Source organism: Rhinoraja longicauda, chromosome 7, assembly GCF_053455715.1.
Source record: "Rhinoraja longicauda isolate Sanriku21f chromosome 7, sRhiLon1.1, whole genome shotgun sequence".
NCBI lineage: Eukaryota > Metazoa > Chordata > Chondrichthyes > Rajiformes > Arhynchobatidae > Rhinoraja > Rhinoraja longicauda.
Window position 1 is genome coordinate 18,343,837 of NC_135959.1, and position 137,214 is coordinate 18,481,050.

General features: G+C 42.7%; 3 protein-coding genes across 5 annotated transcripts; 2 read left to right on the forward strand and 1 right to left on the reverse strand.

The window, feature by feature from the left end:
- Positions 1-4,463: 4,463 nt before the first annotated feature.
- On the reverse strand, positions 4,464-37,643 carry atp6v1ab (ATPase H+ transporting V1 subunit Ab). Its single transcript, XM_078402202.1, has 15 exons — positions 37,419-37,643; positions 27,626-27,717; positions 27,065-27,193; positions 25,524-25,738; positions 25,139-25,276; positions 24,596-24,747; positions 23,337-23,499; positions 22,617-22,725; positions 20,363-20,485; positions 19,619-19,733; positions 15,293-15,356; positions 14,266-14,469; positions 13,092-13,186; positions 9,159-9,330; positions 4,464-7,531 (listed from the first exon to the last, which is right to left on the reverse strand). Exons 2-15 carry the CDS (start codon positions 27,705-27,707, stop codon positions 7,439-7,441), a joined length of 1,854 nt encoding a protein of 617 aa, XP_078258328.1. The 5' UTR covers positions 27,708-27,717; positions 37,419-37,643; the 3' UTR covers positions 4,464-7,438.
- Positions 37,644-39,011: 1,368 nt separating this feature from the next.
- naa50 (N-alpha-acetyltransferase 50, NatE catalytic subunit) lies at positions 39,012-69,623 on the forward strand. Of its 2 annotated transcripts, none has more exons than XM_078403013.1 (5): positions 39,012-39,179; positions 57,080-57,213; positions 64,458-64,577; positions 65,668-65,734; positions 69,003-69,623. In XM_078403013.1, the coding sequence occupies exons 1-5, from the start codon at positions 39,172-39,174 to the stop codon at positions 69,172-69,174; spliced, it is 501 nt and encodes a 166-aa protein (XP_078259139.1). In that variant the 5' UTR covers positions 39,012-39,171; the 3' UTR covers positions 69,175-69,623. The 2 variants fall into 2 exon arrangements, with proteins under 2 accessions (XP_078259139.1, XP_078259138.1); XM_078403012.1 differs by having other exon boundaries at positions 39,014-39,179; positions 57,077-57,213.
- Positions 69,624-79,906: 10,283 nt separating this feature from the next.
- On the forward strand, positions 79,907-129,216 carry usf3 (upstream transcription factor family member 3). Of its 2 annotated transcripts, XM_078402203.1 has the most exons (6): positions 79,907-80,382; positions 99,877-99,946; positions 105,163-105,191; positions 115,939-116,021; positions 117,192-117,288; positions 117,621-129,216. In XM_078402203.1, exons 2-6 carry the CDS (start codon positions 99,900-99,902, stop codon positions 123,635-123,637), a joined length of 6,273 nt encoding a protein of 2,090 aa, XP_078258329.1. In that variant the 5' UTR covers positions 79,907-80,382; positions 99,877-99,899; the 3' UTR covers positions 123,638-129,216. The 2 variants fall into 2 exon arrangements, with proteins under 2 accessions (XP_078258329.1, XP_078258330.1); XM_078402204.1 differs by lacking the exons at positions 99,877-99,946; positions 105,163-105,191.
- The last annotated feature ends 7,998 nt before the right edge of the window (positions 129,217-137,214 follow it).

Below are 137,214 nucleotides of genomic sequence, written 5' to 3' on the forward strand. Positions count from 1 at the left end.
TCTTTGCCCCTCCATTTTGTGGCACTCCCTCAGAACTACCTATCCTCCATTGAGGTGCTCACTCAGTACTGCCCCTCCCAGTGTGGCATTCCCTTAGTACTGCCCCTCCCACAGTGTGGCATTCCCTCAGTACCACCCCTCCCAGTGTGGCATTCCCTCAGTACCACCCCTCCCAGTGTGGCATTCCCTCAGTACTGCCCTTCCCAGAGTGTGCCACTCCCTCAGTACTGCCCTTCCCAGAGTGTGCCACTCCCTCAGTACTGCCCTTCCCAGAGTGTGCCACTCCCTCAGTACTGCCCCTCCCAAAGTGTGGCACTCCCTCAGTACTGCCCCTCCCATAGTGGTGGCACTCCCTCAGTACTGCCCCTCCCACAGTGTGGCATTCCCTTAGTACTGCCCCTCCCACAGTGTGGCACTCCCTCAGTACTGCCCCTCCCACAGTGTGGCACTCCCTCAGTACTGCCCCTCCCACAGTGTGGCACTCCCTCAGTACTGCCCCTCCCACAGTGTGGCACTCCCTCAGTACTGCCCCTCCCACAGTGTGGCACTCCCTCAGTACTGCCCTTCCCAGAGTGTGGCACTCCCTCAGTACTGCACGCTGACAGTTGAATTAGCTGAATACATTCTGTCCTTTCACCCATCGGTCACCCATCTACTTTGTCTGTGCTTTAGGTGCGACCATTCAATATAACTATGACTCCTATCCATTACGCTTGCATATTCCTGAGATGATCCTAAAGTTGTTCAGGTAGTCAGTCAGGAGCTGCAGCTGGATCCATCGTAGTAGTCCTCAAGGTTAGAGGATGTCTCCCTGACGTCCCACATCCTGCAGGAGGAGCAAACATATACCTTAACTGTCATTTTCACCACTGGAGGAACTTGTAAAAAGATAAGACCTCACCTTATTTCACATTCCTGGCCAAAGCTCGGCACTGTTCCTCAACACAACCCCTCCCCCTAAGCCACGCCACTGTCCCCTCCCTTCTTCTTCGTTGTTATGCCTCTCAATGAACCAATCAAATGGCTCTTTTTTAAAAAGGTTCCATCACTACTCTACCTCTGAGCTGGAAACGAACTAGTTCGATATCGGTTAACATTCAGTGATGTAAAGATCTTAGAAAGAGCAGAGAATATTTTCCAGTGTCAATGGAGAAGCCCCACAATTTCATGTTGTTTATGAGCAGTCTGTGTAGATGATTTGTGTTTGCTTGCACATATTTGTAGTCCAGCTGTTGCTATCTTATCTATCCATTCATGTGAGCTCTTTTTGTGTTATTTTTTAATTGAAAGCATGGAAACATCGAGCCCATGCCGATTATCAATCACCCATTCACATTATTCGATGTTATCCCAGTTTCGCATCCACTCCCTAAACACTAGGGGCTATTTACAGAAGCCAATGAATCTGCTTTGCAGCTATGCCACTGTGCTGCCGTTATCCGAATGCAAAAGCTGTGCTAGTAATTTCATGGCTAAAATCAATAACACGGTTCATGTCCACCCTGCCTGTTTCTCCTTAGGATGAAAACATATTGGTTTCATCAATTTTGAGAAACATTTAGTCATGTATAAATTATCCATCATAACAGAAAGGTAGAAATTTATACAGAAATAATTTGTTGTTGCTCCTATATTTAAACACAGAGGCTTATTGCTTGGCTGAATCAAAGAAAGCTGCAATAATAAAATTAGTCTTACAGAACAGAAATAGGCCCTTCAGCACCTATCCTTCACATCCTTGCTGGCCTTTTTACTTATCTACACTAGTCCCATTTACCTGCATTGCGTCCATCGACTTCTATGTGTTGGATGTATTTATTTCACAAAATGCTGGAGTAACTCAGCAGGTCAGGCAGCATCTCAGGAGAGAAGGAATTGGTGACATTTCGGGTCGAGACCCTTCTTCAGACGTTAAGTGTGTTGGACATTCAAGTTCTTGTCTAGGAAAATAACTGCAGATGCTGGTTCAAACTGAAGGTAGACACAAAATGCTGGAGTAACTCAGCGGGTCAGGCAGCACCTCAGGTGAGAAGAAATAGGTGACGTTTCAGGTCGAGACCCTTAGAAACATATATAGAAACATAGAAAATAGTTGCAGGAGGAGGCCCTTCGGCCCTGCGAGCTAACACCACCATTCATCGTGATCATGGCTGATCGTCCACAATCAATAACCCGTGCCTGCCTTCTCCCCATATCCCTTGATTCCACTAGCCTCTAGAGCTCTATCTAACTCTCTCTTAAATTCATCCAGTGATTTGGCCTCCACTGCCCTCTGTGGCAGATGATTCCACAAATTCACAACTCTCTGGGTGAAAATGTTCCTTCTCACCTCAGTTTTAAATGGCCTCCCCTTTATTCTAAGACTGTGGCCCCTGGTTCTGGACTCGCCCAACATTGGGAACATTTTTCCTGCATCTAGCTTGTCCAGTCCTTTTAGAATTTTATATGTTTCTATAAGATCCCCTCTCACCCTTCTCAGTCTGAAGGGTCTCGACCCGAAACGTCACCTATTCCTTCTCTCCTGAGATGCTGCCTGACCCGCTGAGTTATTCCAGCATTTTGCGTCCAAGTTCTTGTCTAGATGCTTGTCGAATGTTCTGAGAACACTCATACCCTCAGGCAGCACATTCCATCCACTCTTGGTGTGAAAGACTTTCCCTTCAGATTGAGTCCTCTTGTTTATGATAGCCTCACCATGATCTGCCTTATCTATCCGAGTCAATTTTGGATACCTTTATCAGGTTACCCTTCAGCCTCCTTGCCTCTAGGGAAAACAAACCCCAGTAAGCGGTGATGGGGCCTTGACAGTGGTGAAGCCTCGTGGGTCGTCCTATGGTCGACGAGAGTGTGGAGGACCACCTTGAGGGGGGAGGGGAAGAACAATGGAGGACCCGGTGTGGGGGGACTGCCGTGAGGGAGAACAATGGGGGGGGAAAGAACAATGAGGACCTGGCGTGGGGGAACTGCTGTGGGGGAGGAAATCACTGGGGGGGCCGAAATCGCTGGGGGTTGGGGCCTGACGTGCTTTGTAACTTTGTCAGCGCCGTAGGTGGCCACTATTTGTAAACATTGTGTATGCAAGCAAAGAATTTCACTGTGCCTAGTCACATGTGACAATAAAGTATTCCTATTCCTCCCTATGGTCAGCTAATGTGACTCATTGATGATGGTATTAGACAGGTGCTGAAACCAAAAAGGTTATGGCATTTAACCACATCACAAAAGTCAGCCAGGCCTGATCATTTTACAACCTTGTATTGTTCAACAATTTCTCATTGCTGGCTTTCACTGCTTAAGCAGGAATATTCATATTGAAAGTAGATAATTTAAAAAAAAAAAATCTCAGGTATTTATACCTGCCCCTGGAAATAAAATGGAATGGATTAATTTTGTAGATGATCCAGGTAAACCAATGCCTTATTGGAACTTGCCATCCAGGTCTCCCATTAAGCTTTTGTTGGTCTTCAATGCAAATGCATTTCTCTTTTCTTTAGCCTGAGAAACTCCACGATAGCCCAGAGATGACGATAGTTCTGATCCACTGTTGTTTAAGATGATGGCTTTCCCTTCCGTCATCATAAATCTTCAGTCATGGTTAGCTGCCAGAGGAAGCTGTAAAGGCAGGTATAATGGTGATAGCTACATGGATAGAAAAGATTTAGAGGGATGTGTGCTAAGCACAGGCCTATATGACCAGCTCCTATATGGTCGGCACAGTCGATCTGGGGCGAAGGACCCATGTTTTCAGGCTGTAACACTTGATGACTATGAAGGACATTCATGATTCAAAAAGGTGGATGTTTTCCAAACCCCCTTGAATTTGCTTTGCAAGGCAGTTACATCCTATTAAAATTGTGCACTTGTGGCGCAAGGATCAAAACACCTGTGGCCTTTTGATACAGCCCTTGGCTGCATAGCTCAATTTTTCCACACCCAGTGGTAGCAAGTCAGTGCTATAAACAAGCCCTACTTACCTAATTTCAGTTTAGTTTAGAGATACTTTGCGGAAACAGGCCTTTCGGCCCACTGAGCCCGTACCGACCAGCGACACCCATACACTAGCAATATCTTATATACTAGGGACAATTTACAAATTTTACCAAAGCTAACTGACCTACACCTTTTGAATGTGAGAGGAAACCGAACATCTGGGGAAAACCCACTTACAACCCACAGGGAGAACATACAAACTCTGTGCAGACAGCAGCTGTAGTCAGGATCAAACCTGGGTCTCTGGCCCTGTGAGGCAGCAACTCTATAGCTGTGCCACCCTATGTAACATGGAATGTAACATACCAGGAAATTGCTACAATATCAGGCACCGCGCCAACAAATGAAACCCCACTTCTGCACTAATTCCTTGGATCTTTGCTTCCAATTGAATTCTTGTTACTAGCATAAAACCCCATCTTAATATGGTAAATAAAGGCCCAGGACAATTAAAAACAAATCATTACTAATCATTAAACACCATTACAATTTTATTTGTTGAAATTTTATACAATTTTGAACAATGACTAAATTAAAAAAACTTAACCACCCTGTGCACACAAAAAATAATTTCCTGAACAGTGAACTGGAAAAAATACAACTTCAATTATTGCCTTACATTAATCACAATGTACAACTTAATCACTACTTTAAATTCCAAATATAATCTTAAATCTGTTGCAGCAAGACGATTAATTACACCCACATATTGTTATTTGCTGCAATGGGTTTGACATGAAGTCGATAGGAGGGAATGGCTGAAGTGCAGTAACTGCCTGTTTTAGTACAGCGGGAATCAGAATTATATACATTTTTCACTTACAAACATTGTATATGAACCACCTTTTCTGTACCATATCTTAAGGATGTTCTTTATTTGCTGCAGATATTCAATGACCACACTCGCTTTTCCATTTCAGCCAAAACATCAAATATTCTAGGCCGTGATCAGACTGTTTTCCACTGCCTGGATTCCCTTTCAGGATTTTTAGAACAAAAACTTTAAGTAATCTTCACAGAAACTAATGCATGAACAGCCTTTCAATTTTTTTTGGGGGGAAAAAAAAATCATGAAAGCACCTGGGGCCAAATCCAAACTTATTTACAAATGGACTTTACTTCCATAGCTTACTCTAGAGAAAAAAAAGTGGACATTTAAGTTTAAACAGCAAGCAATTATATAGGACTGAAAATGATCTTGCCAGATTCTTCCCCAACCAAGTAAAAAAAATAATGTAGACTACATTCTTAACTTTTTATAATGGTAAGTATTGCACATTTTAAAAAGTTTCAAAGTTGGTTCCAAGGAGATTTGTTTCATCGACTTTGAATAATACAAATTGGTTGGCAAAACTGGACTGAAAGCAATTACATTAACATTTATTAAGTTGCATTATCTGGATAATTTTATTGAACTGACATAACTTTTAATTCATTGCAATGCTCTGTATTCATAGAACACCAAATAATTGCATATTAATTATTCCAATCTAATGCTAACCTTGTTTTGCATTGGGACTTCAAATATTCAACTATTGCTTTAACATGCACTGAAACTATTTAGTTCACTCGCATTAACTAGTGATGATATTTTTCACTTGAAATTCTGCTCAGTTTTTTCCCTCGTGTCCAGGAGGAAGGCTCTACCCGACTCTCGCCTACTCTCCATTGTTCTCTATATCTTCACAATCAGAAATATCTCATACTATCACTCACAGCAAGATCCTTCCACCAGACACATAAGCAATGAGGTGATCTGATCATTTGTGACATTGTATCAGTTATCTCCAAAATAATATATTCTAGAACGAGAGATCATGTAACAATACCAACAGACTAGAAACCAACATTCAGTTCAAACTGTTAAAAGATGCTTGTCCTAAAATATTGTTTGTCACAGAGCAGTCAGTCACAACTCATAAACCAAATTTAACTTGTGCAAATAGAAAGTGGTGTCCATTGGGAAAAAAATCTAGGTAAAGGGCATGCTCTTACGAAATGCCACTGAGAAAGATTCCGATGTTGGTCAAAAACTACAACTTAAGTGGAGTTAATCAAAAACATGTAGAAACACCAATACTAACAGAGTGTGAACTGGTTATTTTAACAGGTACATTGTGCCATGTATGAAAGACTTATTCCATAATTCCTCAAAATCACCTTTCTGATTTGAAAATTTAGACTCACCCTTGTTTCATCATATTCCTACTTACACGGACAATTTTCTCCAATTCTGTTTCATGCTCACATCTTTGACTATTACATGACTATTTTTCAAATAGTGATAGATTTGGGAGTTGAAAATGTAATTAGATATTTATTGCCCCAATTCCACAGCTCAACTTGGTGTTCTTCACAGATGACTTTCTAAAACCTTCTCGGCCAAATAATTTGCCTTAGAATCGACCACAATTGAATGAAAACAAGACAATTCCAAATTTGTTGACACTTTTTAAAAACTCTAAAGCTTGATCTGCTGCATTAACTACTTCATAAGGTTACAGACACATTCCTATTGAAAAACCTCCAAGTTAGCTTATTGTGAAAAAAGTCTACATTTCACATGGAATTAGATTTAGAAACCTCACGTACTGTAAATCAAGCTAGAGCCAAGGCAAAATGCTAAATCCAGTGCTTTGTATAAAGTTGCATCAAAAGTAGAGAAGGATGCAAAACTTGCATTACCAGGGACCAAAACTACAGGTGTTTTATTTAATTTGCAAACAAGATGTCTCTGCTTCTGCATTTAGGGTTTCCAGTAGACTTGCTTAAAACCAAATCACTTCCTTTGCTGAATAATGAAAAATCTAAAAAAAAAATATTACCATGTGACTCCTTAACACCAAATGATTGATGCTGGAAATGAAGCTGGTAGATCTGTTTGCTATCACTCAATTTCCTCTTCCCCATAGCTTCATTCGGGCAAAATGTCGCACAGAACCTTGCTCACAACTTGAAGTACTTCATTCCAAAACAGCTAATTCTGAATGTTTTGATTTGAGCCAATGATACTTCAAGGTAAGATTAAAGTTTTATGATTGCAACAGTGCAGATAACTATTCAGAACATATACAAAAGCCTAATCTACATGGACACCTTGGCTCACATATCCAGTGGCTTAAAAAAAATAAGATGAGGAGGACAAATTACATTTGCAGTGGTTTAAAAGTGAACTTGACTTGTGATTTACAGAAAATCAAAAGCACACAATACCAGTTATGGCAGATACAGAATACTGATACTTGTTTTCATTACAGGTAAGCAGACCCCACACTTGTACAAACACATTCAGAATAAACGATATCTATCAAAGACTGTCTGAACGGTGAATTAATAACCAGACATTCAACACAACAAAATAAACACCAAAGGAATGGAAGAAAACAAAAAAAACATAAATACTGGGAAATACAGGTTTTGTTTCAAGTATTTTCAGGAACAACCCATTTTAATCTTCTAGACTACGGAATGCAGTTTGCATGTCTTCATAAAGTTGTATGTAGTCTGCCTTAATTTTTTGCTCCCCATCTTTCACTGGGTCCTGAAAGAAAAGAATATTCATATCAATATATAATTTTGATAATGAAAGATTCCACTACATTGTAAGCAGCAACTCACAAGTAAAATCGTGCTGTTGTTACACATGCTACTATTTTGTTAACTTAAGGGCTCCATTGTGAATATGTCCCAAGCTGAATTTTGTTTCTTCAAAACTGGATGCAGTGACATGGTAATTAGGTGACTGATCTGGAGAAATAAGCATGAACTATTGATGCAAAGGAGAGTATGACTCAAGATAAACATAGTGGGAAAAGCTAACTTGGATTAAAAAGTCATCAACGCCAAACAAAACAAAACTACTAGTTATTATAAAAACCCACTGTTTCAACAATGTCCTTCAATGTTAGAATAGAGTAACAACAGTCCCATATTGTACAGAAATTCCAATAGGAAAGCTGCCTGCCCCATTGATGCACAATGCCATTTTCCCACATAACCAGAGGCCAAGGGTAAGGCCACGAGTCTTTAGCACAGTCAACTCCTTAGAGCATTGTGAAAACGAGAGCCAGAAACTCTAAGAAATTTACTCTCTTTCACTACCAGACTCATTCCCACAACCCTGTTGACTACCTGGTTCCCAGATCTCAAAGCATGTTGGATACTGGGACTGACTTGTCAGATCTTTCACTTGCACTAACAATAATACCAAACAACTCTTTAAAAGAACTGTTAAGGTCATAATGGGCCGCAAGTTGCCGATGACTCTTACTGATTTCGACAGATACACCACAGAAAGCATACTATCAGGTTACATTGCAGCCTGGTTTTGGAACATTTCGGCCCAAGACTGTCAGAAATTTCAGAGTTGTAGATGTAGCGCAGTACATTACACAAACCAGACTTCCCACCATTAACTCCATCTACACTTCACATGACCTTGGAAAAGCAGCCAACATAATCAAAGACTTGTCCCACCCTGATCATCCTTTCTTCAGCTGCTTCCATTAGGTAGAAGATACAGTAGCTTGAAAGCATGAACCACCAGACTTGGAAACATCTTCTCCCCCTCTGTCATAAGGCTTCTGAACGGTCTTTCTATGCTAGGGTATTGTCCCGATTCACTTCTTCCCCATTGCAGACATTGGAGTTTATCTATGGAACTGGTGTGCTGCAATGTTGAGAACTGCATTCTTGCATGCTGTACCTTCCCCTTTGGTCTTACCTATTGTGCTCGAGTTTGACTTGTTTGTATTTATGTTTGGTATTATCTAATCAGATAGCATGCAAAATAAAGCTTTTCAATGTACTTTGTATATGTGACAATAAAAAACATAAACCTAAAATTTCTTTGAATGACTGTCCCTGCCCTGATGAGACAGACACACAAACTTGTGCGATTCCTGGACAATAATGGCGTGAAGCATAGTAATTTTTGAGAGTAGCCTAGGAGACAATGAGCCCATCTTCTTGGTTCTTGGGAATTTGATATGTTTACCCTCTGAGATTTTAAGTGTGAACAAGGGGATTTGGAAAAAAACATTTTGTTTTGGAAGCACGTAGAGTTTTACCATTTAGATTTAATGGTCAGATGTCAGGAATGGGTGATTGGCAGATCTTATACATGCAAACGGGATGATTGGTGGAAATTATTCATTTGAATTGATTACCTTGAATTTCATGGAGCTCAGCCTGTAGAGAATCTCTCCCATGTGCTCACGAATAATCGCCCACGTGATCTTGTTATCACTTAGTGCAGTCGATTCCACTGCATGACGAGCCATATCATAGAAGCCAATCATATTTGACAGCATACCAACAGTTTTATAGAAAGGACAAAAGCTGGAGGAGGTTGAAGAAAGAAAACACAAAGATAAAATCATGCATCCTCATCAGCTGCAACCCAGCTTTATATCATAATAATAATAATATTCATTTATTGTCATTGCAACGAGTACAACGAAATTAAAAAATAGCCAATCCTGACGGTGCGTAAAAACATATATGCAATAAATGCAAAAACAAATAAATACAATTATATTAAGTACAAAAGTTTTAAGTGTTGCCTAGTGCAGAAGGTAGTGTTCAGTTCTCGTATGGCCCTGGGGTAAAAACTGTTCTTAAGTCTGTTTGTTCGGGATTTGATCGACCTGAAACGTCGACCAGAGGGCAGATGAACAAACAGACGGTGGCCGGGGTGGGATGGATCTTTTATTATTTTGCCTGCTCTACTGAGGCAGCGTAGGCTGAACAGGTGCTCCAGGGAGGGCAGTGAGCAGCCGATGATCTTCTGGGCCGTCGTGATGACCCTCTGAAGGGCCTTCCTGTCCTTTTCTGAGCAGCTGGCATACCATGTGGTTATACAGTATGCCAGCACACTCTCGATGGAGCAGCGATAGAAGGACATCATGAGCTTCTCCTGCAGGTTGGTCTTCCTGAGGATCCTCAGGAAGTGGAGTCTCTGCTGTGCCTTCTTCACTGTGGTGATGGTGTTGGTAGACCAGGTAAGATCCTCTGCGATGTGCGTACCCAGGAACCTGAAAGCGGGTACCCTTTCCACACAGACCCCATTGATGTAGAGTGGGTCGTGTGATGTAGAGTGATGTAGAGCTAACTTGCACATATTAAACTTATTCCAAGAGTGTCAAAAGTGTTTAATTGTCATATGCATAAAACACTGAAACCAGAACAATTAAATCCTTACTTGCTGTAGCATCACAGGCACATTAAACACAACAACACAATCAATAAATATACAAATTATTAATCTAGGTAAGTTAGTCCATAGCAGTGCAAGTCAAAATACATAATGCAACCACAGTATTACAAAGATAGCCACAAAAAGCTGGAGTAACTTAACGGGTCAGGCAGCATCTGTGGAGAAAAGGAATAGGTGACGTTTCAGGTCGAGACCCTTCTTCAGACTGAGTCAAGGAAAGGGAAACAAGTTATTTGTAGATTGGTGCTGCGGTAAGGTTGTACAGGGTGGTTCAAGAGTCTGATGATTGATGGAAGAAGCCATTCTTGAACTTGGCGATATTGGTTCTCAGGCTCCTGTACCTTCCAACTGATGGAGGCAGCAGGATAAGAGGTAGACAGGGTGACGTGGGTCTTTGATGATATCAACAGCCTTTTTGAGGCAGTGCTTCCTGTAGATCACTCCAAAAGTGGTGAGATCACTATCTATGCTGGACCAGGTGACGTTCACCACTTTCTGCAGTCTCTTCTTGAGGATTCAAATTACTGTACCTGTACTATGATGCGACCAGTCAGTATAATCTTCACCATATATCGGCAGAAGTTCGATAGAATATTTAGCAACATGCTGAATATCCTAGAACCTTTGAGGAAGTTGAGGGTTTGATGAGCTTTCTTTGTAGTTGCATCAATGTGCTGGGCACAAAACAAATCAGAAATGTGTAACGCTTCGAAACTGGAACTATTGACTCGCTGTTGATGGAAGACAGGTGTATGGTCCCTTGGCTTTGCCTTCCTGAAGTCAACAATCATCATCTTGGCCTTGTTTGCGTTGAGAGCAAGATTGTTTTGGCAACATGCAACCAAATACAACTTCAAACATGATTTTTAAAATAAATCCATGTCTTTTCAATCCTATTATTTTCTAATTAATTCATTACTATTTCCTTATTAATAATTCATATTCTCAACTGGTAATATCAGGCTAACTGTTCTGAGGAAGTTCCTAAATAGTGGAGAAACATTTATCAGTAAAGAAATCAAGCTCGAACAAAACTACAAATACCGCTCTGCAGAGTAAGAACCTTTTCTGGACCAAGAACAATCTTCTCCCAGCCATTCTCATTTCATATTATAGAAGTAGCAGAAAATAAAACACTTCTCCAAGATTATGGCTTCAGCTATCATCCACAATTATCTACGCCCTTTTACCTCAGATTCGTTTGTTTCCCCACCTATCTCAACCTGCAAATACGTGATTAACCTTTCCTCACAGAAAAAACATCTCCCCTTCCTTCGAAACACTCACTTCCCCCAAAACCACCCTCAACCACATTTTATTTGGGAGAAATTCCCCATATGCATCTCTTTAATTTCAAGCAACTTGAATGGTCATATGCAATAGTGAAAATTATAATAAATCATTGCACCATTAAGAATTTTTACTTATTTTTTCTCTCCGAAACCAGACAGGATGATTAACTATAATTTCTAGAAAATTATTCTCTCAAAGGTAATAAGGAGAAAGAATGCTCCACGCCAAGAATTGCTGTAGGCTACAGCAGCATTCAGAAACATAATCACTACTGACACCAGGTGGCTCCAGCAATGGCTGTCTCGCCAACAGTCCGTCTATGCCTTCCTTCTTTTGTTGTTTGTTTGCATGTTAAATGTATGTTTTTAGTGTTCTTTAGCTTGTTTTATGTGGGGGTGGGGGTGGGGTGGGGGGGGGATGTTGGGGGGAAACTTTTTCTAGTCTCTTACCTCGACAGAGATGCGATTTTTTTCCATATCGACCTAACATCGAGGAATTGGCAGCCTTTGCTGGAGACCGACTTCGAGCTCCACCGCAGGAGCCTGTGGACTTAACATCACGGAATTCGCAATCCCTGTTGGAGGTCAACTTTGGGGCTCTAACCGTGGGTGCCAGCGGACTTTAACATCGCGGAGCTCGCGGTCTCTGGTTTGAGACCGACTTCGGGAACTCCCAAGCCGCAGGCGCTTCGACCGCCCCGACCGCGGGAGAATAAAAGAAGAAGTTTGGACTTTATCGCCTTCCATCACAGAGGAACGTGGGGAAACTGCTGTGGTGGACGTTTATGTTAACTTTAATGGGGTTGCATCTCTTGTTGCTTTTTTTTAGTATGGCTGTATGGTAATTCGAATTTCACTGTACCTTAATTGGTACATGTGACAATAAACTGACCTTGAAACCTTGACCTTGAGCTTAGTTACCAAACTGTAAAAGCAAGCACTGTACTTGCACAGTCTTTCCTTTAACTTGGTAGTGGTACTTATGGCAATTCCAGGCATTACTAACCTTCAGTCCTCTCCGGCAAATACATCTTGTCTATCTCTAGACAACTGCCTTTAACAATGAATAACTAGTGATCTGACCGTCCACATACATCATTGCAAGGATAACTTTAAAAACATTCATTCAAAATGATAGGAGAGACTAGGGAGGAAAACTATACATTTCTGATTGTATATTAAAATATCGAGCAATTTCCTTCATTGGAACTGAAAGAAAATCTGGAATACTGCAATGGAAAACTAATCTATTATTACTATCACCTCAAACATACAATGGAAAACAAATGTGCTGCAACTGATTTCTAAAAATAGTCAATTAAAAACAAATTAAAAACAGAAAATACTGAAAACACTCAGCTTCCAGGAGAGAAGAGAAAAAATTTCAGTTCTCAAGACAGATAAATTAATAGTCAATTGAAATGTTAACTTGACTTCATTCTTCAAACATCCCTGTTTACTGAAGTTTGATTAAAAAAAAAAGATTTAACATTTTTGTATCAGATGATAAACATTAGAAATTCACAATTCAAAATGGGCTCAAGGGACTATATAATATATTTATTGAGGTTCAGAAAGCACAAGAAATTTACCGGTCATAGGAAGTGTATCCATTCTGTTGCAAAAAATCATCCTTTACCAACTTTGCCACCTCCAATGTTATTTTGTCCGACTCTGCCAGAGATGCCTGCACAAGAATTTAGACATTTGAAATGAGCAACTGAACCTCAAAAATATCTGGCATTATCCTTTAACATCAGTAGCTAAAAGATTTGAATTTCATTCATACCATATCCTGGAAAGTGAAACTTTGAAGGACCAAAGTAAAAATCATATTGTCAGTTTACAAATGATAGTCCAGTCACCTAAAAATCGACAAATGGAAATTGCCCAAAATATAAAGCTAACTTCCACGCTGTAAAAGTATGACATTTATCGTCTTTCAGAATCAAAACCTTCTTTCCTAAAGTGAAATATAAAGCAATGAAGCAATCTCTTAGCACAACCATTTCAGCCACTTCAAAAGAGATGATAGCGCAGTCGAGACAATTCACATTTAGATCATCTTGAGATCATTTTCTTTATGACTTTAACATCAAAATAAATTCAAACTTTACTAAAATTCCCAACTGACCTTCGGGCTAAAATTATTGAATACAATCACCATTCCAACCTATTTCCATGTGGATTGCTCAGATCTCAAAGTGGAAGCACATCACTGTAGAATAGGAATGTGGTAATAATAGGCGACTTTATAATTTTAGAGGCAAGCAGCAAGAATGAGAACTACAGAGAGTATATTGCCTGCACCCAGTGCAAGGTCAAGTAAAATTCCATCATGGCTGGGGAGAGACTTGTAAAGGGGGAAAATCCAGTTGTTGTAGTCCATATTTAAATAAAAGACACAAGTAGGAACAGAGCTGTTTAAGGTTTCAATTCAATTGCATTTGGAGTATTGTGTGGATGCATTTCAGAGACTGAAAAGCATACAAAGGAGAAAGGAACAAGGTTGTGCTGATTTGTGGAGGGAAGATGGGGAATGAAACAAACATGAGTTGATTGGGCCAAACAATAATACTGAACGAAACTTCCCATTTCCGTGCTCTTTATCCTACACACAATCCTCTGTCGTGCTAGTACTTTTGGTACCTAGGTTTTGTCAGATGCAACAGGTTCAGCTGTCAGGGGAAAGCTGGGTTGTGTACTCTGATGCTTCCCAATTCCACGATGAGGCATGTAAAAATGACTTTTGTGAAACTGACTTACTTTTCCGACCAGCTGAACAATTTCTGCGAGATCCTCTTCTTCCTGCAGGATCTCTTTAACTTTGGTCCTAAGTGGCACAAATTCCGTGAAGTGCTTTTCATAGTACTCATCCAGTGCACGGGTGTATTTGCTGTAGCTAATCAGCCAATTAACTGAAGGAAAATGTTTGCGCTGTGCCAACTTCTTATCCAAGCCCCAAAATACCTGAAAGGCGGCAAATGAGAGAAAACAAATTTTCATGGTGTCAGTGTCATGGAGGCAAGACCTGGTGACAACACAAGTTACATCTCAAAGATCCTCAAAATTATAATAACATGTGTAAGTAGCAGGAGAAAGAAAAAACAAAGGGCCAAAAAATCAAGAGCACAAGCTAAGGACTAGGAAGTCCAATTGCTGTAGTCCATGATTCAGGGAGTTCAAAACCTCTTCTACTACTATATTTCTTCTTGTTTAGGTAGGTTTCAGAAACATCATATTTTTTCCCAGGACAGGACAGGCACACAGAGTGCTAATGCTCCGATAACATATCTAAACAATAATCACCCCAATGAAGCATTGGACTGCAAGAGTTAAAATGCCCTATCTTTTTATGTTACAGATAAACCACTGTATATATTGGGACTCAATTAATTACCATGTGAACTTCAATATTTCAATGTTTGTTTCAATAGATAAAAACAGACCCATTAAATTCCATTTCAGAGTGACAGAGGTCGATACAACTCCGGTCACATCACATCATTGAAAGAGCGTGTGTGTGGCCCGGACTTTGAACTGATGGCTGTGGGTCTCCGCTTATGCTGTGTGCCCTGGGGATTCTCACACGCCGTTGTGGTGACTGTTCATGTTTATGTTTAATTTTTATGTGGCTATGTATCTTGTTGCTTTTTTGTATGACTATTGGCAAATCAAATTCTTTGCAATTTTTACATATTGGACTAATAAATTAATTACAATTACAATTTTATTGACTGGTACTTATGGAGGTGGTATGACAAGGGGAGAATTTTTATATTAGCTTTGTTACCTGCACAATGCCAAGAGTAGCTGATGTCACAGGATCCGAAAAATCCCCACCAGGGGGTGAGACACTGTGAAACAAAACAATGGGTTAACAAGATGCTGAACAAAACAATGTTAGCAGTCACCTTATCTAGGTGGTTTTCCAGGTTGACAAAATTCTAGTTTTTCAACCAATTCTAGAATTCAACCAATTCTAGGTTGACAAAATTATTTGCAATAAAAGATGAAAAGTAAAGAATGTGAATATCAGAGAGGGGTCATAGACACAAAAGTCGAAAATGAGACAAACACGAACATTTGATTATTACATTTTCTGAAAAAATGTAAACATATAACATAACAACTACAGCATGGAAACAGGCCTGTCCGGCCCTACCAGTCCACGCCGACCATTCTCCCTGACCTAGTCTCATCTACCTGCACTCAGACCATAACCCTCCAATCCCCTCCTATCCATATACCTATCCAATTTACTCTTAAATAATAAAATCGAGCCAGCCTCCACCACTTCCACCGGATGCCCATTCCATACAGCCACAACTCTCTGAGTAAAGAAGTTCCCCCTCATGTTACCCCTAAACCTTTGTCCCTCAATTCTGAAGCTATGTCCCCTTGTTGGAATCTTCCCCACTCTCAAAGGGAAAAGCCTACCCACGTCAACTCTGTCCGTCCCTCTCAAAATTTAAAAAACCTCTATCAAGTCCCCCCTCAACCTTCTACGCTCCAAAGAATAAAGACCCAACCTGTTCAACCTCTCTCTGTAGCCTAAGTGCTGAAACCCAGGCAACATTCTAGTAAATCTCCTCTGTACCCTCTCCATTTTGTCGACATCCTTCCTATAATTTGGCGACCAGAACTGCACACCATACTCCAGATTCGGCCTCACCAATGCCCTGTACAATTTCAACATTGCATCCCAACTTCTATACTCGATGCTCTGATTTATAAAGGCAAGCATACCAAACGCCTTCTTCACCACCCTATCCACATGAGATTCCACCTTCAGGGAACAATGCACAGTTATTCCCAGATCCCTCTGTTCCACTGCATTCCTCAATTCCCTACCATTTACCCTGTACGTCCTATTTTGATTTGTCCTACCAAAATGCAGCACCTCACACTTATCAGCATTAAACTCCATCTGCCATCTTTCAGCCCACCCTTCCAAAAGGCCCAAGTCTCTCTGTAGACTTTGAAAATCTACCTCACTATCAACTACTCCACCTATCTTAGTATCATCTGCATATTTACTAATCCAATTTGCCACACCATCATCCAGATCATTAATGTAAATGACAAACAACAGTGGACTCAACACAGATCCTTGGGGCACTCCACTAGACACTGGCCTCCAACCTGACATACAATTGTCAACCGTTACCCTCTGGTATCTCCCATTCAGCCATTGTTGAATCCATCTTGCAACCTCACTATTAATACCCAACGATTTAACCTTCTTAATCAACCTTCCATGTGGAACCTTGTCAAATGCCTTACTGAAGTCCATATAGACAACATCCACAGCCTTGCCCTTATCAATTTCCCTGGTAACCTCTTCAAAAAATTCAAGAAGATTAGTCAAACATGACCTTCCAGGCACAAATCCATGTTGACTGTTTCTAATCAGGCCTTGATTATCCAAATAATTATATATATTGTGCCTAAGTATCTTTTCCATTAATTTTCCCACCACAGACGTCAAACTAATAGGTCTATAATTGCTAGGTTTACTTTTAGAACCTTTTTTAAACAAAGGCACAACATGCGCAATGCGCCAATCTTCCAGCACCATCCCTGTTTCTAATGACGTTTGAAATATTTCCGTCATAGCCCCTGCTATTTCTGCACTAATTTCCCTCAATGTCCTAGGGAATATCCTATCAGGACCTGGAGACTTATCCACTTTTATATTCTTCAAAAGTGTCCGTACCTCCTCTTCTTTAATCCTCCTAATTTCCATCACTACTCTACTTGTTTCGCTTACCTCACATAATTCAATATCCTTCTCCTCGGTAAATACCGAAGAAAAGAAATTGTTTAATATCTCCCCCATTTCTTCCGGCTCAGCACATAGCTGTCCACTCTGACTCTCTAATGGACCAATTTTATCCCTCACTATCCTTTTGCTATTGACATATCTGTAGAACCCCTTGGGGTTTACTTTTACATTACTTGCCAAAGCAGCCTCATATCTTTTTTTCGCTTTTCTAATTTCCTTTTTAAGATTCCTTTTACATTCTTTATATTCCTCAAGAACCTCATTTACTCCCTGCCGCTTATATTTATTGTATATCTCCCTCTTTTTCCGAACCAAGTGTCCAATTTCCCTGGAAAACCACGGCTCTTTCAAATTATTATTCTTTCCTTTCCACCGAACAGGGACATAAAGACGCTGTACTCTCAAAATTTCACCTTTAAATATCCTCCATTTCTCTATTATATCCTTTTCATAAAACAACAATTTCCATTTCACTCCTTTTAAATCCTTTCTCATCTCCTCAAAATTAGCCTTTCTCCAATCCAAAATCTCAACCCTTGGTCCAGATTTGACCTTCTCCATAATGATATTGAAACTAATGGCATTATGATCACTAGACCCAAAGTGCTCCTCAACACATACCTCCGTCACCTGACCCATCTCATTTCCTAACAGGAGGTCCAACACTGCCCCTTCTCTGGTAGGCACCTCTACGTATTGCTGCAAAAAACTATCCTGCACACATTTTACAAACTCCAAACCATCCAGCCCTTTAACAGAATGTGATTCCCAGTCTATATACGGAAAATTGAAATCACCCACAATCACCACTCTGTGCTTACTACTAATATCTGCTATCTCCTTACATATTTGCTCTTCCAATTCTCGTTCCCTATTTGGCGGTCTATAATACACCCCTATAAGTGTTGCTAAAACTTTCTCATTTCTGAGTTCCACCCAAACAGCCTCCTTAATCGAGCCTTCTAGTCTGTCCTGCCAAAGCACTGCTGTGATATCCTCCCTGACAAGCAATGCAACACCCCCACCTCTTGCCCCTCCGATTCTATCACATCTGAAACAATGAAATCCTGGAATATTTAATTGCCAATCGCAACCCTCCTGCAACCATGTTTCACTGATCGCCACAACATCATACTTCCAGATGTCAATCCAGGCTCTAAGCTCATCCACCTTTCTTACAATGCTCCTAGCATTAAAATATACACATTTAAGGGACCCATCATTTCTTATTCTCAGTTTATTTCTTTTCCCTTCTTTCTCTCCTACATATTGGGTCTGAGTGTTTCCCTTTTCTGCCTCCTGCCTCACACACTGCCTATTAGCTATCTGTTTGAGTCCCTCCCCCCAACCGTACTAGTTTAAAGTCTCCGCAGTTATTTTAGCAAATCTCCCCGCCAGGATATTGGTTCCCCTCGGGTTCAGATGCAACCCGTCCTTTTTGTACAGGTCATACTTCCCCCAGAAGAGGTCCCAATGATCCAGAAACTTGAAACCCTGCTCCCTGCACCAGTTCCTCAGCCACGTATTTATCCTCCACCTCACTCCATTCCTATTCTCACTATCGCGTGGCACAGGCAGTAAGCCTGAGATTATTACTTTGGAAGTCCTTTTTTTTTAACTCTCTTCCTAGCCCCCTGAATTCTCCTTTCAGGACCTCTTCCCTTATCCTACCTATATTGTTGGTACCTATATGTACCACGACCTCTGGCTCCTCTCCCTCCCCTTTCAGGATATCCTGGACACGCTCAGACACATCCCGGACACCGGCACCAGGGAGGCAAACCACCATCCGGGTCTCCCGACTGCGTCCACAAGAAATTTAAGAAGAGATTAGTGTTATCTATTAGCATTTGGATATTCTCAGTTTGAGATATTAGCATTTGTTTTGGAGAGTACGTTAGAAGAAAATAAATATTATTTTATAGTCAGCTATCTTTTAGCATAATTCTCTCCATGACATGTACTAATAGAGTGGTAAATATCTTAAGGAAGATTGGAAAAGTGCCCCTTTCCAACACCCTTCATTTAATTCCGATAGTTTGAAGAATCCATAGAGAACAGATGACTGGCATAAAATCTATTAATTGCTAATATGATAAGCTTGTAGCTTTATGAAATTTAAAAAGTGAAGTCTCCTACACATTATATGCATTGAAAAAGGGCCAATTTCACTTAATGAATAGTATTAGTATTGGTACAAATTATACTTCAACAGCGGTCAGAAAGAATTGTACCTCTCATTTTTAATCAATCTCAAAAGCAAACTAAACAACTTCCCTTCCGACAAAGACACATGGAATACATGCTTGTGCTTTCTGAGGAAATACTTACGCTCCGACAATGCTGACACTACCCTCTCTCTCAGGATTTCCCAGGCACTTGACTCGGCCTGCACGCTCGTAAAATGAAGCTAAACGGGCACCCAGGTAAGCAGGATAACCACTGTCTAGGAAGACAGAAAAAGTTAGATTCAACCATTTTCCCAGCAATGAGCATCATTAAGCATCAGTGTAATAGTGTGCTGCAAGTACAGATCAAAGGTAATTGGGTCCAAATGCTCGTTATGGAAATATAAATATGTGACCTTCAACCTTTAACCTACCGGGGGAAAGATACTGTCATTTCACTAAACAGCTCAAACCTTGCTTTCAGGAGTGTGCCATTACTTCCCAATATCTAAAAGTAGGTGCAACAATCACAATAGTTTATGTTTTCATGAGCTTCTCAACTGCAAAAAAAAAATTATGTTCAATGATTGCGAGTATAGCTGTTCCAAAGATTTAAAACCAAGCCTCTATTCAAATCGTTAAGCCGCCTTTTGCGAAAGATTAGAGTAATTATTCAAATTGGAAGTACATTTCATTGTTATTTAGATGATTCCCATTCTCCAGCCAGTTGACATAGAATAACACAAGTCAAGCAATGTAAATAGACACTCCACATCACTCACAGGAGTGAAAGCTACTACTGATCCCAGTCATGGCTTGATTTTGCTACCAACATTGGAACTGATTTGAAATTACATGGTGATACTTTGACTTTAATTGTTAACAGTCCAGTACTTAGAAAACTTACCAGCGGGCATCTCTGCCAGCCGACCGGAGATTTCTCGCAAGGCCTCAGCCCATCGGGAGGTGGAGTCTGCCATCATGCTGACGTGGTAACCCATGTCCCGGAAATATTCAGAAAGTGTAATGCCTTTTCACAATATAGTGACAAACAAAAGGAAAGAATTAGAATTAAAATCGTTTAATTTTAATAGTTAAAGTGTGGCATTTTCTGCAACTAGCACAAACGTCCTTCATTAATTGAAGGTAAATGGGTTGAACAAGTTGAACACTTCATTGGGAGTCATGTAAAAGGATGGTAAGGGATGAGATTTACCGGGTCAAAATGGAGGCATTAAAGTATATGCAGGAGAATAAGTATGTGCTTGGGTAGCTTACAACCCGATGGTATGAACATTGAATGATCTAGTTTTATCCAGAATATTGAATTATCTATGAGTAATGCCACCCCCACCCTGGTGCACATATATTTCTCCCACTATTTCCTATCTTCCCAGTCACCCTGCTCCTTCGAGGATAAGGAGGTGCAGAACTGTAAGAGATACTTTTATTGTGAGTAGAGGGAAATAAGAACCAAGTCATGCACAGATGGTCCAAAAATGGACAATAGCATTGAAAATTGTTTTATTAATGTTTAGATGCTGCAAAGAGGTCACATAGGATGAGGAGTTGCAGTCCAAGAATGCCTTAAAAGTGGTTGTTTATGACTTAGACAATTTGGAGAGATGGGAGTCCAAATCTAAGATTCACAGAGCTTGGGAAGGAACTGTATGCCCCATGTGGGAGACAATAAGTTGGAGATAGCAAAAACAGTGATAGAAGAATTCAGTGGGTTATTCAGCATCCATAGACGGACGGAGTAGGAGGGAAGAAAACTGGACAAGAGGCGAGAGTGTGGCAAAGCGATGTGTGGATGCAGGCTAGGTGGGGAGACGCTGATTGGCAGATGGGTAGAGTAAGTGACAAAGGTTAGAGGTTTAAAGGAGACAAAAAGATGTCAGACAATGAAAAGAGAGGAGGAAAATGTAAAACCCATAGGAGGGATATGGGTGGAAAGAGCCAGAGGGAAGGGGAAACAAATGGGAAATATGGAACTTGGGAATGGGAGATGAGTGTACGAAGAAGTAGAAAGGAGCAGGGTGACTGGGTAGATGGGAAATGGTGGGAGAAATGTGTGCTCACTTGAGTGGGGTGGCATTACTTGAAACTAGATCATTCAATATTCATGCCATTAGGTCGTCAGCTACCCAAGCAGAACATGAGGTGCTGTTGCTCCAGTTGGCATGTGACCTCGCTCAGCCAACGGAGGCAGCCAGAGACAAAAAGGTCGGTCCAGGAATGGGAAGTAGAATTAAAATGGTTAGCAAGCGGGAGCTCCAGCAGGGCTTGGAGGATAAAGGCAAGTTTACAGAACGGTCACAGTCTATGCTTGGTCATGCTGATGCAAAGGAGGCCACATCATAAGCACTGTGTGATGACCAAGAATGGAAATGGTGCACGTAAACTTTTATCTCACCTGGAAGGGCTGCTGGGATCCTTTGATGGAAGTGAGAGAGGCTGTGCAAGGACAGGTATTACACCCCTTGCAGTTGTGGAGGAAAGTGCTTGGGAAGGGGGCAGATTGTGTGAGAAGGGATGAGCCAATGAGTTGTGGAGAGTGGTCTCCATGGAAAGCGGACTAAATAGTGATTGAATCATGTTGAAGGTTACTGAAATGTCAGAGAATGATGTGTTGGATGCAAAGGCTGGTGGGGTGAAAACTAAGCGCAAGTGGAAGGGGGAGCGAGAGTAGATTAGCAGGTCACAGACAAATGTAAGGTGGGAAAACCAAGTTTTGTAAAGGAGGAGGACATCTTGGATGTCCTGCAATAGAAAGCCTCATCTTGACAGTGGATGCGAGAGACAAAGAGATTAAGAGTAAGGGATGTCTATAGCATTGAGAAAGGAGTAAAAAGTTGTTTTTTAAAACGATATGGTGATTATAGTTTAAGACATTTGCAATACAAGTCATTTAGGTACTCAGGAGTTTACTTTATAACGCTTGTCTTCAGAAACAAACCAAGATTAAACATTATATTGTACAATAGGGAAGGGAAAGTGTGGTCCTGGGGAGCTATTGAATGACAGGCAAGCATGGATTATCTTTGGGGAATTTCAATAAACCACCATGATATATATTCATTGTGATTCTCCAATAGCAAGGCAATAGAACCAATTCAGAATCCTACTCAGCAAATTTATTAACAAATAAGGTATTATACCAGTATAGATGGAAGCTTCTCTAGCAGCAACAGGCATGTTGGAGGTATTAGCCACCAAAGATGTTCGCTTCATGATGCTTTCTATTTTTCCATCAACTTCCATCGTCAGCTAGAAAAGGCAAGAGCAAGGAGGCTCATTAACACTAATCCAAAAGAATAATTTAAGAGAGATCAGTCAGCCCAAATGCTCTCTTTATGCAGCCTTTTGGCAAGACCAATAACCTGAATTGTTCATAGGTTAAACAGTGGAACTAAAATCTATACCCTTGTGTTACACTAAATAAAACAGGAAGAATGCAACAAGGAGAACTAGATTCTTAACGACAATACAGACCAAGACCAAGCATTCAGCAATCATATGCCTCAATTTTAATTGGGAAAATACAAATGCTGAAAGATCAAAGGTCTACTGAGATAACCTTTATAGCAGGTGAAGGATTTACCTATTACTTTGCACCTCTAGTCCTGCCAATGGGAAGAGGCCTTTCTTGAAGAGTTTTTCTACTTTCATGAAAGTAGATTTAATTTTACTTTCTGGGTAAATTATTTTTGTGATTAGTCTCTCAGGAGATGAAAGCTACTTTTCATTTAGTCCTTGCTTTTGCTGAAGTTGTTGAGTTTGTCAAATTCTCAAAATATTTTGCAATGTTAAAGGGTAGCATATATTGCGTTTGCTACCAGTTTTGAAATACTTCAGCTTGAAGGGAACATTATACCAACCTCCGGGAAATCTCTCAGTACTTCAGACATCTCATTGCCACGCTCCCCACATCCAACGTAGATGATAACATCACTGTTAGAGTACTTTGATAGAGACTGAGAAATCACCGTTTTTCCACAACCAAAGGCACCGGGAATGGCTGTTGTTCCACCTTGCACACATCTTAAACATAACAGGACAAACAATGGTAAGTTAATCAATTTTTGAACCAACTTTCCAATCAATCCAAGTAAAAAGTAGAAGTAGACATGCTATTTCATTCAGATACACTAAACATTAAAATGGCTGTAATATCATGCACAAAACCTCTATGAATAACCCTCGGCCAAGAGTTTAAAGTCCGCACTTTAACTCTTTTCAAGAGTCAAGAACATTGGTGAGAGTGGCTGAGCCACAATGCATGGTGGAGGCAATCAACGGTATGCAATAAAACCAAAAAAAAAAGATGAGGGAGAACATCTGTAACCATGTTCTAACATGAGATGTGTATGTATGTATGTGTATGTATGTGTATGTATGCATGAAAATGTGTATTTATTTCACAAAATGCTGGAGTAACTCAGCAGGTCAGGCAGCATCTCAGGAGAGAAGGAATGGGTGATGTTTCAGGTCAAGACCCTTCTTCAGACTCATGTCAGGTGGGCGGGACAAAGGAAGGATATAGGTGGAGACAGGAAGATAGAGGGAGAACTGGGAAGGGGAGGGGAAGAGAGGGACTATCTAAAGTTGGAGAAGTCAATGTTCATACCGCTGGGCTGCAAGTGTATCAGTGTGCGTGTGTGTATGCGTGTGCGTGCATGCATGCGTATGCGTGTGCATGCGTATATGTATATATAAAGATTTTAAAATTCATAGTCCGTTCATTGCGCCCCCCTGTGGAACTGCAGAAATTAGAAACAAGGAATTGAGATGCTGGTTTACAAAAAGACAAAGTGTTTGAGTAACTCACTGGGTCAGACATCTCTGGAGAACATAAAATATTCAAGTAGAAAATCTGAAGAAGGGCCTGAGCTAGAATGGCACCTTTCCATGGTTCTCCATAGATGCTGCCTGACCTATTGAGTTACTCCAACAGTGTATTTTTTTTGCTGCAGAAGTTATCTTGGTATCACTAATACAAGACCCAACATTGTGCCTGCATCAACAAAGACATCGTTAGCTGTTACACCAGTTGTTAGACTTGTGTAAGCCAAAGGATTTTGGCCAAGTGGGATCAGGATTTATAATATTTTAAATATCTGACTGAAGACAAACTCACGGGAATAGTGCGTCCAGCACTCGCTGTCCTGTTAGCAGAGGGTGACTGGCTGGAAGCTTATCAGTGACTGGCCTCACCTGACGGACAGGCCAGACCTGGACCATAGTAAACTTCTCCTTAATTCCTTCAAATTCAAGTTCCAGAACTACATCCTACCAAAGGGGAAGAGAAAAATGCAATTAAGAATTGACCACTGTCACCTTCAAAAATGACAACTTTTTGTGTATACCCACATTCTCCTTGAGCCCACTACTAGAAGTTATACATTCAAACTCCCAGCCCCCAATTATCCACAATCCTCCATTTAAGGTTTCTACTTCAACTCCTGCAAAGAATGCTCTTTTTAGACAATTTTCATTTTATTCCTTTGCTTATCTTTTCAGCATAATCTTAAAAAACTGCTTCACTTTGTCAAAAAGGAGAAGTGCATAGGGGCAAAATAAAGTGAGATGTCTAAAGTCTTTGGTTTTATAAAACTATTTCTAACCAATAAATTCAAGCGTATTTTTAATTCTGGTTTATGGAACAATGTTAAATACTTACAGAAACATCATAGTGCCCTGCTGGGGCAACATATGTCACAGTTCCTCTATTTTTTGGCGGAAGCATGATTTTGTGCTTAATAAGAGAATTTTCATACACACAGCCATATATATCTCCACCAGTGATGTGACTACCAACCTAAAAAAAAAATTAATGTGTTACAGCTCTAATGATATCACACATTTCTTGTTATATTCATCTATAAAATCCAATCTCATTATTACGTGCTGTTAATTCAGAATGACACAAGTACAACTACTCAAACTAATGACACTTAAATCAAAAGGATTCAATTCAGGAGAATGCATAGCAGGTACAAAGGAACACATAAGTGGCAGAAAGAAGTAGCACATTTTTTTATAAACTTTTTACTTAAAGCTCTTACCCGCATATTCTTGGAAGGTGTAAATTCCCACTTTATGTCTTTACTCAGAGCATTCACGTTGACACCGCGGGGGATGTAAATACTCTGTGATAGATCATTGATGTCCTTTAGAGGTCGCTGGATTCCATCAAAGATGGCTCCCATGATGCCAGGTCCCAGCTCCACGGATAGGGGTTTCCCTGTTCGCAACACAGGATCTCCGACAGATACACCAGCTAATGATGGTGGCTCAGGACAATGTGGCTTAGAACCCTGCCAGTAATGAATTAAGCTTAACCAAGATACCGGGCACCTTCAATTGCTTTGAACATGCTACGCAAGAAACCCTAGCCCACCAGCATTTTTAACTCTGTTATGCAGCTATTTGACTAAATTGTTTGTTTGCCTGACACCAGATTCCTGGAACACTATCAGAGCTCAGTCATGGGAAGAGATTATTAGGTAGACAAAGAAAATGATTCAAGGATGTTCTCAATGCCTCTTTCAAACATATCAATGCAACATATCCGTCAACTCCTGGGAATCCCTGGCCCACAACTGCTCAAAATAACAGAGCAGCATTCTGCTTGTTACTGAATCTCCAACCAAATATCCACCTGCTTGTTACATCAGACATATTCTGCCCCTTCTGTGAAAGAATCTGCAATTCCTGCATTAGCCTCATTAGCTCAAAATCCACTAAACCAGAATAAAAGTCACCCTTAATCCTGAGGGTCTGATAAAGGGGACAGGTCATACTTTCATCTTCAAGTGGAAAGCTTCCAAGTTTGGCCCCACTCCAGGAGACACATAGAAAAATCAAGACCAACACTCCCACTGCTGCATTCCCAGGGAGGCATTGGCTGCTGGATGAGATAATAAACCAAGGCCAATCTCTTGGGTGGATGTAAAAGACCCCATAAAAGTATTTCAAAATAGCAAGGGTGTACTTGCTGGTACTCTGAACCATTAATCATTCCTCAATCCACATGACTAAATCACATTGCAATTTGTAGGGACCTGTTGTGGATAAATCACTTGGATTTTTAACTAATTCAAAAGTACTTCATCTAACATAGAAAATAGGTGCAGGAGGAAGCCATTCGGCCCTTTGAGCCAGCACTGCCATTCATTGTGATCATGGTTGATCGTCCCCAATCAATAACCCGTGCCTGCCTTCTCCCCATATCCCTTGATTCCACTAGCCTCTAGAGCTCTATCTAACTCTCTCTTAAATCCATCCAGTGATTTGGCCTCCACTCCCCTCTGTGGCAGAGAATTCCACAAATTCACAATTCTCTGGGTGAAAAAGTTTTTTCTCACCTCAGTTTTAAATGGCCTCTGTTGTCAAGTGCTTGAAATAAACCAGAGAATGCAAATCTATTCTACGTTCAAGCTACACAAGTATTTGATTAAGTTACCATATGTGGAATTAAATCACAAAATATAAGAGTATCCATCAACAGGTAGATATTTCTTATTGGCCCTAATTTTTTCTGCCTGTCCCAAAGTGTGCCTGTGAGCAGAGTATTCAAATTTATATGGTTAATCAATAAGGATACAAGTTTCTTCATAAACCTGGATTGTGGCCATATCTCCCTCCAAGCGAATAATCTCACCAACCAACTCAGAGTGACCTACACGGACCAGCTCGTACATTGCTGCTCCAGCCATATCTGAGGCAATGACAACTGGAAAAAAAGTGAAACAAGTAAAAACATAGCCTCATATAGAAGAGAAAAAAATAATTGAACTCAATAGTCAAGGGTTCTAGATACCACAAAGTGACACGGAACAGGCTCAATCTTGTCATATTTTAAATTGATTTTCAAAGGTTTAAAATCGTCCATATTTTAAGTTTAAAATTCTCAGAAGCCAATCCTCGCTCTTGAAATTAAGAGTATGATAAAGAATGCAATAATAGAAGCATTATAGAAAGATGCTTGCTTGTTGAATCTAGTAAATAAAGTTATTGTGAACACTTCTTTCTACTCTCAAAGCTGTATCATTTATTAAAGGGTGAGTATATGTTTTGAGCAGACAAAAAGCCTGCTTCTGTTAGAAAAGGTTTGCATAACGTACAACAGTCATGTAAGCACATTCCAAATGAACATAATACTCACCGGGCCCAGAGACACCATGAACGTATCCGACCATTGTCTCGTGGTCAGCATCTTCAATTTTGGGAAGTTTGCTGAAATCCATCTTGATCGATCTGAAAATATTTTGTTATGATCAGCATACAAATAGTGAAACCAGTGCCAACTAAAAGGCAAGTGAATGAAAATATGGGCCCCGTACAGAGATAGGATAATTTATATGGGAAATGGCAGAGGAATTAAATACTGTGCATTTGTCACAGAAGACAATAAACAAATCTTCCCAGAAATACGAAATTGCTAGTGCAAATGAGGAAGTGGGAGAAATTTGCACAAGAAAAGTATAGAGAAGTTAATGACCCAGAAACATGCTGAAACCCAAGGTATTGATGATCAGAGTTTTGAAGTTGGTGGCTATGGAGGAAGTGCATAAAATAATGATCAGTTTTGAAAACTACAGATTCTGGAATGGTTCCTGTACATTGGAGGTCAATAAATATAACCACAATTATTAAGAAAGGAGGGAGAGTGGAAACATGGAACTACTGCAGAGCAAGTCTGCCTGATGTCAGTAAGATGCAAAATGCTGTAAACTATAATAACATACGAGATGTCACGGTACCAAGAAAATATTTGAGCAAAGACAACATGTTTGATTAATCTATTAGTTATTTGACAATGCATCTCATTGAGAAGCAAGAGAACAGGTGGATATGGTCCATTTTAATTTTCAGAAGGTTTGAAAAGGTCCCACAGCTTCGTTTAGGACACGTGGAATTGTTATTTACGAGTGTGGTTTAATAGTTGACAGATACAAAACAAAATAGAAATGAATGGGCCCATATCAGGTTGTGACCAATGGAAGACTGCGGCGATCAATGGTTCAGTCAGTCCACGTCTTGGCCGGGGGAACAATGCATCATATTTCCAAGTTTGGTGATGACTTGAAACTAGAGAAATTAATATGAATGAATGAATGATACTTTATTGTCACATGTGACAAGTCACAGTGGTATTCTTTGTTTTGCATACTCAAGGTGTGCAAAGAGTCACCACACAATGGGTGCCAAAGTTACAAATTATTCCATTTTACCCAAACCATTTTTAGCACGGAGTCAAGACAACAACCTTTCCTCCAACATCAGTAAAACAAAGGAGCTGGTCATAAGGGAATAGGGTAGACTATGCTCCCCAGTCTACGTCAATGGTGCTGAAGTGGAGATGGTCGAGAGATTCAAGTTAGTAAGCGTAAATATCTTTATCAATTTGACCTGATGCAACCACATCAATGACAAGGGTTTCAGGTTGAGACCCTTCTTCAGACAGAGTCTGGGAAGGGGGAGATACAGAGATAAGGAGGTGTGAGAATGAGACATCAAAGGGGGTAGAGATCAATGAAAATGTAGAATAGATCATTGTCAGCTAGGAGAAGGCAATAACAGAGCAAACAGAGATAAATGTAATCGGGGACAGTCAGACTGGTCGGAAAACTAGGAAGGGGCAGGGATGGAGAGAGAGGGAAACCAAGGGTTACTTGAAATTAGAGAAATCAACTGGCGCTGGGGTGTAAGTTGCCTAAGCGAAATACGAGGTGCTGTTCCTCCAATATGCATTGGGCCTCACTCAGACAATGGAGGAGGCCCAGGACAGAAAGATCAGTGTGGGAAAAAGAGGCGGAGTTAAATTCTGACCATCTCCAATGACTCTTACCAGTTTCTACAGAGTCACCATAAAAACATCCTATCGCAATGCAACACAGCTTGGTATGGCACCTGTTCTGCCCAAGATCACATGAAACGGCAGAGAGTTCTGGACACAGCCCCGATCATCATACCATCCAGCCACCCCTTCAACTCCATCTACACATCAATGCCCCTCGGAAAAGTAGCCAAAATAATCAAGGACGACTCACACACCCTTCATTGACACTTACAAAATAGTGAAAAGCCTGGATACAACAGATGTGGAAATGATGTTTCCACTAGGAGAGACTAGGCTCAGAGGCCTAGCCTCAGGATAAAAGGACATACCTTTAGAAAGGAGATGGAGGGAATTTCTTTAGTCAGAGGATGGCGAATCTGTGGAATTCATTGCCACAGAAGGCTGTGGAAGCCAAGTCATGGATATTTTTAAGGCGGAGATGGACAGATTCTTGATTAGTATGGGTGTCAGGGGCTATGGGGAGAAGGTAGGACAACGGGGTTGAAAGGGAAAGATAGATCGGCCATGATTGAATGGCAGAGTAGACTTGATGGGCCGAATAGCCTAATTCTGCTCCTATACCATGGATATTTTTTATGAACACCCCAGTCCTGCTCTCTTCTCCCCTCTCCAGTCACGCAGAAGATACAAACGCTTGAAAGCATGTACCACCAGATTCAAGAATAGCTTTTATGATTCTGTCTCACTGCAGCCCGAACATTTTTTTAAACTACTTTCTCTGTAGCTGCAACACTATATTCCGAATATGTTGTTTAAATTCCATGAGCTTCGCAAGTGCCTTAACAACTACAGTGCACTCTAGTATATATTTTGTTTTCTGCAGCCAGAGGGATGCTTAATTGAAAACAAAATCAAAATTCTGCTTTAATTTCAAAAGATTTTGGGATTACCTTAGACTGTCCAGTTAGAAGTGAAATTGAGGAATTAGATCCCACAACACTGGACAAGCTCAAAGTTTACAGATATTTTCAAATTAGTTACACAATTTTTTTTCACTTCTGCAATCTAAGCTAATGGGGTGAGCACTTTCTCAATTGTTTGTGCAATTTTGGGATGGTTTCTGGGAGAGAAAAACCATGACTAAAACAAGAAGAGAGTTGCAGCCATTTGCTGACACTAGTGCCAACGAAATGAGTGAACTGGAGCAGTTTGCGGGTGAGAACATAAGACAAAAAAAAGTGGGAGTTGCAAAATGCAGAGGAGGCGACAAAGCCAGCAGGATTACCTCCTTGCCCAGAACAATTTATGTGCACACTCCAACATTCGAACAGGGCTGACAACTTATCACCATAGAACCATGCTGACAAGGTTTGTCAAAGAGTCTTCAATTTCTTCCTGATCACAATTTTGCTATTTTAAACATTTGATAAAAAGGACTGCAGAAGGTAACTAAAAAGGCAATATGGGGAGGAAATATGAAGTACAAAGGTAAGCTAGCCAAGAATATAAATGAGGATAGTAAATGCTTCTTTACGTATGTGAAAAGGAAAAGATTAGTTAAGACAAATGTGGGTCCCTTGAAGACAGAAACAGGTGAATTTATTATGTGGAACAAGGAAATGGCAGACAAGTTGAACAGGTACTTTGGTTCTGTCTTCACTCAGGAAGACACAATCTCCCAGGTGTACTAAGGGTCAGAGGATCTAGGGTGACGGAGGAACTGAAGGAAATTCACATTAGTCAGGAAATGGTGTTGGGTAGACTGATGGGACTGAAGGCTGATAAATCCCCAGGGTACTCAAGGAGGTGGCTCTAGAAATTGTAGACGCAGTGGTGATCATTTTCCAATGTTCTATAGATTCTGGATCAGATTGGAGGGTAGCTAATGTTACTCCACCTTTAAAGGAAGGAGGGAGAGAAAACAGGGAATTATAGACCAGTTAGCCTGACATCGGTGGTGGAGAAGATGCTGGAGTCAATTATTAAAGATGTAATAGCGGCACATTTGGATAGCAGTAACAGCATCGTTCCGAGTCAGCATGGATTTACGAAAGGGAAATCATGCTTGACTAATCTTCTGGAAATTTTTGAGGATGTAACTAGGAAAATGGACAAGTGAGAGCCAGTGGATGTAGTGTATCTGGACTTTCAGAAAGCCTTTGATAAGGTCCCACACAGATTAGTGGACAAAACTCAGGCACATGGTATTGGGGGTTGGGTATTAACATGGATAGAAAATTGGTTGGCGGACAGGAAACAGAGTAGAAATTAACAGGTCCCTTTCAGAATGGCAGGTAATGACTAGTGGGGTACCACAAGGCTCGATGCTGGGATCACAGTTATTTACAATATATATTAATGATTTAGATGAAGGAATTAAAAGTAACATTAGCAAATTTGCAGATGACACAAAGTTGGGTGGAAGCGTGAACTGTGAAGAGGTACTATGAGGATGCAGGGTGACTTGGATAGGTTGGGTGAGTGGGCAGATGCAGTATAATGTTAATAAATGTGAGGTTATCCACTTTGGTGGCAAGAACAAGGCGGCATATTATTATCTGAATGGTATCAGATTAGGAAAAGGGGAAGTGCAACGAGACCTGGGTGTCCTTGTACATCTGTCACAGAAAGTAAGCATGTAGGTACAGCAGGCAATGAAGAAAACTAATGGCAAGTTGGCCTTCATAACAAGAGGATTTGAGTAGAGGAGCAAACAGGTCCTTCTGCGGTTGTACAGGGCCCTGGTGAGACTGCACTTCGAGTATTGTGTGCAGTTTTTATCTCCTAATTTGAATGATTTTCATTCAATTCATTTTGAATGACAATAAAGGTAATTCAGATTCAGATGATCACAATGAATGGTGGTGCTGGCTCGAGGGGCCAAATGGCCTCCTTCTGCACCTATTTTCTATGTTTCTATGCCCATCATACTGCAGATGCAGCAGGATAGTTTTGCCCAAGTCTCAATTTTCCCGAAGCCATGAACAGCAAGGAAATGTTTAATCAATAAGAATTTTGTGTGAAAAGAGTTATATTGGGAAGGAGAAATAAAGTATATTGAGAAGGAGGAAAAGAAGAAAAAATAGATTATTTTGCCAACATGTCTGTACATTTTAACTATCCTTTTATGAAAACACATTGTTTCACTGTCATGCTTCAGCACTTTGGAAATGATTATAAATCACCCCTGCATATCTCATCCCTGCATAAAATCACCATAAATGTTGCTAAAAGTTTACGATCCATATTTTTAAAGAGCTACTTGCCTGCTGAATGCAGGTTAAAGATAGTGAAATATTAATCTTCATTTCTCAAATTTAAGCTAACTGAAAGGTAACATCTAAATAGCATAGTTAACCTGCCTGTTATATAAAAAAGTCCAGTGGAAAGTCCATTTCTAAGCTGACAAAGTTACTTAATAACAAAGTTCGTTAAGCATGTTGTGTTGAATATTTATACACACAATCATACATGTTTAAGATTTTCAATGTCGCTTTAATGGCAAGATGGAGTTATACGCAAAACCCTTTTGTTTATACATGAGTGGGACCACAATACTACTTAAGATATTCTAATTCAGTGCAGTGTGAATAACTTCTTTTATCATTAAATAGACACAGAAGCAAGTCTAATTTAATAAAAATCTTGAAAGGACCAACTTTGAAATGGCCCATACACAGAGCTACAGCAGATGCTGTAAGCAAGTCACTGATGCAGTAAATTGATTTTTTTTCCTTGCAGCCTGTACAAGGTTAGTGACATTCTGCTTGCGGGGAAAGTCTTACTCAAGATTTGCCACACCAAATTTACCTAGCTTAATGGCAAAAAAGCCAAAGAAACAATTATACAGCTCCCCCAATATAAAATGGCCACTCATTCATATTGCAAAAATAATCAAGAATGAATTGGTTGCATTATTAAACAGTAAAATAACGATTTAAGGGGCAAAAAATATGACAGTGAGTAATTTTGTAATTGGACAGAACGCCAAGTAATATGGTTCAAAAGTGGGCAGAGCAAGGGAACTAGTCCAATTGCTGGAAAACAAAACTGTAGATTCTGATATGAAACTGCCACCATGTTTGAAAACGGCACATAGCCTTGCAGATGATGCAAAGTGCTCATTTGCACTTTGCAAAACATCCCATACAAGTATTCTTTTCATTGTGATCATTGGTTATTATGAGTAAATTGATTGAAACTTGTTACTCAGGTTAAAAAACAATGTAGAACTGTGGAAAACCTGCATCTTTAGCCAGGACCTGACAGTTATTTCCTGGCTGTGATCACTGTTGGACTCTACATGGCATCTAATGAAGAAACAGATGGTTGCTCAGCACTTATCCTTAGATCCTTGCCTGGCTATACATGGTGCAGGATCTGCATGGACATTCTTTTGAATGACAAATATATGGCTATGAAGAAGAATAATGTTGAACAATCTGAGATGGCTTTAATGCTATTAATTTTAATTTTTAATTTTTTTAAATAATGTTTTTCAAAATGTTAGATTTTTCTGTGAATGTGGAACATTGAAAATGTTGACAGTCTGGACAGATACTAAAGCCAAGGACTGTGGCTTGTTTTCTTCCAAGGGTTACCAGCAGGGTTTGTGGCAGGGCTTATTGTGACCCTACAATATCATTTGAGCACTTTGCTGAAGGCCCAGGTAGCTGCTGGTTTGTTTTAAGAAAAATAAATCTGTATTATTGAATTTGAATCTGGTAGGTTTGAGACCAAATGGTGCGCGAGTGACAAGGGGGAAAGTGAGGCCCATTTTCTGCAAAGTATGACAAATCAAAAGGTGAAAAGCTACCCCCTTACACATGTTTTGCCTAATGTGTATGAATCATGCTTGGATGAGTTTCATAATTGTGTTTTAAGACAGTAGGTTTAGTATTTATTTGTTTCAGTTAGTATACATTAATTTGGACCTATGAATTTGGGTGTGCTCTGATGGAATAGGTGTCGATAGATATATTTTTGTCACTGAGTAAATGAACTGCATTTTTAAAAAAAATCTCATCTGAACAGAAAGTTAAAATATCAAGACAAAGCTAGGGAAATATATTCTGGAATGTTCTCGCTTCTATCAAGGGTGCATTCTGAGATATGTTAGACATGCACGAAGACACTGGATTATGACATAAAACATTAAGCTTTCTTTGGTTTTGTGCCCCCAAAACATTAGACAATTAACAATGCAGCACTAACTATCTTACCTTCCTTTAAGAATAATCACATGCAAGATATTCCGGAGGACCTGCAAGTTGTTGGTTATCTAGTCACTAGATGTTAATAAAGAATGTTTTATAGGGAAAACCACCAATTTACTTCCCAGCCACACACTTTCTGAGGCAGGAATGGGTGTTTTAAAAAAATTTATATACACAAATGCTCTGGCTAGATACTTCCGAGAATATAAAGACAGGCTGTGTGGCTGTTAGGCCAGACCATGTTGTGTGTAGGACATTAATGAATCGATTGAATTTGTACAACAACGAGAGATCACTAAATATTTTTTCTAATTCCTAGCCAACATGTAAATTGAATTCAAATTTGCAACTTGCCATGACTGGATTTGTACTCGCAACACCTTAAATGCTACTCATGTCTCAGTCTCGTAACCTAGATTCATTAAAGCATTTGAGTGAGAAGGTAGGGAAAGAAAGTGAGAAAAAGCAAATTAAATGCCCAACAAAACTTAAAATTTCACCTGTACGCAGAACACACTGCTTATTGAAAATATACACATCATAGCCTGAAGCCAGGATAATTCATCACATGAACTTATGACAGCAAAATCACAATGCCATCTGGCTGCAGTCTGGCACTAAACAGACCAAAATACTTTAGCTCATAACACCATTGTAACACTTCACAAGCATGTTGTAGTTGACCAGCAAAAAATACAATTGCAATTGCTAATGATTCAAACATCTGCATTAGATTCATGACTTATTGCACAAAAAGATATTTCCTTATGTTGTAAGGAAATAATTGCAGATGCTGGTACAAATTGAAGGTATTTATTCACAAAATGCTGGAGTAACTCAGCAGGTCAGGCAGCATCATAAATTTCCTTATGTTGCCTCATTTCTGTCAATCACCTTATATCTATATCTTATGCTTACTATCCAATCTACAATTGTAAGTAGCGCTTTATTCAATCTCACAAGTTTTAATTAAATCTCCTCAAAGACCACCCCAACTTCTCTTTCGCCATTGTGTGAAGACGTGGGGGAATTGGGCAAAGTCCTAAGATTATAATTCTGTAGATTTCAAAGCAATGTACTATTTTTACAATATTACAGCCAATGCAGAATTTACATCTCCCACTGTGTGGTAAAACAGCAAGCTGGAAGCTAATATTTTTTCAGGTCAATTTGGAACTTTGACCTTGATTCTTGTTTCACTTACATGTCAAGTCTCAGATTCACTTAACAGCCCAGTGTAGAATTCGTAAATGTTAGTTTTCCTTAAAATGCTGACAGAATTAGAAATTGACTGAACATTCCCCCTCGGCTTCTTTCTTGAATCAAAGAACCACCAGTCATTCTCCACCATACCCTCCTTTATCTGGGTGAATTTTGTTATCCATACAATGGAACACAAGAGCAACACAAGAAAATAAGTGCAGGAGACAACCAAAAAGTCCCTCATGTCTGCCCCATGATATAATATGGTCATGGCTAACCACTCAAATCTTATCTCTTTATCTGTGGCAATTTCTCATGACCCTCAATTCACTGATTGTTCACAGAATTACCTCTTTAAATGCTTCTATATGGCAAAGAATTCAAAAGGAATACTTAAGCATTTAAGTTTTGGATGACAGTCTGCATTCCTTGCAATTATATTGCCTTGTTGGAGATCCTCCCATTAGTGGAAACATCTCGATGTCTACCATGTCATTCCCCGTTATTGAAACTTAAGATCCTGAGATCACCCCTCATTCTTCTAAACTCCAAGCAACAGCGTTTTTAAGACATTCGTGATAAGGCAACCTTCTCAATCCAGGAGTCAGCCCAGCAAATCTCTTCTAATGGTTTTCCTAACTAGGAAATTGTTTCTTAAAGAGGACCAGAACGCCACACATTCCTCCAGGTTTCAGCTACACTAAAATCCAATGCCTTAGCAAGAATTGTTTACTTGAACAATCTTTGACTGTAATTCCTTAACTTTTCCATCTCAGAATGGATTAATATCCATAATTAGCCCAGAGACTCTTAGATACATTAACAATACTTCTTCTCACATTTCCTGCTCTGAAACAAAGTTCAAAATGAAAAGTTAGCAATAGTTCATTATTCCTACCTGTTAAGTGTTATATTCAGCATACAATAGTTGGCCAGTGTATTAAGAACATCTACAAGAGTTATGAAACTACCGTTTCATTTCCTTAAAATGGTACAAAGCACAGCTTGACTCTACTTCTCAGCCCACATCCCTGGGTGATTGATGGATTGCTCAATGATGCAGCACGCCTTTTGCCACTTAATCTGACACTACACATACAACAGTCAGTCTGAAGAAGGGTCTCGACCCGAAACGTCACCCATTCCTTCTCTCCCGAGATGCTGCCTGACCTGCTGAGTTACTCCAGCATTTTGTGAATAAATCGATTTGTATCAGCATCTGCAGTTATTTTCTTATACATACAACAACTGGCCGGTTGGGAAGGTGGTTTAAAAAAAGTACAGGGAGATTGTAGAAGTGGTCAAATTGGGAAAATAGCTCTGTTTCAATGTTTGAGGTAAAGCAGAAAGTAATGAGGCCATTGGGATGAGATTGTAGTCCAGCCTCTCGGAGGAAAATTGTCATCTCCCACCTTCACTGAACCCCTCACCCTGCTGTTTTCCTCTACTCTTGCTCATCAGACCCGCTTATTACATAAAATGTTGATTAGGAAAAAAACTGCAGATGCTAGTTTAAATCGAAGGTAGACACAAAATGCTGGAGTTCAGCGGGTCAGGCAGCATCTCGGGAGAGAAAGAATGGGTGACGTCTGGACAAATGTTGGAGTAACTCAGCGGGAGTTACTTCAGTCTGAAGGGTCCCGACCCGAAACGTCACCCATTCCTTCTCTCCAGAGACGCTGCCTGTCCCGCTGAGTTTCTCCACCATTTAGTGCGTGACTCCGGCCGCGCTTTACCTGCTGCCTCCGTCTCGAGCTCCTGCAGTCGGTTGACAGTCAGCTGACCACCCGCTACGCACGCGCACTCCGCCAAACCGCAAGGGGCGGGACCACACAAAACGCACAAAATACTCGCAGCTAATTTATATACTTAAAAAATTCTTGGCGGAGATTAAGATCTGAAAGTAGAAGCGATCGATAAAAAATTTAAAAACTCGTTTTCTCTAAGAGAAAAAACGCTTAACGAACGGATGACGTCAGCCGACTTTTCTTATATTCCGAATACTGTCCATTACAAAGATAAATTACTATTCAGATTTTGATATTTGTCGAGATGCACCGTTTGGAGTGGCTGATCGTATTTATTTTCCCTTAAGTTAAATTGTCTGAAACGACCCCTGTCACGTGATGGACGGTTACCTCCCACAAACCTTTTTATATTCTATTTAGTGAAACCACACAACATAAACCAACATCTGCAGTTCTTTCCTGCACATAAACACATCAACGTTTGTTGAGAGTGACTGAAGCTTCTCTTTTATGTGAAGATTAGAAAATTATAAAGCAGGAGAGTGTTAAAAGATCGGGGAGACTGTCGCTCATTTCTCTCTGTTAAATGGTATGCGCATTGGAGCGAGTTTAAAGGACATTTGAAAGGAAATAAACTTAAATGATTAAAGTGGCGGCAGTTCATTGCGAATCGTTATTTCTGAGAGATTTGCTGCGTTCGGCTGGCTCGGTCTGACTGGGCTCGATCCAGGGTCATTTTGATTAAAAGCAAAGTACTGCAGATCATGGAAATTTGAAATCAAACACGAAACGTTGGAACCATTCGCAAAATAGAACGTGGTCACATAAACTGTTAATATTTCAGCATGCGACTTGGGTTCCGATTTGTTTAGCTTAGATTCGGATCCCGTTCTCGGGTCCCGTTCGCCCTGGCTCGGGAAGACTCGGGTCATGTTCGCCCGGGCTCGGGAAGACTCAGGTCACGTTCGCCCGGGCTCGGGACGTCTCGAGTCCGGTCCTCCCGGGATCGGGAAAATTCGAGTCCCGTCCGCCCTGGCTCGGGAAGACTCGGGTCCCGTTCGCCCAGACGCGGGACGTCTCGGGTCCGGTCGGCCCGGGATCGGGAAGACTCTGGTCGTGTTCGCCCGTGCTCAGGAAGACTCGGGTCCCGTTCGCCCAGACGCGGAACGTCTCGGGTCCGGTCGGCCCGGGATCGGGAAGACTCGGGCCATGTTCGCCCGGGCTCGGGAAGACTCGGGTCCCGTTCGCCCAGGCTCGGGACGTCTCGGGTCCGGTCAGCGCGGGATCGGGAAGACTCGGGTCATGTTCGCCCGGGCTCGGGAAGACTCGGGTCCCGTTCGCCCGGGCTAGGGACGTCTCGGGTCCGGTCCGCCTGGGAACGAGAAGACTCGAGCCCCGTCCGCCCGGGCTCGGGAAGATTCGGGTCCCGATCGCCCAGACCCGGGACGTCTCGGGTCCCGTTCATCCGCACTCGGAAAGGCTCGGGTCCCGTCCGCCCGAACTCGGGGAGACTCGGGTTTCGTTCGCCCGGACTCGGGAAGACTCGGTCGTGTTCGGTGAGGTGCGAGTGGAGTGTTGGCCCGGAGGTGGGGTTAGAGGTCGGAGGTGAGAGTGGGTGGCGCGGCGCGGCGCGGAGCGGAGGGAGCGCGGCGAGTGGCATGTGTTAGAGAGGAGTTGGGCGATTACCTTCATCCCCTACTCGCTCAGTTAACGGGTGAAGACGGACAAGCGCCCGCGCACCATGAAGGGGTGAGTGGGCGAGCGGGCCAGGCCTGTCGGGCTTTTCGTTGGTGGCGGGAGTTGCGCGCTGAGTTTTTAGTCAAGTTGTTGGAGTTGAGGCCTCGGGCTGCTGTCGTTTCTGACTGCGGCTCCCGGCCTCTTTCTGCGGTGGCTCGGGGCGCTGCCTTCACACACAGCTTTCCATATCTATCCACGGGCAGCAACATTGCCGCCTCAGAAAAATCTTCCTTTCGGATAGTTTTTTTTATGGCCCCCGAAGGTCTCTTATTAATTGGCCAAATCTGCCGAGTTTGGGCCAATTTTTTGTTGTTTGTACCGATACACGATGACACACTTCAAGTTTATTGTAATGTTTCTGTTATTTTGTGTATTTAAATTGGAATATAATTTTTATGTTGTGCAATGGCTATCCATCTATTTCTGCCAATTGAACGACCCAGGAACAAATTCACTAGCTTGTGGGGGTTTAATATTTTAAAGTCTCTCGTGTGAAGCCTTGGCCTAATTGTGTATCGTTTTATTACTTTAGATTCAAAAAAATGTTATGTCAGTCAATAATAAATTGTGATGAATGAAGAAGTTTGCACACAAGCTGTAAACAAACATTCTTTAAATGTGAAATCTGGCATTTATTGTTGCCTCATCAACTTGCAAAAATGTCCTCAAAAGTACATACCTGATCTTTTTTTCTTAAATTGAAATCAATTTATATTTCTACTTTTTGAGTTGCAATGGTTATGTAAAAGAAAAAAAATAGTTTGAGAAGCTTATTGGCTTAAAAGGGAAGTCTGAGGCTGTGCAACAGGCAGTGTAAATGGATTTTATTTTTCTCATGCTCTGGGATTAGTTAAAGTTATGTTGTGTATTGGTAATTTATGTTTAAATTGAATGAATGTAACATTTAATGTTCCATGTGTCTTATTCAACTAATTGCACTGACAACAATCTGCCACTTGTGGCTCATTGGGAGGAGTCCTGTTGTCTCTGAGTCAGGATGTTGTGGGTTAAAGTCTCACTCCAAAGACTTAAAGTACAAAATTTTAGACCAACATTTCCAGGGCTGTAGAGAATACTCTTGTGAAGGAAGCACCATCTTTTGGTGTGGATGTTAAATAGAAGCCCTGTCTTCTCTCCTTGTTGATCCTGTGTTGCTGTTATAAACGAATAGGGGAATTGTTTCTTGTGTTGAGCAGTATTTATTGCCTGACCAACATTGCAAAAATTTTCATCTGGTCTTTAAGGTCTTGTGGTTTGTGATAACTTGCTGTGTGCAAACTAACAGCTGATTTTTCCTCCAACAGTAACTACTGTAAAGTGGAAGGGATGACCAGAGGTTACAAAAAGTGGTATAATGGAGCCACTACTTCATCCCTCTCTCCGGCAGCTGCCTGAAACTGAACCAGAGCACTGGCAGCTTTATGTCTTTTTGAACATGACGAATTTTGAACTATATATCCATTCCATCAATAAAACCTCCTCTGTAATATTGCCCATCTTTGGCCTTGTGTCAGATCTGCTGTTGACACCTTCCTCATGCCTTTTTAGACACTTGTGATATTCCTGTTGGGTTGGGCTGGGGCCCCTCACTTTCTTACTTCAAACATGAAGTAATACAATTCAACTGCCCATCTTCTAATTTACATCATCATCTCAGGAAAGTCAGCTGCGATTTTTACAGAGTACTCACCCCACTGTGAATATAGTGGAGTGTTAATTTTTTTCCGGTTGAGTAATGTGTGTGTTCGGATAGGAATTATTTTAATGTTGGCTATTTGAACAAGCACTGACAACATCCATCATCCATAAAACAGTTCAATGTGAAGTGATGTTTTCAAGTGAAGTGGTGGCATGGGCAAAACTTTGCCGAGTGTACTGCTTAAAAAAATGTAATCCATAATAATTTTGGATAAATCGTAAGCAATGCCCAGCATTGGTGTTTTATATTTTCACACAAATGAGAACCAAATAAATCCAGAGTACAGTTTTCTTAAAGGTACATCCTCTTTCAAGTCCCTCGTTGAGATTGGCCTTTCCTATCTTTGTAATCTATAGTTCACCAAGAATCCTGCATTATTCCTATTCTAGAATCCATAATTTCCTTTGCCCCATCTGTTTTGATCATGTATTCCATTGCTAAGGAACTAACCACAGGAATTCATTCCCAGGACCTTCTTGCCTCTAGTTCTTTGAGATATGGGAGTCTCTTTGAAACCGATTTAACGAATCAAACCCCTCTAATGTCCCTTCTGGGCCAGCATTAGTTTTATTAGATTATGCCTCTTTTCTCATGATGTTTTCCTGTGTTCAGATAAATGTATGTAATTTGCTTGTTGAGAAACTTGGAATTCTATGCCATTTTACTGTGTCAGTGATCAATTACGTTGGAAGACACAATGTGTGGAGATTTTCCCTATTTTCAAAAATCCTATATGAATTTATTTTTCTAAAACAAACACACTTGGTATTGAACTTAGTTATTGGACGTGCCAAGGGAATGGGTGTTACACATAGCAGCCTGTTATATGGAAAACTTGAAGGGATTTCAGAAAAGTACTTGAATTAGAAAGGGTGTGGCATATGGCGACTGCAATTTAATAGTACATCTGAGATGATTGATCAAGGTGTGAACCTATTTAAGAGATAGGAAAGGGCTGAGCATAAGAAGTGTGTAGGAAGGAACTGCAGTTGCAATTTAATAGTATATCTGAGATGATTGATCAAGGTGTGACCCTATTTAGGAGATGGGAAAGGAGTGAACATAAGAAGTGTGTAGGAAGGAACTGCAGATGCTGGTTTATACCGAAGATAGTCACAAAAAGCTGGAGTAACTCAACGGATCAGGCAGCATCACTTCAAGGGTCTCGACCCGAAACGTCACCTATTCCTTTTCTCCAGAGATGCTACCTCACCCGCTGAGTTACGCCAGCTTTTTGTGTCTACAATACAATACATTTTTATTGTCATTGTACAGGGGTACAACGAGATTGGGAATGCGCCTCCCATACGATGCAATAAATTAATTAGCTAGTCAGTATTAATTTAAACAACCCAATGAAACAAATTAGAAAAGTTTAAAAACAGAATAAAGTGCAAGTAGATCTGTGCCGGTTCACTGTGCGATGTGACCATCCGGCTCAGCAGGACCGGTTCATAGCAGCTATGGCCCTGGGGATGAAGGTGTTCCTGAGTCTGGAGGTGCGGGCGTAGAAGGCCTTGTATCGTCTGCCCGATGGTAGAAGAGTCTTTGTGGATGCTGGTGGCTTTTCTCAGGCATCGTGTGTTGTCTAAGGCTGGTAGCTGTGTTCCGATGGTCCTCTGAGCTCTATGGACTACCCGCTGAAGAGCTTTCCTCTCTGCCTCCGTGCAGCTGAGGTACCACACAGGGATGCCATGTGTTAGGGTGCTCTCTATGGTGCAGCGGTAGAAGGTCGTCAGCAGCTGTTGGGGTAGACCAGACTTTTTCAGTGTTCTTTGGTAGAACAGTCGGTGCTGTGCCTTCTTGACCAGTGCAGCAGTGTTATTGGACCATGTTAGGTCCTCCTAAATGTGGGTGCCCAGAAACTTGAAGCTGGACACTCTCTCCACACTGTCCCCGTTGATAAAGATCGGGGCGTATTCTCCGTTGTGTGACCTATGGAAGTTGATGATCAGCTCCTTGGTCTTGGTGGTATTTAGGGACAGGTTGTAATCAGAGCACCAGTCTGCCAGGTTCTGCACCTCCGCTCTGTATTTTGTTTCATCACCGTTGGTGATCAGCCCGATCACCATTGTGTTGTTTGCAAACTTGACAATGGTGTTGGTGTCGAATGCAGGAACACAGTTGTGTGTGAATAGGGAGTAGAGCATGGGGCTCAGAACACAGCCCTGTGGTGTGCCGGTACTCAGGGTGATGGTGGAGGACAGGTGCAGGCCCATTCTCACTGCCTGCCGTCGCTCCAGCAGGAAGTCCAGGATCCAGTCGCATAACGACGAGCTGAGGCCTAGCTGGTGGAGTTTGGTGTTGAGCTTGGTGGGGATGACCGTGTTGAAGGCAGAGCTATAGTCGATGAATAGCATCATCACGTACGTGCCCTGTCTCTCCAGGTGAGTCAGGACAGTGTGAAGAGCCAGAGAGATGGCGTCCTCTGTGGATCTGTTTGCCCTGTATGCAAATTGATGTGGGTCCAGTGAGGCAGGGATGCTGGATTTGATGTGTGAGAGGACCAGCCTTTCAAAGCACTTCATGACTATAGGAGTTAGGGCAACCGGACGGTAGTCGTTCAGGTTGGTGATCTTTGCTTTTTTCCGCACCGGCACTATGGCAGCCGACTTCAGGCACTTGGGGACCATAGCCAGAGATAATGACAGGTTAAAGATCCTAGTGAATACCTCAGCCAACTGTTCAGCACAGTCCCTAAGTACCCTTCCTTGAACTCCATCCGGGCCTGCAGCCTTGCGTGAGTTGACCCTTTGCAGAGCGCGTTGTATTTCCTGTGTGCTCAGTTGCAAGACCAGCCCCTCCGCCTCGGCAGGGGTTCTTCCCCTCAAGGTGATGTTGCCAGTTTCGAAGCGGGCAAAGAAGGTGTTTAGCTCGTTGGTTAGTGTGATATCGCTGTGGGGGCAGGCAGGTCTGCTCTTGTAGCCAGTGATGTCCCTGACACCCTGCCACATGCTTCTGGTGTCCGTGGTATTGAAGTAGTCTTCCACCCGTTGCCTGTGGTTGTCTTTGGCCCTTTTTATACCTTTGTTCAGGTTTGACCTGGCAATACTGTATGGTATCTTCTGAGTATAAGAAGCCGTTTTACTTATCACCACTTTTTGTAATGATTAATAGTCTAAGTCAGAATGGGAGAACTGGGAGTGATGTGGGTGGTCCATAGATTGGATGGGATCTGTTACTTAAAGGTGTGAAAACTTGTGCTTGACTTGTCCACTGAAGAAATATGTGTGAAGTGGGACAGCTAGACTTCTTCACACAACAGGCACTATTTAGGAACTAGAAATAGTGCTGTTAGGTAATAGCACATTGATATGGGAAACTGCAGAATGTAAAAACAATGTTAAAGACTTCAGATGTAGGAAACATGAGCTACTGAAAGATCAGCCTGTTGTACAAATGGGCAGTCCTAAGAAAATCATGTTGGGTCATTTGAGAATTTACTCAAGAGGAGCTAGGCAGAAAAAAAGATGAATGGAATGTGAAAATGACACAACGTGAAGTACTAGAAATGAATGGTGTTTATATATTTGAAGGGAAGCTGGGTAACACAGGAATTAAAGGAAAGCTTCTCTAACCATTCGTTATCTCTATAATCACCTTTGCCTAATTACATACTTTAATAAAATTTTCCATGTCAGGGTTGGCATGCAACTAGAACTGATGGTATACATTTACCCTTTTACTTGATGAAGGCTGTGCATTTGAGTGGTGCTGCTGATTAAGCCTTGGTGTACTGCAGATGCGCATTTCATGGAGGGTGCAAACTGCAGTGTTAGAGATGAAAGGGAAGCCTAACAACTTGATAATTTACCTAGGATTTATTGATCATTCGTACACTCGTTTAGAAGGACTTAGATTCCATAACATAAACTTGTTTGTCAAAGAGATTTCCCAACTCCCAGCTTTTGCAAGAAGTGTTCCCTGACTACATTGCTGAAAGGCCTGAGTTTTTTAAAAGTGATTCAATATATTGAATCCAAGACTCCACAACTGTGCCCCTCTGTTCGTTTTTAGTTTTAGAGATACAGCATGGAAACGGGTCCTTCGGCCTGCCGATTCCGTGCCGACCAGCGATCCCCTTACACTAGTTCTATCCTGCACACCAGGGACGATTTACTGAAGCCAATTTACCTACAAACTGACACATCTTTGGAATTTGGGAGGAAACTGGAGCACCTGGAGGAAACCCACGCGGTCACAGGCAGAACATACAAACTCTGTACAGACTGCACATGTAGTCAGGATCAAATTAGGGTCTTTGGCAGCAGTGCCACAGTGCCGCCACTGTTCTATCTTAAATTTTAGCTGAGTCGTCCCTTGGTGTCATAAATTGTGAATACCACAGTGGATTTTGCAATGGAGCCATACAGCTCAGGAGCAGCCCTTTTGGCCCGCCATGCCCATGCCATCTTCCATGTGCCCAGGCACATTAAAATTTCCTTTCCCAAAACGTGCTTTCTAGCCTTGTGTATGTGTATTGGCAATTCAAATGCTTGGCTAGATCTTTAAATGTGATAAACCACCCTCTGGTTGAAAAGGTTCTTCCCCAAGATTCCTTCTAAATCTCTTGGTCTTTACTGTAAGTGTATGCCCCCAAAATACTGCTGTTAAGGGGTAAGTTTCATACAATCTACACTTCCCATGCTTCTCATTATTTTATACATCTCTATCTGTTTCAAGGCAAACAAATCTAGCTCATCCAATCTCCCCTCAACACTTCATTCCAGGCAATATCCTGGTGAATCCCTTCTCCAATGTAATCCCGTCCTTCCTGTGGTATGGATGTGAACTTTACACAATACTCCACCTGTAGGCAAACCCGGTTTTAGAAACTTTTGCCGTAATCTCTCTGCTCTCGTATTCTGTGCCCCAATTAATGAAAACAAGTATTCTATACACCACGTTTATCTACCAGTGCTGCTATCTTCAGGGATCTTTGGATTTGTACAATGAGGTCCCTCCGGTTCTCAATACTCCCTTGGGCTCTACCATTCTTACTGTGTCCTACCATTATTAGTTGTTCCAAAGAGACATCTCTCATTTGTCTCATGGAATCTCTCATTTAATCTGTCATTGCTCTGCCCATTTTACCAACTGATCAGTTACTTTCTACAGCCTTTGTCTATCCTCATCAACATTACTGATGTTTGTGTCATTTGCAAATTTACTAATCATACAATCTGCACCCATATCAAAACTCTTAATGCAGATAACAAATGGCAAATGTCCCAGCAATAATTCCCGTGGTACAAAATTGGTTATAGGCCTTACAAACACAAGTCAGCCCTCCACCATCACCCTGCTTACGATAACCAAGCCGTTTTTGGATCCAACTTTCCGTGGATTCCATGGGCTCTGAATCTTTGGGACTGGTCTCTCCTCATACCTAGTCAAATGGCATATTGAATTCTATATGGACTACATCAACCATACTGTTCTAATCAGTACATTTTGTTACTTCTGGAAAAGTCAATCAAATTGATCTGACATGATCCATGCATAACGGAGCCATGCTATCTAATCTAAGACCACGATTAATCCCAAACTTTACAAGTGGCTTCCTACTAATCAATCAAATTTCCCTACCTTTGATGTTAGACATTCCGATCTGTGATTAATTGGCTATTAAAAAATTGTTCTATCTACATTGCCAATTTTTGTTGTTGAAAATTTGAGCACATGGCTTTCCATCTCAACATTTAAATCTTTAATTCTTGAGGTCATGGCATATTTATGTGTGATCCCTTGAGTTTGAGTTTAGTTTGTCACGTGTACCGAGGTACAGTGAAAAGCTTTTGTTGCATGCTAACCAGTCAACAGAAAGACAATACATGATCACAATCGAGCCGTTCACAGGTGTGCGTTTTCACACTTCTATACTTTTGCCCGATGGGAGGGGGGAGAAGAGGGATTGGCCAGGGTGTGACCCGTCCTTGATTATTCTGCTGGCCTTGCCGAGGCCGCGTTCGGTATAAATGGAGTCAGTGGAAGGGAGGTTGGTTTGTGTGACGATCTGGGCTGCATCCACAATTCTCTGCAATTTCTTGCGGTCTTGATAAAATGCTTTCTATGGTGCATCTGTCGAAGTTGGTGATAGTTGTTGGAGACATGCCAAATTTCCAAAGCCTTCTTAGGAAGTAGAGTCGTTGGTGTGCTTTTTTGGCCATTGGTTTAATATGGGTGGTCCAGCAGAAATTGGTTATGATATTTACTCCTAGGAATTTGAAGCTTTCAACCATCTCTACTTTGGTTCCATCAATGCAAACGAATGTATGTGTACCATTTTGCTTCCTGAAGTTGATCACTATCTACTTTGTCTTGCTGATATTAAGAGAAAGGCTGTTGTCTCAACACCAGATCACAAGGTTCCCCATCTCCTTCCTGTACTCTGTCTCCTTATTATTTGATATCCATCCCACAATGGTGGTCCATGAGTTTGGTGATGAGCTTGGATGGTATAATGGTGTTAAAGGCATAGCTGTAGTCTGGCATAGGTGTCTCTCTTATGCAGGTGTTTCAGGGATGAGTGTAGGGCCAGGGAGATGGCATTGTCTGTAGACCTGTTGTGGTAGTATGCAAACTGCAGTGGGCCAAGGATTGACACAAAATGCTGGAGTAACACTGCATATCTGGCGAGAAGGAATGGGTGACGTTTCAGGTCGAGACCCTTCTTCAGACCTTCAAGGATTGTTGGGTTACACTGTAGCAATTTGAACACTTGTCTATTATTTCTGACTGCTATTTAGTGGTGGACATAATGCTGGAGTAACTCGGTGGGACATTTAATCATTGCACATCAGTAATTTGCCTTCATTTATATTAGCTTTAACTTGAAATGTTAGAACAAAATTCATTGTATGCCTCTCATAGTCCATATTAAATAACATCAGTACACAGTTCTCATGTCCATCACTTAAGTCAGCATGTCAAAATTATTGTTTATTGAGCATGTCTTAACTATTACAGGTCAAGCAGAGGTAATTGAGAATTATTTCATCTGCTCTTGTACCACATCTTGTGATGGCCAAGTTTGGAGAGTGTTAGAGCCTGAGTGATGAGAGTGGCGGCCAATCAAGGGGGGGTGAGGATAGCTCTCCTGCTGCGGGCCACCGGGGCCTGGGTGAGTGGCTCCCTCTCCATTTTCCTCTTCCCCCCTCGCCTGCCACTGGCCCCGAGGGAGTTTTAAGGGGGGGATTGAGGGGCGATGGAGTTGGTGAGGTGGGGGGAAAGAGAGGAACCGCGGGGCGGGAATGGCAATCAGGAGAGGTTTGGACACAATGCGCAGTTGGGAGCTCGGAAAGGGGAGGGTGACGGGAGTGGCGGCCAATCAGTGGCGGGGTGAGGAGCCATGCTGCCCGCCGTGTGGTGCAGTCCACGCTCCCGCCCGTCCCCAGCGGGCAACGTGGCATGCACACACACACGCACATACACACACACACATACACACCCCTCCAGGATAAAAATAATAATGATATAATATAACAATAATAATAATAAAAATATAATTATGCAAGAATCTAAAATGTTATATTGTATATCTATTAATATATATTAATCTCTTGCAGGGGAGGGGGATGTGGGGGGGGTCTGACTGATGCCCAGGTTGAGGGGGGATCGAGGAGGGGGGGAGTGGGGAGTGGGGAGGGTAGAGTGCTAGAACAATGCAGGAGAGCTTTGGACACAACGGGTCCACCCAGTTCAAGATGATACTAAAACTAGCCTTTTAAAAACAAATTAAAAAGAAAAACGAGGTGATTTTTAGTATTGCACATTTTTTTACAGTAGTATTTGGAGGTCGCCGTTTGAATTGTAGAATACCCTCAGTATTCTGTAGCTGATGCCCTTTGATTATTCGCAAATGGTAATATGTTAATTGAATTGGTTAGATACCTCAGATGGAACGTAGAGGAATTCTTGACAACCTTGTGGCCACTTTACTGAAACAGTTTTTAAGTTCTTGAATAAAATTCATCAGGCATGTTCAGCATCCAGCGCAACTTAATTTGGAACATGAATGGTTTATCTATGTCTCTTAATTCATTCTGAAATTTGTTAATATTGTAGTTTTGATGCTAACGTTCTGTTGAATTTGTTTTAAAATCTTTAATTCTGTCCCTACTGCTGCAACAGGCAAATTAACTACGGTTTGCAGTTTATATTATCCCGTGGAGGCTACAAATGCCACACCAGTTTATTACTATAAATGGGCTGATTAACCCATTAAGTCACATTTACATTTATAAAATAAAGACTGAATGGCCTTGTTCTATACCAAAGTTCCTAATCATAGGACCATTACGACTATAGAGCAAAACTATAAACAATTTAGTTTTGTAAATGACTACCTTTTAATCTAGAAGTAGTTTGATGCATCAATATGGAAAGCAGGATAATTATAATTTGTTCAAAAACTTTCCTTAATGGAATATTACCAGGTTTTCTGCTACAAGTTGTATATGTGCATTCTATTTAATGTAAACTCACTAGATTATGCAATAGCCATTTTTAAGATTCCTGTATTTAAAATGACAACTTTCGCATTTTTAATTGCTGTTGTGCATATGGTATTTAAATGATTAATATCTCCTCAGTCTTCCATTGTAGATTATAAAAATCACAAGGAGGGCTTTAATGGCAGGCTTTAAGAATTTATATTTGTGCAACACCTAATCTTCTAAATTACAAGCAATGAATTTTAATGTGAACCTTTATTTTAGAAGATTTAATTCTGGAACTGTTGAATACATTTTAGACACAGTGGCACAGAAGTAGAGCTCTTGTCTCACAGCACCAGAGATCCGGGTTCGACCCTGACTATGAGTACTATCTATATGGAGTTTGTATGTTCTCCCTGTGGGTTTTCTCCGGGTGTCCTGGTTTCCTCCCACATTCCATTGGTGTGCGGATTTGTAAGTTAATTGGCTTCATTATATTGTCCCTAATGTGTAGGATAGAACCAGTGCATGGGTGATTGCTGGTCATCATTGACTGGCCGAAGAGCCTATTTCCACGCTGTATCTCTAAAAAACATATTCATGACATTTAAATAAATTTGGCCTGAATTTTGCCCATTTTTCTATTGTCGGGACCATTAGTAGTGACATTTAAATGAGCTATTAATGGTACTGATAGTGGAAAAATTGGACAAAAATTGTTCAATTATAAAATTGCAGCAAGTTAAATATTCTCTCCATCTTGAGTAAAGAGATTTCATTAGATTCATTAGTGTTTGTGATATTTGTATCTTTTTGTTTCACTCTTCAAGTGAAGATATCTATTTGGCTACCAAGTTGAACCTCTTTACAGTCGTAACTATCTGTTTACCCCTTTGCCTGTTTTTAGTGTGGCGATCCAAACCTGTTCAACTTTTTTTGACAGTTATGACCTTTCTTGTATCGTCACCTTAAAGGATGACGTTTTCTTCTCTGTGCATACTGTACTGTGTTCAATCTTTTGTTAAAGGTTGTACTGCATGCAGAGCATAGAACAGTACAGCACAGGAACAGACACAGAACAGAATATTGGGACTAATTTAATTGTTGTGATATTGCACCCGTACCTTTCATGCAATGGCGGTTTTCTGTATTTACACTGCCCAATTATCTCTTGCCCATTGGAGCCTAATTGATAGTGATTTTATGTAACTCTTGAAGGTTATGGTCTCAAGTCGTGAGGTGTAGAGTTTGCATCGTGCTGCAAGGTGAGACGAAGACCAGATGTTTTGTTGTTGATGCTAATAGACAAATATAGGTGCAAGATGTTGAAAAAGTGCCCTAGGATCTTTTATGTTCACTTGAGCGAGTAGTCTTGGTCTTGGTCTTTATTTAATGTCTCATCAGCGATGCAGTGCCTCTGCAGATGCAACATTTTCTTAGTGCTGCACTGGAAGGAATACCTGCCTAATTATGTGCTTACATCTCCAGAATGGCACGTAACACTAACTTCAGACAACACTAACAGACAAGAGTGGTGTCCACTAGGCCATGACTGACATGTTGGTTGGATGACCATTGTGTTTATAATTCCATTAATTTTATTTCCCTTGATTTTCCCTGCATTTGGAAAGAAAACATTTTTTAAATCAGTCATTGGTCACCATTTAAGCGGTTGGTCACCAGTTCAATCTGCACTGAGAGTGACGATTTAGCCACCTTTGCCACAAAAAATCTAATTATCGAACATGTTGGAATCTTGAGCAAACCACAGTTGGAATAACTCAGTGGATCAGGCTGCATTCGTGAAGAGAAGCCACCATGGATGCCGCCTGACCTGAGTTACTCCAGTACTTTGCAAGAAAAAACCCTTCTGTCCCCTGCTCTGAATTGTGGGAAACTTAATTGCTGAACATGTAATTCGTCCCTCGGGCTTTCATCGTGTTAGTTGTCAGTGTGCTGTTGTACATGCAGATTAAAATATTGAGGACTAAACTGTAAGCAGTTACTTTGAAGTCCTTAAATACTTTGAAATGCTTTATATTTCATTGCTCTAATTTTGAAAGCAAGGGAAGGAAACCTATTCCCGTCAGCAGCACATATTGAAATCCCATATCATGATTCTATTTTAACACCAACACCTGTCTATCCAAATGTAGTCCTTTACGTTGTCATTGCAAGCATAGCTAATCATGTAATATAAAAAGACTAATAGTAATTTTATTAGCAAATAGCCTAGGCAGTCTCAACGGCCTGTAGTTTCCATCTGTTGGAAATATGAATTATCTCCAGCAAAGACCAGTAAAGATGAAAAGAGTTCAGAAATGAGAATACAGATTTTGTGGACAAACTGGAAAACAGGGTGAAAACTATTTTCCCAGGTGTATTCAAAATAAATGTAAATAAGATTTTATTGGCAAATGACTATCAATATAGTCTACATGTTGAATGTCTCCCTGTATGAATAACCTGTCATCTGACATGAATCTGGTACTCTGGTGTGTTATCGAGGTTCTGCGAAAGTGATTTTGGACCATGGTGGCAGTTTGATCATTTGAATTTATTAAATAAATTCAAAGAAATGTGAAGTTACTCTTGGTAAAATTGATCAGAAAACTTTGAAACCCTAACTATAACCCGAGTCTTCAATCTTTATGACTAGTTCCTAGTAATGTTAACTCTTAATTGTCCTTTGAGGTGGACTTGTCAAGAATTAATATAAAATTTGCCTTGGAGGGTTGCAATGACAAAAGTTTGAATAGAGTTTGTACCTGGCTGCTAAACATTCAGAGTTCTGCCCTTTGGGAATTGTATTACAACATCATTGATCTATGGGGTAGCATTTTTATGGGTGCCTGCTGCTTGGGTAAAGAATCATGCCAAGGTTTTTGCTGTCAAAGCATAGACATTTCCCCAATTTACAAGGATGATTGTTATCTTTCACTTGAAACCCCTATTGACACGCATTCTGTGGTCTATTTTACAAATTGGCCCTCTGTTGTTGTAATTTAACTTGCGATGTGGGGTGCTTACAGATGCACCCCTTCTGTTCTTCTGTTCACCTCCATGTGCTTAGTTTGTATTGTGGAGCCTTGCTTTCCTTTACTATTGGATCAAAATTGGGTCTTTATTGTAGATTCTGGCATGCTGACAATTTTGGTTATGGTTCTCTCTCACCATGTCATTCAATTTTGCTCTCCCTAGTAGTGCCATTGTAACAATATTGTTTACATGCGTTCTCATGGTTTTGAGTAAGTCCTACCTGCAGTCCTGCTTTTTTAAATGCCCCCACCATTCTCTTGATGTACGTATTTCTTCCTCCATATTTTTTCATATTTGAAACATCCATTGGAAAATCTCATCTCTTGGGATCATTCATCTCTTCCATACTGGCACTGAAAATACCGATATCTTGGTATAGTTTGTATTCGAGTGTGGTTGTGATGTGTGGAAGAGTAGAGGTGCAGAGTGACAATGATAGGTGATATGAGTGACAACTAATGAGTGGCCCTTGGAGTCTCCTGAGCCAACTGTTTTGCCCACTTCTATATAACATAACAAATCTAGTAGGTTTTATCTGTCTTATGATGTACAATGGACAACATAAACCATTAAGTGCCATTTACAAATGATCAAGTTAAGATTAGGCTATATTCCATTCGGGGCAACTATTAGATGGCATAGTTGATCATGTTAATCTGAGCTTTAACCTTAATGCATTGCTTGAGTATTTCAAATTTGAAATGCTTACAGAATTTAATGGCAGTTTCTATACCATCTCGAAATCCCACTTCGATAGCCATTACTTCTCGGGGATGAAATGTAGTTATACCTTACGCACACGTCGCACCCTGATATGACAAAACGAATCTGCAAACGTCCTCTTGATTAATTGGTTTTATTAAAGTAACACAAATCAACGAGTAATTCATCACTTTCCGTACTTTATCAACTGTTTCTTCTTCAAACAATATCTTGGAAATCTTGCAGTTATTACCGTGTGGTTCTTACAAATATAGATGATACAAGCGTATGGTATGAGCGCGTGGTAAAGAATTGTATGCTCACCATCCTCCGAGTCTAAACTGACCCACAACCTCTGTCGCCACGCTAGCCACCTCCCATCTAGACACTCCCCATTACGCATTAAGTCACACCACAAGCAGGCAAAAAGGACATAAACTAGAAACATTAAAACATAGCTACAACACAACTACAGTAATTGAATTAAGCATAAATGGTTCCTTCACAGAAAATTGGGTGGTTAAGGGTTGGTTGCCTGGGTGTACTTGAAAATGAGATGAGCTGGTCCTAAAATATAGATACTGTAAAAATTCTGGTAAAGGCATGATTGGTTAGGACGAGATCTAGCAACTTTACACTGATTCCATCTACTAGCGAAGTTTGCGGGACTTCCGTGTATCTTAATGAAATTTGTATTCATCCTTGAAGTTTGAGTTTCAATTTCATTGGGACGAGCAATTCTCTAAGTAACGTGAAGACTTTTCGTAACTTTGAAGAAGTAGTGACCGTGGGCATGACTATTGAAACTGCTTTACCAAACAGTAATTTGGTTGTAGGGAAGAGTGGGTAGTGTCATAGCTGAAGAACAAACTCAGCCTAGTGATTATTGATTCCTCCAGAAAAGTGCAGTGTGGCAGATAACAGCAATATGCAAATGAAGTGCACATGCTTCTGTCACTGACAGCATTGTGATCTCCATGTGACGGGCGGGCAGTTAACCATTCTCTTGACGAGATCAGCAGCTTTCCTCCTCAAAGTTACTGATTTGTGTCAATTCCTGCAATTCTACTATATATTGTGAGATCACTGGCCCATGATGATCTTAAGAAGGATTAAAAACCCTTCATACTCATGCCTCCTCTTCCTAATGTTTCCTTCATCTCTTATTATCATAGGGGACAACTGAGATATTTGCCAAGAAATGAAAAGAATTTCCACAAAATGCTGGAGTAACTCAGTGGGACAGGCAGCATTTCTGGAGAGAAGGATTTTGTGTCTATCTTCGGTGTAAACCAGCATCTGCAGTTCCTTCCTACACAAGATTTTCCACCTCACTTATTTGCAATTTGTGGTGTTGCTCCCAATTTGACAATTAAAAATTAGTTTCTGATTGCCATTTAGCCCAGGATATCTTTGTTCGTGCTCGTTATTTAAGTGAAACTAACTTGATCAATCCTATTTGTTACCATGGATTATCTTTTTTGTAGTGTTTTGATCACGCCTAAATTTTTATCATTTAGGGTTTTCAGCATGTGGCTTGATTCTAGCAAATTCTCACTAGCATTTGAATGGCCTTTATGCCAAAGAGTGGCAGGGTTTTATTACTTTTAAGTGCTCCACATAGAATCCTGTTGAATTGTAATGAACTTCAGCTGAGATCCATACCTAACACTTGTATCTTGTCCAGAAGTTTGAGAGATTAAGTTCAACCCCAGTGAATTAAGCTCAAAATCCATTCTGTAATTCCCAGGTAGTGCTGCACTGTCATAGATGCCATCTTTCAAATTAGATTTACTCTTTCAAGTGAATATCAAAGAAATAGGTAATTAAGTAAAAACAGGGAAGCTAAGTTGGTGATATAAAATTAAAAATGAAACGCTGGTAACATTCAACAGGTCAGGCGGCATTGGTGGAAAAACAAAATGGTCAAATATCATGTCCTGTCCTTTGTCTGGTGCTGTCTAACCTCAGTTTTTTTCAGCATTTTCTTTTTCTCAGTTATTTCTGGTGTCTTGTATATTATTTCAGCCTCATTCTGCCTTCTGAGTCTACTACGCATTTCTGCCTTATTTCTTTTGTTTAATTGAATAGATTGTCTATTATCACAATGCACCTGGGACTGTTTATGTCCCAATTTTCTCTAATGGACTTTGGGATATCCAGAGCTTGTGAAAAGTATATCAATTTAATATAGTCTTTATTGAACAACTGTGTGTCAACCAATGAAGTGGAGACTGGGGTAAGCTATGCGAGCTACAGCAAACATAATCATACAGCAATTAAAATAGGAAATGCAGGAATACTTAGCAGGTGGAAAAGGTACCACTTCTGGAGGCAGAAACAGTAAATGTTTCAGGTCTATAACCTTTCGTTAACTGGCATGCTGGTTAACTGAACAAGTTACAGTTATTGTTTGACCTGCTAAGTAATCCCGCATTTCCTATGGATGGCCAGTGAGCCCATTGTGCTTGTGCCAGTTAATAAAGAGCTACCTGACCTAATCCAACCTCGTAGCACCAGATCTGCAACTGTAGGATGTAGTTCCTCAAGTACTTTTGAATATGGAGAGGGTATTTCTCTCTTAGCCTAAAACTTAGTGCCATCTGGCTGAAAAGTTTTCTTTATTTCCCTTCAAAGCCATCTACCAATAACTTTAAATCTGTGTGTAGGAAAGAACTGCAGATGCTGGCTTAAATCGAAGGTATACACAAAATGCTGGAGTAACTGCTGGAGACATGCAGCATCTCTGGAAAGTGGCGCTTCGATGGCAACATCGCTTGCAGTCTGTCCCTTTTGTCTTTTTTTGTTATTTTTAGTGAGTTTTAAAAGTATGTGTTAATGTTATCTGGTTTGTTTTATGTGGGGGATGGGTGGGGGGGGGTGTTCAGGGGAATCTTTTTTCAATCTCTTACCTTGCCGGAGATATGATTGTTTTCCGGATCGTATCTCCGGTCGCTCTGCGGTTTAAAATCGTGGAGCTTGAGACCTTGCTCGGGACTGACTTTGAGCCCCCTGCGGGGCATGGACTTGCCTGGGATCGACGCTCCAACTGCGGCCTGCAGACTTTATCATCAAGGAGCTCGCAGTCTTCGGTTGAGACCAACATCGGGAAGCTCCAATAGCTGCACGACGTTCGACTAGCCCCGACCCGGGTAGATCGCCCGGAGTGGGGGAGCTGAGATTACCCCCGAAGCAGGAGCTTGATCACCCCGAAGAGGAAGGCCCGCCGCCGGCTACGGGAGTAAGGTCGTCCTGTCAACGGAAGGTTAGAGGTCCCTGACCGCTGGAGGACAAAGAAGGGAGAGATTGAACTTTTTTTCACCTTCCATCACAGGAGGAGTCCACTGTGGTGGATGTTCATGTTAAAATGTATTTTGTGTGTTCCGTTGCTTTTTATTGGTATGTCTGTATGGCAAATTAAATTCCTCCTATGTTGCAAAACATACTTGGCTAATAAAGTATGATTATGATGATGAAGAATAGGTGATGTTTCGGGTCGAGATCCTTCTTCAGAAGATTTTTTAAATCTGTGCCTCCCACTGCCCTGCCTGTTTTTTTAAACTCCTTTAGTAAGGAATAGGTCCTTCCTTTTACCTTGCTTATGTTCCTTGATTTTATCCACTACCAAGTCCTCCACTGCCTTTGTTCCAAAGAAAACAATCCTAGTTTGTCCAATCTTTTCTCATTATAATTTTTTGAATCCTGGTAACATATTTATAAATCTGAAAGAAGAGTCTGGCTCTGTGATAAACAATGAACAATAATGCGCCAAAAGTCTGCAGGAGCATCACGCAATTGATAGAGTAAATGAGGGAACAGTTTTAAGATAATGGGCAGGTAACCAGATGACACACACACAGTGCGTGCTTATTAAAGTTGGGAATGGGAATAACTAGATTGCTTTGTGAGAGAGCTTGGGTAGACATGTTAGGCTGAATGGCCGCCTTCTATACTGTGGTTTGATAACTGAGTTTTTAACTGGTTTCTGTAGTTCAAGTGCAGTTAATTACACTGTCTTTGTTTTGTTTCAGTAGCCGGATTGAGCTTGGAGATGTTACTCCGCACAACATCAAACAGCTGAAACGGTTAAACCAAGTTATCTTCCCTGTAAGTTACAATGACAAATTCTACAAGGATGTGCTGGAGGTTGGCGAACTGGCAAAATTAGGTAAAATTATTTTTTGTTTTTGCCTTAGTGTATCCTATGTGTAGTGCATCGTATGCTTTTAAATAAGTTGCTAATACTATATTGAAAGGAAATACCCTGATCGCATTGAATACTCTGATACCATTGTGTTCAAATCATAGACTGAATTTTTGAGGATCAAATATCCTCTGTCCACTTGCACAGATTCTGATTCTTCTCATGGAGTGGTATTTTGCAAAATTGGGAAGCATCACTTAGATTTTAGTTACATTGTTTTGGAGAGCACAACAACATACATAAAACTTTCCATTGGAGTGTTTGTTAAGTTATTAATAGAAATTTAGGTGGGGGTTTATATGAAATTATTTCCTGCCAGAAAATGCCACTTATCAGGATTGTTGTTAAACTCCATTTTTGGAGGTGAAGCAATGCAGGAAAATTCAGGGAATGTCCACCTGCATTTGAAAACACTCCAGATTTTTTTTATCTGACATCGACTTTAGTTCAGCAATCTGATCAATCTTTTCCTTTTTCTTTCGACTCCAGGAAGGAAAATCGATAATTGTTGTTCTCACCTATTTAGCTGAACTTTGGAAGGATCTGCTTTCAGGATCCTTAACATTCAACCATGTGCTTGCAGAGATGTGACCACTGCCCTAGTTTCTACCACAAATAATAAATGTTTCAGCTTCTGAATACTTGCACTTATGATGCATGTATGCCAGCGATGGAACCCAGATTACATTATGTTGATTTAGACAGGCCTCCGTTTCTGTGTAATATTTAGTTTATGTCAGAAAGCCAAATTCCCTACTGGTCTTCTGAATATAAGTTATTGCATGTTTGTTGCAAAGAATAGTAAAAGTGACCCATGAAATTTTATTGTTGCTGGAAACTGTAAGGCGGGAAATAATTTTAGAAAACCACTACTCCCTTGGCACCATTGAAAGGTTCCTTACACCATTGTAGGGACCAGTTGAATTGCATTGCCATTTTATTTTGCTGCACCCTCTAAAGTCAAAGGCTTGAGCATGGGGTTTAAACAGGGCATAAACTTTTGTGCGTTCTTGAAATCTGGCTTCTGATCTGTCAACGTTAAAAGGATGAGCCAGATTCAGTCAGTGATGGGATTGCACAAGCATCTAGGCTTGACGAAAAGCTGCAGCAGGAAGTTAATAGACAATAGACAATAGACAATAGGTGCAGGAGTAGGCCATTCAGCCCTTCGAGCCAGCACCGCCATTCAATGCGATCATGGCTGATCACTCTCAATCAGTACCCCGTTCCTGCCTTCTCCCCATACCCCCTCACTCCGCTATCCTTAAGAGCTCTATCCAGCTCTCTCTTGAAAGCATCCAACGAACTGGCTTCCACTGCCTTCTGAGGCAAAGAATTCCACACCTTCACAACTCTCTGACTGAAAAAGTTCTTCCTCATCTCCGTTCTAAATGGCCGACCCCTTATTCTTAAACTGTTGCCCCTTGTTCTGGACTCCCCCAACATTGGGAACATGTTTCCTGCCTCTAATGTGTCCAATCCCATAATTATCTTATATGTTTCAATAAGATCCCCCCTCATCCTTCTAAATTCCAGTGTATACAAGCCTAATTGCTCCAGCTTTTCAACATACGACAGTCCCGCCATTCCGGGAATTAACCTAGTGAACCTACGCTGCACGCCCTCAATAGCAAGAATATCCATCCTCAAATTTGGAGACCAAAACTGCACACAGTACTCCAGGTGCGGTCTCACCAGGGCCTGGTACAACTGTAGAAGGACCTCTTTGCTCCTATACTCAACTCCTCTTGTTATGAAGGCCAACATTCCATTGGCTTTCTTCACTGCCTGCTGTACCTGCATGCTTCCTTTCAGTGACTGATGCACTAGGACACCCAGATCTCGTTGAACATCCCCTCTTCCTAACTTGACACCATTCAGATAATAATCTGCCTTTCTATTCTTACTTCCAAAGTGAATAACCTCACACTTATCTACATTAAACTGCATCTGCCATGTATCCGCCCACTCACACAACCTGTCCAAGTCACCCTGCAGCCTTATTGCATCTTCCTCACAATTCACACTACCCCCCAGCTTAGTATCATCTGCAAATTTGCTAATGGTACTTTTAATCCCTTCATCTAAGTCATTAATGTATATCGTAAATAGCTGGGATCCCAGCACCGAACCTTGCGGTACCCCACTGGTCACTGCCTGCCATTCCGAAAGGGACCCATTTATCCCCACTCTTTGCTTTCTGTCTGTCAACCAATTTTCTATCCATGTCAGTACCCTACCTCCAATACCATGTGCTCTAATTTTGCCCACTAATCTCCTATGTGGGACCTTGTCGAAGGCTTTCTGAAAGTCGAGGTACACCACATCCACTGACTCTCCCCTGTCAATTTTCCTAGTTACATCCTCAAAAAATTCCAGTAGATTTGTCAAGCATGATTTCCCCTTTGTAAATCCATGCTGACTCGGAATGATCCTGTTACTGCTATCCAAATGCTCAGCAATTTCGTCTTTTATAATTGACTCCAGCATCTTCCCCACCACTGATGTCAGACTAACTGGTCTATAATTACCCGTTTTCTCTCTCCCTCCTTTCTTAAAAAGTGGGATAACATTTGCTATCCTCCAATCCACAAGAACTGATCCTGAATCTATAGAACATTGAAAAATGATCTCCAATGCTTCCACTATTTCTAGAGCCACCTCCTTAAGTACCCTGGGATGCAGACCATCAGGCCCTGGGGATTTATCAGCCTTCAGTCCCATCAGTCTACCCAAAACCATTTCCTGCCAAATGTGGATTTCCTTCAGTTCCTCCATCACCCTAGGTTCTCCGGCCCCTAGAACATTTGGGAGATTGTGTGTATCTTCCTCAGTGAAGACAGATCCAAAGTAACGGTTTAACTCGTCTGCCATAATAAACACGTTCCCCATAATAAATTCCCCTGCTTCTGTCTTCAAGGGACCCACATTTGCCTTGACTATTTTTTTCCTCTTCACGTACCTAAAAAAACTTTTGCTATCCTCCTTTATATTATTGGCTAGTTTACCCTCGTACCTCATCTTTTCTCCCCGTATTGCCTTTTTAGTTAACTTTTGTTGCTCTTTAAAAGAGTCCCAATCCTCTGTCTTCCCACTCTTCTTTGCTATGTTATACTTCCTTTCCTTAATTTTTATGCTGTCCTTGACTTCCCTTGTCAGCCACAGGTGTCTCTTACTCCCCTTAGAGTCTTTCCGCCTCTTTGGGATAAATTGATCCTGCAACCTCTGCATTATTCCCAGGAATACCTGCCATTGCTGTTCTACCGTCTTCCCTGCTAGGGCCTCCTTCCAGTCAATTTTGGCCAGCCCCCGCCTCATGCCTCTGTAATCCCCTTTGCTATACTGTAATACTGACACTTCCGATTTTCCCCTTCTGCCTTTCCATTTGCAGAGTAAAACTTATCATGTTGTGATCACTAACTCCTAATGGCTCTTTTACCTCTAGTCCCCTTATCAGATCAGGATCATTACACAACACTAAATCCAGAATTGCCTTCTCCCTGGTAGGCTCCAGTACAAGCTGTTCTAAGAATCCATCTCGAAGGCACTCTACAAACTCTCTTTCCTGGGGTTCATTTCCAACCTGATTTTCCCAGTCTACCTGCATGTTGAAATCTCCCATAACCACCGTAGCATTACATTTGTGACACGCCAATTTTATCTCCTGATTCAACTTGCACCCTATGTCGAGGCTACTGTTTGGGGGCCTATAGATAACTCCCATTAGGGTCTTTTTACCCTTACAATTCCTCATTTCTATCCATACTGATTCAACATCTCCTGATTCTATGTCACCCCTTGCAAGGGAATGAATATCATTCCTTACCAGCAGAGCAACCCCACCCCCTCTGCCCACCTGTCTGTCTTTTCTATACGTTGTTAAGTACTACTGAAATAATCCATTATGTACTCCTGAGACTTTGGACAAAAATATCTTGGGACCTAAAAGGGACTGCACAAAGTTAATTTAAATCAGAGGCTGATGTTAAAGTAGGATTTGAAAACAAGATTTGCACTTTCTTGTGCAGTCACTGAATAGATGAAGTAACTGAATATTCCAATAGGTTAAATACTTACTTGATGCAGTATTTATAGAACTTTATGGTCGTCACCCTTAGACACAGTTCAAACCTGAATGACTAGACAATTCTTTGAATCAAACTTTTTATTTGCACGAGGTTTTTCTATAGAAGCAGGTGTATTGATATGAATCCTACATCAGAGTTATCTATAAATTGAGGTTCTGAAGATTCTATTCTCGACCATGTACTTTAAATTTCCTGACAACTAAATGGTACTCTTGGTTTCCTGCTTTTTCTCTGTGGCATGCATTTTTTCTCCATGACAGCCCACCTCATATGAATGTCCCTAATCACACTGCCCCACTCCCTTGCGTACATGCCCCCCTCCCCCACCTGCATATGTTTTCAGAAATGTGGGTTGGAGTTATATTCTCTTGATACTCAGTCACTCCAGAGGTAGTCTTGAACGATGTGCCCACTTGCATCTATTGTGGTTTTGAAGGATGATTCTCAACTGAGATTTTTATGCAAAACTCATATTGCACAGAGCCATGAAGAGTAGTCAAAATGCCATTTGTCCCAGCCATGTCCACCAGCATATATTTGCACCTGTGTCTTCTATCCCCTAGTATCATCACTAGTTCCCCCCTCTCCTTGTGTGTATCCAGCTTTCCCTTATACCTATCTCTGTTCTTTGCCTCAGCTGCTCAATATGGGTGAGATTTCTTGCCCTTTCTGAAGAAAGCTTCTCCTGAATTTTACGTTGAATGCACTGGATGCCAAGGTGGCTTTGGATGAATTATACTCTGTTGTCAACTATCTTGAAACAACAAACCCTGATGCCCTGTTCATTATCGGCAGTGAGATCAATCACGCTAACTTCAGGAACGTACTCTCTAAATAACATTAGTATTTCTACTATTCCAATATGATCCAAGGAAACCTCCATCATTCCAGTCCCCAAGATAGATAGATAAATCAATAAATAAGTCTGAAGAAGGGTCTTGACCCGAAACGTCACCCATTCCTTCTCTCCAGAGATGCTGCCTGTCCTGCTGAGTTACTCCAGCATTTTGTGTTTGTCTTTGATTTAAAGCAGCATTTGCAGTTCCTTCCTACCCAAGATAAATAAAGTGACCTGCCTCAATGACCACAGCCCAGTAACACTATCGACCAGAATGAAGAGCTTTGAAAGATTGGTAACGGCCCACATCTGCGCCAGTCTTCTTGACAATCGAGACCTCTTGCAACTTACATAGAGGAGAGATAGGCCTATAGAGAATGCCATCTATCTTGCATTAAATTCAGCTCTAAATTACCTTGACGATGATATATTGCCTATGTCAGGAATGCAGTGACAACAGCTTCATTGACTACAGCTCTACCTTCAACACCATAATACGAATAAGCTTATCCCTAAAACTTCAGGACCTTGCCTTGGAGCCTCCTTCAACAACTGTCAGCAGACTTCAGTCAGTTAGAATTGGCTGTAACGTTTCCTCCGCTGTGATGCTTAATTCAGGATTGGTGTACTCAGTCATTGCTCTACTCTCTGTACATCCATGATTCTGTGGCTAACTTGCTCTTTAAGTTCACCAATGATACCACTGGCTTTAAAACGATGATAGGCCGAAGTACAGGAAGGGGATCCAGAACTTCATGTTATAATGTCAGGATAATAAAGTAGACTTCCACGTCATCAGGAAAATACTTGACTTAAGGTTCTTGCAGTGGCAGAATGGCGCAGCGGTAGAGTTGCTGCCTTGCAGTGCCTGAGGCCCGGGTTTGATCGTGATTATGGGTGCTGTCTGTATGGAGTTTGTATGTTCTCCCTCTGACTGCGTGGGTTTTCTCCCTTGTTTTATCCCTCTTCAGTGCTTTTATATTGTGATGATGCATGTTCATGTCAAATCATCAAAATCTTCATACCCTCTTCCTCACTCTGCAAACCAAATTTCAAAATATCACTGTTTCTGTGCAAGAACTCATTGGAGTACAGTTACCATGGAAAATTTAAATGGAATAAAAATGAGCAATTGCAAAACTGCAAAGTGGCAAAGTCCTAAAGGAATAGAATTTAAAACTGAAGCTGTACATATGTGTACAGTGATAACAAAGACAACCATATGCTTGCTGCACACTGGAATCTTAACATTAGAGCCTTGAATGCTTTAAGAGTGTTTGTAAATGTACCGATCATACCATCTGTGGAGCAGCAGAAGACTTATTTAACAGTATTCATGATGGAGGAAGTGAGCAGTTCTTTTTGATACAAATATAGTATCCAAAATTAAGCTTTAATTTGTTAAAAGAAAAGAAAAGAGAGAGAGAGAGAGAGAGAGAGAGAGAGAGAGAACAAAGTGTTCATGTCCAAGTGGTTTCTGTAATAAATTGACATGCTTGCTAATGATCTATTTCCTCTATGTCCAATTGGTATCAAACTGTGCAGAAACCCATTATGGTTGTCCCACATTTTAAAAGGGCGCTCCAATTAGTACCAGTTCCACCTGCCATGAAATGTTCCCTGTAGTATTTATCCAATTCTCTTGAAAATTCTAATGGAAGCTTCTACAACATCTTGGAAAATATTCTTCTTGTTTCACCTTGGGTTCAAATCTTTTTCAATGGAAAATGTCCCCTTTTCAGTAAGAACTGTCCCTTTTTCATCCATGGCTTCGAAACACTCCCTGGAATATTTTGAATACTAATATATTTGTGCATCATTTCTGTTCTTAACATATTTTCTGGGTCATCTCATTTTAGCAGTGTACTTTGAGTAAATTCTGGGTTGGATGAAGCTGAATGAAAACAGAATTTTCCTGGAAATAGATATTGCAAGGTCTGGCACTTTTGGAAAGAGTGGTTCTATATGTTGTGAGAATTGGAATTCCCATTAGTAGTCACCATAACATAAATACATTAGAGCAGCTGAGGGGAGAGATGAGAGGTGCAAATAATGTATCCGTGGATAAACTAAGCTAGTAAACTTAGAATTTTTGAAAACTTGATAATTAATTTACAGATAGTTAATTCTTTATACAGATTTTAATTTTTTTGTAGTTAGAAAATGTGCTTGCTTTGGTGAAATACTGCATGTTGTTATGAATTTGGGGCGTTCCTTTTCGGCTACAGTGCATTTGGAAATGGTTTAAAGTTTTGAATTGAACTTTATCTTCCTACTTGCAGCGTATTTCAATGACATTGCTGTGGGCGCAGTGTGCTGTAGAGTGGATCATTCGCAAAACCAGAAACGATTGTACATCATGACCTTGGGATGCCTGGCACCATACCGGAGGCTAGGAATAGGTAAGCTCTCGGGAATATTGCAGTGAGACTAGTCTGCTTAATTACTGACTAATATCACAGTTGTAAAGGCTCAGAGCTTTCTTTCTAGGCTGTAAGATTAGGATTGATATACTTGAGTTTGGAATCATTGAAGGCTTTGATAGGATATCAAAGATAGAAACTCCATTCTCTGGTCCTGGAGGTGGTGGTGTAAGGAAGGTCTCGAACTGGAGTCGGCCTATTGAGGGATAATATAAAGAATCTTGTCACACAGTGGATTGAAATCTGGAATGCAATTGCCCATAAGAAGCAGTTAAGGCTGAGAAGCAACTGAAGATTAAAAATTGAGTATTTTTTTTGTGTAAGATGATAAACAAAGGATATAGAACCTAGGCATTGTGGGTGCAATTAATATTCCAACCATTCATGATACAATTATCAGAAAAAACTGGGGTCTCCTTGTGTCATATGTTTCTAATATTTCTGGAAATATCCTTGAGTTATTTTCACTAAGGAAAGTATTAATGCTATTGATAGAAAAGTAGGGATTGAAAATTCTGGTTTTATTATTGTGATTTAACAAACTGATTCATTCATCTCAAGGTGAAATACATTTTGGATTGGGGCTATTTTGAAACCATATTGGGCTTATTTTTGCTGTTTTTGGAATTGAAGTGTCCAAAGCATTGCTTCAAAAATACATTTAGCACTCACACAATTCTCAAGGTATTGGCCCAAATTAAGAAATATTAAATTGTGATGGGATGATAACTGAGCAAATTGCTTTGTCATGGCATGGGTGGTGTGCATATCTGTTACCGGCTTCCAAGAAAAGAACAAAAAAGGCTTAAATTTGAAAAAAAATTCCAGTGAAAAGGGTCCAATTTGGGAGTAAAGTGATACACTTATAAGGATATCACACCTGTTAAAAAATGTAGAGCATCTTTGTGGCCATGAGCTTTTTCCTGGAATGCACCTCAAATGGGCACATCTGGGGTCTCATGGCAGTCCACTCACTGAGTATACCCTACACTTGGTACCTGTTGGTAATCTGCTAGGTTACTGCCTATCTGTCATTGCTGTGCTTGACTTAAATTCCTTTTACATTTAGGAACCAAAATGCTGAATCATGTGTTAAACATCTGTGAAAAGGATGGAACCTTTGACAATATTTATCTGTGAGTATATTTTCTTTAAATCCAATTCATTCCCAACGCATATTGTTGTGAAGTATGGATTTGAAAATGGTTAGTGTATAAGATTGTACGAGTATATTAGCAATTCAGCAAACTTACCAGCTACTCGCATGAAGAAATACTTCTTGCATCCATCTTCATTAGTTCACTTTGTAGTTTGAGAATCAAGGTTTTCTATAATATTTGTAATGTTTATAATGTTTGTGCTTTCTAATATATAAAGTTCAAATGTGGCTATTTTCTGACTTTTAAAATTTGGTACATTTCAGGATATCTTGGTTTTGAAAGATGATTAGTTATGGGGAAATTGTGCAATTATAATGAAATATTGTATGAGTACTTGCACGGCAACAATCACAATGCTGGTGTTAGGTTTGTGAACAATATGGCCTATCCAACAGAGCCAACTGAACGTAATTAAGAGGTGAGAATGTTGGCTTGAGACAGGATACAGATGTTGCTTTGCTTATCCGGTCTGAGAATTTTGTGGAAACTGTGTGGGTGGTATATTTCCCGATGCCGGACTCTGGAAATATAAATTCCAAGCTCTTTTATGGGAAGAGGTACCCAGACAAATAGAGGAAGAGATTCCAGGATGTGCACAAGGTCTTGACATATGTGACTATTGGGAATCCCTGGCGCGTTACCCCATGTCAAGGAGCATTTAGAATGATATTGAAAACCTTGAGGCTACATGCCAAGCACCCAGAAGCAGTACATAAATGCAAAAAGTGTACTATCCAAACTACCCGCCTGCTTGTCCCATTGGGAACTTCTTGCCCCATCTGTGGGAGAGCCCTCTGTTCCCACATTAGTCTCATCCGATTCCCCAGAATCCACATAACCAGATTGGAAGCAACTCGTGCTCGGTCCTGAGGATAATTTATGAAGACGAATCTACATGGTTATGTACGAAGAGCAGTAAATGATATTGATCTGGATAGCTTTTGACCCTTCTTCGAGTTGCAGAGCAAAATATCCACCACCTGTTTGATAACCTTCCAAAACTGCCGCCTGGTGAAGTGGGTCATTTTATGTGGTGGTTTTGATTGAAGCCATTGAGCATTTGTGAGCTGTTTCACAGCACATCAGGCAGAAATAATGCACCCAATCTGACAGCATTCGTGGGCTTTTAATTGGGAAATGGCTGGAGTGATATTTTGGATAGCTTGTAAATATTGGAGCTTTTGGTTTCATAAACATGCACACAGTGTTCCTTAAGTTTGACCCCGTTGCTTGCAACTGAACTGCAGCTGGAGGTGTCAATTAAGTGTACTCTTGGTTCATGTAACTGGGAATCCCCTTGGACTTAACATGATCTGAGGCAACATGCAATGTACCCTCCAAGATCTTTGAGTTCTGATCCAAAATGAATAAGTGACCTCTGTGTGCCAGCATAGTAATGTATTCACACCTGACCAATTCAATATGGATACAGAATTGGAAATACTTTGCACTAATGCTCAACCTGATGTACAAATCTGATGCTAATGGTGAGGTTCACTTCCCTGGCAAGTTGTACCTTGCTTTTTTCTGGTATCTAGTCAGTCTCCAGATTCAATCTGCAATTACATTATAACTATATTTCATCTCAGTTCAGCAGTTGTGCTGTGAATGTTTCAGAGCATCTGTGCTTATTAAAACTGAGTGGTCCTGTTTTTTACTCCTGTTGTTAGAAACCAGTTTATTAAATTTATTTTTCTGAGCACTGTTTTGCCGACATATCCTTTGAACTTTTTTTATTCTAGACATTTTATGGATTGCAAACTACAACAAAATAATGGTCTAGATACATGTAAAAAAACAAATCACCGGTTCACATATTTTCATGAATGAAAATGTGCAGTTTCGATTTAGTCAGGACTGCATGAGACTAATCCCAATCTTTGTTTGATTTTCCTTTGTCATCACTTTCTGAAATGACTCGGCAAAGCCACACAGAAAGTTTCCCAGAATATATATCTACTGTGGATTGGCAAAATGAAAATAGAACTAGTGTTGCCCACATTCCATAAATGTTTATTTTAAATTAAGAGATTCGTGACCTTGGGACAACAAATGAAATACTCTGACAAAATGTTAACAATTTGAGTCAACCTTTTCATTATGTAATACACAACAGCACAGGAACAGGTCATTTGGCCTCTGCTGTCCGCTGAACCCTGATTAATTAAACTAATCCCTTCTGCCTGCACATGATCCATATATCTCCATATCCCGCATATTCATGTGCCTATCTAAAAGCCTCTTGAGCACTACTATCAAAACTATTTTTACCACCATTCCTGGCAGCGTGTGCAAGGTGCCCACCACAAAAAACTTGCTCCACCTATCTCCTTTAAACTTTACCCCTCTCACAAACCTATGCCTTTGGCGTATGACATTTCCACCCTCAGAGGATTCTGGCTATCTATCCTGTGTATGATTCTTATAATTTTATTTAACCATTCAGTCTCCCCTCAACTTCCACTCCATAGATAATCACAACTTCCTTCAAGAAAGAAACACCATTGGCTACTCTCCAGTCCTCTCGGACCTCGCTTGCGATTAGAGAGAATACAAAGATTTCTGTTTGTAAGGCCACAGCACAGTACACTCTTGCCTCTCTCAATAACCTCGGATAATCCCACCAGGCCATGTGGATTTATACACCTTAATACTCCAGGAGACTCAACACCTCCACCTTGATCACAAAATGCCTTTGCATATTAGTATACCCACACTGATCTCTCGAATGTAAATGTCATAAGCTGCAAATTGTAATCTATTTCTGTCTGTAAATACTGCCTGTATTTCTGGCATTGGTTGTTTTTTGAAAGACTTCTGAAGTATAGTTAAGGAATGGCAGCAGCCCATGCACAGAGAGCAACCACAAATAATTAAATAAATGGGCAGATAATTTGTTTGAGATGTTGATTGAGGAACAAATGTTACTCTAGGCATAGGGCATAACTACTCTGCTGTTCAGAACTATCTTGGGGCAGAAGTACCCTGCTATTCAGAATTGTCTGAACGGTACATCAGGAGTACTGCACTGTTGGAGCACTGGTGCCCAAATCTCTTCAGTAAAACTTGAACTGACAATTTTCTGACTGAGAGGGAACAGAGCTATTAATTGCGCAACAGATGACATCAATGCTGCCGAGTTAGAAGTAGGTATCTGATGTGGAGTTAATAATTGATCTTTTTGCTTTCAGAAACTTAGTACATTTTGGTAATGTGAGCATTAATGCTGTGTTTACCTTTCTAGGCACGTTCAAATCAGCAATGAATCAGCAATTGAATTCTACAGAAAATTTGGCTTTGGAATAATAGAAACTAAAAAGAACTACTACAAGAGGATAGAGCCAGCTGATGCACATGTTTTGCAGAAAACCCTCAAATACATTGCTCCATCCCAGAGTATGGAATGTCAGAAATGAAATTGTGGCTGATCTTGCACGTTTGTTGCCAAAAAGAAGTCTATACTGACCATTGGAGGGTGAGCGTCGAGAGGAGCCAATTCTCTACAACGCGTTGTGGCAATAGTCTTACCACGTTAACCAGAAACCACTCAAAATTATTCCTGCATAAAGCATTCTGTATCTTCAATTAGAATTAATGTATCTGAGACAAGTAACCCATTTGCAGAACTGTAATCAAAGCATGGGGTTTGGTCGTGTTATTACTTTACCAGGTCCTAGGCGGGACATTCTTTTGTTTTCCAGTTCAAACGTGCAAACAAGTGATCTGATTTTGTATTTGAAAACAAAAAAGACCTGTTCATGCATAGTTAATTTTTCCAGAAAAAGTTTAATTGGTACTTTCAAAAAACTAATTGTCCTACAAACTTATTTGTGCCTATTGGAGTTATATCTCCCACTTTTCATTTCGTGGAATAAATATTTCAATTTTAAAGATGAGACTGTATTTTCTGTTGTGGTTGCTGTTCATTTTGTTGGTTGGAGCCATGTCCACCCTTCTGTCCTGGAATTGTTAATGTGGTCATATGCTTGCCTCTGTGTCTGTTGCATGTATTTAATGTCTGTTATAAAATCTAAACCGCAGTGCTATGGCTGCGGGCAACATTGGGTCTTGAGAGTTAAAAGGATAAAATGTTTTAACTAAAAAAACATATAACACATAGTTTTATTTAGTAAATGGGCCAGTGGGGAAGAAAATGAAATAATAGAACTGAAGGTTACAAAATCCATTTGGCAACATTAAATAATCCATGACCTTGAATGGAGGCAGGGAGAGATAGAATAGGATACAGTGAAGGGTTTAAGTGTATAATTTAAGATGGTGCCAAAATGCAAGAAATTATCATTTGATTCATTTAAGATCTGAATGATGAAAGCCACGCAAAAGTACAAGAAATAAGAGAATGAATGTAATGCTCTTAGTAATAACTGCAGTCAGTGAAACTGTGGTTTGTTGAAGGAATCATTGATTTCTAGATTGAACGCTAATATGTTTGCAGCAGGTTATGTATGTTTCATGTGTTGGGCACAGTTTGGAAGCTGGAAATATCATTAGTTGATCCCCTCCCTTGTAACTTTACGAAATGGTGAAATGGGATTCACTGTTATTGCAGACATGAGCCAGAATCAACAAAATCTTGTCCCTCCATGCCTGCTTTCCTCAACCTGCTAACAGTCTTCTGAAACTTAGGACTACTAATTGGATATTGTTCTCTCGGGCAAGTTTAAGTAGAACTAGACCAAGTGGACCCGTTGGGCGCAAACCTCTCCTGCATTGTGCAGCACCCTTTCCTCCCCATATTCCCCCTCTCACCTCCCCCCACTCCATCCCCTTCAACCCCCTTATCTCCCCCTCCTACCCTCCTCCTCCCTCCACCCCCCTCTTGCCCTGCCGCCCCCTCCTGCCTTGCAGCCCCTCCTCCCTCCACCCCCTCCCTCCCCACCTCCCTCCACCCTCCCACCCCCCTCCTTCCCCTCCCCCCTCCTTCCCCTCCCCCTCCCTCCCCCTCCCCCTCCCCCTCCCCCTCTCTCCCCCTCCCCCCCCTCCCTCCCCCTCCCTCCCCTCCCTCCCCTCCCCACCCTCCCTCCCCTCCCCATCTTCCCTCCCCTCCCCATCCACCCACCCCCCCTCCCCCACTCTATACCCCTCAATCCCCCCTCCCTCCCTCCCTAGGAGATAGATTTAAACTTTAAAATGTGAATAACTTTTAAAATAAAACACCGATTTCAATGAAATTTCTTCCATTAGCACCAAAGGGACGACGGTGAGTAAGATGGGCCTAAAATTGTTGCGCTATCGTGTACCGTTTTGGCTGTAGTTCAGGAACAAACAAACAAGAGTTTTAGTATATAGATTAAAAAACAACATTTACTTTGATAAGACCACACATAGAATATTGTGTATAGGTTTGTTTTTCCAGAGGAAGGAAAGATATATTTGATGTAGAAAGTGCTGCAAAGTTCACCAGATTGATTTCTGAGATGGTAGGAGGTTGTTTTATGAAGAGATAGTAAGTGGATTGTACTCTTGAGTTTGGGAGAAGGAGAATAATCTAATCAAAATGTGCAATATTAAAGGGCAAAAACAGATCATATTTGGACTGGCTAGAATGTATGGAACTAGGGCTCGTGGTTTCAAAGCAGGAATTAGCCTTCAGGACTAAGTTGAGAAGAAATGTCTTTGTCCAGAGCATAGTAAATGTTTGGAATTTCTGATTAAAGCTGTCTAAGCTCAGTTGCTGAGTATATTCAAAGACCAGTGAATAGCTATCTCAATATTAATGGAATTGGGGATCTGGGGTTAGTGCAATACGGGATGGTAGGAAAAGATAAACCTGAAAAGATAAAACTGAAAGATGTGGCAGGCACAATGCTGAATATCTTTTGATTATTAACCCCTGATTGCTCCTGAAATATTGTGTTTTCTGAATTCATTTGTATTGTCTGTTTCTGTTATGTTGCTGACAAATCTTGATTCTTAAGTTTCAGGTTGGATTGTATCTCTAGTCTCCCTTGTTTCAAGTAGCAGTGAAGGTGACCATTCAGCTCATTGGTTGTGGTGGCTCTTTGAGAGAGCTCTGCATAGAAACTATCTATAAAACGACCGTTGTTTCCTTTTGAAACTTCCCATTGAATCTGCTTGCAAAATTGGTTATTTTGCATAAGAAACTAGTGAATCTCTGTAATTCTCTGCCCCTGTTGGAGGTCAGATCATTAGATACATTTAAGCTGGAGATAGACAAATATATGAAAGATTGAGGAGTGGAGGGTTATGATTAACTGGTATAGAAGCGGAGATGAGGCCAGCACAGATTAGCCTTGGTGATATTGAATGGAGGGGTAGGCTTGAGGGGCCAAGTGGAACAATTCTCTTTAATTTTCTTGTGCTCTTGTGGTTTACCTTCAACATGCACTCATCTTTCAGTTCCTGAAAACATTTAAAAAAAAATTATTGTTTCTAATCTCATTTTACAATTGTCTCTTAAACCTCCTCATTAATGCTCTGCTAAAATTAGCTACAGAATGAGCACCACACTCGCAGCAGTGCGAGGAAATTGCAGGATTCGAACCTTCCAACATCGGCCTTGGGAACACCCATGTTTGTTCCAAAAGAGACAGTGCTGACTCGTGGGTTAGGCAGCATCTCTGGAGAACAAAGATAGGTGATGTTGTAATAGACAAATTGTAATAGGGCAGCTGAAAGAGAGGCGAGGACCAGGCAAGGGATAGGTAGATATAGGTTAGGAAGATTGATTAGCAGAATGGTGGACCAAGGCCAGAGATGGAAACGAGACATAAGTTTGTGAGATAAGGAGAGGAGGTGTGAATTGAGGCCAGAAGAAAGGATGTAGGTGGAAGGGGAAAAAGGGGTGGGATAATGGCAGAAATGAGTGTGCTTCCATGACATAGAGAAAGGTTGGGGGGGGGGGGGGGGGGGGGGGTGGGGTTGTTAGTTAGGTACCTAAAATTGGATAATTCAATTTTCATACCAGTGCGTTGTAAGTTACCCAAGTGGAATACGAGATGTTGTTCCTCAAGTTTGCATGTGGCCTCACTCTGGCAATGGAGGAGGCACTGGACATAAAGGTCAGTATGGAAGTGGGAGGGGGATTTAAAACGGTTAGCAACTGAAGTCATTGATAGCGGGGTTCCAGGCATAATTCAAGGCTGGAGGCATCCATGCGGCCAACTCCAACTGCTTCTTGACTGACTCCTGGGTTCCACTGCTCCCCCATTCTAACTGGAAACCTTAACTGACACTGCTGGGTCCTACTGCCCTTCCTATGTCAACCATTCCACTTTTCCTATTCTCCCACCCCTACACCACCCCCCACTCTAAGCCCCCATTTTCTTCTTCAAATCTTGTGTCTGACCCCAATCCGAACCCCTGTCGGGTTTTTACCTTTCCTCCCTGCCCCCAACCCCCTCTAATGGAGAATGGTCAGTCGAGGACTTGCCTTTGAACCCCCGCGCCCACACCTCAACAAGTTCTGAGGTTATCATAATGTTGAGCTGCCATTTCTGTGGTTTTTTTTCCCTCTGGCCAGGAGTCCTCGCCTCCCTATTACAATCCCTTCTGTCTCTAAACTTCCTCCTCTGTATGGATTCCTGTTCCTGGCCTTCTACCTTCTTTGGACTTTTTTATTTCCAACTGCCGGAGCTACATCAACTTTCTTGACCTCCACTCCCCCTACCGTCTCCAATCTCACCCCCTCTGAACGCACAACCCTACGCTCACTCAGTAACAATCCCAATATTATTATAGAGGAAAAAAATAGTTAAGGCAAATGTGGGTCCCTTGAAGACAGAAGCAGGGGAATTTATTATGGGGAACGTGTTTATTATGGCAGACGAGTTAAACCGTTACTTTGGATCTGTCTTCACTGAGGAAGATACACACAATCTCCCAAATGTTCTAGGGGCCGGAGAACCTAGGGTGATGGAGGAACTGAAGGAAATCCACATTTGGCAGGAAATGGTTTTGGGTAGACTGATGGGACTGAAGGCTGATAAATCCCCAGGGCCTGATGGTCTGCATCCCAGGGTACTTAAGGAGGTGGCTCTAGAAATAGTGGAAGCATTGGAGATCATTTTTCAATGTTCTATAGATTCAGGATCAGTTCTTGTGGATTGGAGGATAGCAAATGTTATCCCACTTTTTAAGAAAGGAGGGAGAGAGAAAACAGGAAATTATAGACCAGATAGTCTGACATTAGTGGTGGGGAAGATGCTGGAGTCAATTATAAAAGACGAAATTGCTGAGCATTTGGATAGCAGTAACAGGATCGTTCCAAGTCAGCATGGATTTACGAAGTGGAAATTATGCTTGACTAATCTTCTGGAATTTTTTGAGGATGTAACTAGGAAAATGGACAGGGGAGAGCCGGTGGATGTAGTGTACCTTGACTTTCAGAAAGCCTTCGACAAGGTCCCACATAGAAGATTAGTGTGCAAAAGTGGAGCACATGGTATTGGGGGTAGGGTACTGACATGGATAGAAAATTGGTTGGCAGACAAAGCAAAGAGTGGGGATAAATGGGTCCCTTTCAGAATGGCAGGCAGTGACTAGTGGGGTACCGCAAGGCTCGGTGCTGGGACCGCAGCTATTTACAATATACATTAATGACTTGGATGAAGGGATTAAAAGTAACATTAGCAAATTTGCAGATGACACAAAGCTGGGTGGCAGTGTGAACTGTGAGGAAGATGCTATGAGGTTGCAGGGTGCCTTGGACCGTCTGTGAGTGGGTGGATGCATGGCAGATGCAGTTTAATGTGGATAAGTGTGAGGTTATCCACTTTGGTGGTAAGAATAGGAAGGCAGATTATTATCTGAATGGTGTCAAGTTAGGAAAAGGGGACGTACAACGAGATCTGGGTGTCCTAGTGCATCAGTCACTGAAAGGAAGCATGCAGGTACAGCAGGCAATGAAGAAAGCCAATGGAATGTTGGCCTTCATAGCAAGAGGAGTTGAGTATAGGAGCAAAGAGGTTCTTCTACATTTGTACAGGGCCCTAGTGAGACCACACCTTGAGTACTGGGTGCAGTTTTGGTCTCCAAATTTGAGGAAGGATATTCTTGCTATTGAGGGCGTGCAGCATAGGTTTACTAGGTTAGTTCCCGGAATGGCGGAACTGTCGTATGTTGAAAGACCGCGCTACTAGGCTTGTATACACTGGAATTTAAATGGATGAGAGGGAATCTTAATGAAACATATAAGATTATTAAGGGGTTGGACACGTTAGAGGCAGGAAACATGTTCCCAATGTTGGGGGAGTCCAGAACCAGGGGCCACAGTTTAAGAATAAGGGGTAGGCCATTTAGAACGGAGATGAGGAAAAACTTTTTCAGTCAGAGAGTTGTAAATCTGTGGAATTCTTTGCCTCAGAAGGCAGTGGAGGCCAGTTCTCTGAATGCTTTCAAGAGAGAGCTAGAAAGAGCTCTTAAGGATAGCAGAGTCAGGGGGGATGGGGAGAAGGCAGGAATGGGGTACTGATTGAGAATGATCAGCCATATTCACATTGAATGGTGGTGCTGGCTCGAAGGGCCGAATGGCCTACTATTGTCTATTGTCTATTATCAAACTCGTCAACGGGGGAGATGCCATAGTAATAATAATAATAATAATGCATTACATTTATATAGCGCTTTTCATATACTCAAAGACGCTTTACAGGGATTTAGAGAACATAGGGAAGTGAATAAATAGATAAATAAGTAAATGAACAGAGAAAGGAGACAAGGTGAGGTGACCTTCAGTGGTTGAAGGCAGTACTGAACAGGTGAGACTTCAGTGATGTTTTGAATGTGGTGAGTGTGGAGGAGTCTCTGACGGTTTGGGGTAGTGAGTTCCATAGGGTGGGAGCAGCGATGGAGAAAGCCCTGTCCCCCCAGGATCTGAGTTTGGTCCGGATGTGGGGGGATAGGAGATTGGCAGCAGCAGAGCGGAGGGTGCAGGTGGGAGTGTGCCTGTGGAGGAGGTCGGTCAGGTAGGATGGGGCCAGGTTATGGAGGGCTTTGTAGGTCATGAGGAGGATTTTGTACTGGATTCTCTGGGGGATGGGGAGCCAGTGGAGTTTGTAAAGGACGGGGGTGATATGGTCACGGATCGGGGTGTGGGTGAGTAGACGGGCAGCGGAGTTTTGAATGTATTGAAGTTTACTGATGATTTTTGAGGGTGCGCCATAGAGGAGGCTGTTGCAGTAGTCCAGACGGGAGGTGATGAAGGCGTGGATGAGGGTTTCTGCAGCTGTGGAGGAGAGGGATGGACGGAGACGGGCAATGTTTTTGAGGTGGAAGAAGGCTGTCTTTGTGATGTGTTTGATGTGTTTGTCGAAGGAGAGGGTTTGATCAAAGATGATTCCAAGATTCCGGATGTGAGGGGAGGTGGATACTGGGAGACCATCAATATTGAGGATGAAGTTTTGGGTGGATTTGGTGAGCGTTTTTGGACCAATGATGATGATTTCAGATTTGTTGCAGTTGAGTTTGAGGAAATTTGATTGAAGCCAAGATTTTATTTCAGTGATGCAGTTTGTCAGTGTAGAGTGTGTGGTGGTGGAGATTGACTTGGTGGAGATGAGGAGCTGGATATCATCGGCGAAGCAGTGGAAGTTGAGACCATGACGGCGGATTAATTGACCAAGGGGGAACAGGTAGAGGATGAAGAGGAGCGGGTCAAGGACTGAGCCTTGGGGGACACCTTGGGGGAGGGGAGTGGTGGGGGATTTACAGTTGTTAATGGAGATGAACTGGTGCCTGTCAGAGAGGTAAGATTTGAACCAGGATAGGGCTGTGTCGGTGATGTTAAAGGAGGTTTCAAGTCGGGTGAGGAGAATGGAGTGATTTATGGTGTCAAAGGCGGCGCTGAGGTCAAGTAGGATGAGGATGTTGAGGTTGCCAGCGTCGGAGGAGAGGAAAAGGTCGTTTGTGATTTTGAGGAGCGCAGTTTCAGTACAGTGGTTGGAGCGGAATCCGGATTGGAAAGTTTCATACAGGTTATTGGTAGAGAGGTGGTATTTGAGTTGAGTTGAGGTGGTATTTGATTAGTCTGACAGGCTAACCTCTACTGTGCTGAGACCAGATGGTAGCTCTCAGACACCACCTCACACCTGTCCCTTGACCATGACCCCACAGATAACATCCTCACCAGGCCAACATCCTCCAGACTGTTACTGACCTTAGTGATTTCCCCTTCACAGCTTCCAAATTTATAGTTCCTCAACCTTGTACTGTCTGTTTTTACTTCTTTCCTAAAATTCACAAACGGAACTCCCCTGGCAGACCCATTTTTTCTACCTGTTCTTTCCCAGAGAACTCGTCTGCAAATACTTCAATTCTGTCTCTTCCCCCCCCCCCCCCCCCCGTCCCGTCAACCTACATCAGAGACACGTCACACACTCTTCTACACTTCAATAACATTTAATTCTTGGGCTCCCATTGTCACATCTTTACCATCTTTGCTATGGACATCCATTCCCTTTACACTTCTTTTTTCCCACCTGGAAGGGTTGGGGACTCTGGTTCCTCTTTGAACAGATCCAATCAGTTCCCCTCTCCCAACACTCTCCTCTGCCTAGCAGAATTTGTCCTTGCCCTCAACAACATTTTTGACCTCTCGCGTTCTTCCAGTCAAACAGTTCTTGTTTCAAACAAACACTAGGACCATCCCCAACTCTTTCTTCATTACATTGACGACTGCATTGGGGCTGCCTCCAGCACCTGTGTAGAATTCATGAATTTCAAGCTGCCCTCAAATTCACTGATTTTCTTTGACACCTCTCTCGCCTTACATCGAAGCACAGAAACATAGAAAATTGGTGCAGCAGTAGGCCATTTGGCCCTTCGAGCCAGCATCGCCATTCAATGTGATCATGGCTGATCATCCAAAATCAGTACACCATTCCTGCTTTCTCCCCATATCCTTTGATTCTGTTAGCCCTAAGAGCTATCTCTAACTCTCTCTTGAATCCATCCATCTGTCTCCAGGGGCCAGACTATTGACTGATGTGTACTTTGAGATCACTGACTCGCACAGTTATCTGGACTACACCTCTCAACCTGCCTCTTGCAATGACGCCATCCCCCACTCTCAATATCTCCGTTCCGTTTCCACCTCAACTGCTCCCAAGACGAGGTTTTCCGTTCTAGGACATCCAACATGTTCTCTTCAGTCAATATGGTTTCTCCCAAGCTATATTAGATGGATCCCTCACCCGTATCTACCCTGTGACCTGTAGTTGAGCTTGCACCCTCGCACCCTCCCCCCCCCCAGACAATATGAAGAAAGACTGGATAGACTCGGCTTGTACTCGCTGGAATTGAGGTGGGAACTTATAGAAACTTACAAAATTCTTAAGGGGTTGGACAGGCTAGATGCAGGAAGATTGTTCCCGATGCTGGGGAAGTCCAGAACAAGGGGTCACAGTTTAAGGATAAGGAGGGATTTTTAGGACAGAGATTAGAAAGTTTATTTTCACACAGAGAGTGGTGAATCTGTGGAATTCTCTGCCACAGAAGGTAGTTGAGGCCAGTTCATGGCTATATTTAAGAGGGTTAGATGTAGCCCTTGTGGCTAAAGGGATCAGGGGGTATGGAGAGAAGGCAGGTACGGGATACTGAGTTGGATGATCAGCCATGATCATATTGAATGGCGGTGCAGGCTCGAAGGGCCGAATGGCCTACTCCTGCACCTATTTTCTATGTTTCTATGTTTGAGTTCCTCTGGTCCTTGGTTTTCACCCCACCAGCGTCCGCATCATTGAACACATCCTCTGACATTTCTGCCATCTTAGACAATAGACAATAGACAATAGATGCAGGAGTAGGCCATTCAGCCCTTCGAGCCAGCACCGTCATTCAATGCGATCATGGCTGATCACTCTCAATCAGTACCCCGTTCCTGCCTTCTCCCCATACCCCCTCACTCCGCTATCCTTAAGAGCTCTATCCAGCTCTCTCTTGAAAGCATCCAACGAACTGGCCTCCACTGCCTTCTGAGGCAGAGAATTCCACACCTTCACCACTCTCTGACTGAAAAAGTTCTTCCTCATCTCCGTTCTAAATGGCCTACCCCTTATTCTTAAACTGTGGCCCCTTGTTCTGGACTCCCCCAACATTGGGAACATGTTTCCTGCCTCTAATGTGTCCAATCCCCTAATTATCTTATATGTTTCAATAAGATCCCCCCTCATCCTTCTAAATTCCAGTGTATACAAGCCCAATCGCTCCAGCCTTTCAACATACGACAGTCCCGCCATTCCGGGAATTAACCTAGTGAACCTACGCTGCACGCCCTCCATAGCAAGAATATCCTTCCTCAAATTTGGAGACCAAAACTGCACACAGTACTCCAGGTGCGGTCTCACCAGGGCCCGGCCGCATCTTCCCATCCCCATCCCTTTTTGCCAGTGACCACTCTGCAACTCCTTGGTTCCCTCAAACCACCCCTTTCCCAGGTACTTGTCCTTGAAACCTCAGGAGATGTATCACCTGTTCCTTCTCTCCAGAGATGCTGCCTGTTCTACTGTGTTACTCCAGTTTTTTTTTGTGCATCACTTGTTCCTGTGCTTCCTCCCTCACATCCATCCCAGGCACCAGCAGCCCTTCCAGATGAGACAGAAGTTCACATGCATCTCCTCTAATCTTAGTTGTTGCATTCAGTTCTCCTGTTGTGGCCTCCTTTACATTGTGTGTACTGCTTAGGTGAAGTCTGCTGTATGATTTTACTGGATTGTGTGTAGAAACAAAGAATTTCACTGTATCTGGGCTGGGTACATGTGACAATAAAGTATCATCGCATTAATTGAATTGAAGAGTTCTAAGCTGAAACGTCGTCTATCCATATTTTGGTGAGATGCTGCCTGACCTGCTCAGTTACTGCAGCATTTTATGTTTTTCTCAAAGTTCCAGCATCCACAGTTCCTTGTGCATGTTTGATGCCTCGTCCAGGCCCCGCCCTGTGCTGCTGTCACTCAGCTCCTGGACTCGCCCCGCCCATCACAAGACTGCGCAGGCGCATAATTCAACCCATCAATCAACATACGTCACCATGACCACGCCTCTTCTCACCCTCACACTTCCGGCTCCCGCTCAACCGAACTTGAGCCGCAGCTCCCGCCCATTGGTCCAATGGCTTCACCGCCTGCTCGGCGATAGGCCCGATCGTCATGACAACGGCGGGTAGCACGTTAGGCTGCGCTGTGGCCTGCTATTAAGGGTGGGTGGGGGGAGGGGGGGAAGGTCCGGGCCCGAGCCCCGAATAGAAGTTAGAAGTTGCGGCCGTTTGGGAGGGAGAGCCTTCCCCCCCTTCCACCCGCCCAGCCCAGCACCCCGGATCCTCCGCTGGATCTGAGCGCCCCCCCTTCACCCCATACCCCTTACGGTGGGGCCTCGGGCAGGGGCTGGGCTGGGCTGGGCTGAGGCCTGCACTTGTCTTTGGGGGTGTTTGTGAGCACGACACATGGATTGCTAGAGGCAGAGAGGCCAAGATCCTGCCCAGGCCAGCCTTGGACTCTGAGCCCTTGCCCCACCACCACCCCCACACCCCCTTCTTTACACTCCACCCCTCCCCACGTCCCCCAGAGAGAGGGAGGCAATGTGGGCACCGACGGCCGAAACCACTTGCGAGGCTGCAGCACTGGGCTTTTCCCCCACCGTACCCTGAGGTAAGGCTGGACCATTGTCGAAGGCAGGTGATGGGAATGTGGGCAGTGGATTCAATTGTATCCCCATTCCCCTCTCACTGCTGTGCCAAAAACATATACCACTATGAAGTGGGGTAACTCTCAAGTAAGAAAACTAGGTTTAAACCTCGCTCCACAAATCGGCAGAAAAGTCTTTGCTAATAAGGATGTTGTCTTTTGGATGAAACATTAAACAGTGGTCTGTTTGTTTCATTGGGCTTGTGTAAAATATTATATTACAATATTCAAAGACAATCAGGGAAGTTGTGTTCAGTTTCTGGCCAGTATTTATCCCCTTTTTAAACATTGCCAATGCTGTTATATATATATATATATTTATTTTATTGATATGTTTGATATTCCTCCAAGCATTTTGACTGCTACATTTTTAATGTTATAATGTTGATTAAAAGCATTCCATTGGCTGTAAACTCCTTTGATATATTCTGAAAGGGAAGAGAAAGACAGTGGAAATACTTGTTTTCATTGATGTTGCCTGAGTTCCTTTGCTTGTCCAGTAACAAATGTGTCTTCTGTTTTCACAAACCTATTCTTTGATCCTCTCTCCCTGACTTGCTGTAACATTCTTATGTGCTCTTTAAACCCATCTATCTGTCGAAGCCTTTGACATCAGTCCCAATATTTATTTGTGGCCAGCTGTCAGATTTTCTCTGATAATTGCCTCTGAAGTTCCTTGGGATATTTTACTCCTAAAAGTGTTTCATAAATGTGTTAAAAATAGATGGTGTTGGAAATACTCAACAGGTCAGGCAGCATCTGTAGGGATAAAGAAGCAGTTCACATTTCAGATTAATGACCTTTCATCAGAGCTATAAGTTGTGTTGATCTGCTGTAGCTCGACAGAATTAATTGTTGTTGCTAACTTCCTGTTGTCTCCTCCTTCATTGTGTTGTTGCAGTTATTGCCACTGGTAAATTTATATGGACGGCATCCTAATTTTGCTCACTGTGGTATTGCTGGATTTGTTATAACTTGCATGTGTGATTGAACTTTGTTAGACTCCTTGAGTAACACATAAGAAGAAAGCAATTGAAGCATTTAATCTTGGAAGTTGAAGAATTTGTGCCTTTCTGATAGACCAATAAGGCAGATTTGCCTCGGCATCACCACAACAACAGTCTTGATGTTAAGCCAATATAGAATGCTTTCATAGAAACGCATGTACCTGCTCTGACATTCAACATGGTCATAGCGGATCATCTCATCAGTATTCCTTCCCCTTCTTCTCCCTGTGTGCACTGATCCCTTGGGCATTGACAAATACATCCCCCTCCTTGAATAGAAACCTGGATTTATTTATTTTTTGCTTCTCTCACTTTCTTCCAGTCAAGGAGCACCAATGCCGGAGTTTTTTTGGTTATGTCAAATAGTTCCAAACATACACTAGGACCATCCCCAACTCTTTCTTCATTACCTTGACGACTGCATTGGGGCTGCCTCCTGCACCTGTTAGAACTCGTGGATTTCATCAACTTTACCGCCTATTCCACGCTGAGGGGAAGACGTGACTGGTGGTGGGATTTTGCAGCTGCTGAACAATCCCGAGCACCTTCTTCTGAAACTGTGCAACACTTGTCCCTACGCCACCTCCCCAACATCTTCCAGGCCTTTAAACAACCCTTCCGTGGGAGGTAGTGCATCTCCTCCAACCTCATCCGTGATTCGGTGCTCTCCGTGTGGCTTCCTCTACATTGCCGATTGTTTTGCAGAACATCTCTGCCCTAACTACCACGACCATTTCGAGTTTCTGGTTGTATGTCATTTCACCTCTCCCATTCCCACGCTGACCTGTCTGTCCTTGGCCATCTCCACTGCCATGGTGAGGCAAAATACAAACTAAAAGAACCACTCCTCTTATTCTTCTTGGATAGATAGCCGATAGCAATGTGGTATTAACATTAAATATTTCAATTTCAGATAACCTACTCCCACCGTTCTTTTCCCACTCCCACTGGTCCACCCAGAGTCTCTCTCCCTTTGTTCACATTTCCATCTGTCCATCACCCACACACCTATCTACCTGTGTTTCTTTTCCCCGGCTTACTCCCCTTTTCCCTCTATCTGGTTTCATCGACTCCTTATCTTTCCCTCATCAGGTTCCACCCATCACCTTCCCATCATCTCCCACCTCATCTGGTACCACATATCACCTACTGGCCTGTCTCATCCCTCTCTCACTTCTTTAAATTGGCTGTCTTCCCTCTTAAGTCCTGATGCAAGGTCACAACCTAAAATGTTGACAACCCTTTGGCTTCACGAACGCTGCTCGACCCACTAAGTTCCTCTGGCAATGTTTTTAAAAAGACCCCGTCTCTTCTCAATGGTGTATGCCTGCTAACTACATTAGTCCTTCAGAACTTTCCTTAAGAAAAGTAATGGTTTATTGCATACAGTAATAATTCTTAGTAAGGATTACTCATGCCAAAACAAAGTTCTGTATGTATTTACCATACGTAAGTACCATATGATGACCATATTAATCTCATAATTGCAGCAAGACAATCCACAATACAGTTAGTTACTGTGCTAAAACCACACCACCTCCTCTGTGCCATAGATAGGGCAAGATTCAAGATTCAAGAGATTCAAGATAGCTTTATTTGACATCCAAATTGGACGAAATTCAGTCACCCACAGTCCAACAATAAAAGCACCAAAATAGGCATTAAAACTACACAACCCCAAAAACACACAAAAAAAGAAACATCCATCAAAGAAACATCCATCACAGTGAGTCTCCTCCAGTCCTCTCCTCACTGTGATGGAAGGCCACAATGTCTTTTCCCTTCTCCTGCCGTCCTCTCCCGCGGTCAGGCTGTTGTGGTTGCAACAACATACTTTAAGCGTTTTCCCAAAGTGCATGTTGTTAGTGATATTCCCACTATCATATCCTTGAACTGTTCATGTATGAAGTACATTATGATCCATGAGGCAAAATCCCCCTCGCCCCTTCCCCCCAATTAGTAAACTGGCCAGTTTACCATAAAATGCCCCCTTTTCTAATGTACAGAATTTGTTGGATGCAGATCTCTCCCTTTTGCAATTGCCTGTCGCCTAGCCCAATTAGTCCAGCATCATCAATTTTCACTGGAGTTGTGCTGATGTTGGTGGACCGAGTTTATCAGCAGATTGAAATATTCTTCTTTACAAAAGTTTCACAAAAGTCAATCTATGTAGAAAACAGAGAATGTACTCTTGTTCCTAGATAAAGTTCAGTTTATTGTCACGTGTACCAAGGTACAGTGAAAAGCTTTTTGTTACATGCTAAACAGTCAGCAGAAAGACAAGACATGATTACAATTGATCCATTTACACTGTATAGATACATCATAACGGAATAATGTTTAGTGCAAGGTAAAGCCAGCAAAGTCTGATCAAGGATAGTCTGAGGGTCATCAAAGCGGTAGATAGTAGTTCAGCACTGCTCTCTGATTGTGGTAGGATGATTCAATTGGCCGTTAACAGCTGGTAAGAAACTGTCCCTGAATCTAGCTTTCACGCTTCTGTACCTTTTGCCTGATGGAAGAGGGGAGTGGTCAGGGTGCAACTCATCCTTGATTATGCTATTGGCCTTGTTCATGAACTGATGATTTCCCTTGCAGTTTCTCCAACATGGTTTATTTGTTATTTATTAATGTTGCTTTAAGATTGGACTTCATGTTCAAGAAAGATAATATTACATCCAACTGTCCTGATGTGTTTTTCCAAATTTAGATTAAATAATAATTAGTCTGTTATTTAGTTCTGTTCTTGGTGTAAGAGTTGTAGGATTCTATATCCTATTGACACTGTCTAAGTAGGCATAACAGTGAGATTGTTGCACTGAAGATACCAGAAAAGAGAAGGTGGGTGACGGTGAGGAAGGGAAGGGAGATAGGAGTACAGGAGACTCCGGGGGTTGTACCTCTTGAAAACAGGTTCACTTTCTTGGAAGTTGTCGGGACAGAAGACACCGCTAGTCTGAGCGGCAGACAGGTCTGCGAGGCAAAATGTGGCGCTGAAGCAAAGCCGAAGAGACTGTAGTAGGGGACTCCATCGTGAGAGGTACAGACAGGGGTTTCTGCGGTAACAAGCGGGATTCAAGGATGGTGTGTTGCCTCCCTGGTGCCAGGATCCAGGACGTCACGGACCGAGTGCAGAGCATCCTCAAGGGTGAAGGTGAGCAGGCGGAAGTGGAAGTGCATGTCGGCACAAACGACATCGGGAAGAAGAGGAAAGATATTCTGCAGCGTGACTTTACAGAGCTTGGAAGAAGGCTGAAAAGCAGGACCTCCAGGGTGGTTATCGCCGGTTTGCTTCCAGTTTCTCGTGCTGGTGAGGACAGGAACAGGGAGATAGGGGATCTGGATGTGTAGCTGGTGCAGGGGGCAGGGATTTAGATTCTTAGATCACTGCGATCTGTTTTTGGGTAAAGGTGAATTGTACAAAAGGGATGGGTTGCACCTGAACAGGTGGGGGACCAGCATTTAGTTTAAACCCACTGTTACACGGGTGGGTTTAAACTAAATAGTGGGGGAGGGGAGAGACAAATGGGATAGACAAGGATGGAGTTAAAGGGAAAGAGTGTATATGAAAAGTTAAGAAAGAACTCAGAATTAACGGGACAGAAATCTCACGAATGGATAGGAGAGTATGGCCAAGTAAAGTAGAAATCGATGTGAAAGCTAAGGTGAGTAATGGATTAAAAGTATTATATGAATGCGTGAAGTAAAGTGGTTGAGCTTGAGGCTCAGTTAGAGATTGGTAGGTATGACATTGTGGGGATAACAGAGACATGGCTGCAGGGAGATCGGGACTGGGAACTGAATATTCAAGGTTATACGTCCTATAGAAAGGACAGGCAGGTGGGCAGGTGGGGTAGCTCAGTTGGTGAGGGATGAAATTCAGTCCCTTGCGAGGGGTGACATTGGGACTGACAACGTAGAGTCGCTATGGATATAATTGAGGAATTGTAAAGATAAGAAGACACGAATGGCAGTTATCTACAGGCCCCCAAACAGTAGCCTGGATACAGGATGTAAGTTGCAGCAGGAGTTAAAATTGGCATGTAACAAAGGTAATGCCACTGTCGTTATGGAAGATTTCAATATACAGGTAGACAGGGAAAATCAGGTTGGTTCTGGACCCCAAGAAAGGAAGTTTGTCGAGTGCCTCTGAGATGGATTCTTAGAGTAGCTTGTACTGGAGCCTACTAGAGAAAAGGCAATTCTGGATTTAGTGTTGTCCAATGAACCAGATTTAATAAGGGAACTCAAGGTAAAAGAACCGCTTGGAGGTAGTGTCCATAATATGATTAGTTTTAATCTGCAATTTGAGAGGGTGAAGGTTAAATCAGAAGTGTCAGTGCTGCAGTTGAACAAAGGGGACTATGAAGGCATGAGAGAGGAGCTGGCCAAGGTCGCCTGGAAAAGGATCCGAGCAGGAATGACGGTGGAACAGCAATGGCAGGAATTTCTGGGCATAATCCTGAAAATGCAGGATCATTTAATTCCAAAGAGGAAGAAAGATTCTAAGGGGAGCAAGAGGCTACCGTGGCTGACAAGGGAAGTTAGGGATGGAATAAAACTAAAAGAAAAGATGTATAACATAGCAAATAGTAGTGGGAAGCTAGAGGATTGGGAAGCTTTCAAAGGACAGCAGAAGGTAACAAAAAGGGTAATACGGGGTGAAAAGATGAAGTAAGAGGATAAGCTGGCCAAGAATATAATGAAGGATAGTAAAAGCTTCTTTAGGTATGTTAAGAGAAAAAGATTAATAAAGACAGATGTTGAAGACAGAAATGGGTGAAATTATTATGGGGAAAAAGGAAATGGCAGAAGTTCAACAGGTACATCAGTTCTGTCTTCACTAAGGAAGACCCAAACAATCTCCCAGAGGATCTAGGGAGACAGAGGAACCGAAAAAAATTTGCATTAGGCGAGAAATAGTATTGGGTAGACTGATGGGACTGAAGGCTGATAAATCCCCAGGGCCTGATGGTCTGCATCCCAGGGTACTCAAGGAGGTGGCTCTAGACATCGTGGACGCATTGGTGATCATTTTCCAATGATCTATAGATTCAGGATCAGTTCCTGTAGATTGGAGGGTAGCTAATGTTATCCCACTTTTCAAGAAAGGAGCGAGGGAGAAAACGGGGAATTATAGACCAGTTAGCCTGATATCGGTGGTGGGGAAGATGCTGGAGTCAATTATTAAAGAGTTAATAACGCCGCATTTGGATGCACACAATGACTGCAACATCCCAGCACCTGTCACAAAGTGTTTTCCAATGCTAGCTGTCCTTGGCTTGCATAAATAAGCTTCTCCCGGTGAAAGTAATCACTATTTTTACCCTTCCTACCTCAAAGTTCAAAAAATGTCTCATATCCATTGGTGAACTTAACGTGAGATATGTTCCAAAGGTATTATCCTTCTATTTCCAAACTAGAAATTATTGTTGGGCAAGCAGATTTGTCAAAATTAATCTGTTTCCTAATTAAAAGTCCATTCTCAGGAATGCAGAATGAAAGAGCAGTCAATAGAAAGTGTTAGCTTCCCTATTTATCCACACTGGTGGTCTTTCAAGAATGGAGTGCAAGTCTGATAGTTTAGTAAACAAAATCCGCTTTGCACTTAAAAAAAATCTTGCTATGTCTTCTTTTAGGAGCCAAAATGAAGCAGAACATTTCAAACCAGAACTGATATCCATGATTAGATTTATTGTTCCTTACCAGACAAAATCCCTTCAAAAGAAGCCAATCCCAAAAAAACTCTCAGATTTGTAGAAACTGAATTAAACTGTGCTTAGATGAATGTTCACTTTAAAACTAAATAGTCCCATTCATTCCAATTTGGATAGGATGAAACAAAAGGTTTTATTGCAACCTAATTAAAACATTAAAACAAGAAGGGTCTTGATCCAAAATCCTCACCTATTCCTTTTCTCCAATGAAGCTGCCTGACCCGCTAAGTTACTCCAGATTTTTGAGCCTATCTTTGGTATAAACCGGCATCTGTTGTTCCTTCCTACTCCATTGATTTATAATTTGGCATCATAACCAAGTTTCACCTTCAAAGCCATCTTAATTCTAATTTCCTATATCTCTATTTTATAGGTGATCAATTATTACTTCCTCAGATCTCAATTGTTTCCAGCCTCTTCATGCACATAACTTGAAGTTTTCCAAGCCTTCTAACATTTCAAAATTTACAGAACATTTGGATTTCAAACAAAATACAATTTACTCTCAAAAACAGAACAGCATAAGCCCACATACAACTCTAGGAAATCTAGCAATCTTTAAAAGCTATTATGCAACCAAGTGCTAGAAGACATTTATCATATGTGTATACTTTAAAACTCCTCACATCACCCAAATCTCAAACAGACTTTTGATGTTCCTCCCCCTTATCTCCCTTTAATGAAACTGAGAGAATGTACTTGTCCATATTGTATTGTCCATATTTTTAAAAATTGGTTCTTACTTGTAATCAACTCCTGCAATTATCATGATTTATTTCCCTGATTTTATTTTCTTATTCTCAGGAAATTTTACAGACCATTAACCATCCCTGAATGTTGCAACCTTTAAATGATTGTTAATTCCATACACATTATCTGCTTGCTCTTCTATTTAATCCTCTAACTACCACAACATTTTGGAATGAATAAATGTTTTTAGTAAAGTTTTCCAATCATAGTTATTTTGTGCCTCATACCATTGCAGTTTCTTTTGTTCGGATTCTTTTACGAAACGATACGATAGAACTTTATTTATCCCAGGAGGAAAATTGATCTGCCAACAGTCATAACACAAAATACATGAAACATGAAATTAAAGTGATGAGTGGAAAGGATTGGGGCATGTGCAAAGATTGGGGAAGGAGACGGAGGTAGGGGGTAGGGGAGTCAGTCTCAGTCTACCCCATGACAGAAGGGGGAGGAGTTGTAAAGTTTGATAGCCATAGGGAAGAAGGACCTCCTGTGGCGTTCTATCCTGCATCTTGGAACTTGTCTGTTGCTGAAGGTACTCCTCAGGTTGACCAGGGTGTCATGGAGGGGGTGAGCTGTATTGTCCAGCATGCTCCACTGTTTGAGGAGTATCTTCCCCTCCCAGACTATCTCCCATGAATCCAACTCCGTCCCCAGGATGGAGCCTGCTTGCCTGATGAGTTTGTTTATTCTATTGGCGTCCACAGCCTTTGCCCTGCTGTCCCAGCACACGGCAGCGAAGAAGATGACACTGCAGACGTTGAAGGAGCGAAGCCTTCTCAAAAAGTACAGCAGGCTCTATCCCTTCTTGTACAGGGCCTCAGCATTCCTGGACTAGTCCAGTTTACTGTTGACGTACACTCCAAGGTATTTGTACTTCATGGTAAACTGCACATCCACACCATTGATGGAGACCTGGGGCAGTGGTGTTCCTCTCCTCCTAAAGTCCACCAACAACTCCTTTACTTCAATCTCCATCTTAATGAAGATCTGTGTCATGTTTTTGTTACTGTGTCCTCAAGGTTCATGCACATCAATTTCTAAGTATTCCCTTCTCATCGCATAATACTCAGTTGAGAGTAGTTTTTTTCTGGTTGGTTTCTCAAACTAAACAGTAGCAAAAGTTAGTTGGTTCCACCAAAAGCAAATGGGTCTGTTCTGAACAAAATCAAAATATTATTGATGTTGCTCATCATTTAAGAGATGAAGGAAGTTCATGTTGATCATAAACATTGGAATCGGACAATGTAAAACAAAAATGGAAATGCAATAAATACTCAGCAGGTCAGGCTGCATCAGTGTAACAGAAACAGTGTCAACATTTCAGATCTATCGCTGTGCAGTCGGTTCAGTACGTATATTAATTTGATCTCTGCTGCTCTCTTGCACAGTAATTTTGATTGGTCCTTTGTTAATCTGCTAACCATATGGTTCATAGCCCTTTCGGTGTTTACTACTATGTCCATAATCTCCAACAGGGGAAAACATTAGGAATTTGGACATCGATTCACTGGATATTTGTGCTCTTCAAATAAAACTTTCTAATTGATATGATTTTTTTTCCTCCTTTGGTCATTGAATGCTGGCTATTTTTCATAGGTCCTGTTCTCTAGATCTCACTGTTAGGTTTCTTGTTGACTTCAGAATTGTAGTCAAAGGTTTGGCACTTCCTGCATATATTCAATTCGCTGTTTAATCATCTTCGACTGCACAGCATATTCTTATAAAAATATGATTGTGATTATTTTTTGTTCGAAGCTAAAATTTGCTGCCTACTCCTTCTAGTTCTTATCCCATTAATTTAATCTTCTTGGATTCTTAGAACAGCTTGTACTGGAGCCTACCAGGGAGAAGGCAATTCTGGATTTAGTGTTGTGTAATGATCCTGATCTGATAAGGGGACTAGAGGTAAAAGAGCCATTAGGAGGCAGTGATCACAACATGATAAGTTTCACTCTGCAAATGGAAAGGCAGAAGGGAAAATCGGAAGTGTCAGTATTACAGTATAGCAAAGGGGATTACAGAGGCATGAGGCGGGAGCTGGCCAAAATTGACTGGAAGGAGGCCCTAGCAGGGAAGACGGTAGAACAGCAATGGCAGGTATTCCTGGGAATAATGCAGAGGTTGCAGGATCAATTTATTCCAAAGAGGTGGAAAGACTCTAAGGGGAGTAAGAGACACCTGTGGCTGACAAGGGAAGTCAGGGACAGCATAAAAATTAAGGAGAGGAAGTATAACATAGCAAAGAAGAGTGGGAAGACAGAGGATTGGGACTCTTTTAAAGAGCAACAAAAGTTAACTAAAAAGGCAATACGGGGAGAAAAGATGAGGTACGAGGGTAAACTAGCCAATAATATAAAGGAGGATAGCAAAAGTTTTTTTAGGTACTTGAAGAGGAAAAAAATAGTCAAGGCAAATGTGGGTCCCTTGAAGACAGAAGCAGGGGAATTTATTATGGGGAACAAAGAAATGGCAGATGAGTTAAACCGTTACTTTGGATCTGTCTTCACTGAGGAAGATACAATCTCCCAAATGTTCTAGGGGCCGGAGAACCTAGGGTGATGGAGGAACTGAAGGAAATCCACATTAGGCAGGAAATGGTTTTGGGTAGACTGATGGGACTGAAGGCTGATAAATCCCCAGGGCCTGATGGTCTGCATCCCAGGGTACTTAAGGAGGTGGCTCTAGAAATAGTGGAAGCATTGGAGATCATTTTTCAATGTTCTATAGATTCAGGATCAGTTCCTGTGGATTGGAGGATAGCAAATGTTATCCCACTTTTTAAGAAAGGTGGGAGAGAGAAAATGGGTAATTATAGACCAGTTAGTCTGACATCAGTGGTGGGGAAGATGCTGGAGTCAATTATAAAAGACGAAATTGCTGAGCATTTGGATAGCAGTAACGGGATCATTCCGAGTCAGTATGGATTTACGAAGGGGAAATCATGCTTGACAAATCTACTGGAATTTTTTGAGGATGTAACTAGGAAAATTGACAGGGGAGAGTCAGTGGATGTGGTGTACCTCGACTTTCAGAAAGCCTTCGACAAGGTCCCACATAGGAGATTAGTGGGCAAAATTAGGGCACATGGTATTGGGGGTAGGGTACTGACATGGATAGAAAATTGGTTGACAGACAGAAAGCAAAGAGTGGGGATAAATGGGTCCCTTTCGGAATGGCAGGCAGTGACCAGTGGGGTACCGCAAGGTTCGGTGCTGGGACCCCAGCTATTTACGATATACATTAATGACTTAGACGAAGGGATTAAAAGTACCATTAGCAAATTTGCAGATGATACTAAGCTGGGGGGTAGTGTGAATTGTGAGGAAGATGCAATAAGGCTGCAGGGTGACTTGGACAGGTTGTGTGAGTGGGCGGATACATGGCAGATGCAGTTTAATGTAGATAAGTGTGAGGTTATTCACTTTGGAAGTAAGAATAGAAAGGCAGATTATTATCTGAATGGTGTCAAGTTAGGAGGAGGGGGAGTTCAACGAGATCTGGGTGTCCTAGTGCATCAGTCAATGAAAGGAAGCATGCAGGTACAGCAGGCAGTGAAGAAAGCCAATGGAATGTTGGCCTTCGTAACAAGAGAAGTTGAGTATAGGAGCAAAGAGGTCCTTCTACAGTTGTACCGGGCCCTGGTGAGACCGCACCTGGAGTACTGTGTGCAGTTTTGGTCTCCAAATTTGAGGAAGGATATTCTTGCTATGGAGGACGTGCAGCGTAGGTTCACTAGGTTAATTCCCGGAATGGCGGGACTGTCGTATGTTGAAAGGCTGGAGCGATTGGGCTTGTATACACTGGAATTTAGAAGGATGAGGGGGGATCTTATTGAAACATATAAGATAATTAGGGGATTGGACACATTAGAGGCAGGAAACATGTTCCCAATGTTGGGGGAGTCCAGAACAAGGGGCCACAGTTTAAGAATAAGGGGTAGGCCATTTAGAACGGAGATGAGGAAGAACTTTTTCAGTCAGAGAGTGGTGAAGGTGTGGAATTCTCTGCCTCAGAAGGCAGTGGAGGCCAATTCGTTGGATGCTTTCAAGAGAGAGCTGGATAGAGCTCTTAAGGATAGCGGAGTGAGGGGGTATGGGGAGAAGGCAGGAACGTGGTACTGATTGAGAGTGATCAGCCATGATCGCATTGAATGGCGGTGCTGGCTCGAAGGGCTGAATGGCCTACTCCTGCACCTATTGTCTATTGTCTATTGTCTAATGATAGCAATTTGCTGAGATGAAATTTTGGTCTGCAATTTAGAAAGGTTGCATTTTAGATTAGCTAGTTTGATTCCCAAGACAAGGGGTAATCACACAGATATTGTACAATATTGACTTATCCTGACTGGATTTTGGAGGAATGATGGGTGATCTCATTGAGCCAGGCAAGATTCTGAAAGGGAAATAAGTGGCTAGATGCTGAGAATTTATTTCTCTTGGCTTGATAGTCTATATTTAAGCTTAGTCTCGGAATTATCTAACCAATTAGGACAGGGATACGGGGAAATTCATTTATGAGAAGAGATATGTTTTTGGCTTCTTGATTGTATTGAAATCTGATGTTGATAGGGTTTTAGACAGAAGGAGAATGGGAAGATGTGGGCATCGTGGTAGGTGATCATTGAATGATTGGGTGGCATGCTGTTGCTTCTGTTGTGCATTATTAGATTTTTTAAACCTCTGTTAAATCTCAATCGACCACCTGTTCAAAGAAAAGCGATCCTAATTTCTGAAGTTTCCCCATATGATTTACATGCTGTCTGAACATAATTTCAGATTATTATTAAATGTATAAACACCTCATTAAGGAGATAATTTCTGTTTTGTGCCCCTCAGCTGTGTCTGAGTAATGCAGCACAGAAAAAGCCCCTTCAGCCAGTGTCCATGGTGGCCATTTTGTTCCCAGATATACAATTTCCTTTTGACAGCCCATATCTTCATACTTTGACGATATGTGCTTATCAAAGTATTTCTTAAGTATTATGGGAGTACTCAACTCCATCACCCACTCCAGATTTCAACCATACTCTCGGTATAAAAGCTTCTTCAGGTCCTTTGTAAACCTCTTGCCCCTCTGATTAATCCTATTGCCGTTGGTTCCAGGCACCTGTATTAAGGGGAACCGTCCCTCACCATCTACCCTATTTATGCCTCATAATTTGGTATATCTCAATTATGTCTGTCTTCTGCTGAGTTCTGCTTTTATATGTTTTTATCTTGTGGCAGAGAAGCTTTCAATTGAAAATCAAGGAAACTACAGATGCTAGAAGTCTGTGGATGTTTGCTGGAATTAAAATGCTGAAAGAAGTAACCAGGTCAGGCAGCATCTCAGGAGAAAGATACAGAGTTAACATTTTGGATTGAAGTCCTGTTGTTCAAGCAATGGCCGGTACCAGTGAAGTTCCATAAATATTTTTTGACTTGAATGAATTGACACTGGAGATATGAGAGGTCTCTACTTTTACCCAACTGTGATAGCAATTGAGACCCATGGTAATAGATCCTTTACTGGGTATATTATTCATAATTATTAGCTGTAGTAAATTGAGATCTAAAGGAGAGTGGGTTAAGTATCATCACTTCATACCTTGTATTTTAATGTAAAACTCAATTTGAGTGTAATCTGGAATGTTCCGGTAATTTAGAATTTTAATATTCAGATTGTAAAACTGGAAGCATTTAAAAAGTTCACAACGTTTGCGTTTTTAAAAGCTCAACTTTTTGAAATGGCCTTATATTAGATAATTTGTTCCTTTGCAAATGTGCCGATGTGTATATTCAAGAGAACCTCTTGAATTAAGAATTAGTTTGGTTTATCATTGTCTTGTGTACTAAGGTACAGTGAAAAGCTTTGTTTTGCATGCTATCCAATCACATCAGATAATGCCATTTCTGAATACAATCAAGTCTAATGTAAGTACAATAGATAGAACAAAGGAGAAGACAGAGTGCAGACAATAGTTCTCAGCATTGCATTGCAACAGATCCTTAGATGGCTTACAAATGGTGATGGCATTATTTTCAGGTTTTTCAAAATCTTTCAAAAGTGACTCTTTAAATCGAAGGCTATGAAGCCTGTTGAATACTAGGTACAATAGCAAAAAAGCATTGATCTTTGCACAGGAACGCACAGTTATGTGCAGTTTTACGAAATGAACATTATTTTTGCTGCTTGGAAAGGATGGACTGGAACCTGAAAATGTTTACTTTCTGATTGCTTTAATGCATTTGGTGTATTTTGCTTTTCCTATGCATTGATGGGTCTGTTCACATTGCGGGCTACCTTCCCATGTTGCTATGTTTCTGTAAAGTGATGTTTGAGAGTTATTCAGCTTCACTTAGCCTCATCATTTATTTCCACAGAGAATTTCTCTGATGCCAACCAAACAGCTAAACTGAGATGGGTTCTTGATTTTTATTTGGATTGCACAATGTAGTGAGGTAGAAGTTGTCTGGTAGAATCCCTTTGTTTCAAAAATGTGTGCTGTATCAACAGCACATCAAAGTACCTGGAATCTATCAGGCAAGAACTGGTAACAGGGCACTACGATGATAGTAATAGGGTTTGGCAGAGTGGACATGAATTTATGGAAGAGAAAATTGTTTTTTTCAAATCTGTTGGAATTTTTGAAGTAGTAAAGAAAAACATTAAAGTATAGAAAATAAGAGTAGGAGTAGGATATTTGACCTCTGAAGCATATTCTGCCATTTAATATGATCTTATCTGATTTTCTACTTGCACATAATTTTCCCACTTGCTGACCTATAGAAGAGATAAGACAAGCTGAAGTATCTTTGGCTTTTCAAAACATCTTCAATCTTCACAATAACACCAGAAGTTATTTTCCAAAAATGAGAACACATAGAATTGAGATTAATATAGAGGCATAGATTGAGAACTGGCTCACTAACAAAGAACAAATTAGAAATAAATGGAGCATGTTTAGGATAGACACTTGGACCAGTGCAGTTCCACAACGATTGGTGAATGGGCCCGAACTGTTTTATCAGTAATTTGAATGAGGGTATCAAATGTAATAAATCCAAATTTTCCAAAGATACATAACGTCATAAGGAATAGGAGAAGAACCAGGCCATTCAGCCCATCAAGTCTACTCCGCCATTCAATCATGGCTGATCTATAATCTCCCTCCTAACCCCATTCTCCTGCCTTCTCCCCATAACCTCTGACATCTGTACTAATCAAAAATCTATTTCTGCCTTAAAAATATCCACTGACTTGGCCTCTACAATCTCCGGTGGCAAATAATTCCACAGATTCACCACCCTCTGACAAAATTAATTTCTCCTCATCGCCTTCCTAAAAGAACGTCCTTTGATTCTAAGGATATGACCTCTAGTCCAAGACTCTCCCACTAATGGAAACATCCTCTCCATGTCCACTCTATCCAAGCCTTTTACTCTTCTGTATGTTTCAATGAGATCCCCCCTCATTCTTCTAAACTTCAGCGAGTACAGGCCCAGTGCCGACAAACGCTCATCATAGGTTAACCTACTCATTCCTGGGATCATTCTTGTAAACCTCCTCTGGGCCCTCTCCAGAGCTAGCACATCCTTCCTCAGATGTGGTGCCCAAAATTGCTCACAATATTTCAAAATGCGGCCTTACCAGCACCTTGTAGAGCCTCGGCATTACATCCCTGTTTTTGTGTTCGAGCCCTCTTGAAATATACCCAATATAATATATAGCTATGTGGGCTGAGAGAAACTTAGCCTGGGGCTTTAGGGGGACATAAAAGATTAGATGGATGGATGTGACCGATGATATGAGAAAAAATGTGAGGTTATCCACTTTGGTGGAAAAACACATGCAGCATTTAAATTTTTTTAAGAGATTGAAATCAGTTAGTGTTCAGAGGAACCAAAGTGTTTTTTTACATGAAGCAAAGCATGTTTACATGCTGACAATTAGCAATTAAACAACTCAAAACATTATGTTGCCTTTATTGCAAGAGGATTTGAATTAAGAAAGTAGTGGCTTTCATGCTCATTATACAGAACCCACGCGAGATCACATCTGGAATGTTGTGTTTAGGTCTAGTTTAGGTCCACCTAAGGAATGATATCGAAACTTAAAACATAAGTAAAATAAGTGCAGGATCAGATCATTTATTCTCTGCCATTCAATCCGATCGTGCCGATCATTTATATCAATATCACTTACCCACTCTTTCCCCATTCTCCTGAGGCCTTGTGGCAAAGTGGTGCCACAGTTAGCGCTTCTGTATGTTGGCTCTAACAAGTTTGATCCTGACCAAGCATGCTGTCTGTGTGAATTTGTAGATTCTCTCTGTGGCAAGATTCTTAGATTCCATATTTCATAAGATACAGAGACTATTTTTGCCCATCATGTTGGCCCACTACTTTTCTCTGTAACCTGCTCTCCCCACATTCCCAGCAGCTCTAATCCCCCATTCCCGCCAGATTCTAGTCCTCGCCTACACGTTAGGAACTATATACAGGTCCAATTAACCTGCCAACTCCTGCATGTTTAGGATGGGGAGGAAACCTCATCGACAATACTCGCGTAGTCACAAGGAGAACATGCAAATTCCACACAGTCAGCATCAGAGGTCATTAGTGAATCTGGGTCCCTGGATGTTTCCCCCCAAATTTTTGTTTAGTTTATTGTCACATGTACCGAGGTATCATGAAAAGCTTTTTTGTTGTGCGCTATCTAGTCAGCGGAAAGACTAGACATGATTACAATCAAACTTCCCACATTGTACAGATACAAGGGAAATAACGTGTAGTGCAATATAAAGTCCAGAAAAGTCCAATTAAAGATAGTCAGAGGATCTCCAATGAGGTAGATGGTAGCTCAGGACCGTTCTCGAGTTGGTGATAGGATAATCGGTTGCTGGATAATAGCTAGGAAGAAACTGTCCCTGAATCTGGACGTATGCATTTTCACACTTCTGTGAAATTTTTGCTGGCTGGTGGGGTTAATTGGTGATTGTAAATATTTCTAGTGTAAGAAAATAACTGCAGATACTGGTACAAATCGAAGGTATTTATTTCACAAAATGCTGGAGTAACTCAGCAGGTCAGGCAGTATCTCAGGAGAGAAGGAATGGGTGACGTTTCGGGTCGAGACCCTTCTTCAGACTACATCGATGATTGGAGAATTGGGTGGAGTTAATTTGGTTAAGAGAGATTATTTAAATATGGAATGCGATGTTGGGAATGTTCTGAGAGCTGGCATAAACTCAATAGGTTTCTGTAAATGTAATGCACCATATCTAGTGGTTCCCCTTTATCTATTGTACCGATTGTCTCCTCATATCATTGAGGTTTGTCAAACACTATTTCCCTTCCCTAAATTCATGGCGAGTGTCTAATTCCATTGATATTTTCTCCTGTGATCACATTTATGTTGATACTGACCTTCTTTCCCCCGCTGAGTTGTTCTGGCATTTTGTGTCTATTTTTGACCAACTGATCTGTGATCTCACTTTTTTTAAATGGTGAGATCACATTTGCTATCCTTCAATTGTTCCACAGGAACAATTTCATAATACATAGGATTTTGGAAGCTGACCACCAATGAATCCACTATTTCCCTTATTGATCTTTAGTTCCATTAATTTCTCAAGCTCTTTAAAAAAATACTAATTTCCTTTAATTTCTCATTTTCTTTTCTCCGTAGTGTTTCCAGGAGTTATTTGTGTCCTCTTCATGAAGACTGAACCAATGTTTTCTTTTAATTGCCCTCTTTTTTTCCCCCCTCATGATTTCCATTTTAAGTGTACTCCGATATTCCTTATACTCCTCAAGGGAATGGCTTGATCCCAGCTGCCTGTCCCTGACATATGCCTCCTTTTTCCAGACTGGAGCCTGAATATTCCTCTTAAGTCAGGGTTCTCTAATCCTGCCAGTCTTTCATTCATTTTAACAGGAACATCCTACCCCAATCACTTTGAAAAGCCTTTTTTATGCAAGATGCTCTTTACCTGCAAACAGCCTCTCCCAATCAATCTTTGCAAGTTTCTGTCTGATGCCATCAAAATTAGCCTTGTCCTAATTTTTAGGATTTTAACTTGTGGACCAATCTCTTTCCATAATTATTTTGAAACTCTGGAATTGTGGTCACTGTGTCCAAAGTGTTCCCCCACTGACTTTTTAATCACTTGCCCAGCAGTGTTTCCCAATGGGAGGTTGAGTGTTGCCATCTCTTGCGTAATGTAATTGCTTACGAAAACCTACCTGGACACACTTCCATCTAAGTACTTAGCACTGTGGCATCCCAGTCAACATTAGAAAAGTAATATCACCAACCATCACAAACCTATTATTCTTCCAGCTATTCTCGATCCTTTCACATAGTTGCTTTTCCTGCTTACTATTGGAAGTCCCATAGTACAATCCCATCAGATTAATCTCTTATTTCTGAGTTCCACTCACATATACTCAAGTGGGCAATACCCTCCTAATCAAACAAACAGCTGCTCCTCTCTTACCTCCACCTTTATCATGCCTGTAGAATCTGTATCCCAGAACGTGGAACTGCCAATCCTACCCAATATTCAACCATCTTCTGTAACACCTATAATATCCCACTTCCATCTATGCTCTGAGTTCATCTGCCTTACCTGTCAGGCTTCTTGCATTAAAATAAATGCAGTTTAGTGTATCAGACCTTTCTCACTCCCTGTCCTCCCCTTGCTATCCTGCCTATTGAATTCGCTTTAACTTCTGTATTTGCCTCAACTTTCTAATCCGCCAAGTTACCTTTTTGGGTCCAATCCACTTGCGAAACTAGTTTAAATCCTCTTGCGCATCATTAGCAAATCTCCCAACCGCTCGGAGATCTCTTGGCCTGGCATCTGGGAGGCAACGTACGAGGGTCTCGACCCGAAACATCTCCCATTCCTTTTCTTCAGAGATGCTGTCTGATCCGCTGAGTTAATCCAGCTATTTGAGCTTATCTTCGGTTTAAACCGGTATCTGCAGTTCATTCCTATATATCATGCCATCAGGATGGACAGGATTTTCTATTGCCATAAACAAGACCACAGGAGAGTATTTTGCATCCTGAATGCCAGTGTCAAAGATGTCTCTGAAGGATTGCAGAACATTCTCGCGGGTGAGCTGCCCGTCCTTAAAACATTTGAACCAATGATAGAGGTAAAAATGGGATGAGGTCCTGCAGAGTGACTGAAGGGAGTTCGGCTGAAGGTTAAACGCAGGACCTCAAGATTAATCTCATTACTTCTGTATCAAGTGCTGGTGAGTGTGGAAAATGGATGCAAGAGAGGCAAAGAGTGCAGAAGCAAAAGAAAAATGTTAAAATGTATTAACATTGGGACATTTTTAAGAATTGACCACATGGGGGATATGATTGCATGGCTTTTGTTGTTCTGTTTGGAGAGGTGAGCAACATTGCAGTAGCATGACTTTTTTCTAAAATGATCCTTGGTCTGTTTATGTTGGGAGTTTAGTGCAGGATGGAGTTGTGAGTGAATTGCCATTCAGAACGGACCAAATCACCCAAAAACTTGAGGAAGTGCAAACTTGGGGAAATCTCTGCCTCATAATAAATTGCTGGACCTGATCAGCAACACAAGTGCTGTTAAACTCACCGGCAGGTTATTAACCCAAATGTTTTTACGATACCTGCCCTTCAGATAACCAGCAGTCTCATTCCTGCCCAGCATCATCCACTTTCTCATTCCAGTGAGCATTTTACATTTGTAAGTCTTGCGTGTGAAACTTTGAGGCCCATTCCAGCAGGTCTGAAGAAGGGTCTCGACCCGAAACGTAGCCCATTCCTTCTCCCCAGAGATGCTGTCTATCCCGCTGAGTTACTCCAGCTTTTTGTGTCTATCTCCAGCATAGTAATTACTGCAAAACAGTATAAACTCGGGTGTATCTTATCCCATCCTCATTTAATGTTGACCCAAGTTCAGTTTTGCTCTAATATAATTATTAATTTTTTTTGTAATTTATTTATTATGGTAGAAGGAGTGCAGTCTGCAGTCACAATGCCAGAAATGACAGAAAATCAGACACCGCTGCGCATAACTCACAGGTAAGTGGATTGATTTTAAGCAAATACTTGAGATTCTTTCTGGTTCTAATGCATCCTTTGTATTCAGAAGCTTAGAGTGGGTTCAATTTTGCTTGTGTTCTGATCCTAGTCAAGTATCTCATGGGGCCATCCATTCCAGAATGACCATGCCTTCAAACGTTTCTTCAGATTTATTGTTTTAATTGATGTGTTTCAGCGTCCAATCTCCTTTCAACTATTGTGATTGATTCTCACATATTTTATTTTAAAGTATTTTGGAAATACATTCAAAAGGCACAGGGCACAATATTGTACTCATTATTCTTGTTTGTACAGTTGGTGTTCTCGTGAGCTTGCAAAGTTGCAGTTGGGTGTTATTTGTCAATCCAAGAGCTGAGTTGTTCATTTCATGTAAAAATAATACCATGTAACTGTGGGTTAGTGATGTTGCTGCATGGATAGGCTTTATTGTGTGAGGATGATACAACTCTTGTATTAGGTTGTGGAAGAGATTAGTTGTGGAAGAGGCTGGAGATGCTGATTAGATGCATCTCCTAAGATATTTACAATATCCTGGTGACTTGAGAAATTGGGTGTAGCAGGGAGGGTTGGTCTAAAGTGAAGTCTTCATTTATACCTTGTATTAATCTGCTCCTCGGCCACAATTTGAAATTTTTTTTTTTTAAGGAAGTAGGTGAGATGCTTGCAGATGCCTTAATTTAATTTATCAAAGAGCTTTCACATCAGGAACAATTCTTTGAGTTTTGAAAAATTGTGTACGTCATTCGGCTATTTAACTGAAAGTAAAGAAATGAAAACTACAGTATTGTAGCCCACTTTGCCTATCATCTGTTGTCAGGAGATTCCTGATTAAGAATGATTGGGAAATGTTCAGTAAATCAGAGAGATGGCATGGATTTCTTTGAAAAGTATCCTTATGAGAGGTTGAGGAGAACAGTGCACTGTTCTCACTAGTGCTCGCTAGTGTAATCAGCGGAATAAGCATCTGCAACAAGTTGATCCATGAAAAAGTCAAGTTAACGGAGATTTCTCAAGAGTTGTCACAGACACCCTCTCGCAGTTATGTCCTCTAGACTTGTCCATCTTGATAAGCATTGGTGCTACCAAACCGCTCTTCAGGGTGGGCATTGAAGTTCTCAAACCAGAGAGTGCCCCTGTTATTCACTCTCATCATTTAGAAAGAGTACTGAGTCACCAACTAAGGGAGGATATTTGTAGTAATCATTAGGTGGTTCGAGTGTCTCTGTTTATCCCGATGTCATAACATTGTGTGGCCAATAATCAATTTTCAGGACTTTCATAGCTGTACTTTCATTGTGGTAATCCATTGCGCTGCATCCTTTGGTGGGTCTAACATACAACATACAGCAGTACAGCAGAGGAACAGGCTCTTTAACCTTTGATGTCTGCCAACCATGATTCCAATCTAAACTAATTCCATCTGGACAATGTCCATATCCCTCTATTTCCTGCTGTTCCAAGGTCTTTTTAAACATTGCTATCATATCTTCTACCACCTCTTGTGACAATGTAGTCCAGGAACCTACCATTCTCTGTGAATCAAAAAACATATGGGCGGCTCAGTGGGGCAGGGGTAGAGTTTTTGCCTTACAATGCCATAGACCCAGGTTTAATCCTGACTACAGGTGCTGTCTACAATACAATACAATATCATTTTTTGTCATTGTACAAGTACAATGAGATTGAGAATGTCACTTCCATATCGATGCTATCAAATATATAAATAAATCACGTCGAAAATGAAAACAACAAAAGGGGGGGGGGAAAGAAAAAAGGGGGAACAAGGTAAAGTGTAAAAAAAAAGGTTCAGGGGTCAGTTGTGCCAGATGATCCTGGGGGCAGAGACAGATCATAGCGGGACCGATTCAGAGCAGCTATAGCTCTAGGGATAAAACTGTTTCTTAGTGTGGAGGTGCGGGCGTAGAAGGCTTTGTAACGTCTGCCAGATGGAAGTAGTGCAAACAGACGGTGGCATGGGTGTGTGGAGTCTTTGTAGATGCTGATGGCTTTCCTGAGGCTATACAGAGTTTATACATTCTCCCTATGACAGCGTGAGATTTCTCCAGGTGCTCAGGTCTCCTCCCATACTCCAAAGACTTGCAGCTTTGTAGGTTAATTGACTTCGGTTAAAATAGTCCCATGTGTGTCGGATAGTGTTAGAGTAATCACTGGACAGCGTAAACTCACTGGGCCAAAGGGCATGTTTCCTTGCTGTATGTCTAAAGTCTAAAGCTTAACACAATACCCCTCTAGTATTTGACATTTACCATCTTGAGTAAATGACTCTGACCATCTATCCTATCTATGCCACATCATTTTAACTACTCTTATCAGATTGCCCCTCAGCCTCGCACTCCCCAGCGAAATATTCTAAGTTTGTTTTGCTTCTCATGGCTAATACACTTCAATCCAGGCGATATCCTGGTGAGTCGCTTCTGCAGAATCTCCAGTCTTTAATCCTTCCTGGTGACCAGAACTGCACACAATACTGTAAACTGACTAAAGTTTTTATATTACTGCAACATAACGTCAACTTTTATATTGCTGGTGGGACAGAACACATCAAGAGACTGTGAAAGAAAAATCAGAGGCATTGAATAAATGCCATGATTCTATGAACATATTTGTATCAGGCTGTAGTTTGGTGTCTATGGAACAATCTTCCAGTTTATATAATCCCCATATATTCAGGAGGTCACAGTCCGATGCTTTTGACTAATGCTAAGTGGTTTGCCTTAATTGTGTTGTGATGGAACAGTTTGATGCAGTTTGCTTGTTTGCTTGTTTGCAGTTTGCTTGCTTGGCATTTGAGGATTGTTAAAATCCAGCCATGTAAGTAAAAAAAAAAAAAATCCACAGATACTGAAAATATCAAATAAAAACACAGGGTGGAAGTCTGTAACAAAGGGTGCATTGTAGGGATCGGTGCTGGCCTTTTTTGTAAATATGTAATGATATGCATGAGAATGTAGAGTCATAGAGTCATGCAGCATGGAAACAGACCCTTCAGCCCAACTCGCCCACTGACCAACATACCCCATCCACACTAGTTCTCCCTGCTTTTGGTCCATATCTCTCTAAACCTACACTATCCATGTACCTGTCTAAATGTTTCTTAAGTGTTGTGATAGTATCTGCCTCAACTACCTCCTCTGGCAGCTTGCTCCATACACCCACCAGCCCTTGTGTAAAAAGTCACCACTCAGGTTCCCATTAAATCCTTACCCCCTCACCTTAAAGGTTGTATGCTTGATAAGTTTCCAGATTGCATGAAAATTGATAGTCGTAGATAAGGAAGAAAGTTGTATGAGGATGCAGTGGGACATGGATCAGCTGTATAGTTGGATGGAGCTGTGGCAAGTGGAATTTAATGCAGACAAATGTGAGGTAACACACTTTGGGAACTCGTATTCTGGTAGGGCATATGGCAGGGACTTTAGCAGTGTTGATATATGGAGGGACTTTGGGTGCAAATCCAAATCTTTCTGAAAGTTGCATCACAGAGAGATAGGTGGAGCAAAAGACATTTGACATGCTTACTTTCACAGGCCACGGCATGGAGGTAAAGGTTTTAATGTCATATTGCAGTTGTACATACATTGATTAAACCGCAATTAGAGGACTGGGTAAAGTTTTATGTCTTAACGCTGCACAAATAATGTTGTAGTAATAATAAAGCGAGTGCAGAAAAGATTCACCATCATGTTATTTGGAATAGAGGTCTGTTGTTATAAGGAGAGATTGGATGGGCTGGCTTTATTCTCACTGGAATATAGGAAGCTAAGGAATGACCTTAATGATATTTCTAAACTTATGAGGGGCATAGTTTGCATAATAGTTTGTTTTTTTCACAAGGCTGGGCAACCTAAAACTAGAGGGTAAACACAATGCTGGAGTAACTCAGCGGGTCAGGCAGCATTTCAGGAGAGAAGGAATGGGTGACGTTTCGGGTCGAGACCCTTTGATCAGTCTGAAGAAGGGTCTCGACCCGAAACGTCACCCATTCCTTCTCTCGCAAGATGCTGCCTGAGTTACTCCAGCATTTTATGTCTACCTTCGATTTAAACCAGCATTTGCAGGGGTTTTTTCCTAAAACTAGAGGGCACAGGCGTCGGGAGAAAAAAATAAATTGGTGGTATAGTGGACAGGGAAGAAGGATATCTATGTTTATAACAGGATCTAGAGCAATTGGGAAGGTGAGGCAAGGACTGGTAAATGGAATTTAATTCTGACAAGCGTGAGATGTTACACTTTGGTATATTAAACCATGGCAGGACCTGCACAGAAAATGTATAAATGGTAGAGCCCTGAAGAGTGTCGTGATACAGAGATCTAGGAGTTTGGTGCATGTTTCCTGAAAGTGGCATTTCAGGTGGATAAGGGGTGGACACTTGTCTTCACTGGGAAGTGTATTAAGTACAAAGACTGAGACCGTGATACGGCTGTTACAAGTCATTGGTGAGGCTGCACTTGGAACACTGTGTGCTGTTGTGGTCGCCAGCTATAGGAACAATGTAAATGTAAACAATATAGGAACAATGAAAAGGTGCAGAAGAGATTCACCAGAATGTTATCTGAACTTGCGAATTTAAGTTACAGGGAGAGGCTGGATAGGCTGGAAACGTTTTTTCTTTGGAACATAGGAGATTGATTGAAATGTACAAAATTGGGGGCATGAATAAAGTGAACACACACAGGATAGAAGATTCTAAAATTTGAGGACATAGGCACTGAATGAGAACAACACCTAAAGCTTTCAAGAAGCTCAATGCCACCTAAGATAAAGCAGCCTGGTATATTGCCACCCCTTTAACCACCCAAAGCATTTGTTCCCTCTACTTCCAACACAGTGATTGCAGTGTGTACCATCCACAAAATCCACTGCCATTATCAGTCCAAGCTCATGAGCTTGATGACCAATAAGGTGCATAGGAACACCTGCATTCCCCTTCCAAGTTGCACACCATCCATCATTGGTGGGGTGACAATCTCTCTACTAAACAGCACTGTGTGTGAACATCTTCACCATGACAATTGCAGAAGTTCATTGGAGTGCCTCACCACCATCTCCTCTAAGTTAAGTTGGTCAATAAATTGGTGAGACCTAGATCTTGAAAATGAGTAAAAGACACATTTGGGTGGGTTGTTTGTCTTCTTTTATTTCTACTTAACTCATTTTTTTCTTTTGTATATAGGAAGAAAAATCGAGAATCTCACAATGCAGGTCAGTGTCTGTTACTGTTTCTGGTTCAGTGTACAGTAGTTACAGTAATTTAGCTGTTTTTAGTCCATGTAAAGAGGATTTTGAGAAAGCATGATGCTGCAAACTTTATGGAGCGAGCATTATTGCATGAATTGTTCACCATTGATGCATATTCTTCTGTTGTGATGTGTGTACTCAAAACTTCTCATGAAGTCTTTCAAGTCTGGACATTACAGTCCACCAATGTTACTGTCCCTCTGCACCAGCCATCTTAATTAGTGAGGATCAGCATAAATGGTTTGGATACTGAGCTGAGCCAGTAACTAAAAATGAGTAAAGAAGCCGTGGTTATGTGGAGTTAGTGATGAGCCAAGAGAATTATTGCCAATCTGCCTTGCTCATTTTGTCATTCACAAAGCATATTTTGTAAAGAATTCACTTGAAAAATGTTTCATGTTCACTTGTTCCATTAACCCACAGGTGTTCCACAATAAACTTAACATTGATTTTTGCTAACTATTGTAAAGTTTTAAAATGTTATCATCATTAATTGGCATTTATTGCTGTAACTGCTGGTATATGGCTTTTTCTGCTTGAAAAATCCTTGGACAGCTGCAGGCACATGCTTGTGCTCAGCTGACAATCCCCTAACTTGCTCTTTATTTTTTACTTGATAATCTTTCTGTGCCATTGCGGTCTCACGTTAACCTCGGCAATCCAACTGCATCTTCTGGCCCTTGTGATTGCAAGTGGCCTCTGCCACTGATAGTCCGAGCTGTACTGCAATGAGCCGCCATGGCCAGGGAGCTGTATGGCAGGAGGTACGTCTGTGTCTAGTACAGTCTAGCAAAGTGATCTGTACCTTCCTCACCTCTATCCTTTCCTTTTGCCCTCCTGGCCCTTGGTGCTAGTGAAATCCAGGTGTGGGAATGACCCTAGAGTCAGTTATTAAAGATGGGACAGCAGCACATTTGGAAAGTGGTGAAATCATTGGACAAAGTCAGCATGGATTTATGAAAGGTAAATCATGACTGACGAATCTTATAGAATTTTTCAGAGGATGTAACTAGTAGAGTGGATAAGGGAGAACCAGTGGATGTGTTGTATCTGGACTTCCAGAAGGCCTTCGACAAGGTCCCACATAAGAGATTAGTATTCAAACTTAAAGCACACGGTATTGATGTGGGTTCAGTATTGATGTGGATAGAGAACTGGCTGGCAGACAGGAAGCAAAGAGTAGGAATAAACGGGTCCTTTTCAGAATGGCAGGCAGTGACTAGTGGGGTACCGCAAGGCTCAGTACTGGGACCCCAGCTATTTACAATATATATTAATGATTTGGACGAGGGAATTGAATGCAACATCTCCAAGTTTGCGGATGACACGAAGCTGGGGGGCAGTGTTAGCTGTGAGGAGGATGCTAGGAGGCTGCAAGGTGACTTGGATAGGTTAGTGAGTGGGCAAATGCATGGCAGATGCAGTATAATGTGGATAAATGTGAGGTTATCCATTTTGGTGGCAAGAACAGGAAAGCAGACTATTATCTGAATGGTGGCCGATTAGGAAAAGGGGAAATGCAACGAGACCTAGGTGTCGTGGTACACCAGTCATTGAAAGTAGGCATGCAGGTGCAGCAGGCAGTGAAGAAAGCGAATGGTATGTTAGCATTCATAGCAAAAGGATTTGAGTATAGGAGCCGGGAGGTTCTACTGCAGTTGTATAGGGCATTGGTGAGACCACACCTGGAGTATTGCGTACAGTTTTGGTCTCCTAATCTGAGGAAAGACATTCTTGCCATAGAGGGAGTACAGAGAAGGTTCACCAGATTGATTCCTGGGATGGCAGGACTTTCATATGAAGAAAGACTGGATAGACTCGGCTTGTATTCGCTGGAATTTAGAAGATTGAGGGGGGATCTTATAGAAACTTTAAAAATTCTTAAGGGGTTGGACAGGCTAGATGCAGGAAGATTGTTCCTGATGTTGGGGAAGTCCAGAATAAGGGGTCACAGTTTAAGGACAAGGGGGAAGTCTTTTAGGACCGAGATGAGAATGTTTTTTTCACACAGAGAGTGGTGAATCTGTGGAATTCTCTGCCACAGAAGGTAGGTAAGGCCAGTTCATTGGCTATATTTAAGAGGGAGTTAGATTTGGCCCTTGTGGCTAAAGGGATCAGGGGGTATGGAGAGAAGGCAGGTACAGGATACTGAGTTGGATGATCAGCCATGATCATATTGAATGGCGGTGCAGGCTCGAAGGGCTGAATGGCCTACTCCTGCACCTACTTTCTATGTTTCTATGTTTCACAGGTCTTGCTGGTCAGCTGGCTGATAATCACCTTCTAGGCGATTACACTGGGAATACACCGAGCAAAACAGCCTACTCATAATGCTGTACACCTGACAAGTTCACAGCTCTTTGGCCATCTGAATGCTGGCCAGCAAATGTTGCCATGGTGTCACTATTGCCCATCTTTGTAAATGCATTCAGCCGTAAACCAGCGTATCTATCTCTGCACTCCTCTAAATTTGTTGTATTGAGAATCCATGAATTTACTCAATGGCCAACCCAGAGCTCATTTTTGAAAGGGTCAGCCCCTCTTTTCCCTTTTTTTTGACTGTCATTAAAATTTATTTCTTTTGTTGCTCTTGTGAAAGACCTTGAGACTTTTTATTATCTTAATGGAACTGTAAATGTGCAAGTTGATCCAGCTTCTGTCATAGTTCTGACTTCTTTTTCGCTGCAATCTGCAGACATCCAAAAACCTCATGACTTTGAACCTTTTTGTTCTTGACCCTGGCCTCATGCACTTCTAGGCTTCAGAACAACGTAACGTTTAAAAGTTTACTTTCTATTTAGGAATATGTTTTCTGAAGAGTGAAGCTTCTGTCTCAACTCCAATAGGTGATGGGCCTGCAAGAATCAGGTCCTGAAGCACATCTCTCACTAATTTATTAGCTGAGGGAAGTTGGCAACCGTGCCAGTATTCCAACCGAGACCTTTTGGACACATTACAAATGAAGCACCAGCAACCAACCGTCTGAGAAAGAATATATTTCTCCTTTTATGCTCATCTGACTAAATAGGTTTTCGACATGCAAAATAACTGGGCTTCAAGTGTCAATTCAGAAACTATCAACATCAGCAAACAGTGCTTGTTTATGGACCAGGAGAATTCCTTCCATTCCCTCTGAAAAAGATGAAATGCCATCTTCAGAAGAGGATACTCCCTTGTAAACAATAGGTGCCCCCCCTTCTTTATCACCCTTCCAAAAGGATATAGATTATGTTATTTGGGTAAGTAATCCAGATACCTAAACTAGCAGTTGGGTGTTATACTCAAATTGCACCATGACAGCGGGGGAATTAAGCCTGTTTATCATGTTAAAGGAGCTTTATAAATGTACATTGTGTTTTATTGTTACTGTGACGACCATTGTTATATTTTGTACTATATTTTGACTATAGTCAAGTTGTAATAGCAACTTCATTCCTTTTCCAATAAAGTCCTTTCCGATTGCCTTACTTCACAGAGGGTAGGAGTGAACGATCTTCACGCAGAGCCCCAACAGAGCGATCTTAAAGATGTTTCAGTTTAATTAGTCCTTTATTGAAGTAGTGATGCAAAAGATCTGTACCTTTCCAAACTTTTCTCTCGTTGCAAGTCTGGTAAGAACTATATCTCGCCAAGCTGCTTGTGTCTGCCCCTCCCGTCTCTGCATTTCCAGATATAGCATCTAGTTCTGGCTCCCCCCAGTCCATTATGCCATATATCTATTCATATCACGACAACCCCCAAGTGTCCAAAAATAATACAGCAGGATACAAAGTAATATAATATGCTAAATAGCTAGCACAAACACAAATGGCTCCTACACAAGTATTATATTGGTCTTTTTCAAGGGACAATTACCTAGCACCAAGTGACAGTAATAATGAACTAACTGTTATGGTAATGTTTATTGTAATTATTGTAGTGACAATGTAAACCATGTATTAGCCTGGACCTTGTAGGAGTAAAGGCAGAGTAATGACCTTTGCTCAGCATCATTAGTCATTAGTTTATTGTCACGTGTACTGAAATCTAGTGTTCATTATTCCACACAACTGACAGCAGCTCCAGGATTTGTGTAAATGCATGCTGTAAAAATACTATGCTATCATTGCACCCTCACTAACTCTATGCAGTCTGCTGCAATGCACCCAAGTTGAATTTCCTTGAACTGACACGAATTTAGATATTTTACCAAATTAGCTCCATTGTAAAACAGCTTGAAAATCTCATCATGGAAGTATGCTGGTAACACACAGCAGGTCAAACAGTTAAGAAAGAAACTAAGTTAATGTATTATTCACAAAATGCTGGAGTAACTCAGCAGGTCAGATAGCATCTCGGGAGAGAAGGAATGGGTGACGTTTCGGGTCGAGACCCTTCTTCAGACTGATGTCAGGGGGGCGGGACAAAGGAAGGATATTGGTGAAGACAGGAAGATAGAGGGAACGTGCCCGGGGTTGGGGTGGTTTGGGTAGGAAGGGACGAGGACCAGGGAGTTACGGAGGGTAACTCTGTAACTCCCTGATAACTCCCTGGTCCACTCGTCCCGTTCCCTCCGTAACTCCCTGGTCCACTCGTCCTGTTCCCTCCGTAACTCCCTGGTCCACTCGTCCTGTTCCCTCCGTAACTCCCTGGTCCACTCGTCCCGTTCCCTCCGTAACTCCCTGGTCCACTCGTCCCGTTCCCTCCGTAACTCCCTGATCCACTCGTCCCTTCCTACCCAAACCACCCCAACCCCGGGCACTTTCCCCTGAAACCGCATGAGATGCAACACCTGTCCCTTTACCTCCCCCCTCAACTCCATCCAAGGACCCAAACAGTCTTTCCAGGTGAGGCAAAGGTTCACCTGCACCTCCTCCAACCTCATCTATTGCATCCGCTGCTCTAGATGTCAACTTATTTACATCGGCGAAACCAAGCGCAGGCTCGGCGATCGCTTCGCTGAACACCTGCGCTCGGTCCGCATTAACCAAACTGATCTCCCGGTGGCCGAGCACTTCAACTCCCCCTCCCATTCCCAGTCTGACCTTTCTGTCATGGGCCTCCTCCAGTGCCATAGTGAGGCCCACCGGAAATTGGAGGAACAACACCTCATATTTCACCTGGGCAGTTTGCAGCCCAGTGGTATGAACATCGACTTCTCCAACTTTAGATAGTTCCTCTGTCCCTCCCTTCCCCTCCTCCTTCCCAGATCTCCCTCTATCTTCCTGTCTCCACCTATATCCTTCCTTTGTCCCGCCCCCCTGACATCAGTCTGAAGAAGGGTCTCGACCCGAAACGTCACCCATTCCTTCTCTCCCGAGATGCTGCCTGACCTGCTGAGTTACTCCAGCATTTTGTGAATAAATCGATTTGTACCAGTATCTGCAGTTATTTTCTTAAACTAAGTTAATGTTTCAGGTTGATGACATTCCATTAGAAAATCTTTTGATTAGCTTAATTAATCAGAATTAATAATCATGATTAATTATATGAGATCTAAATTATTTTTTATTTGTTCACCAAGCCATAGCCATTGAAATATATGTCCCTTAATTCACATGCATTACATTAATTCTTGTAATTTACTTTTGTGAAAATTTTAAATTGCAACTTTTTTTTCGATATATCCTTAGTGGTGATATTTCAGTTGCTTTGGTCATGTATAGATCCAGTCAATGTTTCGCATTCTGTATGATATTTATAAATTAAATTTAAGTATTTTGTGTTTTTCTTCCCCTGTGAAATTCTCTCAACTGATTGAGTGTATGGGCAGCTGATCAGACTTTGTGTCAGGAATGGGTATGGTGATCTGATGGAAGATCATCCACCTGTAATATCTCAGTATTTGTTTTCTCAGATGCTGCCTGATTGCTGGGTATTTTCAGCATTCTCCTTTGTTTGGATATTCAACATTTGCTCTGTCTGAATTTCACAGGTCTAGAATGTTTTTTTTCCCTTTCTGAACCTCTCTCGTTTATTTATCTCGTCTCATTCCTTCAGACAAATAAGCTTCCTCTCCTGCGACACAGAAATAATTGCATTATCCAGACAACCTTAGTCTCTAGAGACATTCCCATTTTTGCTTCACCCCATTTCTCTCTTTGCATCTTAAAATACAGTGTCCTCCATAATATTTGGGACAAAGACGCATCATTGATTTATTTGCTTATGTGCTCCACAATTTGAGATTTGCAATAGAAAGCAAATCACACATGGTTAAGGTGCACATTGTCAGATTTTAATAAAGGGCATTTTTATCCATTTTGGTTTCACCATGTAGAAATTGCAGCAGTGTTTATACATAGTCCCCCCATTTCAGGCCACCATAATGCTTGGGACACATCAATGTCATGTAAATGAAAGTAGTCATGTTTAGTATTTTGTTGCATATCCTTTGCATGCAATGACTGCTTGAAGTCTGCGATTCATGTGCATCACCAGTTACTGGGTGTCTTCTCTGGTGATGCTTTGCCAGGCCTATATTGCAGCCATCTTTAGCTTATGATTGTTTTGGGGGCTAGTCCCCTTCAGTTTTCTCTTCAGCATATAAAAGGCATGCTTAATTGGGTTCAGATTGGGTAATTGACTTGGCCACTCAAGAATTGACCATTTTTAGCTTTGAAAAACTCCTTTGTTGCTTTAGTATATGTTTGGGATCATTGTCTTGCTGTAGAATGAACCGCCGGCCAATAAGTTTTGAGGCATTTGTTTGAACTTGAGCAGATAGGATGTGTCTATACACTTCAGAATTCATTATGCTGCTACTATCAGCAGTTGTATCATCAATGAAGATATGTGAGCCAGTAACTTCAGCAACCATACATGCCCAGACCATAACACCCCCATCACCGTGTTTCACAGATGAGGTGGTATGCTTTGGATCTTAGGCAGTTCCTTCTCTGCTCCATACTTTGCTCTCGCCATCACTCTGATATAAGTTAATCTCCATTTCATCTGTCCACAAGACCTTTTTTCCAGAACTGTGGTTGCTCTTCTAAGTACTTCTTGGCAAGCTGTAACCCGGCCATCCTATTTTTGCAGACAGCCAGTGGTTTCCATCTTGCAGTGTAGCCTCTGTATTTCTATTCATGAAGTCTTCTGTGGACAGTGGTCATTGACAAATGTACACCTGAATCCTGAAGAGTGTTTCTGATCTGTCAGACAGGTTTGGGGATTTTTCTTTATTATAGATAGAATTCTTCTGTCATCAGCTGTGGAGGTCTTCCTTGACCTACCAGTCCCTTTGCGATTAGTAAGCTCACCAGTGCTCTTTCTTCTTTATGATGTTCCAAACAGTTGATTTTGGTAAGCCTAAGGTTTGGCTAATGTCTCTAACAGTTTTATTCTCGTTTCTCAGTGTCATAATGGCTTATTTCACTTTCATTGGCACGTTTGGTCCTTGTGTTGATAAACAGCAATAAAAGTTTCCAAAGGTGATGGAACGACTGGAGGAAAGACGAGGCGCTGAGAGCTCTCTAATACCTGCATTCAGGAGGCAATTAAACATACCTGAGCAATTACAAACACCTGTGAAGCCATGTGTCCCAAATTATGGTGGCCTGACTTGGGGGGGGGACTATGCATAAACACAGCTGTAATTTCTACATGGTGAAACCAAAATGTATATAAATATCCTTTAATGTGCACTTTAGCCACATGTGCTTTTTAAAATTACAAATCTCAAATTGTGGAGCACAGAGGCAAATAAATGAATGAATGGTCTTGTCCCAAACATTATGGAGGGCACTGTATGCTTATTTTCTGACTTTCAAGTTTTGGAGAAGTAATTGACCTAAAATGTCAGTCTAAAGAAGGGTCTCGACCCGAAACGTCACCCATTCCTTCCATCTTGAGATGCTGTCGAACCCGCTGAGTTACTCCAGCATTTTGTGATACCTATGATTTGTACCAGCATCTGCAGTTATTTTCCTACCCGACCCGAAATGTTAATGTCGTTTCTCTCCCCTCAGACGCTGCCTGATCTGCTGAGTATTTCCAGCATTTTCTTGTTTTTAATTTTTTGATGACTTAACAGATGCTGAGCACCAGGGATCCTTTTGAATCGATATCTGAAAGAAGCAGTCATTAGAATAGGGCAAATTCTGTTCATGAAAATTGTTTGATCTTTGTTGAGAATATTTTTCCCTCTCTCCCTCAATGAAAATCATAGTTACTATGCCAGTAACTGTATATTACAATAAGGTAACAGTCACATTCAAGATATTAGTCAAGTTTGAAAATTACAATATTATGTACTATTCTTAATAGTGATTACCAATTGCTTGACTAATCTTCTGGAATTCTTTGAGGATGTAACTAGGAAAATTGACAGGAGAGAGCCGGTGGACCTTGACTTTCAGAAAGCCTTTGTCAAGGTTCCACATAGGAGATTAGTGGGCAAAATTAGAGCACATGTTTTTGGAGGTAGGGTACTGACATGGATAGAAAATTGGTTGACAGACAGAAAGCAAAGAGTGGGGATAAATGGGTCCCTTTCAGAATGGCAGGCAGTATCTAGTGGGGTGCCGCATGGCTCGGTGCTGGGACCGGAGCTATTTACAATATACATTAATGACTTGGATGAAGGGATTAAAAGTACCATTAGCAAATTTGCAGATGATACAAAATTGGGTGGTAGTGTGAACTTTGAGGAAGATGCTATGAGGTTGCAGGGTGACTTGGACAGGTTGTGTGAGTGGGCGGATGCATGGCAGATGCAGTTTAATGTGGATAAGTGTGAGGTTATCCACTTTGGTGGTAAGAATAGGAAGGCAGAGTATTATCTGAATGGTGTCAAGTTAGGAAAAGGGGACGTACAATGAGATCTGGGTGTCCTAGTGCATCAGTCACTGAAAGGAAGCATGCAGGTACAGCAGGCAGTGAAGAAAGCCAATGGAATGTTGGCCTTCATAACAAGTGGAGTTGAGTATAGGAGCAAAGAGGTCCTTCTGCAGTTGTACAGAGCCCTAGAGAGACCGCTCCTGGAGTACTGTGTGCAGTTTTGGTCTCCAAATTTGAGGAACGATATTCTTGCTATTGAGGGCGTGCAGCATAGGTTTACTGGGTTAATTCCCGGAATGGCGGGACTGTCATATGTTGAAAGACTGGAGCGACAAGGCTTGTATACACTGGAATTTAGAAGGATAAGAGGAGATCTTATCGAAACGTATAAAATTATTAAGGGGTTGGACACGTTAGAGGCAGGAAACATGTTCCCAATGTTGGGGGTGTCCAGAACAAGGGGCCACAGTTTAAGAATAAGGGGTAGGCCATTTAGAACTGAGATGAGGAAAAACATTTTCAGTCAGAGAGTTGTGAATCTGTGGAATTCTCTGCCTCAGAAGGCAGTGGAGGCCAATTCTCTGAATGCATTCAAGAGAGAGCTAGATAGAGCTCTTAAGGATAGCGGAGTCAGGTGGTATGGGGAGAAGGCAGGAACGGGTTACTGATTGAGAATGATCAGCCATGATCACATTGAATGGCGGTGCTGGCTCGAAGGGCCGAATGGCCTCCTCCTGCACCTATTGTCTATTGTCTATTATCTATTGTCTATTGATTGTTTTATGAATGCTCTTTTGAAAAATCATCCAGAAATGTATAGTTTCCACCCCCCCCCCCCCCCCATTAAATGCCGCAAAATGTCTTTACTTCAAAAAATTTCCTTCACTCCCGATGTTGATACATAACCCTCTCTGTGAATAACAAGTTTATGGAAACTTAAAGAGTTTCGTCATTGAACTGAGATAAACCACTGCAGCCAAGGAGATGGACAGTAAACAAAGGACAACGGCTGAGGGGAAATTTCTTAAGTTTTAGTAAACTACTGGGTGTAAATTAAACTGAAAATTAAATGCTAAAGCTTGCTGTGTGTGAATTAGTTGATCACTGGGTTACTGACTAATATATTGGAGAAGGTGGTTATTAGATGTATAAACACAGTGGAAATGGTCAGGTATCTAGTTAATGGGAAGCACATAGCAACTTTATTGTGATGTGCTTTGGAGTAATATGAAAATAATTCTAACTTTCCCAACATAATATTTCAGAACTTGGCTGCCTGCCTGTTACTGTCATAAAGGAAAGTTAGAAAATATAAAAAATGTATTCAAAACTCAGCTCTTTCAATTTTTACTGTACATCTGGAGTATTGTGTACAGTTTTGGTCTCCTAATCTGAGGAAAGACATTCTAGCCTTAGAGGGAGTACAGAGAAGGTTCACCAGATTGATCCCTGGGATGGCAGGACTTTCATATGATGAAAGACTGGATAGACTAGGCTTATACTCGCTGGAATTTAGAAGACTGAGGGGGGATCTTATAGAAACATATAAAATTCTTAAGGGGTTGGAGAGGCTAGATGCGGGAAGATTGTTCCCGATGTTGGGGAAGTCCAGAACCAGGGGTCACAGCTTAAGGATAAGGGGGAAGTCTTTTAGGACCGAGATGAGAAAACATTTCTTCACATAGAGAGTGGTGAGTCTGTGGAATTCTCTGCCACAGAAGATAGTTGAGGCCAGTTCATTGGCCAGATTTAAGAGGGAGTTAGATGTGGCCCTTGTGGCTAAAGGGATCAGGGGGTATGGAGAGAAGGCAGGTACAGGTTACTGAGCTGGATGATCAGCCATGATCATGTTGAATGGTGGTGCAGGCTCGAAGGGCCGAATGGCCTACTCCTGCACCTATTTTCTATGTTTCTATGTTTCTATGTTTAAGACAAATTCTGATGTTTCTAGTGGAAAGACATCGAAAGAAGAAGATTAACTCAGGAATAAACAAAATTGGAGAACTAATTCCGTGCTCTCCTGCTCTGAAACAGGTAAAACTGTTCCAATTTTGTACATTTCTTTTAATTTGAAAGTTTAACAATTTAGATAGATAATGGTGGTTTGCATCTCATGAGGATGAAACAATGACTCAACCAATCATTAATCTTCCCCTTATGATTGCAAATGCTGATAAATCTCGTGTTCCTGATTCTTGAACTTGTTAAGTATCTTTGGAGGTGCTGGGGAAATATAGCGCTCAAATTCGTCCTCAGTCACCGTACGACGCACTTAAAAATCGGCCCTAGGATGTGCAACAGATACAGTGGATGGCACTCCTTAGATATACACTGCAAAACTCCTTTGGCCATTTTGATTAATTTATACACCTGTACAGTAGAGTTTCTATCCCAAGAGCAATGGGGAAACAATGTAAACACTTTCCAGAATTATACAGCATCTGAGGGGCAGAGCAGAGGTATTGTGGTGTAACTTCTATCCTAGTAGATTAAACAGGGGTTCTGAACACAAACAGGGCAATCAAAAGCAATCCCATGTTTATGGAATGGTCTGCTGGAGCAGCAGCATCTCAGCGGCGGAAGGGAAGAGACTCGACAAGCTGGTCAGGAAGGCCAGCTCTGTCCCGGGTTGCTCCCTCGACTCAGTGCAGGTGGTGGGAGAGAGGAGGATGATGGCAAAGTTAACATCGCTGCTGGACAATGACTCCCACCCCATGCAGGACACTGTCACTGCACTGAGTAGCCCCTTCAGTGACAGACTCCTTCACCCCAGGTGCGTGAAGAAGAGATATAGGAGGTCCTTCCTTCCCGCTGCTGTGAGACTGCACAACCAGCACTGCTCCCAGCAGACGAGTCAACAGTAACAGCTAAGAACACACGGAAAACTGATGACAATTTATGTATCTTCTATTTATAATGAATGCTCTCTTGCTATCCACTTTGCTGCTTTAACACTGTAAATTTCCCTGGGGGGACGAATAAAGGAATATATTATTATTATTATTATATGAATAAGTTAAATATTTGCATTGGAAATCTCTGCTCCTTTTGTTCTTATTTTCTTGCTATTTAATTGGGCCAATGGACCTTTTAAAACCCTAATTTTCTTTTCACTGAACATTGCTGTCCATTTCCCCCTTGCACTGCTTTTAAAAACACCAATGAACAAGGATGTGTTAAACTACAGTTTTCTCTCCCACGCAGAGTAAAAACATGATACTGGATCAAGCATACAAGTACATTTCAGAGCTGAAGAGACAGAATGATGAAATTCTTTTGAATGGAGGAACCAAAGAACAAGGTGAGCATACAATGCGACAATTATTGCGTAATCACTTTCACCGCCATGTACAAGAAATGGGAACATATAAAACTGAAGCAAAACGCTTAAGTTTTCTTGAGTATTTTTTCTGTCTTCATTTCTCTTATCCCTCTCATCTTATCTTTACGATGTAGCTTTATGTGCTGTGCAATGATGAATCTTTTGACAGAATTTGTCATCATTGTTCAGTGATGAGGCCATGAAGCTAACAGCCTGAGTCCTTTAATTTATTGGTATCAATCGAGCCATACAGACTCTTTCAAATGGATCTACGGCTGATTTGTTTTTAATTGAATTTGTCTTTTCTGCAGGTGAAGAAATTGTCAGACTACGAAATCAGCTAGATAATCTACGGAAAGAAAATGACCGTTTTCTGGAATTACTGAAAGCTAATGACATCTGCTTGCATGATGACCCTACCATTCACTGGAAGAGGAAATTCAAGGGTTCAAAAGTTGCAATGATGATTTCTCCCAACCAAATGCAAGATGATATACTAATCTACACAAATGGAAACCAACTGAATGGGAATTGCCACCAGACCACTGTGCAGAGTTCACCAGAGCTAACTCTGAACACCCTGAAGAACACGACTCAAGAAACATGCCTTGATATAATGATGCCGATGGCTGATATTGGCCCGGTGGAAAATGGGGTCCAACTTCAGACAGGGATCTCTGAGCACGACGTTCCGGACTGCCTCCCGACAGCTCGAACTTCTCTGAACACTACACAGTGCACCACCACCACGAGCATTGTACAGAGTATGCTGAATGTTTCCACGAACACTTCTGATCCAGAACTTCTTCAGCATCCACATAGCAGCTGCGCACTGACACTTTTAGCCAGTCCAACAAGCACCTCTGCCCCAATTGTGCTGGACTGTCCCCAAGCCAGATTTGAACAGAGCATCTCTGAAACTACAAGTGGATGTCCTATTCCGACTGTTCCTGGAGTTTCTGCAAACACTTCCCTTGCTTTGCCATTGCACTTGCAACAGATGGGAACGATGTGCATGGGTGTGGAGTGTCCCAGCAGGATAACACCGCAAACTGTTTTGGGTTCCACGTCGGCCAGCAGCCAGAACTCGGAATTAAGGTCAATGAAATGGCCCATGGTAGAAGGTCTGCAAAATGTGATGATGCCAAACGTTTGCCAAAATTCACCCATGTTGGCCCGTGGTTTGCCGCCCTCTTTCAAAGCTGGGGCAATGTGTAACGGCAGTATGATGTCGTCTTGTCCTGTAGCCAGCTCGTGGACAGTATCCTGCCCAGTTTCTACCAACGCCTGCTCTTCTGAGTCAAACGGTCTTGGTGCCTTTACTTGCATGACTTTCGCGGGTAACACTCGGACTACATGGACCACTTTACAGCTGGCCGGAAACACAGTGCATCCTGTCAGCCAGGTGAGCTGTAGTATATTGCCAACGACATTAAGCGAAAATGTCAATGCCAGAAGCTCCTTCCACGCCTCTGATGCCGGGCCGCTGGTTAATAACGTGGCTGCGGTGTCCTCGGCTTCCTCCTCCACGCTTCAAAGGACCTCCTTCTGCCCCACCTACAGCCAACTCAACCCACAGGTGCCAGTCACTCTCCAGACCCCCCTGCAGCCCGTTCCAGCTGTGCCCGCCGCAGCTGTGCCCGCCGCCAAGGTAGTGTCGCTGCTGCCTCCCTTGCAGGTGATCCAAATGGCCCACACCTCGGGTGGGTCAGACCCGTCCTCCCCAAACAGCCAGAAGCTGATCATCCTGCAGCCGGCGAATCCCAGTTCGCCGGCGGTGGTGAGAGGGGCCATTAACAGCCAGGCTCAAGGTCAGCAGATAGTCATCATACAGGCCGCCAGCCAGAACGGAGTCTCCGTGGTCCCCTCCCACGCCAACAGAGCCGCCCCCACCCTTGACTCCAGCGCGGGTACGTGCAGCAGCGGGAGCGGCGTTCATACGGTGGGGGGGAAGCACCTTGTGCACATCTTGCCGCGGCCCGTGTCCTCCTGCGGCTCCAGCAGCTCGCAGTGTCCGGCGGTGACGGGCGCCGGCCAGCAGCAGCAGCAGCAGCAGCAGCAGCCGAAGACCATCTCGGTCAACGGCCAGATCTTCGCCGTGCAGCCTGTAAAGCAAGGGGGAAGCTCCATGCACATCATCCAGCCGACAACCAGCGCAGACCCACACACCAACGTAGCCCTCAACACCTTCGGTGCGCTGACCAGCCTCAGTCAGAGTGTCTCCCAGATGGCAGGGCCCGGCCTGGCCCGTGGTCAGGCGCTCAGTCCCTCAGCCTCCAGCGCCCAGACCGTCTGCACCGCTGCCACCACAGCGAGCAGCCCCAAAACTAACAACCTGCCCGCCGCCGCTCCTGCAAGCAGCAATCCTTTACCCCCAAAACCTGCCCGCGGCGCACACCGCCCCTCCAAATCCAAGAAATCCCAGAGGAAGCTTCTCTCTGCGAAGCACGGACTGTCCAAGAGGGCCAGGGGTTCACGGCACAAGCCACGGGCAGCCGCCACCACCGGCCACCCCGCCAGGTCTCACCCGGGCAGCCCACCCGAGTATGCGGCCGTGGAGCCGGCATCTCAGCACTTGTCTTTGCCCCGGAACGCGCCCACTGCCGCCGCCTCACCCGGACAGACAGCCGCTACACTCTCCCTCCTGGCCGCACCGGCTCCCAGTTTAGCAGAAGCCTCGGCTCTTTGTCCAGATCACCCACAGGAGACGCGCGCATCGCCCGCACCGCTGGCAGCCTCCTCGCCCCGGGTGGACCTGCTCAAAGACGATGTGTGCGCGGCCCCCGTCATTCCCGACTGCCCGGCAGGAGAGGCGGAGGCAGGGACGGGGAAGGACAGCGGCTTGGGTCGACTTCAGGCGGCCACGCCTGCACCCCACAGTATTCCTGGCATCACCAGCGTCTCCCAACAGCTGGAGTCCTTGGCGGCGGCCCAGCGCCACACGGGCGAGGAGACGGGCGGCCAGGAAGGGAAGGCAAGCGGCAGGGAGCCACCCCCCTCAGGCGGCAGGGAGCCGCCCCCCACAAGCGGCAAGCAGCGAGCGGATAACGGGCTGCCGAGCGGCGAGACGGAGGGCGCCACCCAGCCTCATCTCGGCCCCCCGGAGCATGAGGGCACGGCCGCCTCCCTCAGCGCCCAGCGCCAGACCGAGTCCCCCATGTCCACCAGCTCGGGCAGCAGCCGCGGCTTCTCGGTCGCCTCCTTGCTGCCGGACAGCGCCCGGGAGGACGGCGCCTTCAACTCCTACGGCCTGCCCGACCACAGCGACATCGTTGCCCTCGCTGCCAGGGCCATATTCGAGCAGGCGAGCCCGGGAAAGGGCGCATGCCCCGACCTGGTGGGGTGCGAGGCAGGAGCGAAGCATCAGAAGCCCCTGTGTCCGAATCAACAGCCGGACAGAGGCCTGGGAGTGGAAAGCAATGCTGTCCCGTCGCAGGGTCCGGCCGGAGTGGCCTCTGTGGCCCACGAAACGCCGACTGTGTCCCTGACGTGTCTACCTCCCGCCAACCCAGTTGCGATGAACCAGGGCCACTGCGGCCCGACCGCCCGTCCTCAGCTACCGGGGGACCCTGTCTACTCGGAGCAGGCCGCCCCCCTGGCCGAATATCCCGCCAAAGTTCACCCCCACTCTCCCCTCGCCCTGGAGCCGCGGCTGAAGCAGGGCGTCGAAATGCGGAAAGAAGCGAGCAAGCGCAACGGACCGAGCGACCACTTGGTCTCCACGGCCAAGAGGCAGAAGCAGTGCCAGGGCGGGGGCCCGCGCCTGGAGGGCAAGCCGGGGCTCGGCGCCTTGGCCGGGCACGTGTGCGAGCGCGACCCGCCCTTCATGGCGCAGATGCCGGCCACTTCTCCCAGCGCGGTCCACAACCACAACCTCGGCGCCTTGTTCCCGCCCACTCATTTCCTGGGCACCAGCCCGGAGGAGACGCTGAGGACGGTCGAGGCGCACTGCAACGGACCGCCGCGAGTGCATGATCCGGCCGCACAGCAGATGCAGGCGCACGGGCTGATCCAGGCCAACGGGTCATCTCAGAGCGGCCTCCCGCTGGCCCACACCCACTCCTACTACAAGCACCACCACCAGAGCCAGGCCCGCGATCGGCACCTCTGCCAGCTGCAGCACCACTACTCGCACGGCGAGGGCTCGGCGCAAGGCCAGGCTCACGGCGTCCAGCACCAGCCCCGCGTCGCCCCACAGGACGCCCAGATGCAGAAGAAGCGAGGGCTGGTGCGGGCGGCGCCGGGACCGCAGCTCTCCATCCAGCCGAAGCAGCAGCACCAGGCGGTCGGTGGGCAGGGCCGGCACAAGGGCAGTCAGCAGCCGCTACAGCAACAGCAGCAGCCGCTACAGCAACAGCAGCAGCCCGTACCGCACCCGCACTTCAGCAACGCGCACCCGGACAAGAGGTGCGAGAACTCGACGGGAGGCCGGAGCCATCACCCGCAGAGTCTTCACGCCCCGGACCTGCTGCACCAGGAAGGCGGGCGGAGCGGCCAAGGGCCCGGCATCTCCCCCGAGCAGGTGGGCGGACAGTCGCGCATCCAGCGGCTGCTGACCTCCAGGTCTCTGGAGCAACACATGGGTTCCAAAGCCAGGCCCTCCGACATGCAGTGTCCCCCTCACCGCCAGGAGAGGAACCGGATCTCCAGCTACTCGGCAGAGGCTCTGATCGGGAGGCCTTCCAGCGCCGAGTCGCGCCTGGCCATGGCCATGCAGAGCCCCAGGGCCGCACTGGAGCAGTCGGAACTGCGCACCTATCTCGACCTGTCCATGAACAAATCCTTGCCCGTCCACGGCTTGCCGCCCAAACTCTCCCTGGACCACTGCATGGCGGCCGACGTGCAGTCTCTGGGTGACTGCCAGCCGTTCAAGGCCACCCAGGCTGTGGGCAACTTTGAGGTGCAGTCGTCCCGGGGCAGCGAGATGGCCGGCGGCATGGCGGCGCACAGGGGGATCCAAGCGCACGGCTTCAGGCTTGCCCAGGGGACCGGCGCAGAGCGACCGGCCCGCCTGCCTTACTTGCCCATGCAAGGGATCTCGACCGCGGGCGGGGCCTCGCTGAGGGACGGCGACGGGTCTTGCCACCAGAGCTTCTTGCAGAGCCTGCTGCCCCCTCCTCTGGCGGACCAGCTGGGCGGCGGGCCGGGGCAGGAGCCGGGCAGGAATTCGCAGTGCGCTCCGCCCGTCAGCATGGAGTACAGGGACACGGGGCATGGTCGGCGGGACGGCGAAGGGCAGAGCTGCGACCTGGGTCTGGGCGGGCTCGGATCCCGGAGACTTCCCTACCCCGACCCGTCCTCGGTGTCCGTCATCCAAAGCAGGAACAGCAGCCCCGGCGTGGCGGCGCAGAAAGCCTCGTTGAGACTGGGCGAGAGCCAGGGCAACAAGTGCCACGGCAACGCGCAGGTCTCCTCCAACATGCACGGAGGCGTGCGGGTGGCGCTGGCCCACGGAGCCGAACGGCCTCACCCTCTCCAGCCCGGCTCCTCGGTGGCTCAGCGTGTCCGACACCAGGCGCAGGGCGGCTCGGCGGGCAAGCTGCGGCAGGGCGAGAGGCCGCGCTCGGGCAGCCACCGGGGGGGCGCTGAGGCGCTGGAGCGCAGCCTGCAGCTGCCACTGCCCTCTAGCGGGGGGATGATGTTGGGCAGGCAGCAACCTAACACCACCCGCACCGCCAGCATCGTGCGCTTCGTCGCCGACAGCCCGCAGGTGCCGAGCGAGAACCTCACCCCGGAGCAGCACTCACTGTCGCAGAGCTTCGGCTTCCCCTTCATCGCCGAGGGCGGCATGAACCCGCCCCTCAACGCCAACCCTCCCTTCATACCCCCGGTGACTCAGCCGGGCGCGAACCGGACCCCCACCCTGATTCCGGTGGAGCCGCAGAACCCTCTGCCTTCATTCTACCCTCCGTACTCGCCGGCGCATCCCAACCTCTCCAATGACCTCTCCCTCCCTTACTTCTCCAACCAGATCTTCACCAGCCCCAACACGGAGAAAGCCAGCAACCCGTTCGGTTCCATCCTGTCGCCGCCTCGGCCCGTTGGCTTTCCGCAGCCCAGTTTCCCCTTGCTCCCCGACATCTCGGCCAGGCCCATAGCCAACAGCTCCAGCATCACCGCGCACCTGTCCAACTTCAACCTGACCACCCTGTTCCCTGAGATCGTCGCCGCCGCCGCGCCCCTGGCCGCGGACAACCCCGCCATGCCCATGTCACCTCTGTTGCCTTTAACCAACCCCTCCCTCTCCGACGTCTCCAAACAGCACTCCAACAGATCCGCGCACAATATCAGCCACATCCTCGGCCACGACGGCAGCTCCGCCGTGTGAAACCGACCGTGGACTCCGGATGGCCGCGAGGTGCTGAGGTCGGAGTGGACTTCTCCAGCTCTCTTCACACCCAACCGAAATAACCCATCACTCAGCCCCTCCCAAACCAACCCCGATCTCCTTCGGCTGCAGATGCTTTGAAGTGGACAAGATGCTTTTTGTGGCAAGATCTCTAGGCAGGAGGAGAGTGTGTGAGGGAGAGAGAGAGAGATGGTGGGGATGTCAAGGGAGTGAGTTGTGCCACGGGAGAACCATGGGTGTGTCATAGCACCAGCTAGCTGTTCCCGCCCCCCAGTGTACCAAAGTATTCACACACTGGTGGCAAGGCCATATCTTTCAAGAAATTGCAGGCAGATTAACATCTTGCATTCCCACAGCTCCTGATGTATGCTGTATGATATTGATTTTTATACACATTTATGGATTGGTAGAACCGAATGATTTTGAAATGTAAATATGTGAAGAGATAGGTTGTCTCGCCAACCAGTATTTGTTGGGTTTGACGTTAACAAGGGGGTTGTCCCTGGAGTGGTGTTGAGGTCGGCTGGTTTACTGATCTGCTTATCAATAGTACAATGTACAGGGGCAAGAAATGGTATTTATCTGAGGTTCCACTATTCAGTACAAACAATCCCCTTCTTAATGGGATAAATTTCTTAAAGAATTATGCCCATGAGATCAAATTGGCATGAGTAAAATGAAACCCACCCTTCCATTGCCACCTTGTATTTAAAATGCAAGGCTACCATTAATTCAGCACTAGGCAAGGAGAGACAGAGGCATTTGGTGTTTATTTAATGGATGAAGGTCTGAATCTGCATGTTGTATAAAATATTTAAATAAAAAAAATTCTAGTTAATTTCCATATAAATGCATTTTAGTTTGCCTTATTGTAACACACTTTAACATACTCTGTGCTTTAATAGAAGTAGGTCACCCTCTCCACGGGAGCCTGACTGATCTTTGTTTTGAGCAATGGTTTAAGTTAGATGGCTTTTGCAGTCACGGCGATCGTTAAAGATCAGCATTCATCAGCGTGACTCCCTGGCACTTTACAGATTAAGGCAATAAATCTGTCCCATTCTTTGAGTGCAGCAATGCCAGGAGGTAAGCCCCTTGAGTTTCGCTCTGCTTGGGTTTTTCTAACCTTGGAATATTTGGTGTACCTAGTGCACTTCATTCCTTGAAGCTGGAAATGCAGTAAATGAGTATCTTCTTCCTTTGTTGGATCAGCAATTGTTATTGCTTGACTATGGGGCCCCCACTGGAGGAGAGTAGGCACTTTGACGTAGTGCACACGTCAAAGTACCCTGTGACGTAATAGTGTTACACGATGGGCCAGAAAACATAGCTAGTAAGGGGAGAGTATCAAAGTACTTGCTACTGTTTCATATGCCAGGTCACATCTTAGTTGTTGATTCGCTTTGTCTAACCTGGGAACGTTGAGATAAAACTTCAAAAAAGGTGCCGTTCATCCACACTGTGCAACTAAATTTGCCTAAAACTACAAATGTTGAGGGGGTCTGTGGCAGTAGAACATTTTTTTTTCCTCTCAGCTAGTTTTAACTGTTTGCTGTTGAACAATAGATATAAATCAGAGAACCTTTAGTCAGAAATTTAATCTGTAGTTTTAATCCCCACTAATATCAGAAATTGCATGTGACTTTGTTGGAGAAATCTAACTTTCTCTAATTAGATTTATCTTTTACACAGATAATTTTCAAAGAAGCCTGTTTATTCATCTTTTACATAGACTAGCTGTTGTTATTCCTCCTTTGTCCACCACTCTGGCAGCTTTGTATCATCACATAAGCACCATGTTGGGTAAATAGGGCATGAGCAACTATAAGAGCAAATCTATCCTTCTGTTCTGTCTTACTGGGAAACTTAGACTCACTGTTAAAACTAAAACAAATTCCATCAGCCCCATTTGTGGAACTAACGTAATAGGATTTATCATTTAGAATGTTTTTCGTGAAGTAAAATGATAATACTTTGTTCATGATGCATTTATTTAGGAAAACATAATGTGAAGCATTAAAGGAAAATCTAATCCAAAATCTACAGGAGTATTCCATTGCACTGGCTATTAACATAGAACATAGAACAGCACAGGAACAGGCCCTTTGGCCCACAATGTTTGAGCTGAACATGATGCCTAGCTAAATGATCACATCTGCATGCAAGTGATCCATATCCCTCCATTCCCTGCAAATCCATGTGCCTACCTAAAAGCTTCTTCAACGCCACTATCGTATCTGCCTCCACCACCACCCTAGGCAATGCGTTCCAGGCCCCCACCATCCTCCACTTTGTCCATAAATGGTTGTTTGAGCTAAGGTTATGTGAGCTCCTCGAATCAACATCTGTACAGGAATCTTGCCCTCCTAAATTGACAAATAAGCAAAGCCTGCAGAAGAAGCCACAACTCAAGTTCTCTGAAATTCCATTCAAAACTAAAATCAAAACATTCTAAAATCTGCAGAATCAGATATCTAATTTGAGCAAATTCTTCAAAGAAATCTCAATCTCACGACCTTATTGTCCTGTGCACCAATGTAGCTTCCTTGCTACCTGTGCGCCCTTCCACCCTGTCCCTTCACTGGTGCAGTTTTGTAGCTTTTTCTCAAATGTTAACACCCACATTCATCCCAGTGTCTTGACCTGAATTTTGCCTTGTATGGCCATTTGTTAATGAAAATGAGCCCTTTCCTCTGACTGAATCATATTCTCATGAACTGCAGGGTTCAAAGTTACATGTCCTCTGACTTGGGCTGTTAATGGAACATTGATGGGTTTAAATTGGAACAAAACAGCTGACAGTGAGTTACCAGCTGGTATATGCTGACCAATCTTCATTCCCTTGGAAGTCAGAAGAAAAGAAACCAAGCATGCTGCTAAATGGTTTCTATTGGCTGAAAAACTAATTTCAGACCTACTGATCAAATCTAGTTTCAAAATTTCACAGGGCGATACCATTTTGCCCATCGTAACTCAGCCAATTTTTTAAAAGACCTCCCCAATTAGATTCACTCTCCTGACCTTTCCTCATAGTGTAGTGTAATTTTCCCTTCATTGCCTTATGAAGTTTCCCTTTGCATCTGCCGTCAGATTGCTTGCTCCTTGTATAAGGAAAATTATCTCTCCTCATCAGAACCCCGTGCACCCAACGCCCCACCGAATCTTAAATCTGTGCCCAGTTGTGTAACCCACCCCGGTCCCCTCAAACTTAATACACCTCTGAACCTTTTTCTTTAAATACATGCAGATATTTTTGAGAGAAAACTTCCAATAATTCACTTTCTGATATTGGGCACCATTAGTTGTAAACAATAGGCTGTATTAGTTTCTACATGAATTTTGTTCCTTAACATATTTAAAGATTGCACGGTGCATATTTCATCCCATTTTCCAGTTGCTTTCTGAACTTAGACTGAGTCACCGCATAAATACAAGTGTGAGAATAAAATAATAATCATAAATAATAATTAACATTTAAGCTGCTACTTTCAAACCATTTTTTTGTAAACAGAAATGTTATAATAACACTGCATCAGCCAATATCACAGTAAAGACTGTTGTACAATAAAGAGCTCAATTTACAGAGTGGAACAGTAACCATAACAACCTCACAATAAGAGCTGGGAATTTCTCCAGAATTATGAATTTAATGGAAGATGGATGTAAATTTTATGCATAAAAATTACTCACCAAATGGATTGGCAGCAGAATGACTTCATTTATATTCTGACTGCCAATATCATTCTCATTACATATGACCTTTTATATGTAAAACTGTACCCTTGTCTTTATATTGACACTAGTGCAGGTTCCAGTGCTTCCAACTAAGTTGAACTTGCAACCCTTACTGAGGTAATATTGCTTCTGCTGAGCCATTGCTCATGTCCAGTTGTTATCACATATTAATCTATAGAGACTGCTTTTGAATAGTTTTTTAAAAATTATTGTCACAGCTGGCTAGCAGAGCACTTTCTACCCCAAAACCCAGCAGTAGTATCAAACGTTCCTAGATCAGGCGCTGCAGGGTGAAAGTTCCTCTACTCCGAATATGGTTGTATCCAGTGTACCTGCCCCTCTCCTCAGTTGGCCTTTTTGACATGATGAAATGGAAACAGCTTTATTCTTGATTATATCATCTCAATAAAATCAAAAGGCAGTCAAATCTGTTGTCTGATCACTCTAGGGATAATTTGAGGTGTGGATCCTGAGAAGTGACTCATCAGAGCTTGCTCTCCTTGTTCTAAGCATCTTTAAGTCTGTACTGACAAAGGGCACAGAATCTAAGTAAAGCTTTTCTCAGAACTAGCACAGGCTAAATATTAGCCTCCTGGCGTGCAGGTTTCTGTGTTTTAATTAAACTCATGGTACATTGTTGCTGAACATAACTGTTGTATTGGACTTGGACTACCCACATTATTTAAATTTAAACCATCCCTCCAATTCCATCTTTTACATATTTCATTTATCAGCTAAGACCATCTTTAGTAAATAGACAAGCAGTTAACAATCCCCAGACTGAGAATGATTCACTGCCTGTGATCCAAGTAATAGTGCTCAAGTCTGCATGTTTTAATCTAGTGTTGGTCTTGTCAATAAAAGCTTACAATTTAACAAGTGGGAATTGCTAAATCATCTGATCTGTGTTTTCCTTAAATTCAAAATCACCTCGTGATGCAGAATTAGAGTGTGCGCTTTTATTAACAGTAAACCATACCTGATCCTTGCAATTACTGGTTGGAAGAGTTCAACAAGTTGGTTTGAGAACTTTATTAAATATTAAAAAATGTGTCTTCCTTCAAACTGCGCAAAGTATCTTAAAGTACTTTTTCCTTTCTGTTTGAATAATAAATTTGGCGTTCCAGTGTAACCTTTTCATGACAGCAATTGAAAGATGACAGATCTTGCCATTGTTATTTACACTAATCGAACAGAAATAAACTAGTTGCAAATGATGCTGCAAGTATGGACTATAACCTATCATCTAAGGTTTGTGTTGGGTTTGAGGTGTTTAGTTGCTTGCAAAATATACAGAGCTATAAGATAGGTTAAACATTCAAAAATATATTTTTTTAGCAGATGTTTTTGTGACATTTGAATTTTTTAATTGTGACGTTGTTCTGGCAGGAGAACGCTTCAATAAAGGGCTGTAAAGGGCTTTCATTTGTCCCTCAGTCTTCTCAAAACAAACTGCCAGCAACAGTGATCTTTTACTTTTTAAAGCTATTTGCATTGCTAATGTTTTTAAATCCTTCAGTCGGGCAGTGCGAGTTCAAAGAGAAGTCATCTAACATATCAAGAAGTTGGAGATTGTATCAGAGGGAGATTTGAACTGTATTGACACTTGCACAATTGTACAGTGACACTTTAGGAGAGTGGTTGGTGTACACAATGACTTTGTTATCTGTCTTTTGATGTCTTCATCACTGAAGACACTGCAATGGTCACCACTCTAACCTTCAGGTTGTGAATATATTTAAATATTTCTAAAACAGGTGATATACTTGATTCTGTATGTATTCAATTATGTTAATTTTATTGGGACATTTTCTAATGTTTTTTGTAAATACTTGTGAATAAACACTTGAATTTGGTTATAAATGGGCACTATTGTTGTTGTGCTGTCCAGACCTTTGAATGCTTGCTGTTTGAGGTAGGATATCCACCATCAGCAATAGAGAAACTAATTTACATTTTAGAAAGAAAATTACATTTTGCAATTTTTTAATTTCCTTGTTAATTTGCCGTGTTTAATGATAAATGACTCCAAACTTCAATATCCCGCTGTTCCAAAGTGCACCACCTTACAGTTCCCTCTGTGTAGATTCATATTACCTTTGAGTAAATAATGAACTATGAACCCACCATGAATCTGTGAGACTCCACACCCAATATTTTGCCAAATGCCCTCAATCCTGACTTAGCCATCATTTCCCCAGTTCTGTTGTTGAAATCCTAATTCCTGAATCCACCTCGTTTTGAGAGTCACAATTACTATAATAAATCAAACATGATTTTGGCAGAATCGAGAGTAAATTTGTTGCACAAGAATCATTCTGTGATTTTTTTCCCTGTGCAACGCGCTGGCTGCAGAGATCCCAAGCACACTGATGGCCAACACATCTGACCACCTAGGCATGAACAATGCAGTGGAAGTGAGGCCAACAGGCAAGAATTATACACCCTTTGTTGATCACCTGTGCTGGAACCATGAATGGCAACTGGTCAGACGAGAAGTAGACTCATACGATAGCCCTCCAACATTATTACACTTGTGCCTAGAAATATAGAAATCTAGAAGCATAGAAATGATGTAGAGCTGACAAGTTAAGAGCTGCTCCCTCAAGTAGTTTAGCTGGGGCCTGTGTACATTTGGAAACATTTCACATGGAGCCAAAAACAACGCACTGAAATTTTCAACCAACCCATCAGTAAGTGCTAACTGAAGTGTTGCCCATCATTTGCCGGGCAGCACAGCCCTTCCACAGCTGATTTTGTGTTCAGATGAACAAACGTGGCTAAAGCATCGAGTGGAGAAAACAAAATTAAAACAGATGGTTCAAGGCCTTTGCAAGAAGTGGAGCAAATACTGAAACATCTTCCCTGCCTTCAGCCCTCTTCTGGACTCATTAGACATGATCACCCAGCGGCTGCTGAGAGCTAACAATGTTTTACCCAATTAAGTCAATGTCTGTGTAAAGGTATTGATGCCTAGGTCAACTCTTCCCTGCCATGAACCAAGACTGGCATAACGATACTAACCACTTAATGCTGCTGACATCTTTGACATCTTCCCCAGGCAAACAATGAATGGACATGTACTTGCTTTTAGATTACATTAGACCAGGTGGACCCGTTGGGCCCAAACCTCTCCTGCATTGGTGCAGCACCCTCCCCCTCCCCTCCCTCCTCCCCTGCCCCTCCCTCCTCCCCTCCACCTTCCCCTCCCCCCACTCCATCCCCCTCAACCCCTCATCCTCCCTCTCCCTTCCCCCCCTCCATCCCCCCTCCCTTCCTAGGAGATAGATTTAAACTTTAAGATGTAAATAACTTAAAAAATATATCACCGATTTCAATGAAACCTTCCATTAGTACAAGGTGTGAAATTCTGGATTTCTTCCCTAAACCTTTTTGGCTCTCACTTTTTAAAGTAATTTCTTTGTCACCCTTCTTAATGTTTTCTGATGCAATGCAGCACCAGCTTTTGTCTTACAACGCTGCATTGTTGTACCATGATGTGCTTTAAAGAGAAAAAGAAAAGAAAATTTCCATTCCATTTCCATCTAAATTTAAGAAATGTTCTCATTTTTAACACTAAATTCTTTGAATAATGTTGTATTTAATGAATCAGGCAAATTAGTTGGTGAACCCCAAAGACGTGCAGGTATGTAGGTTAATTGGCGGGGCAAATGTTTTTTTTTAAATTGTCCCTAGTGTGTGTAGGATAGTGTTAATGTGCGGGGATCGCTGGGCGGCGCGGACCCGGTGGACCAAAGGGCATGTTTCCGCGCTGTATCTCTAAATCTAAAAAAAAACTGCCATTAAGGCTGGCACAGAAAATTATGACGTTATTTTCCTCTGAACCAGTCACCCAGTTGAAGTATTAGTACGTGGACACTAGATGGCAATGTCTGAGCAAAAAACAAACTGCTGGTGGAACTCATTGGGTCAGGCAGCATCTGATTCTTTGATTGAAAGATACAGCATGGAAACAGTCCCCTGAGGCCCATTGAGTCCGCATCAACCATCGATCACCCATTCACACTATGTTATCCCACTTACTTATCTACTCCCGAGAGGCATTTTACCGAGGCCAATTAACCTGCAAACCCGAATGCCTTTGGGATGTGGGAGAAAATGGGAGCTACTGGAAGAAACCAGGTGGTCACTGTTTATCACTGCAATCAGGTTCAACTTTTTTGATCTTTGCAAGTAATTATTGAATAATTGTTTGTAATAGGAATCATAGGGTCGGAGAGGTATACAGCATAGAAAGAAGCCCTTTGGCACCGTCTATACCAGCCATCATTGTCTTGTCTGGCTGTCTGTCTGTCTGTATGACGTCACAATGCTCCACGTTCGACTTCATTCGCTCCTCACTCGCCAAAACAAGATGGCCGCCGGCAGCGCCGCGGCTCGCCCGCGCTCAGTCGTTCCCTCTTGCCTCTCGCCTCTCCCCCTCTCGCCTCTCCCCCTCTCGCCTCTCCCCCCTCTCCCCCTCTCGCCTCTCCCCCTCTCATATCTCCCCCTCTGCCCTCTCATCTTGCCCGGCCCCGCCCCGGCAGAGACGCGCATGTCGGCAGTCAGCGTTGAACCACAGGCACTAGTAAGTGCCTTTCGCAGCCAATGGCTCCACGGAGGGGAGTGGGCGTGGCGGCCGAGTGGGTGGCGGGTTAGATGGGGGTAGGGGGGGAGGAGGGGGAGAGTGGGGGTGGGGGGAACTGGGGGTGGGGTGGAAGGGGGACAGTGGGGGGCAGGAGAGAGTGGGTGGGGAGGAGGGGAGAGTGGGGTGGGGGGGGAGGGGGTCAGGAGAGGGGGAGGGGGTCTGGAGAGGGGGAGGGGGAATAGGGGTGGGGAGGGGGGAATGGGGGTGGAGGCAGGGCTGGGGGAGTGGGGGTGGGGGAGGGCGTCAGGAGAGTGGGAGGGGGGAATGGGGGTGGAGGCAGGGCTGGGGGAGTGGGGGTGGGGGCAGGGGAGGGACAAGTGGGGGTGGGGTAGAGGGGATGGAGTGGGTCAGTGGGGGGAGGGGGGGATAAGGGGGATTGAGTGGGGGGGGGGTTGAGGGTGCTACACCAATACAGGAGAGGCTTTGAGTCCAGGGCTCACTCAGTGACGACACACTCTCCCCTTCCCTGTTCCCCTTCCCTGTTCCCCTTCCCCGTTCCCCCTCCCCGTTCCCCCTCCCTGTTCCCCCTCTATGAGGAATGGGCCCAACGGGTCCACTTGGTCTAGTCTATACTAAGCCCACGTCTTCATTAAATTTTGTTTCCCCTATGCCATGCTCATTCAAGTAGCTGATCAAATAAAAGAAGGGTCCTGACCCAAACCCTCCCCTATCCATTCTTTCCACAGAAACTGCCTGACCCGCTGAGTTTCTCCAGCACTTTGTTTTGTTCAAGATTGCAGCATTTGCAGTTCCTGTGTATCGGCTCTTAACTGTTACTGTTCCTGCCCCCATTATCTCCCTGACAGCTCATTCCTGATACCCTTTGTGTGAAAAAATATATCCCTCAGATCTCCCTTTTAAACCACCTTTCTCTCACCTCAAACCCCCTTCACCTAGATCCAAAGCCACTTGTCAGGCTTTGAATGCCTTGAACTGCAATCATTTTGAAGAAGGGTCCCGACTTGAAACGTTGTCTATCCATGTTCTGCAGAGAAGCTGCCTGACTCACTAAGTTACTCCAACACATTGGGTCTTTTTTGGAAAACCAGTGTCTACAGTTCCTTGTGTCTACATGTTAGTACAACACTGCAAAATCTCCTTATGCCTACTTTGAAGAAATTCTCCTCTCTCTGATAGTTCAGCGAAACCCTCTCTCACTGATCCCCTTCAGTCATTCCTGATGTCTCCCCGCCCCTCACCTATATCTGCTATCACTTGCCAGGCTTTGTCCGGATCCCACCTCCTTTCCAGCTTTTTCCTCCTTGCCACAATCAGTCTGAAGAAGGATTTGGACCCGAAACGTCACTATCCACATTCTCCAGTGATGCTGCCTGACCCGCTGAGTTACACCAGCTCTTTGTGTCTTTTTTGGTAAACCAGCATTTTACATTCTTGTGAATCTTCTCTGTACTTGCTCTAGATAGATTAGAGTTAAATTTGTACTGATTTGTCTACTTTCTTCATCCACATTAAACCATAACTAGCGTATTAATATTTTAAAAAAAAATTAATATGTATATTTTAAAAGAATTTTCAGTCATAGGGGAAAGAGGTATTGCACCTCTGACCATTTGAAGGAGTCAGCCCATTAAGAACTGCTTGCAGGAATCCTTACAGCAATTTATACACCACATGCTCCCACAAACAGTAATGTGACAAGGCACTGAGGGGAACTCTCCAACTCTTTTGTTCCAACTCGATTGTAATCATGTTTTGTCTTTCTGCTGACTGCATAGCACACAACAAGAGCTCACTGTACCTCGGTGCACGTGACAATAAACTACACTGAACTGAACTGAACTCACTTCCAGCCCCCCCCCCCCTTTCTCCACTACAATCAGTCTGAAGAAGGGTCCCAACCCGAAATGTTACCAATTCATTTTCTCCAGGGATGCTGCCTGACCCACTGAGTTACTCCAACATTTTGAGTCTATCTGTACTGTTCTATGTTCTATGTACTGAGGCCACAATTCAGGTTTCAGGTGACCCCTGAGAATGCAGCCACTTCTCAGCCTCAAGCCTCCAGATGGTACTGAATTTCCTATGCTGAGCCTATTCACTGACCAATGGACGTAACACAAAATAACTGGTCTTGTTGCAAAAATAATTGAATATATTTTCAACTTATAAAAACAATTGTATTCAGGTTTTTTTTGCGGCCTAAAGCTCTGGCAGCTTCTGCACAATGGGGTAGATTAATCATGAGGTGGATAAGTGCAATGAAATCAAGTGAGCAAGCTCCCCTAAAATATAAGGTAGTTCCCAATGCAACAGAATGCCAAACATGTAGGAAGCACTGCAGATGCTGGTTCATACTGAAGATAGACACAAAATGATGGAGTAACTCAGCTGGTCAGGCAGCATCTCTGAAGAAAAGGGAGTAGGGGGAGGAGGAATTTCTTTAGTCAGAGGGTGGTGAATCTGTGGAATTCATTGCCACCGTCGGCTGTGCAGGCCAAGTCAATGGATATCTTTAAGGCGGAGAATGACAGATTCTTGATTAGCAAGGGAGTCAGAGGTTATGGGGCGAAGGCAGGAGAATGGGGTTGAGACATAAAGTCAGCCGTGATTGAATGGCGGAGTAGACTTGGTGGGCTGAATGGCCTGAATAATTCCGCTCCTAGAACTTATGAATAGGCAACGTTTCGGGTCAGAATCCTTCTCAGACAGAAAGACAGAAAAGGCCAGAACAAAACTGCTGGCGTCAGATGACCTCATGAAGGGTGGTGTCCACAATATCATATCATATCATATATATACAGCCGGAAACAGGCCTTTTCGGCCCACCAAGTCCGTGCCGCCCAGCGATCCCCGTACATTAACACTATCCTACACCCACTAGGGACAATATTTACATTTACCCAGCCAATTAACCTACATACCTGTACGTCTTTGGAGTGTGGGAGGAAACCGAAGATCTCGGAGAAAACCCACGCAGGTCACGGGGAGAACGTACAAACTCCTTACAGTGCAGCACCCGTAGTCAGGATCGAACCTGAGTCTCCGGCGCTGCATTCGCTGTAAAGCAGCAACTCTACCGCTGCGCTACCGTGCCGCCCCCAAATGGCCCTTGTTGGGTGGGGAAGATGAGCCAACAACAGCGATACAAGAATGCAAAGAGTGGAATTAGTAGAATGACCAGGGTGGGGGAGAGGGGGGTTGAAAGAAATACAGGAGGTACTGGACAGACGTACTTTGTACAATCATTTACTCTGTCCAAGTTCGAATTACAGTAGTGGATTGTTTTCAATGCATGTGTGAGAGGGAACTGCAGATGCTGGTTTAAACCGAAGATAGACACAAAAAGCTGGAGTAACTCAGCGGGACAGACAGCATCTCTGGAGAGGAGGAATAGGTGACGTTTTGGGTCGAGACCCTTCTTCAGACCATATTGTTGGAGCATCTGCATCTCAAGTAAGTGTAGGAAAGTCAGAGCTCCATAGCAATCCTCCTTATTTCCTCCTCACTCCCTATGAAACACTGCACCAAACATGATGTGAAGTATAGAGCAACATACCCAGAGTCTGATTGTAAAATGTAATCATATAATTTTTGCTGGTAGCATCACAAGTGTTCACTGTAGCCTAAAATCATGAGCTAGTGTTTAATTAGGACAGCAGAACCCCTTGTTCAAATTCGTACGGGTGATAATGTGACTGAAAATAAAATCTGAAGCATTTTATGCTGAACCTTGATAAAAGGCTTCATAAAAGGCGTAGCAGAATGGCAGCTTGGATTTCGAAGCTCAGGTCCCCTGGAAGGTTCTCAAAGCCACAGACTGTTGACTCTGAGGCACATTAACTCATCTAGCAAGTGAAAGATCTCATCGCCTAGGCTAAGCTCAGTTTAAGTGAGTCACTTGGCTAGAAGCCAGGCTGTGTGGAACCACTGTGGAGTCAGGAATGGGATGTACCTAATCCAGTGTTCCAATGTCCACCGATCCCTCACCCTCACCGATCCCTCACAGTATTATTTTTCTGAGATCAGTGTCTGTGTGAAGGAAGATAGTCTGATGACAGCCCTGCACACTTGATAACAGGAATTCTGAGATGTGGGGCACCCTGTGAGCATGCCGCTCGGCAGAGGGTTGGGTTATGTGACTGTTTTCTGCTGCAATGTGAAATCTTTACCCTGTGGAGTTTTGCAACATGGTCACAACACTCATTGACAAAACAACATGGTTTTGTGAAATACCTGCAGTATCTTTCCCAGCAGTGGTAGTTCTTAGAGAAAGATACTGAAGGGACAGGTAGGTGGAGTGCTTACAGAACTAACTCCCAAATACGTTTCTCTCTCCCCACATCTCACAATCCCTGTCATGAAGTGGACAGAGTCATAATTCTTGGACCAGCTTCCTTCACACTGACAAACTCCAGAAGCATGAAGGCCAAAACTATGCAGGTCTGGGGAGCAAAAGGAAGATGTATTTCTATGGCATCTTTCCTGATCAAAGGGGGACACAGCCAAAACCTTGACTGTTTCTCTCTCCACAGATGCTGCCTGATCCACTGAGTGTTCCCAGCATTTTCTGTTCAGTTTCCAAAGGTCAGGATTTCTCAAAGAGCTAGGCAGGTGAAATTCATTTTGTGTTTCAAATCTTTTTACAATTAACAAAAATATGAATGCATGTTAAATTATCCTATGTAAATCCATTACCTAATTCAATACAAATAATATAAAGTACATTGGATTTCTCAACCGAAAGGAACAGTGACTTATACTCTATGATTTAATCATCCCTGAAATTAGAGGCAATTGCGATAGCCAAATCAATAAAAAACCCTTGAAAATGCTGGAAACACTTAGCAGGTTCAGGCAGCATCTCTGCAAAGTGAAACAGTTAATATTTCAGGTTGTACAGTCTTTGCTCATTCTGACGAGGGACTTCAGTCTGAAATATTAACTGTTGGACACAAAGTGCTGGAGTATCTCAGCAGGTTAGGCAGCATTTCTGGAGAACATGAATAGGTGACGTTTTTGACCTGACTCTTGTTCAGCCCAGCACTTTGTGTCCTTTTGTGTACTCATCAGCATTCTGCAGTTCTTTCTTTCTACATTAACTCTGTTTCTCCTCCCTCCACAGATGCTGCCTGACCTACAGAGTATAGCCTGTGTTTTCAATGGATGTGTTTTATGCACAGCAAGCTCCCACAGCCTGCAGTGCTAAAATGAT

Bases quoted from the DNA above. Each gene is read 5' to 3' on its own strand.
- usf3 (XM_078402203.1), top strand. From the start codon at position 99,900: ATGCCAGAAATGACAGAAAATCAGACACCGCTGCGCATAACTCACAG. The intron at 99,947-105,162 runs GTAAGTGGATTG...TTTTGTATATAG, and splicing joins CCGCTGCGCATAACTCACAG to GAAGAAAAATCGAGAATCTC. The intron at 117,289-117,620 runs GTGAGCATACAA...TCTTTTCTGCAG, and splicing joins TGGAGGAACCAAAGAACAAG to GTGAAGAAATTGTCAGACTA.
- naa50 (XM_078403012.1), top strand. The intron at 57,214-64,457 runs GTAAAATTATTT...TCCTACTTGCAG, and splicing joins TGGCGAACTGGCAAAATTAG to CGTATTTCAATGACATTGCT. The intron at 64,578-65,667 runs GTAAGCTCTCGG...TTTTACATTTAG, and splicing joins ATACCGGAGGCTAGGAATAG to GAACCAAAATGCTGAATCAT.
- atp6v1ab (XM_078402202.1), bottom strand. From the start codon at position 27,707: ATGGATTTCAGCAAACTTCCCAAAATTGAAGATGCTGACCACGAGACA. The intron at 25,739-27,064 runs GTATCCTTATTG...CACCATCATTAG, and splicing joins CCAGGTTTATGAAGAAACTT to CTGGTGTATCTGTCGGAGAT. The intron at 9,331-13,091 runs GTAAATTTCTTG...AACCTCCTCCAG, and splicing joins GGATACACTTCCTATGACCG to CTTTTGTCCTTTCTATAAAA.